The following is a 135,625-nucleotide window of genomic DNA, read 5'->3' on the forward strand; positions in this document are numbered from 1 at the left end:
AACATGCTCAGGTCTCCTCCATCTTAAAACAACATGCAAATGAACAGTAACCTTCTTCAATTCCACACCCCTCTTTCTTCCCCAGCTGTCATACTCCGCCTCTAATTCACAGGGAGACTTCTCAGGGTCATAATCTGCCCTAGCAGCCTCCATTTCCTCACTTTCCACTTTCCCCCGGCCCACTGCACCTTGACTTTTACCCCTAAATTTTAAAAAAATAATCAACAGTAGAATAGACACAGGAGGTAGAGCTTCCAAATCACTGGAGAAGAAAAAAAAGAAACAAAGAAAATCCAATGAATATAGAGAAAAATAAAGACAAGACACTTAAAGTAAAAACAGAACAAAATACAGAAATAAGTCCAAATATGTCAGTAATTGCAATGAACATAACAGGTTATAAACTCTGCATAGTGTTATCTATGCAAGAGTATAATATCAGAAAGCAGATCAATGAGAGGAGGGCATTGACAGCAAAGGGGCACAGGGAGATTTTTGACATGATGAAATGTTTTACATATTAATTGATGTTCTGTTTCATGACTTTATATGTTTGTCACAGCTCATATACTTAAATTTGGTGAATTTCATTATGTGTTATTTACTCCACAAGGAAGCTGCCAAAAAAGAAAGTTTAATAGAAGCATCATAATATACTACTTGGTTTCCAGTGAGTAAGTATTTACAAATCATTATCATGTAAACAATACTTTTTCAACTGAAAATTTAATCATATTACATTAGGAAGATGAGAGGCTAAAAGATCTTAATCCTAATTGACAGTAGTAGGAAATTGAGAGAATGTCTGATTGATGAACTAAGAATTAGCAATGAAAGCATTTTGTTTAGAAACATTTAAGTCAATTTTAGAAGAAAAAAAAACAAAGAAAAAGGCACTGGGGAGCAGGCTTGACGTTTTAAAGGCTGGTACAGGGGACTGATCTTTTTGGTTAGTAACCTACTAGAGGTGACATTTTTTACCATATGCATATATCATTTTAGTAAAAATTAATTTTAAAATTTGGGACAATACATTGCTAGAAATAACTATAAAAAGACCAAAAATGGGTATGGAACCCAGCTTAGTTGAGGGTGGAATCGAAGCTATACAACGCATGGCTTTTCCTGGGAGGTAATGTCTAAGCTGAATATGAAAGGATGAGTTAAGAGTTCACCAAATGATTCTTTCAGAATGTAATTGATTGTTAAGGATGTTTCCTCTCTTGTAGCTTTGTTGAGCGCAAGTAGTACTTCCAAAAGATACTTTATTAATTTACATGCATTTTCTAGGTTTATATTCAGGTCAGCAGTGGAAAGATGATACAAATAAATCTTTCCACTGCATTTTTCTTCTTAAAAAGCATTGCTGGTCCATCTAGCACTACTATAATATTGAGTATTTCAAGGGATGTTCTTGTTTGTGTTTATATGGCTTATCACTCACAGCTACTCTTATGTTTTTCAAATTGAAGTGCTAAGTTGTAATATTTTTCTTGTATAGTTAACTTTGCCTTCTTAGGTCATATACCTAAATGACCGTAATGATAATTCTTTAATGTTACTGAGTGATAGTAGTGAAGATTTTCTTTAGGTTTCTTGGATCTCTGTATAGTAGAGAGGCATACCTCAGAGATGTTCGGTTCCAGACCACTGCAGTAAAATGAGCACATGAAGATTTTGGTTTCCCACTATATATGAAGTTATGTTTACACTACACTGTAGTCTATTAAGTGTGCAATGGCATTATGTCTTTAAAAAAAAAAAAAACAATGAACATAGCTTATTTATTTATTTATTTTGATTTTTTTTTTAACATCGTTGTTGGAGTATAATTGCTTTACAATGGGCTGTTAGTTTCTGCTGTACAACAAAGTGAATCAGCTATACATATATATATATCCCCATATCTCCTCACTCTTGCGTCTCCCTCCCACCCTCCCTATCCCACCCCCCCATCCCACCCCTCTAGGTGGTCACAAAGCACTCAGCTGATCTCCCTGTGCTATGCGGCTGCTTCTCACTAGCTATCTGTTTTCCATTTGGTAGTGTATATATGTCCATGCCACTCTTTCACTTCGTCCCAGCTTACCCTTCCCCCTCCCCGTGTCCTCAAGTCCATTCTCTACGTCTGTGTCTTTATTCCTGTCCTGCCCCTAGGTTCTTCAGAACCTCTTCTTTTTTTTTTTTTAGATTCAATGTATATGTGTTAGCATATGGTATTTGTTTTTCTCTTTCTGACTTACTTCACTCTGTATGACAGTCTCTAGGTCCATCCACCTCACAACAAATAACTCAATCTCATTTTTTTTATGGCTGAGAAATATTCCATTGTATATATGTGTCACATCTTCTTTATCCGTTCATCTGTCGATGGACACTTAGGTTGCTTCCATGTCCTGCCTATTATAAATAGAGCTGCAATGAACACTGTGGTACATGACTCTTTTTGAATTATGGTTTTATCAGGGTATATGCCCAGTAGTGGGATTGCTGGGTCATATGGTAAGGAACATCCATACTGTTCTCCATAGTGGCTGTATCAATTTACATTCTCACCAACAGTGCAAGAGGGTTCCCTTGTTTCCACACCCTCTCCAGCATTTATTGTTTGTAGACTTTCTGATGATTGCCATTCTGACTGGTGTGAGGTGTTACCTCGTAGTTTTGATTTGCATTTCTCTAATGATTAGTGATGTTCAGCATCCTTTCATGTGTTTGTTGGCAATCTGTATATCTTCTTTGGAGAAATGTCTATTTAGGTCTTCTGCCCATTTTTGGATTGGGTTATTTGTTTTTTTGATATTGAGCGGCACGAGCTGCTTGTATATTTTGGAGATTAATCCTTTGCCAATTGCTTCATTTGCAAATATTTTCTCCCATTCTGAAGGTTGCCTTTTCGTCTTGTTTATGGTTTCCTTTGCTGTGCAAAAGCTTTTAAGTTTCATTAGGTCCCATTTGTTTATTTTTGTTTTTATTTCCATTTCTCTAGGAGGTGGGTCAAAAAGGATATTGCTGTGATGTATGTCATAGAGTGTTCTGCCTATGTTTTCCTCTAAGAGTTTGATGGTGTCTGACCTTACATTTAGGTCTTCAATCCATTTTGAGTTTATTTTTGTGTATGGTGTTAGGAAGTGTTCTAATTTCATTCTTTTACATGCAGCTGTCCAGTTTTCCCAGCACCACTTATTGAAGAGGCTGTCTTTCCTCTACTGTATACTCTTGTCTCCTTTTTCAAAGATAAGGTGACCTTATGTGCGTGGGTTTATTTCTGGGCTTTCTGTCCTGTTCCATTGATCTGTATTTCTGTTTTTGTGCCAGTACCATACTGTCTTGATTACTGTAGCTTTGTAGTATAGTCTGAAATCCATGAGCCTGATGACTCCAGCTCCATTTTTCTTTCTCAAGATTGTTTTGGCTATTTGGGGTCTTTTGTATTTGCATACAAATTGTGCAAATTTTTGTTCTAGTTCTGTGAAAAATGCTGTTGGTAGTTTGATAGGGTTGCATTGAATCTGTAGATTGCTTTGGGTAGTACAGTCATTTACACGACGTTGATTCTTCCAATCCAAGAACATGGTATATCTCTCCATCTGTTGGTATCATCTTTAATTTCTTTCATCAGTGTCTTATAGTTTTTTGCATACAGGTCTTTTGTCTCCTTAAGTAGGTTTATTCCTAGGTATTTTATTCTTTTTGTTGCAATGGTAAATGAGAGTGTTACCGTAATTTCTCTTTCAGATTTTTCATCATTAGTGTACAGGAATGCAAGAGATTTCTGTGTGTTAATTTTGTATCCTGCTACCGAAACAAATTCATTGATTAGCTCTAGTAGTTTTCTGGTAGCATCTTTAGGATTCTCTATGTATACTATCAGGTCATCTACAAACAGTGACAGTTTTACTTCTTATTTTCTGATTTGGATTCCTTTTATTTGTTTTTCTTCTCTGACTGCTGTGGCTAAAACTTCCAAAACTATTATGAATAATAGTGTTGAGAGTGGACAGCCTTGTCTTGTTACTGATCTTAGTGGAAATGGTTTCAGTTTTTCACCATTGAGAACAATGTTGGCTGTGGGTTTGTCATATATGGCCTTTATTATGTTGAGGTAAGTTCCCTCTATGCCTACTTTCTGCAGGATTTTTATCATAAATGGGTATTGAATTTTGTAAAAAGCTTTCTCTGCATCTATTGAGAGGATCATATGGTTTTTCTCCTTCAATTTGTTAATATGGTTTATCACATTGATTGATTTGCGTATATTGAAGAATCCATGCGTTCCTGGGATAAACCTCACTTGATCATGGTATAAGATCCTTTTAATGTGCTGTTGGATTCTGTTTGCTAGTATTTTGTTGAGGATTTTTGCTTCTATGTTCAACAGTGATATTGGCCTGTAGTTTCCTTTCTTTGTGACATCTTTGTCTGGTTTGGGATCAGAGTGATGGTGGCCTCGTAGAATGAATTTGGGAGTGTTCTTCCCTCTGCTATATTTTGGAAGAGTTTGAGAATGATAGGTGTTAGCTCTTCTCTAAATGTTTGATAGTATTCACCTGTGAAGCCATCTGGTCCTGGGCTTTTGTTTGTTGGAAGATTTTTAATCAGTCTCAATTTCAGTGCTTGTGATTGGTCTGTTTATATTTTCTATTTCTTCCTGGTTCATTCTTGGAAGGTTGTAGTTTTCTAAGAATTTTTGCATTTCTTCCAGGTTGTCCATTTTATTGGCATATAGTTGCTTGTAGTAATCTCTTATGATCCTTTGTATTTCTGCAGTGTCATTTGTTACTTCTCCTTTTTCTTTTCTAATTCTGTTGATTTGAAATTTCTACCTTTTTTTCTGATGAGTCTCGCTAATGAGGTATGCCCATCAAGTGCTGTAGGAACACAGGGAAGAGAATCCACAGGGCTTCCGTTTTCAGCAAGTATTCTTTTTTCTGCTGTGTAAGTTTTTGACACTCATAAAACTACTATTTTCACTGAAATGCAACTCACCACTGCACTATTTAAAAAGAAATTTCACCTTGAACACTGAAATTGGGGAATGAAGGAGGCTTTATCGTATGATATCATAATAAAGGAAGTATACCATTTGAGAGAATTTTTCTGACAAACTCATTTATTGCCGGGTTCCTTATGAAATAGGCATTAATCATTATTAATGATATTTTCATTTCAGTCATGCGTTTGTACAACATGTAGATATTCTTTAAGTTGTTCTTTGACAAGCCAGAGTTGTCAGTATCTGTGTGCAGTTTTCCAGTAAGGTAATTAATTTGATATGTAGAGCTTTAAAGATCTGGAAAAGGGTTCTTGACATGGAGTCTGTGAACTGTGTGCTTCAAGAAATCTGTAACCCACCTTAAATTAGTAGTGTGTTCAGATCTTCCTTACCCTTACTGTGTTTTGAGTGAAATTCTTTAAACTATTGAGAGTGTTGTTAAAATCTCCAGTCGTAGTTGTGGATTTGTGTATTTTTTCCCTTTTCTGTTTTTGTTTACTGAAACTCGGTTATTAGGCACATACATATTTAGGATTGTTATAGCTTCCTAATGAATTGACCCTTGTATCGTTATGAAATGTGTGTCTTTATTTTGTTAGTACTCCTTGTATTGAAGTCTATTTTGTCTGATATTATTATAGCTTTTCTAGCTCTCTTTTGCTTACTGTTTGCATTAGTATGTCTTTTCCATAATTTTACTTTCAATCTATCTGTATATTCATACTTAAAGTATGTCTTTTAATTTAAAAATTCACTTAATCCTTTCTTTGAATTGAAATTTTTATTTACATTAAATATAATTTTTGATATTTGATGTCTTTAATTTTGCTCTTTTGTTTTTTTTGTTACATCTGTTCTTGTTTTCGTTGGTGGTGTTCCTCTCTTTTTTTCTTTCTTGTCTACTTTTGAGTTAATCAGATATTTTCTAGTATTCTATTTTAATTCCTCTGTTGACTTACCAATGCCTCTGTATCTTTTCCAGTGCATTTTCCCCCAGTGGTTGCTCTAGAGATTACCGAACGCACCCATATATTTTTGCAGTCTACATAGGGTAGTATTGTACCAGTTCAGATAAAATGTTAGAATCTTATAAGAATCTTTTAATTCCCCTGACCTTTGTGCTTTTGTTTTCACATATATTACATCTGCTTATGTTATAAAATTCACAGTATGGTGTTATAGTTTTTTGCTTTAAATAGTCATATGTCTTTTAAAGAAATTAAGAGATGAAAAAATGCATGCTGTTTTATATTTACCCACATATTTATCATTTCCAGAGCTCTTTTTTCCTTTCTGTAGATTCAGCTTACCATCTATGGTCACTTCCCTTTGGCTGGAAAAATTATCCTTAGCATTTTGTATAGCATATGTCTTCTGGCAGCAAATTCTTTCAGTTTTTGTTCATCTAAAAATGTCTTTATTTTATCTTTATTTTATTACATTTTTTATTGAAGTATAGTTGATTTACAATAGTTGCCTTCTTTTTTTTAAAGAATATTTTCACTGGGTAAAGGATATGGAGTTGCATTTGTTTTTTCTGCAGCACATCTAAAAACTTCCATTGTCACCTGAGCACCAGTTTTTCTAATAAGAAGTGAACTATCATTTGTATTGTCATTCCTTTGTATGTATTGTGTTGTTTTTCCCTGACTCCTTTTACGGATTTTTTTCCCCCTCTATACATGGTTTTTAGCAGTTTGACTGTAATGTACCTACTTTTGGTTTTCTTTGAATTTATCTGGCTTGGAGTTCACAGTTTGGGTGAATTATATGACCATTATTACATCAAGTAAGTTTTTCTCCCTCATTTCCTTCGTATTCTTTCTCTAGTACCCCATTTACAAATGTGTTAGTCTGTGTGATATTGACCCAGAGATCATAGGGGCACTCGCTTCATTTTTGTTTAATCTTCTCAGTTCTTTAGATTGGCTAATTATTCTTCTCAGTTCTTCAGACTGGCTAATTTTTATTCATTTGTCTTCAAGTTCACTGACCCTTTCTCCTTTGCAGTCTACTGTAAGTCTTTCCAGTGAATTGTTCTTTTTAGGTATTGTACTTTCAGTTCTAGAATTTCTATTTGCTTCTTTACTATAGTTTCCATTTCTCTGCTGATATTTTCCATCTGTTTGAATTTTCCAATCATATTTTCCTTTACTTTTAGAAACGTATGTATGTATGTAGAAACGTATGTATCATAACTGCTTTAAAGTTCTTGCCTGTTGTCCAACTTCTAGAACATCTTGGTGTGTATTTCTATTGACTGCTGTTTCTCTTGACAGTCTCATTCTTCTGTTCCATCGCGTATCTAGTAAGTTTTGGTTATACACTGGACATTGTTGATAATACTATACAGAGACTCCGAATTTATTATCTTCCTCTAAAAAGTGTTGATTTGGCAGGAAGTTAATTTGGCTTAACTCAGACTTCAAATTTAGCCTTCCCTTCCCTACGGTGGGCAACAGCCAAATCTTTGTTATTTCCTTAACTTTCTAGCTGTCTCCTTCTGACATGTTCCTTGGAGTTTCTCTTGCTCACATTTGGTTTAGGGCTCAATAAAGAAACTGTAGTTTATATAAAGATTTCAGAGTTTTATTCTTTGTGACTTTATTTTTGCCAGTTTCCTTTTACACTCTCCAGTTAATTTTTTTTAGCCCCCAGCTCCATCCTCTGACTCCTTTAGCCAGTAAGACTGTTGCTTTGTGCTTAAATTTCAGTCACTAGGAATAGGTGGACCAGAGTTTGCCCCCAGGTAGAAACTGTAAAACTAAAAATTTCACACTATTTGGTTCCCTTTTTACAAAGATCAGTCTCCCTTCAGTTTTTGCCTGCTTTTTGTGGCTCTTCCAGGCCACGAAACAATTGTTTTTAATATTTTGTCTAGACATTGTATTTTTATCTGCTGATAGGTTAGTCAGATACAAACTATTCATCCATTATTGGAAGCATAATTTCCCTACTTTTTAAAAAATGACTTTGAGAAATAGAAATTTGGTTATTGTTTCTAAATTGTCATGGCCTGTAATGGTGCTATCAGCTGACCAAAGAATAGTTGTGGTGTGCAAAAGCAGCATGTTCTAGAGTCCTGGGAAGTGAGCTGTGGCATCCCTAACTTCAGGTCTAATACATGATATGACTAATCAGGAACATTTGAATATTCAGTCACCCAGTAGATTCAGTGGCTGTTATAAAAGATCATGATTTACTTTGATATTAGAGTAAGCTTTAATAAATTGATATGGTTTTATAAAAATAAAACCATGATGCTAACCATAGCTGAGAATAATGAACCATATTTATTCACTGTTCAATAATTTGGAGAGAGTTTGTTTTCTTTCTCTTTTTAGTATCCCCCTCAGTCAGTATCGCCTTTTCAAGTGTGGCCAGAGGACATTCACAAAGGAGAAAATCTAAATCCATTTTGAAAATTAATAGGTTTTCTTATCCTCTGGTACATGTTTGCTCCTTCTTCATGGTTGGAAAATACCTATCCTCAACTTGAAAAAAATGTTCAAGGGATCAAGATGAGTAGAATTTGGGGGAGTGTGTTTATGTGTACACACACACATGGGAAGAGACAACATATAAATGTAATTTTATTTTTCAACTTAGATGTTTCAAAGGGAAAGGTGAATGTGAAGTGCTTATTTTTGCAAGGAATTACTTGCAAATTAATATCTCCAGCCCAGACCTCTGTTGATTTCTAGACTCGTTCATTTCATTCAGGCCTCTTCTTAAATGTCCTCTCATCAGAGACCACCCATGACCACCCTTACTTTCCAGTTCCTTACCCTCCCTGGTTTCTCTTTTTATACCATGAACCACTGGTTGGCATTTTATCTCTTTATTGGTTTGCATACGTATTACCCTTCTCTCTTCCTTTTACCTCTCCCTCTGCTAAAATGTAAACTTTATGAGGACCGGGACTTTTTATATTTAGATTTCTCTCAATTCTCTGGCACTGTAGGATACGCATATAGTAGGTCAAAGTAAATTTTTGTTGATTGAATGAGTGAGTAAACGAATCACTGAGTAGTGAGATGGGAGATATAGTTCAAAAAATAAGATGAAGCCAGAGGCTTTGGAGTTCCTTTGTTGACTTTCTGTTGACTCAGCATTCCCAAACTCCATTGTGAGTGCCCTGTGGGAGAGTGCTTCCTACTCACTTGTCGCTAATTCTGTGTCTGGGGAGAGGTAGTACTTGCCCTTTTTAATATCTGATTTGACAATCATTGATGGATAGTGAAAATAATAAAAAGAAATAAACCTTATCCAAGCAGGTGAGGGAACATGTGGAAAAATATCTTCCTTGCCTAGGAAAACACCTAAGTGTAATACATCCTTGTGGGAGGATCTGAGTTTAGCAATTAAAATTGGGACCTAATTTCAAGGTATATTTACCTATGGCATGAATACAATGAGCAAAATTGTGGAAGTTTAGATGCTGATTGACTTCTAAGGTGCCTGTTTTGCTTTGATTTTGTAAGCCACATTCAGTTTGCCCTGAACTTTGTAATCTCCAGGCTACTTTCCGGTTTTAACAACAAAGTCAGAAAAGTTTAGTCAATTAAAAAGCTGCACCCAAAATAAAAAGTTTTCCTTTGGGCTTCCCTGGTGGCGCAGTGGTTGAGAGTCCGCCTGCCGATGCAGGGGACACGGGTTCGTGCCCCGGTCCGGGAAGATCCCACATGCCGCGGAGCAGCTGGGCCCATGAGCCATGGCCGCTGAGCCTGCGCATCCGGAGCCTGTGCTCCGCAACGGGCGACACCACAACAGTGAGGGGCCCGCATATACCACAAAAAAAAAAAAAAAAAAAGTTTTCCTTTTACTTGCACTTAGAGCATAAACCATCTCATTTTTCAAAAATAGGACAACCATCTCTATTTCCTCAGAATTCCAGCTATTTGGCTAACTCTACTCACTATGTAGTTTAAATGAAATGAATGCCAGTTTTCTTTTTGATATGTGACTAGTGTGGTCAATATTACTCCTGGGAGTTGGTAACTTTATAGATGACCATTACACTAGCAATGTTAGGAATAGCATAAAATATGTCCAGTACTTTTTTGTTTGCTTTTGCTTTTGAAATTTTTTATCCAGAGAAAAGCACATGAAGGTAGAAGCTCCATAAGGATCACAACCCACCCCAACATACACATATATGCACTTTAATTGATATTTATGTAGAACCTGGCATTAACTAGAAGGGTCAGGGTCTAATGGTACATAACCTCTCTGAGCCACTATTTTCCCTATCTCTAAAACAGGTCATCAGGGACTTCCCTGGTGGCACAGTGGTTAGAAATCCGCCTGCCAATGCAGGGGACAAGGGTTCGATCCCTGGTCCAGGAAGATCCCACATGCCATGGAGCAGCTGAGCCCACGTGCCACAACTACTGAAGCCCTCGCGCCTAGGGCCCGTGCTCCGCAACAAGAGAAGCCACCGCAATGAGAAGCCGACGCACCACAACGAAGAGTAGCCCCCGCTCGCCACAACTAGAGAAAAGCCTGCGTGCAGCAACAAAGACCCAACACAGCCAAAAATAAATAAATTAAATAAATAAATAAAACAGGTCATCATGGTATGCTTCTTGACAGAGCCGTTGTGAAGATTAGAAGAGGTAATGCATGTAAAACATCTAATACAGCTCTTAGCACACAGTAACCCTTCAGTAATTGATAGCTTTTTTTTTTTTATTTTTTTTTTTTACCATTTTCCCTCTGGATAACTAGGGTATTGCCATTCTCATTTAGCAAAAAATTATGAAAATGGAAATCCTAGTCCCAGCTAGATTTTCTTTTGATCTAAACAATTGTTTGATTCAGGCAAAAGAGAAGAACTACCTAGAAAGAAATTAGGTTGTGAGATAGAGATGTGGCTTATCTTTAATGGTTTCTTTTTTTATCATTTATTTGTTATTTGATTCATTCATGCATTCACTTATTCATTCATTACCTATTAGTAAGCAAGCTGCACCTGCTCTTACCTTTTAAATCTGACTCTGTATGGTCAAATGTACAGGGCTTTATATCTGTAACTTAAACAGTTTGAATTCCAATAGTATTCAGTTGGACATCTGAATTTTCAAGATGTAGCCCTTTGAAAAGATGTCCCATATAATGTACCATTTTATTAGGTACGTTGCTTCTTTGAATTTACAAAGTATGATCTCACCTTGGGATTTTTCTGTTTATTCATTTCACTGTCTGGATTGCTCTTCCCCTGTTTATCTAGCTCCTTTTCATCTTTCAGGTCCAGCTCAAACATCATTTATTCCATGTACTCTATCTTAGGTATCACTCACCCCAACTCCTTCCATAGTCATTCCTGTCACATCATCTCATTTTATTTCCTTTTTGCCCCCTATTACCAAGTATAGTTATTTTATTTTGGCTATTTGCATAGTCTTGTTTTCTTTCACTATAATATAAGTTTCATGCTTCAGGATTTTTTCCGTCTACGAGTAGACTTCCAAAACTTTCTTTTCTATTTGACTTAGCCTGAGTTGTTTTCTGTTGCTTGCAGACAAGAAACCTGACTGATATTCGTACCAGGAGTGGTTGCAGGCAGCAAACACTCAGAGAAATAGCAGAAATTTGGGATGAGTGTTCTGGTCTAGGAAATGGGGTATTTTTGTTTATTTGTTTAGTGTAGTTTTAATTAACAAACACTTACATGGTTCTTATTACATACTATTTACACCTTTACAGAAATTATTTTATCTGATCCTCAGAATGACTATGAGGTAAGCTTTATTATTAGCTGCCTCTTACAGATTAGGAAACAGGCACATAAAGGTTAAACAACTTGCCCAAGGATGCAGGGCTAGTGAGTAGCTATTTCATTTCAGTTGGTATTGAAGGCAGGGAAAATTCTAGTATTATTCAGGAACTGAAGTCTGGTAATCCATGGGATGCAGCTTTGAAGAACTAATGAAACCATTACCTGTAATTACTTTGAATATGCTATGTACTCAGGGCCAGCTTTAGGGTCATGTTGCCACTGCTGCAGAAAAATGAAGTTCAGTGTCTACTGGATTGAGTGGACAACTTGAAGAAAGAAAATACAAGATCTGAATTTGTATTTTCAGCTAAAGATGCAGACTAAAACTTACAGATATTATATAATTGAGCTCACATAATGTCTTATATCTGTCAGCCTTAGGGCTGAGATAGTTCTTATTAACACTATAAATTCAGCCCATGAACATTAAACATTTAAAAATTAAACATTTTTTCCAGGTTTCCTATTTGAGAAAGAATCTATTGATCAGGAAGGGGTGAGATCAGTTATCCCAAATTACCCTTCACAAAGTTTCTTCAAGGAAAGATTCTGCTCCTGAGTGGTGCCGTGGCAGTCCAAAGGAAAGATGAGGGTTTGAGGGGAGGAATATTTGTTTGGGTGGGTGTTTTATAATTAGAATTATATAATATAAAACATGTGCTATATATTCTATTTTAATTTCTAATTTAAGACTCATATAAATGCATTCTTTGTAAGTTGATTGGCTCTTAAAATGGTCATGCTTAATGTTGAAAGTTAGGAAATCATATATATATATATATATATATATATATTTTTTTTTTTTTTTTTGCGGTACGCGGGCCTCTCACTGTTGTGGCCTCTCGCGTTGCGGAGCACAGGCTCCGGACACGCAGGCTCAGTGGCCATGGCTCACGGGCCCAGCCGCTCCATGGCACGTGGGATCTTTCCAGATCGGGGCACGAACCTGTGTCCCCTGCATCGGCAGGCAGACCCTCAACCACTGCGCCACCAGGGAAGCCCCACTCTGAACTCATTCTGTTGGCCAAAGCGAATCACATGACTGGATGCCCAAAGAGTGAGAACCATACCCTGTCCTCAGTGGGAGAACATTGGAAAGTTACCTGGCAAAGGTTGCAAAAAATTTGGAGCTAATAATTCAGTCTGTCATAGTTTGGTTTATTTGAGGATATACTCTGCAACCAGCATTGGGAGCTGGGTTACAACTCAAATATTTTAACTCATCCTGCTGTTATACGCATCAAAGACCTGGACAGCAAGGAATCATCATTCCTCAGAAGTCATTCTGAGTATAGGTGTCAGGGCACAAGGACCCTAAATTTCTTCAACTTAACTAGTATGTATTTAGTGTCTTTTTTGTGCCTAACACCATATTAACTTCTGGGGTTTAAGGAGCTTTAGGTCTAACAGTGAAAACAGACCATGGACAGGACTTAAAAGGTGGTGTGATAGTTCAGTAACAGAAGTTTTTACTAGATATAAAGATAGCAACAGAAGAGAGGGGTAATCAACTCTGCTTTATGAAAAGGCATAGAAAGTTTGTTGAGAAGGAGATTAAATTTTGAGTGTTAGACAAATCCACAGTCCTTACAGAACAAGTTCAGGTAGAGAAGTATTTTTTGTAGGAAATATTATAGCAACCTGTTAACTGTTAGAAATTGATTATAGTTAAAATCTCTTGTTTATGCCCGGATAATAGGAAAGTCTCTGAGAGCCAATGAATAACTTTGTATTTACCACCTTCTTGCATTATTTACTGCAGTAGTTTTCAAACTTTGGCCTGCATCAGAATCACCTGGAGGACTTGTTCAAACACTGATTGCTGGATTCCACTGCCAGAGTTTCTTATTCAGTCGGTGTGGAATAGGGTCAGAGAATTTGCATTTGTAACATGTTCCCAGAGGATGCTGATGGTAGTGGTCCAGGGACAATACTTTGAGTACTATTGATTTATTGAATCTTTCCTATGTATCTGGCACTCTGCAATGTGGTGAGTATATAAAGGTAAAAAGAAAACGTCCCTGCCCTCAGATTGCTTGTGGTAGGGTGGCTGGGACAAAGAAGTGAATGTGTAATGACAGTGCAGTGGAATGGACGCTGAGATCCATGGAAGTACAGTTTTCTGTGGAAATACACCAGAAGGACACTAACTCAGACTGAGGCTGCAGGCTGCAAGTGTGTGTAAAACACAGAAAATCCTTTAACCCTGAGCTGAGTTTTTTAAAAAATCAGAAAGTAATAACAAGTAGAGAAACGACCGTGAGTCATGCTTTGTGTGAGGTTCGTAAATGGAGTCGTCTTCGAAGTTGCCTTTAAGAAATTTCTGATCAGAATTTTTTAGACAAGCTTTTGGTGGTGTAGGTGGGACAATGTATGTCTGAATTAGTTACTTTGCAAATAAAAATTATCCCCTTCTTTTGCTAATTTGTTCTACTCATCTTCATCTATTGTTAAGATGCCAGTTAGATAAAGATGTTACATTCTATGTTTTCACAAAAAGAGCGAGAAATTTTATTTATGTCAGAATGCAGACAAAACTAGACAAGAGCAGGAACAATCAGAGCTTGGGAAGCAGGATTCCTTAGGCAGCTTTACCTGGGACTTGAGGTGCTGAGCCTGCAGGGGAACAGAGTCAGCTACTCAATGCGATTGTGGGCTAGCGTGAGACTAGGAGACAAAGTGACATCTCTGCCTTGAGAAGGGCAATGAAGAGGAATGCAGTGGATGTTAGGTAATGGATTCAGGCGGGGCTGTAGATAGCTCCTGCTTGGACATGGTGAGGTGGTGAGGGGACTGGGCAGGAATTGATTAGAGGTGTACCTACAGTGGGAAGCTGCTAGGTCAACTGGCCAAGTTATATGCCCAGCAAATGAAAGAGTGAACCCGACAAGTACTTGGGCTGGTTTAGAGAAACAGAGCCATACTCAGGAGGTTGTTTGCCTTGGCATTGAAGACGTTCTGCCATTTTAATGAAGCAATCTTGGATTGTGTTGTCCTCTCAACCCACAGGGGTAACACCCTTTCAGGAGTAATGGTCTTTGGGGCTCCTGGCTATCTAACCAGTTGTATTTGTTTTAAATCAAAAGCATATACCTAAAGCTATGCAGAACATTTCATTTTAAATGGTTATATTCCCACTGGCAAAGGGAGCTAAAGTCAAGTAGAAATTATGAACAGAATGCTCAAAATGTTTTAAAATCGTGCAGTACAACCTATTTTCATTGGAGATGAATTACTGATGAAAATTGTTTGTAGTTTTTTAAACTATCCTTTTATAATGTAGTTTAATTAACCGTGAAACCTTGTAACCTTTTTCTCAGCATACCTCTGTGGATGGATATACTGAACCCCATATCCAGCCGACCAAATCCAGTAGCAGACAGAACATCCCTCGGTGTAGAAACTCCATTACGTCAGCAGCAGACGAACAGCCTCACATTGGAAATTACCGTTTACAAAAAACAATAGGGAAGGGAAATTTTGCCAAAGTGAAATTGGCAAGACATGTTCTAACTAGTAGAGAGGTAAGTTTTCATGATTCCTTTTAATATTTACTTAGACCTCTGCAGAGTCTAGTTACAAAAGCTTTCCTACAGCTGATTCTGGGAATAAGTACCAGTTGCAATATGGTAAACACTGGGATATGTGTGAATGGAATGTATGTAGATAGAGTTATCTATACATGGCACAGAAGAATTGTCCTTATGTATTAGCATCTCATAAATAAGATGTGCTGCAGATGAGGTCTTCTCAGACTTCTGTCTTTCATTATATGGCTTCTGTAAAATTTTCTGATTTTTACCTGACCCCATGAACAGGGCTAGGATAACTTCTTCTTAATTACTGCTTACGCTGCAGTGAATACAGGAGCAGAAAATGAGGTTGTACATGTGAAACTTATATAGTGTTATAAACCACTGTTACCTCAATAAAATTTTTTTTAAAATTACTGCTTGAGGTAAATTAGGTATAAATGTGTAGAAAGTCACCCACTAATTTTTATCTATTTAGAAACCACATTGAGCAAGTGTTATACAGATGTTTTTCTCAGATCATAAGAGAATCGGGTTTCTAAAATCCCATGTGTTTCAAATCAGATGTATTTATATAGCAAAATTTGTTTTTAAAATAATAATTAATATATTTAATAACATATAATAAAGACTAAAAATAGTTAAACATCTAACACTCTATATTATATAATGTTTACTGGATCCAGTTAGGACATTATGAAAAATCTGTCATAAAATGTTTTTGTTAAGTTTCCATTTTGTTCTATACATAATATTATTGTCACATATGGTTAAATTTAGTCCTCTCTGTCCATTTTGACCGCAGGAGCTGTTGGGACACAGGCTGTATTAGACAGAGACTTAGAGGACATTTAAATCCGTTCTGTTAGTTTGCTGTAAGGAAGTTAGGGTGTCCAATCTCTCTACCCACATAATACTTAACTTACTAAAAGTTTATAAGCCTCTCCCCTCTGATAATTGTAACTTATCAAGATCATGAGTAAAAGATGAAGATACAGATGACTTTTACTTTAAAAGGGGAAACCTGGAATGACTTTAACAAAGGTGTAATTTCACTGACTCAGAATCAAATAGGTTAAAGACTTGGGTCAATAGAATATATTCTAAGGCTGCCTAATTATCAAAACTTTACCATCAAATTATGTGAACACCAAATACAGCTAAATTATATCTAGTTAGGGACGAAACAAAAGATGTTTTCCTTATAAATTTTATTCATTAAGATATGTATTCTCAAAGATATTTTAATGATTCTCTTTTTTTTAGGTTGCTGTGAAAATAATAGACAAAACTCAGCTAAATCCTACCAGTCTACAAAAGGTATTTAATTATTTTAATAGTAAGTAATTAGAATACGAGTTTATTAATATATGATACTCTGTAAATTCAGTTATTCTAAACTTCCTGTTAGGTACAATACTACATTTCCTCAATATATGAAGAAAAGATTTGATATAAAACATAATATTTACATTTAATAATATTTAAAAAATGTTTATCAAGTGTTTGAAAAATATCTGCTACTCAAATGCATGTGCCGTGTCAGAGGAACTTAGGTCTTTAATTCAGTAGAATAAAATTTTTCATATCAAATATTTTGAAGTAGTAAGGACTCTGCTTCGTTAAAAATCAACTCATGAGATACTGTTGTCCATAGGTGGGTTTCCTTTTATTGCTTCACTCGCTTTTCTTCCTTCTTCCACAAGAATTAGTCTTTCAACGAACTTACAATAAAAGATACGACCGTTTCTTCAAAGGGTGAAAATATAAAGCAGGAGAGGGACCAAAAAAAGCAGTTAGGATGGGGATTGACCTGGTAAAGCTGTTTCATGTTGTTTCATTAGTTATTTATGTGGGAAAATTTTCTCAGATGCACATACTAGTACTTTAAAAATGAAGCAAATATTTTAACATTTATGTCATATATGTTTGTATATAGCTCACTATATAATACTTATATATAATATATAAAGTACATTATGATTTTTATTAGAATATAATGGGATCGTGGTCACATATGTAAGTGTGATGTAAATAACTCTGGATTTCTAAAACAGAATTTTATAAGAAAATTTTAGTATAGTATGTTTAACTGCACCTGCTGTGATTTTAATATTAAATTAAAAATTTGGGCCTGTGATATCAAGGCTTTCCACTTGTCTCAGTGCCAGATAACTCAGTTTATTTTATATATTTCTACTTAGAGATCTGTCTTTGTACTTACTGAGATTCCTTTTAAATTTGACAACCAATATAATTTTTCATAGCATTAGTATTTCTCATCTGTGAGAACATGAAAGATTTGCTGGATTTTTTTTCTCTCTGAGTATGAGGTAATAATACTTTATTGGATGTTTTTTTGGAGAAACTTCCAGCGCCCATCTTTCATCTTTCTAAATCATGATTTAGTGGTATGCGTTATAAAAAGGCATCCTCCCTGGGCAGACGAGTTATCCAAAGATGCTGTGTTTTCCTGGTCTAGAGCCACAGTGGGGCAAATTTTTGCCTGCCCTTCTCCTGGGAGTCCTTTTACAGTGCAGACTGCATACCAGCCCAGTGGCCCAGTCCATGGCCCACCTAGCCTTGTCACTTTTCCTAGGTTAATCTGTGGGTTACTCTGGTAAATTAAGTGGTTTTAAGTGACATTTAGAACTAGTACAGGCCTGTTGTGCTCGTTGGAGGCACAGTAATGTGACCCCCACTCTGTCTTTCCCGGGGGGACCAGAGAAGGTTGTAGAACCAAAGTCACGCTTATTGAAACATGTGGACATGCAGACATGAAGGTGGACTGTTATTCAGATAAAAAATATACTTGTTGATGTAATTTCTATTATAAATTCTGCTAATCTTGCTGATAAATTGTTGCTTTTCCAAACAGGCATATAAAAAATGGTGGCAATTTTGTTTTCTTTAATCTGTAAAAATAAAAGCAAAGGAAAGATTGAAATTTGCTAAATGTAGCCAATACACTGTGTGTATTTTGTTGTTTTCAAAATAATTTTTATTTGTGTTCATAGATACGCTTTTTGTTGAAAGGTTTGGAAAAAAACAGATCGAGGCTTGCTTAGTTTTCGTGCATTGTAGAACGTTCAACATTTGGCCTTACGCATTGAATGCTGGGAGCATCTCCCAGTCAGTCATATCTAAAAAATGAAAATGTAGAAAACGGAATTAAAAGTAATCATTTTTTTTTCCTTAGCATTGACAGTCAAGCCCTATAGGTAAAAAATAGCAAAATGGCTCTCCATGTCTTAGGTGTGCTTGTTAAAAGGCAGATAATGGCAGCACATACATTTACAGTAAGGATTCATTTTAATCTCATCTCAACCCAAAAGTGTTCGGTTAAATCTTGTTCTGGACTTGGTCTGAATTTAAGCTGGTTCCCCTCCTTTACTCTCTTTTGTGTATAACGTATTTATAGGAAATATTACTTTCCTTTGTCAACATCAATGGTAGATAAAAGTAATCTAAATTTGATACCCCAACTGTTCCAAACTTCTAAAATACAAAGTTCTTAAAGACAGTTTGGTCTTTGGAATTGTTAATCATCTTTGGCTTCAACATTCTTTACGTAATATGCTCCTATTATTTGTATTACATATTTTAGATTAATGGAATCCAGTTTAATAAGTTTTCATAGTTTAAGAGCTATTTGATATACGTGCTGTATTTCCTTCTTCCTCTTTGGAGCATGACTCCCACCTCATATATTAGTGGTTTTTTAGGCTAGGGTCTATGAACTATACTCGTGATTCCTGGGGATCTTTTAAGCAACCTGTTACTGTTGGAGGAAAAGCAGAATGATGAAGCAATTTTATTCCTAGTTCACATACTTGAAATGTAAGATTAGTTATCGTTTCCTCTGAAATTCCACCAAGTTTGAAACTTGGACACATTAGTTTATACACAGATGACAGAGTTTGTGTTAGCTTGTCTCAGATCGCAGTCACCAGGGTGCAGTTTATCTGTCTACTGTGTATTGCTTGTTAATTTGCATTTTCTATTGTTTTACTGTGTTGCATTGTATTTCAAATTCACAAAAATAAAGGTTCAGAAGTGATCTGCTGAATAGTAAAACCTGTAATGAAAACAGAAACAAGACTACTACAACTCATTAAATAATAAAGAGGAGTGCTGCATGCATCCCAGTTATAAAGAATGAAAATCCTTGTGACAGTGATTTTGCACAAGCAGGGCAAGTGTAAAAAAATTTCAGTAACCGACATCTGGAAATTAGGCTTAAGTGAATGATCCACTTACTGCTAGTGTCTAGTGTGTTACCTGTTGTGTAAAACGTTGTCAAATGGTGACCTAAGCCATTTATACTGTAGTGAGTTTTCAGATAAAGCCCAGAGACCTCTCTGGTAAGCTAGTTAAGTTTTCCAGAACATCTGCAAAATAATCTTTAACATGCTGATGAATTTGGTCACTAAAGGTAGAGCAGAGGACAGAACCATTGAAGCAATTCAAAATTACATTTCTTTTAGCAAATTATCAAGAAACCAAACTTGTAAAAGAAATCGTATAATTATTGAGAAATATTTTTGATCAAGGAGAAAGCAGGAGCTTCTTGGCAATATCCCTTAACAGATCTCTCTGTTGGACATAGGTTGAAGTACCAGTTACTCTCACATATGCGTGCTTGATAGCATATTTCACTTTGTAGCTGCACAAAACCACTTACGTGCTGAGTACTTCTTCCATACAGTTCTTTTTATGTGTCTGGATCATTTGAAGGAAAAGTCTTGACCAATTCTTTTGTGGATCAGTGAAAACCTAAGTGAAAAGAGAAGGGTTAGCATTTAGTGAGCTGGGTTGTAGACTGCAGAAGTTGTCTTTGAATCATTACTGAATTTTTTAATATATATACTGCAAGGAATGATTCTGCTATGTGAATAAATAAGATCATACCTAATGCCCAGTCACTCATTGCTTCATTCTCCATGACATCTGTGGTCAGTAACATAACCTCTGATCTTGATTCGGTTTTAAAGGAATACTGAAAACAGGGACTATCATAAAATCTTGGCTATTGAAAGATGTTTCTTTAGCATACAGTGCGAAGAATTGGTGGGAAGTATATCTTTCACACTGAAATACAATGGATTTGAGGGAGAAGTTGTTCAAACAAGTTTCTTTTAAAAGGTGATATCAATAATGTTAATGTCTAGCTAAAATATCAACCATTTAAATGTTGAAGATAAGATAACCAGATTTTCTGGAAAGACCAAACTGTATTTCATGCAGTTCACTGACCAAAAATCTGACTTTTCTAAACCCTGTTTTAGCCCTCATTAGTTATTGGACAAAGGGTTCAATGACATATTATTGGGCAAGTTTAACATACAAATGTTACATCCAAATATGAAGAATACCTTCCAACGCAAGCATATCCAAAGAGTATATTAAGAACCGATTGTTATTACCCCTCAAATTGAAATTTCCAATCTTCTAACCTTTTAGTGTGATTAGATCAGCAGCCTAGAATTTGTCTGAGAGCTGGGCATAGTCTTCTTGGAGAAATGCTTTTGTAAGGTTGGATCCAGTTATTAATCTGAACGTCTCTGACACATCACCCAATGCTTTGTTCCTTCCCCCAGTCAGTGATTGTGACTTAGGATTTTTTTTAATTTAATAGAAATAAAAAGTAAAAAAAAAAAAAAGTAAAACTAGAAATGGAAACTGTCTTGTGGTTCAAGCTACACGTCGTGGAGCCCAGTACATGCGTTTATTAATTAATTCTTAATCTAACAAGTATTTATTGAAAGAAGATTATATTTCTCCTTATGTTTTCCTCTGTGTTTTTGGCCCCTCCTTTTCTGTTTCCTTTAAGTGGACTCATTGTCCTTTTTGTGGGCCACTCAGTGTTGGAGTTTCACAAGACACGGTCCTAGGACTTCTCTTTCTGTATTCTCTTCCTAGGCTGTCTCAGAGGTAACTCTGGTTTAAATTACCACCGGTAGGCAAACTCACAAATCTATATCTTCAACTCAGACCTCCCCTACGTTTGCTTGTAATCCCTCAAAGATAACCCAAACTTATTATGTCCAAAACTGAACTCATGATCTCCACCCCACCTGCTTGGTACATTGCCCACCTAGTGCCCTTCCAGTGTCCTCTCTCAGTGAATGACACTGTCCCCAAGTTGTGCAAGTCAGAAACCTCAGAGTTATCCTTGACCCCTCCCTCTCCTTCCTTCTCACCATCTAGTCTGACCTTGAGTTGTGCTGATTTTATTTCTTACATATCTTTTGAGAATGTTTGCTTTTGTCTTTTTCCGTCATGATCCTCTAGGCAGCACTACTATTATCTCTCCTTGGACTACCCCAGTAGCCTTCTAACCTGTCTTTCTGCACTTTGCATCCCTGCGTGCGTGCGTGCGCGTGCGCACACACACACACACACGGGTGCACACACACAGAGTTTAAAAAGTCATCAAGGATGCAGAATATGTCTGATTATGTTATCCTTCTATTTAAGCTTTTAGTTGGCTTTCCCTGTTTTTTGTAGTCTAGAAATCAAATTCATTAACATGGTGTACAGGCCCTACTTTGTTCCTCCACCCCATGGTCCACCAGCTCTCCCCAGCTTCTCCCTGCTCTCCTCATCCCTTACTCCTCCAACTTCACTGACTTTCTTTCATCTGCTCCTATTCCTACTCTTTATTCTAGCTACCAGGCCTTTGCAGCTTTTCACCCCACCCTATGCATAATCCTTTATCACTCCCTCTTCACTTAATTCTTACTCATTTCTCACATTTCAGCCTTAGAGTCATTTCTTCAGGGAAAGCTTCCTGTCTCAACAACAGTGTTAAATTCCCCTGCCCTTCTTAAAATTAAGCACTCATAACCAAGAATTATTTATAACCAATCACTTTAGTTTTTATTTGTTTTGGTTTGAGTAGTACTGTTTGGATTTTGCTTTTTTTTTTTTTTGACCGCATCACGTGGCATGCAGGATCTTAGTTCCCCTACCAGGGATCGAACCTGTGTCCCCTGAAGTGGAAGCACGGATTCTTAACCTCGGATTGCCAGGGAAGTCCCTGCGTTTTGCTTTGGATTCTTGTATTCTGGCTCTGACTCTGAAGACCTGTTTTAATTGCTTGGTCTTTTTTGGCTGTAAAGCGTACATCTATTTCTGTATTCTCAAGAAAGTACATAATATTTTCTGAAATAAATATGGAAGAATTTTCTCTTGGAAATGGAGGAAGCTAGAAATCTTTAAATCACCTATGAATTTTAGACTAACTGTCTGGCTGTTTTAAAAATCATATTTGCATTTAGTTATTTTGAGTCATACTCCTGTTTTTTCTAAGTTCAGTTTGTTGATACAGTACACTAGTCTATTTTTAATTTTTGGATGGAGACTTCAAAACATCTTTCCCATTTTAAAAACTTGCTTTCTCATGATATTTATTTATTGGACTAAAAGGTTTCATTTCTAATCTTTTTTTTTTTACAAGAGATGCAGTTGAAGTCCTGTGTGCCATTTCTTGGTTCTATTCCTGTATTTTTCTACCTAGAAATAACTACTATTCTGAATTTGGTCTTATTCCCATTTTTTTTTTTAATTTCACATGTGTATCTGTACATGAAATACTATGTATTATTTATTTTTAAACTTTGTATTCTTCTGCAACTTGCTTTTTTCATTTAGCATTGTCTTACAGTTTTAGTCATGTTAGTCTATATAGTCTAGTTCATTTATTTTCACTATTATTATATGCCATTGTACAAATAAGCCACAGTTTACCCATTTTCTTATTAATAGACATCTACTACACTTAGTTCATTTCTGTTAGTTTATATTTAGATTGTTCCTGTTGTTTTAGTGTTTCTTTATTTTTCCAGTTAGCTTTTTGGTTTTGCTGTTACAGACAATGCTGCAATGATTCTTATTATGTATATCTTTTTGTGAAGATGTATAGAAGAGTATATCTCTCCAAGTAGAATAAGGTTGAAGGACATGCATATCCTCAACTGTATTAAATAATGTCAAATTGCTCTTCAAAGTGGCTGCATCAATTTCTACTTCTGCTAACATTGTATGCGATTTACTTTTGCTTCACATTCTTGTCAGCACTTTATATTATCAGATTTCTTAATTTTTGCCAACCTTATAGAAGCAAAATGGCATCTTGTTTTAATTTCCATGATTTCTTTATAGTGAGATTGGACATCTTTTCAAATTTAATCTATTTTATGTTTAGTATCTTCTCCCTGAAATTATTTGATTTGGTATCTCAAACAATTTTATTTACTTAGCACCGACTTGAGCCCAGAGTTGTACAAGGCCTTGGGAAAGACTCTAGTACTATAAACTTGGTACCAGTTCATAAGAAATAAGAATCTTACAATTCATGTACGAAGACAAATTTTGGCAAAGTGGCACAGCCTATTATTTTGCAATGAATAACTGACTATAAGTTGTCAAGTTTGGAAGTAATACTAAACAATCATTTTTTTAGGTAGAAGTCATCACTATATATGAATTTAATTATGTTCAGATTTCTTTTTCTGAACTACTGTTTCATGGGAAGAACTTAAGAAATTAGCCTAAGTTGTTATACTGGTACTAGCAATAACTTTATAAAATATTTTGGTGTCCCAATACGATGTCTCAAGTAAAGGAGGAGTGAAATGGTGATCCTAGAAATTAAAAAGCTGAGAGTTTAATCTATAAGATTCTGTTAGTATAGCTCTATGACTGGCGTCTCCGAGACAAAGTCTAGACAAGGTCCTCACTGTCTCTTGGAGCTGAACGTCACCTGCAGGGTACAGCACAGCACCCACACTCCACATTAATAGGCCAGTAAACTGCTGTTGAAGATATAGGTCGAATTTTTACAGAGTTTACGGTGAAGGTAAAGAAGGCCTTCTGCCCCTCCTCAAACCCAAATCAGAGCAAAGTACTTGAAAGGCCAAAAAAGGTTGTGTTAAAAGACACAAACGTCACCCTCTTTATGAGCTCAGTCTACTATGACTTTGATGACAGCCTGGAAGAGCTCTCCTGGGGGGAACAAGCTTGACCACAGCCTTTGTCAAGCTCCCCGTGGCCACAGAGTTGTTCCCCATCTGCCTCAAGATCAAGGAAGTAGTGAAGAAGTCCTGTGACACTGATGAGTCCAAGGGCAGCATGGTGAGCAGGGCTGGTAGAGAGAGGATGATAGGTGTTCGGCCCCTGGCTGTGCTGCTTTGAGAGTAAATAGAATGGGGATTGTCTAAGCCATGTCCACTTGACTGCTTCTAAATAGAACAGATTTTTCCACCATCAAAAAAGGGTAATAGTAGGCAGAAGGAATGGAAGAGGTAGGAAGGAACAGAGTAGTTGAGAGAAGAAATAATTAAGGCAAATATGTATTGATTAACACTAATGGAGTTTGCCTAATCCTGACCCTAAGCTCTAACCAGGAAGGACTGAACTGGAAAGTAAATACCTGTCCACAGAATTGAGGATTGTTCACTAACTTCAGTTATCAAGAACAAAGCCAAGAACCAAGGAGAAAACAATAGAGGCCTCTGAACAACTAGAACAGCTGTCACAAAGTCCAAACAGTGAAGTCCCTGCCATTTAGTCATAGAAGACCCATCTCAAGCCTTCTCTCCACACTTAACTTCTTTAATTCAACACACAATCTTAGCAAACTATGGCCTTAATTTTCAGCTGACAGCAAAATTGAAACAGTAGTTTGAAAGGCATTAGTGAATTCAGAGCCCTTCTGCTAAATTTGGATATGCTAGGAACATCATGATGTCACAGTTTAAAAATGAGAAAGGAGGGCTTCCCTGGTGGCGCAGTGGTTGAGAATCTGCCTGCTAATGCAGGGGACACGGGTTTGAGCCCTGGTCTGGGAAGATCCCACATGCTGCGGAGCAACTGGGCCCATGAGCCACAACTACTGAGCCTGCGCTCCGCAACAAGAGAGGCCCCGATAGTAAGAGGCCCGCACACTGTGATGAAGAGTGGCCCCCGCTTGCCACAACTAGAGAAAGCCCTCGCACAGAAACGAAGACGCAACACAGCCCAAAAATAAATAAATAAATGAATGAATGAATAAATAAATAAATAAATATAAAAAGGAGAAAGGAAAAATAGGACTAAAAATTAGAATCAGGAACTAAGATAGTAGTGTGGGCCTATTTAATATATTCACAAACTTCTGTTTTCCTTACTTGTGTCTGGATGTACAATACATACAATAATTGACTTTTTTTTTTTTTTTTTTTTTTACAACAACTCTCCATCTCAGGGTAAACTTCTTATCTTGATCTAAATGTTCAGCTCTCCTTTCCCCCTCACCTCTTTCCCCCTCTCCTAAGGATGAGCAAGCACAGATGAGGTTGGCATCCTTGCTGGTAAAGGTCTCTTCTGGGTGAAAAGACCAAATATGTATAAGGAGCTCACTGTCTCTCCCTCTTCTGCTCCCTTTGACTCAGTGGGCTAGTGCAGAAGACTTTGACATTAGTCCAGTCTCTTTCCTCTGTACAACCAACTAGAACATTAGAGTTTAGGAAGAAGTTATGGGGAGTCAGGAAGAGGAAGAAACATCATAGCGCTTTACTGAATCCACGTGCTAGTACTATTCAGTTGGCCCCGACTTTCTAGATTTAGAACGTTAATGACAAACCTGGCTGACAGTTCAAGTGTTTCCTTGGGAGTAAGGGTGATTGACGGGGCAGAATTCTGGCATTTCATTGTCCCGAATCAATATACCACTTAAAACCCCCTCACCACTTCTTCCATCGGCAACCACTCTTCCTCTTTCCACAACTGCTTGTCACTTTTAGCCAGCACACACTCAGCTTATACACACATTCATGCCGTTGCTTGTTTTTATAGTTTTTTCTCACTCCTTGTCAAAATCTACTGAGGGATAAAATAGATAACCAACCAGGACCTGCTGTAGAGCACAGGGAACCATACTCAATATCTTGTAATAACCTATAATGGAAAAGAATCTAAAAAAGAATATATGTGTATATATATGTATGTGTGTGCGTATAACTGAATTACTTTGCTGTACACCTGAAACTAATACAACATTGTAAATCAACTATATCTCAATAAAAAAATTTTTTTTAAATGCTGAAGGAGAGGAAACTATGGATAGAACAATGTATTCAAGACATTGAGATGTAGGAACCCGATGACTGTATATTATTGTGTTAACTGGAATAAGAAAGTCCTTTCTGATGAGAAAGGGGTGGTATTTCTCTGGCTTCATCTCCAGGTGGAAGTGGAGCAGCCTTCTGTTCAGGTACGGTTTTTGTTAAGTGCCCCACTTTTCACAGGACAATTTTAACACTGTTCCCCAGCTCATCTCGGTTCTCCGTAGAACAAAAGAGCTACGTTCTAGACTCCTCCAGTCAAAGACTAAATTCACGAATTCAGTACCACTCAATCAAGTAAAGAAACAAAAGACAGTGTTTATAGGGGAATGCCTGAAGGATGTGTAGCTGTCCGATTACTTATTCTCAAACATGGAGCTGCCAGTATGTTTTAATTAGTGATCAGATATGTCTCAACCAGTTTGCTTCTAAGAATAAACTACTGAACTGGCCGATAACGTCATAAAAATTAACGAGTAAATTCAAGATTACCTATGTGACAATTTTGTTCTCACTCTGTTGCAATTTGATGTTCTTTCTTGAGACAGAAGAGAAAGAAGATAGAATGAAGGAGCCAGTGTGGCATACTCATGCTACAACTTAATGGGCCACACTTCCTGGAGGTACCTATGCCAGTTACAAAGTAAGGCAGAAGCCCTCTTCCACGGGGCAGTAAGGACTGGTAATCGAAAAAGTAGGTTAAAGTGAGGAATTATTAAAAATTATATAAGCATTTAACATTTAAAATGAGTACATAAATATACGTTCATCAACCAGTCCTTTCATTTAGGTGCAAAGCTTTATTTATTTATTCTTTTTCTCTTTTAAGTTTGGGTCTACTGATTGGCTTTGTTTATCTTGCACAAGTCATACTCTGTAAACCCATGTTTGCTGCTATTTCTAATTGGTTTCTTATTTTAATTAATGGAGAATTTAAAGACTCCCGGGAAGTGATCTGAGAGCACAATCCTAGATTTTCTTTTAATCTTTTACAGTCTTCTTGCCCACACCTAACAGGACAGCAATCTCTTTAACAGCTCTTATCTAGTCTTTAGAAAGTATTCAATTTGGTTTGTTTTGTTAAACAGTGTACTTGCCCTTCGTTGGTTTATGTAAATTTAATCTTGTTGGACAGACCTTAAGGCAACCCCAGTGATCCCTGCTTTCTGGTGTTCACACCTTTGTATGATCACTTCCCTTTGAGTGTGAGCAGGATCTGTGCCTGGTTTCTAACCAGTAGAATTAGGAACAGGTGATGAGAGTTCACTCTCACGATCACATTATGTTATATAAGACTGTCGTGCTAGCCAACTTTCTCTAGAGATTATCCTTGCTGGCTCGATAAACTAAACTGCTGTGTTGGAGAAGCTTACTTGGCAAGACCTGTGAGCAGTCTCTAAGAGGTCAGGGCAGCCTCCAGGAGAGCCAGCAAGAAACCAGGGTCCTCAGCCCTAGGGCTGTAAGGAAATGAATTCTGCCCACAGCCTGGGTCAGCTTGAAAGTAGGTTCTTCCCTGGTCGAGCCTCTAGGTGAGAGTGCAGCCTGGACAGCACCTTGATGGCAGCCTTGTGAGACCCCCCAGCAGTGGACCCAGTTAAGCCGTGACCACAGTGCACAGTGAATACTGACACACAGAAACAGTGAGATAATAAATGTGTGTTGTTAGAAGTTGCTGGGGTGTGGTAATTTGTTACTTAGCAATAGAAAACTAATACATTAGTTGAATGATCTATTTGCAGTAACAACTGCAACTGACAGACATGTCTGAAATCTAAATAACCTTTGGTAAGCATGCTGCTTAACCGCGGAAGTGTAGGGGCACAGGAAGCACCTCGAACAGTGAGCATCGAGGGTGCACAAGTGTGCTCAGCAGGTTTTGCAGAGGCAATGCCGAGTGACAGTTGGTTTCATGGAGGCCAGTTACAGAGGCTTCTGTACTGTAGTGCTTGTGAATTGTGACTGTATAGTCACATCTAACAACTTAATAGATAAAATTTTAATAAGAAAGTAACACTCAATGAAGAAAACAGAGGTAGTTCATTTACATGTAAGTATAGGAGAACAAGATTGTTATTGGGGACTTTTCTATTAGAAATACATAATACTACTACTTAGCCATAAAAAGGAATGAAATAACGCCATTTGCAGCAACGTGGATGGACCTAGAGATTATCATACTTAAGTGAAGTAAGTCAGAAAGAGAAAGACAAATGCCATATGATATCACCTATACGTGGAATCTAAAAATATGGCACAAGGGAACTTATCTACGAAACAGAAACCGACTCACAGACATAGAGAACAGAATATGGATGCCAAGGGGGACGGCAGGTGTGGGGAAGGATGGAGTGGGAGTTTAGGATCAGCAGATGCAAATTATTATTTATAGAATGGATAAACAACAAGGCCCTACTGTATAGCACAGGGAACTATATTCAATATCCTGTGATAAACCATAATGGAAAAGAATATGAAAAAGAATATGTATATATATGTATAACTATCACTTTGCTGTACAGCAGAAATTAACACAGCATTGTAAATCAGCTATACTTTAATAAATTTTTTAAAAAGAAATACATAATAGTGATAATACTAATGAATGCAAATGAAACTTACAATAATGCTACTCATATTAATAATAGGTCCAATAACTTTAAAATCTATATAGGACAGCAAAACCAAAATAGGGACTATCTGTATTTATTTTTTATAATACATTCCTGGGGTGCAGAGTGGAGATTCAGGAAAAAAAGTCAATATTTTTAAACAATAAAGTTTAACATTTAAAAAAATTACTTTAGTTACAAATAGGTATATTTCTTATAAAATATTTTAAATGTTTAAATGGACTGTTTTATTACTCAGTGCTTATAAAATGGGTTTATGAAAGCCATGGAAAAATAAGAGGCAGGCATAATATATGACTTGTTTTTCTGGAGAAAAAAATTCTGCTGATAGTAGAACCTAGGATCATCAGATTTGTGAGTTATATAAGTTTTATGTGCTCATATTATGTGTGAATTTTATCTGCTAATGTGCCATGATAAGAAAAAAAAAGTTGAAACCAGAAGTACAGATTCTCTGAAAATCTAAACTACAGAGTCTACCTCTGCTGTCAGCCCAAGGAATCCGTGGGCAGAGGTCAGCTGATGCGGTGCCCCCTTACTTCCTCTTTGGTTTTCTCAGGGAAGTGAGGGCCTTATTTTTAGGGGGGTTGTCAGGTAAGCAGAGTGAGGAGACCCAGGTGGTGTCAGAAACCAAGATAAAAACCCTGAGTGCATTCTGAGGGGACTACCCACCAGGAATACAGGAGACCCCACAGAGCTCTGCCCCTGCTGCCAATCGTGAGAAACGTCGGGTATTGGTGGCATCCCCTCTGTCTTGGTATAGGAGGTCCCCTCAATCCTCCCTCTGAATATTCACAGGAGTAAGATTCCACACTCCCCTCTGCTGACCTGAGGCCACCCAGCTCACACCAAGGCCCTTACCCCTCTGAGACCCCTGAGGAGGAAGTGAGGGTGTGTGACTTCCGGCTCCCTCTGCCCAGGGCCTCCCGGGCTGCTCATGGGAAGGACATATTCTCTGACGTCGCTAACTAGAATCTACATGGTATTTGATGAGTATTCCATGCTTACTGCTGTCCACTGGCATCTGGTATTGTTGAGGTTTGGAAAGAGTTTGGAAAACGAATAACTGATTTAGAAATAGTCAAATGATCTGAACAGAGGTCTCATCAGAGAAAGTATATAGACGGCAGATAAGCATATAAAAAGGTGATCAACACCGTACATTATTAGGAGTTGCAAATTAAAACAACAGATAGGGGCTTCCCTGGTGGCGCAGTAGTTGAGAGTCTGCCTGCTAATGCAGGGGACACGGGTTCGAGCCCTGGTCTGGGAAGATCCCACATGCCGCGGAGCAACTAGGCCCGTGAGCCACAACTACTGAGCCTGCGCGTCTGGAGCCTGTGCTGCGCAACAAGAGAGGCCGCGATAGTGAGAGGCCTGCGCACCGCAATGAAGAGTGGCCCCCGCTTGCCACAGCTAGAGAAAGCCCTCGCACAGAATCGAAGACCCAACACAGCCAAAAATAAATAAATTAAAAAAAAAAAAAAAAAAACAGATACCACTACACACCTGTTAGAATGGTGAAAATCCAAAACACTGACAACACCAAGTGCTGACAGGGATGTGGAACAACAGGAACTCTCATTGCTGGTGGGAATACAAAATGGTACAGCCACTTTGGAAGGTAGTTTGGTGGTTTCTTATAAAACTAAACATACTCTACTATACCATCCAGCAATCATGCTCCTTGGTATTTACCCAAGTGAATTGAAAACTTATGTCCACACAGAAACTTACACATGGTTTGTACAGCTTTATTCATAATTGCTTATAGTCTGATCAACCAGTAGAGGTGATTAAAGAGTCAGGCCCCCCAAACCCCAAGGAAGGTTTTTTTTGGATAAAAATCATGTGAATGATCATTTAGTTTCATTCCCACAGTGTTTTTCTTTTATTCCTAGTAATGAGTATTCAAATAAATGTTTGTTTTACTGTATATGGTATATTCACATACACACACAAACACACACACACACACACAGAACCATTTGAGTTCATTAGTTAAAATTGTCCTGGGAACCAAGTCTCAGCAAAATTAGAGTTGGGACTGTGAAGTAAATCTCTTATTTGACCAGAATCCTGTAGTGTCTTATAAGCAGATAAATGTCTTCAAATAGATGTTTTGATTGGTTCTCTGCTTGAGTGTTCTTTTTTAACAAAATTGTTTGCTTGTTTTAACAGTTGTTTCGGGAAGTACGAATAATGAAGATATTGAATCACCCTAACATAGGTATGAAATTTATGTATACAATTAACGATAAAGTATTTTCCTTAATTTGAGGCTATTTGAAAGGATACAATTTTAAGGATGTTTTATATAAAATGAGGAAAAGTGATAACCTCAGAAAGTGATACTTTGGGTAAAAATAGATTATAAAGAAGTTAACTGAAGGCTACAAATTGTAGTTTTCTCCTACCTTGCTGTCTTCTGCTTGTCACTAAAATAATATATATGACTTGGAGTTAAAGCGTATAAATGATTTTTGTATCTCCTTACTAAATCTCTCTAAATAGAGATTGCATGCCATTTAGGTATTTATAAAAAATAATTCCAGATATTTTGATAATAGGCACTTGGGCTTGATCATAGTTTATAAGCAAAATAACTAGTTTGAATTTTAGAGAAAATAGAGTTGATTTCAGTTTTAGTGAATTTACTTCCGTAAGTTCTGTTTTTCCCCCATATTTACAAATAAGTTTATTGATTACATATATTATACAAAATCATTGGATTGTAAGAAGTAAAAAGCAATTCTTCTTTTAATCTGTTTATTTTTGAATCATGTGTTTCTTGCACATTAAAAAATCTTATGTTTATTAGAGACACTCATGCAGTTACTTGTGGTGTATAATTTCAACTATTTGTCAATACATAAGTCTCATAATTTAGTATTTTTTTAACCAGAAACTTAAAATATCACATAATTATAAAATTTTTTGTTTCTGTACCAAAGATTATTTAACATTTTTGATAGGCTTATTATAATAATAGTGTCTTTTTAAGCTTTAATTAAAATTTTATTATTTTGATTTTAAGATTTTCTTTTTTTATTACCTTATTCTAATTAGAAAAGGAATTATTTTTTTAATCCCAGAAATTTAACTCTCTTTTGACCCAGCAGTTGGTTCCAAATCACTTCACAGTAAATAGTTTTCTTCCATAGTCGTAATAACCCTTGAGAAAATTTTAAACTTTAAATTGTAATTAATAATTTTTAGTAAATACTCAAATTTTCCTTTAGTTTAGTGTTACCTTAAAGTTCCTTAAAGCATATTCAATACGTGCTCACAACCACAGAGTTATATCTCTAATTTCTTTTTCAGTAAAATTGTTTGAAGTTATTGAAACAGAGAAGACCCTCTATTTAGTCATGGAATACGCGAGTGGAGGTAAGGATGGAAGGGAATGAAAAGTTATCTTTGATGAGACATATAGAATTAATTAATACCAGTCATTAACATTCATGTCTTTTTTGATGTTAATGAATCTGTAGTTTCATAAAATGCCTTTAAATGGTATCTTAAGGAAAATTCAGTGTTTAGTTTCAAGACCTATTGATCCTACATTTAAAAGTAGGATTTTGGCTTATTTAAAAATTACTTAGGGACATTTTTCAAAACTCTAAATTTGCATTGTTATCTATGAATGTTTCGATTCTTATCTAAATAATATAATATATAATAATATTAGTAGTAGTAGAAGCTCTTGGCTATTAACAGGAAATCTCAAATTCAGAATGTATTTAATAAAGTTTAGAGTAAAAGCATGTTCTAGGTCACATGTTTATTTCACTGATTGTTCATATATGACAGATTCTCCATATACATACATTTTCAAGAAATCCATAAAATGTTTCAATTTAAACAAGTATTTATATATTTTATAAATTAGGAGACTGAGTTGATGGGGAAATAGTAAGATACATTTCTAGTAGAATATAATATTGGGCTGGCCAAAATTTTGTTCAGTTTCTTTGGGAAGATGTTATGAAAATCCCGAATGAACTTTTTGGCCAAGCCAATATATATTCTGACTATATAGTGTTCAAAATAGGAATGATTTTTAAACACTGATATATAATAGAAAATCATTTTCATATACTTTCCCTCAAATGAGAGATATATTGGCTCAGATTCACTGTTCTTTTAGGCATAAGACTTAACTTTCTCAGAAACAGGTTTAAAATTTATGGAATTAAATCATTTAATAAGTAAAATGAAGATACTTGAAGGTTTTAAGGGCTCAGAGAATTTAAGCAATTGAAGAAGAGAGAGGACAGCAGAAATTATTTAAACCACTTTGGCTAATCACCTTTTTTCGCTAATCAATTGAAAAACTTAGTGTTGAATTTAGTTTTGAGCTCTTCTAGCTAATAAAGTGTATAGATTTTTGTGATGATTCAGATTTTCTGTAACGAGAATGAAGATGATTTATTTTAGTCTATAGCATCTAGGCTATGTATTTTTATACCCTTTCAGATTTCTAAAAAATTTTACTACAAATATTAAACGGACTTTAATTGCTTTTTCAGTTTTTTATGTAGATTGAAAGTTTTAAAAGGTTTAGTTTTTTGCATAGCTTTTTTTCATCATGAAGATATTTCATTGTAGGTTTTTTACTTAACCTGGAAACCTACATCATTAATGTTTTTTATTATTGTAGGATTTTAAGAAATATTAATACAGCCATGCAAATTTGCATAAAATGTTAATCTATAATAAAATTAATGAACCTACAAATACCACATAATGAAACTTTCTCTACTTTTCTATCCTGTAGTTAGATCTGTGTATCAATTCATCATTGTTGAAACCCTGAGTGTTTATCCAGTTAGACTTTTTTTTTTTTTAGCGATCTAAAGTCTAGAGAGTGGGGCTAAACATGTTTTGATACGAGAAATTATAGACAGCTAAAGATCTGTGGGCATTGTTCTATTTTTATGAAGGTCTGCCACAAGGCTGTGTTAATGTGCATACTGCTTTAACGATTAATGGTAAGTGCAGTCAACTCTTTATTGGTGCTGATGAAGGGGAGCAATGGCTCGAGTAATAGACAGCACGTAGGGTCCTCACTGCTCTCCTTCAGTAGCATTGGGAGGGGCAGAAGGGTCTAGTGTAGTGTAGAGAGGTGTGTACTGGAGCTCAGCCAGTGGCCCCTTATTCAGTTCTGATTCCTAGGGTTAGGTGTTCTTTGAGTCTTGCCAGTCAGTGATCCTGTAACAAACCATCTTGGTTCTGTAGCAGTAAATCTAGAATCATCCTCTTGCCTTTTTAATCTATAAATGGCAAGGTGACTCTAGAGAATAAAACGCTTAATATTTTTCCTCTGAAATTTCTAGATATTTTAGGATTGAATCTGACATGCACACGAGAATCCTAGCATGAACAAGGTTGAGTCAGACAACTGCCTCTTTGCCAGAAGTACATCTATTGATCCTGGTTCACTAATGGGGCAAAAGATCTTCGGTGATTAGAAGGGCAGGGAACTCCTTTATGATTTTGAACCATGTTTCGTTCAAAGGAGCCTATTAAAAGTAGGCGTCAGGACTACTTTGGAATAGTGTGTTTATACCTTCTTTTGCTCATGCAGACATTTATTAAATGTTTACTGTGTACTAAGTGGTATTCTAGGTGCTAGGAACACATGGGTGAGCAAAGACAAGGTCCCTGCCCTCAAAAAGATTACAAAAGATTACGTTCTAGTTGGGGAAGCAAATCATAAACAAATAATATATAATCAGTAAAGGACTGAATCACGTAAACATCCAGGGGGTGTGAGCGTTCCAGGCAGAACTTAAGAGTAGTCCAAATTTTTGAACTCCTGCCGTATATCTTTCCCCGCCTAAACTCACATATCTAGAATTAACTGCTATGATGGGTCAACTAGAGCATCTGTTCATTTCTCTGTTTTCATCATCCCATTTAATCATTTAAGTATGCTTGATATAATATGCTAACATTGTAGATTTATTAGTTTCATCTGACATACATCATTACATATTTGATTTTTAACATTTTACTTATGTCCTAGGATTGATACTGCATATATGTATATGTAATATATCTGTATACCTAGATACAAATATATAATTTATTGAGTGCTTACTATATGCCAGTCTCACTGTGCTAATAAGCACGTGCATTCTTTCATTTAATCCTCACAACACCCATGTGAAATAGGTAATAGGGAGAAACAGGGTCTAAACGAAGTTAAGAAATCTTCCTAATGTCTCCCAGTAGCTACTTAGGGCTAAATAAGGATTCATATTAAAATTGGTCTGATTCTAAAACCTGAGTTTTTAAGCACTTTGCTATACTTTACAAGAGCTCTTTAAGCCACTTTATGAGTTTTTAATATACATGTATATATCTATGTGGTACAAATTATAAGGATATAAAAATTTTATCCCTTACACTGAGATATTTTATTTTTGATAGTGTAACTAAATATTAGTTGGTTTATTATTATTATTGATTGGAGAAAAATGAAAAAAACATACAGACATGTAAAGTAAAAGATCTATTAGAACATTTTTATGGTTTCTAGTATCTTTAAGTTATTTCAACAAATATGTATTGTCTATCCACTTTGTGTTCTGTCATGCGGATGGGGATACAGGTAAAGTATGGGTATGATGACAGCATTCAAGGAGCTTGCAGCTCATCTGGGGTAATAGGAGATGCACACAAGGATGATTTCATTCTGTATAATAAGTAGTTAAATACCAGTGCAGATGATATGAGTACTGTGAGAATGAGTGTAATCGGTGTAGGAAGGAAAAGAAAGAAATCAATGTGGATGGAGGTAGAGAGATGGAATTTGACCAAGTCTCTATGACTAGTGGACTTTAAGAGAGTGAGCCAACATAATATGACTTCTGTTATTTTATTTGAAATGTAGGCCCCAAATACAAAGCCAAATGTAATTTTTGATTGCCCATGCTGTGGCTTCCCTTTATTAGGATGGATAATAAAGAGTTGACTGTATTTTTACATAATACTTGAAAGCAGAAAGTAAGTTCTCTTATGTTTTTTATGACTTTCTATTAAAAGAGTTTTGTTGAATCATAAGCCTCTACCCATATTCAATTTTACATGTATTTTTTTCCTTTTTTCCTATTCATGTAATAGTTGTGATTTATATAGAACTATCAGAAAAGTGTGGGCCAAAAGCTTCTTTAAAAACAAGGCAAAAACTTGACATTGCATATATTGTTAACTGAAAAATCTATGTATATTTTACTGCCTGCTTTGCCTTTCTGATTCAGGTGAAGTATTTGATTACTTAGTTGCCCATGGAAGAATGAAAGAAAAAGAGGCCCGTGCAAAATTTAGGCAGGTATGGAAAGTAGTTTTCAACTTTGTTTTGCTGATATTTTTAGTGATGTACAATGGACAGTATCACAAACTGGAATTCAGAGTACGTGGTACTTTAAAAAGAAAAATTCCTGCTTTCTTACACGTTTTAAGAATGGAAAACTGAAAAAGAAATTTGTTCTTCCTGAATTTAAATTTAAAATAGTTGCCATTGGTTACTTCTAGTTCATCATAAATAGTAAAATGTTTATAGGTGAGATTCTTATTAATAACTCTTTGAGAGTCTTGGAAATACAGACTAGAGTGAGATAGAAAGTAAATACTTAAACCTTTATCCAGTAATTATTATCAAGTATTATTAGCTTTATGTGTACAGTATAAATGTGTACTGTTTAAAGAGGTTTTTGTATTTTTTAAATAATTAAAGATGTCTTAGTTTTGGAACTCATATTTTTGTAGACTTAAAGACTATGATCAATTTTATTTAGTCAAGTAGGGAAGGAACCTTGCCAGTGTGAAGAATGTGGTAAGATATTGATATTTCCAGGTCAACTTGAATATGATTTGTTACAGAAATGATAAAATAAGAAAAAGCAATTTAAGTTCATCTAAGATTTTGTTTTTAATGTTTAGGAATGAAGTATTTAAGGTTATCATACTTTATAAATTACTGTAGAAATGACAATAAATTGTAAATTGTCCACAAAATTTACTGAAGTAAAGTTTCAACAGACAACTTACTATATCCCAAACTTTACCTAAGTCAATTTAAAATATTCGTTCAAAAATGGTTCAGGGCTTCCCTGGTGGTGCAGTGGTTGAGAGTCCGCCTGCCGATGCAGGGGACGCGGGTTCGTGCCCCGGTCCGGGAAGATCCCACATGCCGCAGAGCGGCTGGGCCAGTGAGCCATGGCCACTGAGCGTGAGCATCCGGAGCCTGTGCTCCGCAACGGGAGAGGCCCCAACAGTGAGAGGCCCGCGTACCGCAAAAAAAAAAAAAAAGTTCAGTATCTCTTCTGTAAACATTATTCTACAGTTAAAGGGATCCTGTAATCAATAAGGTTGGGAAACACGGACTACTGATGTGAAATCTTCCTCTGTGAGATTTGACATATATGTTAACATATAAACAATTGGAGAAGTCCTGAAGAAGATGGGAGGAAAAAAACCTGTTCAACTTTTTTTTTTTGACGTAGCATTCTGCATATCGATCGTGGAGTGAGTTTATTTTGTGAAACCTCTATTATTAATATCTCACAGAATCACTATTTGGAACAATATACATGAAATACTTTAGACCAAAGATAAACATAGCCCTTATATTTAGGATAGATTCCTAAGAGCATTTGACTTAAAATAGCTGAATCTAAAGACAACTGGTAATGAGGAAGCAGCATTGAGAAATTGAATGGTATTCAGCTATATATTGTTAAATTCTTTTCTACTGTGGAATGGAAGTCCATGCTTACTTAAGTAAAGAGCTACAATCATCACTTTAAATATCATCGTTCTTTCCATCTCAGTCACACTAGTCTTAGTAGCCTATCAGGAAGAAAATTCCAATTGACGTTAAATATTTCCATTGGGATTTTAATATATATTTCAAGGACTGTCACTACTCACTCTTATTCTTTTTAGTCAGTTGGTTTTATTTATTTATTAAAAACATACTGTGGTCAGAAATTGTACTGGGTACTATATGGAATTAGAGAAGGTGCTGTTTTAAAGAGCTTACTCATCTCTACTGATGGGTGGGGAGCAGGATAGCAGGCTGGGACACAGATATTTTTCATAAAGATCCAAACAATTACTAATTGGCTCTTTTTTAAAATAAAGTCTGGATTACTTTGAAATCAAATCAGAGATTGAGTGTTAAATGAATGCTATTTAAAATGTAAAACAGTGGCAATTTAAAAAATAATTATCTATTTATTATAAATATTAAACATATTAACTATCTGTATGTGTTCCCCCCAAATTAAATAGGTAACCAACTCACATTTTTAAAAACCAGGGACACACACACAATTTTATAGTTATTTGGCAAAATGTTATATTTGTTTTTCAATTTATTTTTGCTAAGTTTATTTTTCTTTATAGGTGTAATTAAAACTCGAATAAATGTGTATTTACTTTTATTTTTATTTGCTCTGTATTTCATAAAATTACTTTAAAAACTTTAACAGTGAAAGGGAATGTACTGTATTAGTAAGGATATGTCCTTGACTCTACCATTAAATATAGCAGAGACACTAGGACAGTTCAAGACCAATTTAGCAGTCATTGCCCATACAATGCCTCTGCCTTCCTTAAGATTTGAGGGCCTGGGAGAGAAATCATAATATTGACTCAACACTTCCAGTATCAAGGCTACTACTTAAAGCTTGGGAATCCCTGACCCACGTATAAATAATTGCAAAGCATCCTCCCCCCACAATTGCACCTCATGGCAAAACATTGACATGTCTGGTCTTAGGGTCAGTGCAGGACTGATGGTCAATCATGTTTTCAAGATCCATAACAAAAGGATTGTAGGGAAGTTTCTGCATGCTATTTGTGGAGGTACAGAATGTTTTGAGATGGGAGGGTCTGGCCATAGACTAATGCAGTAAAACTTGGGCTTGTGAATGGGGGTTCTTGCAGCGAGCGAGTCAGGAGCCAGAGCTTCTTTTATGGCAGAAATTGTACCCTGCTAGATAAGTGTGATGATATTATAAATTATCTTTCCCTTCTTAAGTCTTTAAGACTCAGGAGATTTTTATTCTAGAAGTGCCTATAGAACTGCTTTCATAGAAACTGTCTTGTCTAATGTGAAATGCATGTTTGGTAACCAAATCATTATCTGTAGCATGCCTTCTTCATTGTATCAAGAGAAGGGGACTTGAAGAAGATAATATCATTATCAGCAAAAATCTATGATGCAAAAATAGCGTTATAGTATGAACATCCTATAGCCTATATAGTATGTTCAATAAGATGTATTAATATTTACATATAAATGTATGTCTCTCTTAATTACATGGTAAAAATTGGATATTAGAATTTTGAAGCATATTGCTTAAGAAAACTAATACTACATGTATTCATTGTAGGATTTTGCTGTATTTGGAGGACTCACACCTCAAATTGATTATAATCATTCACAATTGTTTTGCTCAAACACAGTTCATGGTTCTGTAGTACCTGCTTAGTTTGGAATTCAGAGACTTTTACCAACTTGTCTATCAGGATTTAACTCCCAGTATTACCATTTTCCCACCTACTTTTCAAATACATTGTGTTGCCTCAACATCAGTGCAGGGCTTCCCTGGTGGCTCAGTGGTTGAGAATCCGCCTGCCAATGCAGGGAACACAGGTTCGAGCCCTGGCCCGGGAAGATCCCACATGCCGTGGAGCAATTAAACCTGTGTTCCACAACTACTGAGCCCATATGCCACAACTACTGAAGCCTGCATGCCTAGAGCCCGTGCTCCGCAACAAGAGAAGCCACCGCAATGAGAAGCCTGCACACCGCAACGAAGAGTAGCCCCCATGCTCGCCACAACCAGAGAAAGCCCACATGCAGCAATGAAGACCCAATGCAGCCAAAAATTAAAAAAAACAATCAGTGCATTTTACCACCTTACCTCCTACGTCCCCATCTCCAAACATCCACATTTTAAAATTTTACTATCCTTTATGGAGGGCTTAGATCAATTATCACCTAGTAACTGAGGTTATTCTTTATCTTTTATGATTCCCTCACTTCTTTGTAACTCTGCTTCTATGATTCTACTTTGTAGTATGTATAGTTACTCATAAACATGTTTTTTCCTCCTAATCAGACTGTAAGCTCCTGAAAGGCAGCGTGCATGTAGGGTGCATGAACACATTTTTGTATTCCCCTAGCAACTAGCACATTTTCTTGCACATAGCAGGCACTCAATAAACTGACTGTTGAATCAAAATGAATTTAATTGAATTACATCTTACTGTGTGTTGATTTTGTTTTGAATTCATGTCTTCTCTGTCTTTGAACCATTATAATATACATTAAAATAATTTTATAATACTGAAATATCAGTTTCACTTGTACTACTTTGAAGTTTTTTTTTTTCTAACCAGTATCCTATTAGCATGGTCATACTTCACATCACCTTTACACTTTCAAAAATTTCATTTCTGGGGCTTCCCTGTTGGCGCAGCGGTTGAGAGTCCACCTGCCGATGCAGGGGACGCAGGTTCGTGCCCCGGTCCGGGAAGATCCCACATGCCGCGGAGCGGCTAGGCTCGTGAGCCATGGCCGCTGAGCCTGTGCGTCCGGAGCCTGTGCTCCGCAGCCGGAGAGGCCACAGCGGTGAGAGGCCCGTGTACCGAGAAAAAAAAAAAAAAAAATTCATTTCTGTCCCCATTTGTTAATGCCTAACCAATGTTCAACATTCAAACTGTGTTTACGTTTAACTGAATCCACAGAATTGAATGTTCTGCTGTGCATTAAAATGGCCCTCCTATACATCAGATATACTTATATGTACAAAGTAACGCTTAGTTGATTGCTATCAGATTGTTTCCTTTTCTGTATTTTATGTAATAAAGCGTATAACTATCATAGAATTGCTTATAACCTATTTCTCACTGGTATCTTTGGCCCTTAAACCATTGGGTTCTTTCCTGTTTAGCACTTATCCCCAAAGAGCCCTATGTAATGGTTAAAAATTAAGATGGTGTACAAAATCTAGTTACAAGGGTAGAATGCTTTGCCCACCTGAATTAGTGGCAAGTTTAAGATTAGATTTCATTTTTACCTCTTTTCTTTTGATAATTAGGTTTCCTTTAAAGGCTCACAAATTTTTCCTTTGCTTTATACTATATGAAGAGACAAAAATAAGGTATTGCTAAACCCTGTTGATAAGTTCTTAGTCAGTTGACTTCCCTGAAGAAACATGCCTTGAACACATTTAATATAATTCCTAAAATACAGTTTTGCATTTTGCACTTGAGCCAGCTATCTTGGAATGCTGATTCATGTGTGCCAGAATTCTTATTTCAACAGTGGGATAAACCATTTGACCAAAACTACAAAGTGTATACATTGTATCATGTGAACAGAAATATAACAACCCATAAAGAAATCTTCATGGACTCTGACAAATATTTTAGTGTATTTTAGCAAGAGAATACTACTTTTGCACGTAGTCCACATTTAAAAGTGAAAATTTCATAACTTTAATATGTATGGTTTTCTGAAATAAAGGAACAGTGAAATTGCTAAACGTAACTTTAAAATCCAAGTTAGTAATTTCTCTAAATTGGAATGATAATTGGGGAAAAATTGAGATGTTTTTACTATAATAATTTTGAATCTTCTATCCAAATATTTATTTCAGATTGTATCTGCTGTACAGTATTGTCATCAAAAGTGCATTGTTCACCGTGATCTTAAGGTAAGTGATTGGTTTTATTACAAAAATTTCTTAATTATTAACAGATATGTGATACTACTAGAGATGTCTTTTTGATTGCCTAATTGTGCCAGGCACTGTACAAGGAAATTAGTTTTTATTTAATTCTCACAGCAACTTTTTATAAAAGGTAGTATTTTCTTTCTTTTTTTTAAAAATTGAAGTATAGTTGGTTTACAGTATTATGTTAGTTTCAGGTATACAGTGAAGTGATTCAGTTATATATATATTTTTCAGATTATTTTCCATTATAGGTTATTACAAGGTATTGAATATAGTTCCCTGTGCCATACAGTAAATCCTTATTGCTTATCTATTTTATGTAAAGTAGTATGTATCTATTAATCCCATACTCCTAATTTATTCCTCCCCTGCTTCCTTTCCCCTTTGGTAACCATAAGTTTGTTTTCTATGTCTGTGAGTCTGTTTCTGTTTTGTATATAGATTCATTTGTATTATTTTTTAGATTCCACATATAAATGATATTATGTAATATTTGTCTTTTTCTTTCTGACTTCACTTAGTATGATATTCTCTAGTCCATCCATGTTGCTGTAAATGGCATTATTTCATTCTTTTTTATGGCTGAGTAATATTCCATTGTGTGTATATACATACACACACACCACATCTTCTTAAGCCAATCATCTGTTGATAGGCACATGGTTTGTTTCCATGTCATAGCTATAGTAAGTAGTGCTGTTATGAACATTGGGGTGCATGTATCTTTTTGAATTGAGTTTTTGTCTTTTCCAGATATATGCCCAGGAGTGGGATTGTTGGATCATATGGTAGCTCTATTTTTAGTTTTTTAAGGAATCTCCATATTCTTCTCCACAGTGGCTGCACCAACTTACATTCCCACCAACGGTGTGCAAGGGTTCCCTTTTCTCCACACCCTTTCCAGCATTTAATATTTGTATACTTTTTGATGATAGCCATTCTGACCCATGTGAGGTGATACCTCATTGTGGTTTTGACTTGCATTTCTCTAATAATTAGTGATGTTGAGCATCTTTTCATGTGCCTGTTGGCCATCTGTATGTCTTCTTTGGAGAGATGACTATTTAGGTCTTCTGCCCATTTTTTTGTTTGATTTTTTTGATATTGAGTTGTATGAGCTGTTTGTGTATTTTGAATATTAACCCCTTGTTGGTCATATCATTTGCAAGTATTTTCTCCTATTCCTTTGGTTGTCTTTTCATTTTGTTGATGGTTTCCTTTGCTGCGCAAAAACTTTATAAAGTTTGATTAGGTGCTATTTGTTTATTTTTTTCTTTTATTTCTTTTGCCTTGAGGAATGAACTTAACCAGGAGGTGAAAGACCTGTACGCTGAAAACTATAAAACATTGATAAAGGAAACTGAAGATGATTCAAAGAAATGGAAAGATATTCCATGCTTTTGGATTGGAAGAATTAATATTGTTAAAATGGCCACACTACCCAAAGCAATCTACAAATTTCATGTAATCCCTATCAAAATACCCATGACATTTTTCACAGAACTAGAACAAATAATCCTAAAATTTATATGGAACCACAAAAGTCCTAGAATTGCCAAAGCAATCCTGAGGATAAAGAACACAGCTGGAGGCATAACCCTCCCAGACTTCAGACAGTACTACAAAGATACAGTAATCAAAACAGTATTGGTGTAAAAACAGATCAGTGGGACAGAATAGAGAGCCCAGGGAATTCCCTGGTGGTCCAGTGGTTAGGACTCAGAGCCTTCACTGCCAAGGGCCCGGGTTCGATCCCTGGCTGGGGAACTAAGATCCCACAAGCTGCGTGCGCGGCCAGAAAAAAAGAATAGAGAGCCCAGAAATAAACCCACATGTCTTCGATCAGTTAATCTATGACAGAGACAAAGGAGGCAAGAATATACAGTGGAGAAAAGACAGTCTCTTTAGCAAGTGGTGTTGGGAAAGCTTGACAGCTGCATGTAAATCAATGAAATTAGACCACTCCCTCACACCCTCACAAAAATAAACTCAAAATGGTTTAAAGACCTAAATATAAGGCATAAAACTCCTAGAAGAGAACATAGGCAAAACATGCTCTGACATAAATCAGAGGAATGTCTTCTTTTTTTTTTTTAATAAATTTATTTATTTATTTTTGGCTACATTAGGTCTTCTTTGCTGCACGCAGGCTTTCTTTAGTTGCGTCGAGTGGGGCTACTCTTCGTTTTGGTGCGTGGGCTTCTCATTGCAGTGGTTCTCTTGTTGTGGAGCGCAGGCTCTAGGTGCGTGGCCTCCAGTAATTGTGGCATGCGGTCTCAGTAGTTGTGGCACACGGACTTAGTTGCTCCACGGCATGTGGGATCATCCCAGACCAGGGCTCAAACCCATGTCCCGTGCATTGGCAAGTGGATTCTTAACCACTGCGCCGCTAGGGAAGCCCAGGAATGTTTTCTTAAAAGGCAGTATTTTCACTGAGGAAATGAAGAAAATGTGGATGAGAAGTTATCTAGCATTAAAGACTAGAGGATTTGATTGCATTAATTAGCTTCTTTTAATAACATAAATGAGGAACTTTGTCCCTAATTAAAAATGCCCGAGGCCGCATTCCATCAGAAGCAGGGTCAGGGCACAAATCCAGATTTGTCTGATGTAAGAGCCAGTGCTCATCCTCACATTAAAGTTCAAAGAAATCAGGGAAGTTTTAAATGTTTTTACGAATCTTGAATGCATATGATTAGTATAAGCTAGCATACTTTGGAATAAGAAATGTGTGATAGTCAGGAAATGTTTGTGGCAGTGAACATGGGAGCCATGTTTCATTTCATGGGGAAATGAAATCAGATGTCTTCTGTTTAGGTGTTTTGCCTATTTTTTAATCTGGTTGTTCGTTGTTTTGTTACTGAGTTACATGAGTTCCTTACATATTTTGAATATTAACCCCTTATCAGATATGTGGTTTGCTAGTATTTTCTCCCATTCTATAGGTTGTCTTTTCATTTTGTTGATGGTTTCCTTTGCTGTACAGATGCTTTTTAGTTTGATGTAGTCTTACTTGTTTAATTTTGCTTTGGTTGCCTGAGCTTTTGATGTCTAATCCAAAAAGTTAATAATACTGTATTGAATACTGGAAGTTTGCTAAGAGGGATTTCAGGTGTTCCCATCACACTTATCAAAAAAAGAGGTAACTGTGAGGAAGTATGTAGCTTGACTTAAGTAATCATTTCACTGTTTGTATGTATATCAAATTATCATGTGTTATACCTTAAATATACATAATTTTTATTTTAAAAAATAAAATAATTTAAAAAAAGAAAGAATGGTTGGGGCCAAATGGATTCTTTTCTTTTTGAACGAAGGTAGAAGATCCCTTGTCTAAGAAAGTTTTCTTTTTTTTTTCCTTTTTCTCTATTTTTCCAAAGTTAACTTGCATGTTCCATACCTAGGAGGTCTTTTTTTTTTTTCCAACTTCTTTTCCCATTGCCTCTGTCAATTACTAGCACTAGTTTGTGTTATATTTGAATACATTGTCCTAAACAGTTGTTGAAAGTCTCATCCTGTATTTTGACTCCATTGTTCTGAGCTTACAGATTTTCTCCTGCTCCAAATATTTCTGTTTCCTCCCTCAGCTATTTTAAGGGAAATCACTGCTTCAAAGAAAGAGAAAGAAGAGGGCAATTTATTTCCCTGCCTGTGTGTTTGACTCCTAGTTTGTCATCTCATTTCTTATATGGAAAATATCTGCAAAAAATCATGTTCATTACCCAGGAGTTTCCTGTATGCTCTTGGGAGGAAACCTCAAAACCCTCTCCATCTCTCCTCTTCTGAGGCAGCCTTGGGTACTTTGCTATCCATCCAGACATCTTTAGAGAGACTGGGAAACGTCTAGCTTGCTCCAAGACAGCCTCAGAAATTTACAGTGACCAGGCCCTTACATCAGAACATCAGAGTAACCTGGTTCTGTCGCACAGTCCATAATGTTAAGATCTAATATAAATCTCCCAAATCTGTGTGCTGTTATAATATTTATGTAATAAGTGATACCACATTTTTTGCATATTTTTGGGTGTTAGATGTGTATTTTCTGAAACAAGATGAAAACAAATATCCCAAGGTAGTATTCCTTAAAAAAGGAAAAGGAGGAAGTAGGCGAGGGAAGAGCTATATGATGGGCAAAGTGCTTGGGTCTGCTGACTGTTGGACCCTCCAGTGGTATAAACTGTAGAGAACTCTGATTTTCATTTTAGTCAAATTTTACTCCTTTTTGTAACCTGATAAAACACATCTACAAACTAAGCTATAACTTCATTTGTCTGTCAGTTGTAACAGAGTTTGAAACAAAACATGTGCAAAAGCAAATCCTTTATTGAATTGCTTGCATTTATAAAAGGTACATTTAAATTTTTTCATTGAATGATTCTGATTTAGGAAGATTTTAGAAAACCGGCATTTTAAAACATGGGAGAAATCACTTCTTTCTACCATAATAAACCCCTAGAAGAGAATCTAGTTTTAGAAAAGCAAACAGAGGCTTAAAACAGATAAGATCCAATGGAGGCTGTGTTGTGTTGTTTTCTTTTACTGAGAAAAGAACTTTGTTGAGGATGCATTTTGCAAGAAAGAACAAGGAATCAATTCAGTAGCCATAGAACCCCTGACTGGGAGTTAGTTTAAATATATGCTTGAGGCTTGCATTAACCAGTGATACTCTATTAAACAGCATATTTGGGTAAATTTGTTGGTTTAAGCCCAAGATGGATTAGTGTTATGTTGACTTACATTCTTTAGAATAGGTCATATTAAGGTGCAATTCCAGGATGTTTCTTACCATGAGGAAAAAAATTAGGTTTAAAATGACCTATGGAAGAAAATGATTTTTAAGTAACCTTTCTTAAACAGTTACATATATGCATATAAATGGAAGCTTCCTATATAGTGTTAAAATTCAGTTTTATATAAATGTAATTCTGAGAAGTTACACATTGAAGTACTCTACTGGGCTTCTCAATTTGATGTTACACTTAAAAACGAGAGACAAGAAATAGATGTTTGAGATCTGAAACAATTATAATGAACGTTTTATTTTATGTAGGCTCTTTACATTGTCCTTTTTATTATTTTCCTCTTAGGCTGAAAACCTTCTCCTTGATGCTGATATGAATATTAAAATTGCTGACTTTGGTTTTAGTAATGAATTTACAGTCGGGAGCAAGTTGGACACATTTTGTGGAAGCCCGCCTTACGCTGCCCCTGAGCTTTTCCAAGGGAAGAAGTACGACGGGCCTGAAGTGGACGTGTGGAGTCTCGGCGTCATTCTCTACACGTTAGTCAGTGGGTCCTTGCCTTTTGACGGCCAGAATTTAAAGGTATCAGCTAAATTTGATATTAATGTTCTATCCCCAAGCACAGTGATTTCATAAGCCAGTGATATGTGCTTTCTTTTGCTTTGTAAGGAACTGCGGGAGCGAGTCTTACGAGGGAAGTACCGTATTCCCTTCTATATGTCCACTGACTGTGAAAACCTCCTGAAGAAATTATTAGTGCTGAATCCAATCAAGAGAGGCAGCTTGGAAGTAAGTAATTTTTACCACTCCATATTTAAAGTCTAACAGTTAAAATATTCAAGGAACTACAGAGCGTTATTTCAATAATTTTTCCCCACGTTTTTTAAGGAAAATTGCCAAATCATCTCATTTGCCTTTTATTTAGATCTAGAGAAAGTCACATGATGCTTTCACTGCTCAAAGGTTGTGCAGTAGGTTTGGCTAAAGTACTCTTATTTCTTCTTTGTCCTGCAGTGAAGTCTTAAATTAAAACAACATCAAAATAGGGATAAAATTGACTTAGTTGAAGAAGGAGGAAAACCTAGTCTCTGTCACAAATTGCTTGGTCCAATATAGAAACCTTGTATTTAGTAAGTACAGATATTTCAAGGATAAAAGAAGATAGTGAAATTTGAATCCAGTGAATACTTCATGGCTGTATCTGATAGTAAAAAATTTAATAGAACCCTCTCACCATCAGTACAGAAAATTTGCAAATATTTAAGTAGAACATATTGGAAACAGGTATTTCATTTCTTACCACACTGTTGTGTTGCCTACATACATTCCACATATGTGAGGTTATTTATAATAACAGACGCTGTTAAAAAAGTACTAAGTATGTTACAGCCAGTAACATCAGAGGTTCATATAACCAAAATGTCTAATCTTTTTTCCTTGTGACACTGCAGTCAGAACAACTTATTAAGCATTTTTCCCATCTGTTTTTAAAAATATTTTAGCCTGTACTAAGATAATTTCAGAGATTCAGCATGTATTGTTCACCAGTACTTTTTGTCTTCATTTATTTGCCTTAATAGATAGGGTAGAAAATTCAGAGAATTAACCTCATTTAAACTGTACTTTTTTAGTGTAGCAATGGGGGCCTTCTGGCATGGACTCCATGCTGGTTAGGAGGCAGCCTTATAGTGAGCCATCCCTGTGTACAGAGCTCTCAGGCTAGTTTGGGCTTTGTAATTGTATTACCACAGTACTTTTCACTAAAAGATACAATATGATGTTTTGATGGAAGTTAAGGGATGGTGACTTCCATTGGGAAATTATTTTAAATGTTTTATACCAGTAAATCAATTATCAGATATTTTTTACTGAATTGTTTGTTTAAATGTGATTAGTTACTTCCTATGATTTTTGTGGGTTTTTTTCTTTGGGGGTCAAAGGATATGTTGTAATGCTTTAAAAGAGAAATCTGTGCATTAAAAAAAGCCCACGTTCATATTACCGCTCTTCTAAACTTACTTTCAACCATTATAATGGAAAACTGTGTGAAATAGTTAAAATTGTTGACACTCATACAAGTTCTAAAATTTTGTAGGAACATAAGCCTCCCTTGATCCTGCTTTATGACCCATTTTTATCATTGGAGCCAAGTTTACTTGAATGTCACTTAAAATGTCCAGAGTTGAGGCATCAGCTCAGCTAATGAGAGGAACAAAAAGACCATAAAGAACAAAGATTATTTGGGAGGAGTAGATTTTACAAATCTCTATGGACGATTGATAAGATATGCTTCATGTCTTAACTATGATTAATTTACAGTGGCCAAATATTTAAGTCTTTCATCCTTAGCATTAAAATATGAAGGATTAAAGTATTAGAATTCTCTGACTTGAATGTGAAAGCAAGTTATTATTATGAAAACATTTGCTCATCAGAAGCTCAACTTGATGTATTTGAATATAGTCTGGAACTTCCTGTTCCACCTTGTCAAAATTAAGTTTTCCAGCCATGGAACCATGAGTCTACATTGGAAATATTATCATAATATTGCAGATATCACCATACAAAGGCTGGTCTGCTTTACAATTCCCAGAAATCATTTTCCAGAGAAACCTGACACCATTGGGGAAAAAAAAAAAAAAGATTTCTTTATACCAAATCTTAAGAAACTCCCCTTGAAATAACAATGATGTCGAAAATTATATTAGTCTTCACTTTTATTTTCATACCTACTTTATTATCAACTTTACAACCAAAAAACTCATAAAGTATAAAAAGCAGCTGTTTTCAAAACACCAGTCTTCAGTGTGTAAACATAAATTTTTATTCAGTAATAATGTTTTCCTGTCATGTTGCATTCTTTTTTTTTAACTTAAACGTTTTTAGTATGTCCTCTTTGCTTTATCATGAGAGTGACTGCCTTCCCTGTCAATAGCTATGTTGTTCTCCTTGGATTATGTATCAAAGTTTATTTATTCTCTGCTTGTTCCACATGTGAGTTGTTCTCATTGTTTTTGCTAAAAATAATGTGATGTACTTTTTCCCTTTGGGACGTATGCTTAAGATAAATTCTCCAGACAGTAATTACTCGGCCAAAGGGTATAAACAGTCTGCTAGGTCCTGTGTATCATTGCCAAAAGATTGTGTGTTAACTAAGGCATTTGAAGGTACATATTCTGCACAGCTTGTTTCAGTATTGGATAAAAGTAATTTCTAGTATTTGATGCCTTTATGGTAGTAATGCAGTTTGTCATAATTGCTTTAATTTGTATTTCTTTCATTAGAGATAATGTTCAATATTTTTAATGAATAGGTTAAGTGTCCTTCATATGTAAGCTCTCTGTGTCCCTAAACTGCTTTTTTAAAGGAATCTGGTTAATCAGCTTTATAGACTTGTATCAGCTTTGTACATTTTGATATGAAATATTTCCCTGTTAATTCTCATATTTTAAGAAATGGAACTTGATGTATTTTTTCGGTGTTAGTTGAGTATCATGAGTTATTGATGAAACTGTAGTCTTCACTATGTAATTTGCTAATATTGAAGTTTGATTTAAAGAATCTTTATTTTAAATAATTTCACGTTCTACTTGCTTGACCCATAGTTGCTTCTAGATCTAAACAGTTAATATAATTTTTTCAGGTTGTATATATGAGTGCTGTCACCTCTTCCTAATTGTACTCATAATGGGGGGGACAGTATCACACATGATTTTCAAAGGATTTGTGTTGTATGTTGTATGCTGGGTTTTTTCCTATTTATTTGAATATTGGTGTGTCTGGATTTTTTTTAGAAAGATACTGAAATTTTTTCCTGCTACCCCCTCTTTGTATATTCTTTCATTTTTCCAGTCCTTAAGTAAGATGGACTGTGTTACCTTTCAAAATAATAACAAAATTTGAGCCTAAAGCAAAGTTCCTCATTATTGCCCTTTCTCCCTCATCTTTGGTCCTCCTCAAAAAGTATTTACTTTTACTTTTAACACCTTTTTCAGCCTCTGCTAAGATAATCTTTAAAATCTTGCTTGTGTCTGCCCAGTTCAAGTGACAGTAAAGCAAAAGACAATAAGAATAATAACCATTTTTCTAATGAAAATTTCTAAGTACAAATTCAGAAGCATATGGTATACTTTACAAAGGTTGAAACCATTTAAGAAAAATTATTTTCATCTGGCCAGCCTAAAGTCCATAATTTTTTAGTGTGGACCTATGTGTAGGGTGTATATTTCCATTGGTCATTTGTTTAACTCTTTATAATTCATCTGAATCAATTATTTTGTTAGAACTTCTCAGCAAGTAGTCATTTCTGTTCAGTGACAGTGATGGCTAGGGTAAACTTTCTTCAAGTTTGCAATCTTGTTGGACGTCTTGTTTCTCATGTTGAGATATCTCAAATGAAACCTGAAATGGACTAGTTTGTTGAACTGGTCTAGTGCAGTGTGTTGGCCAGTGGTTTACACTGTGCCTGAAACCACCAGGAATAGGGTTGCATGAACTCCACGGTCACCAGCACCACCATTTCCTGGGGACACTTACTTCTCCCTTGGCTTTGAATGTTAACCCTGCGATTCCCATGGAGGAATTTTGAGTGGGCGTGAGGTTCACACACTGCAGACAGGTACTTCCGCATGCTCTTCCCTTTCCTCTATCCCTATTTTGTTGCTCTCTGTGCCTTACTCCTCTAAAAGACCTTCAGATTTAGAACTAGAGGAGTTAATTCTGCTACTTTTTTCCCTTAAGCAGATCTTCTTTCTTCCTACTGTTACCTCCCACTCCTTTTACTGAAGGAAATTTTTCCTCAGATTATTTTTATTTTGCTTTGAAACACAACTGTTTTTAAGGAGACAAACTTTGCTACCTGGACTTGGCGACCCCCAGAGATCAGAACAGTTAAGACAGGAAAGCGAAACTGTGTTCTTTCTCTCATCACCGCCCAGCGGCCTTTTCTTTTCACTTTGATTTTCCACCTTCCCTGGATCAGCCCGGCCTCAAATCTGATTTTGTGTGAAGACTAGCAGAGTCAGTGCTCCTTCTGTGTTCCTCAGATCGTTCCTTTCCCGGTGCTGTTTCTAAAATGTTGCTTATCTTCTTCATTAATAAAATGTAGCATTTCTCCATTGCCGATCAGATCAAGATTAAATTCATCATCTGAGGATACTCACTTTATCTCCTGTTCTTTCATTGCATGTTACCTCTGTTCCAAGTCAAAGGAGAGGATGCCTCACTGTTCCCCCCTCACATCTTCCTTCACTTGTTCACCAGTCCAGATATTACCTATATTTCGAGAGTGAGTTCACCTCCTAACTTCTTGGGATTCCTTCCCTGAAAACTCCAGCCCACACTGCAAGTTACTCTTTTTCATCTTTATTAATACTCACTGCTAATAGCACACTCCTGAACAGTTAATTCCATTGTGTATTCAAATATTTTCAGGTTTGGTGAGTAAATCTTATTTCCCCAGATAAAAGACAAATTACCTCAGGGTTTAGTCCACATATATATATTTTTCCTTGATGTGGACAGATAATAATGGTTGTGAAATGAGCACCAAATACACACCATTTAATTGAGAAGCATCAGAAAATTTGGATTATCTTAATTTTGCTTTTAATATTTTGTCTTCCACTATCAAATCTGTTATTGCTCTTGTATTTTTTACTTAGGGATACTCTGTTCCTCCCGGCACCTGAGTTAAAATCCTCAGACCCCTCTTGGATTTCATCCTTTCCCTCATTCTCAAAACGAAATTTGTTAGGGAGGGTGGGAGGGAGGGAGATGCAAGAGGGAAGAGATATGGGAACATATGTATATCTAGAACTGATTCATTTCGTTGTAAAGCAGAAACTAACACACCATTGTAAAGCAATTTTACCCCAATAAAGATGTTAAAAAAAAAACAACGAAGTTTGTCATCAGGTGCTATAGATTGTGCCTCTACAGGTTTTCTCTCTTCTGTTTCATCCTGTCCAGTTCACTTCTCTGTTCTCTATCTCCTGGGCATTTTAGTGACTTCCTAAGCTGTCTTCTTGTTGTTAATCTCTTCTCTACATTTAATTTTACTCAAGGCTTCTGTCCAGGCTTATTTTAAAACACTGCCCTGTTCAAAAGCAACAAACAAGCATTTGTGCTGAGAAAGATAGTACAAGGCACAGTCTTTATCCTCAAGGACTTTAAATATAGTGAAGGAGCTGTGATAAAAGGTAGAATGTGATAACAGTCACAATAGGAAATATACAGAGCTCCATGGGAACACAGAGGAAGGACAGATGAGTAACACAGACAAGAGGTTTTATTCCTTCAGTCTACAAATATGCATTGAGCATTTAAGTGCTGGGTATGTTTAGGTGCTTGATATGCAATACTGAGCAAATCAGATGCAGGTCATTCTTTGTTTGGGTTTATGGCCTAATTAACAGGTAAACACAAAATATTTACATAATGACAGGTTGCATAATTGTACACAAAGATCAGAGTACCATGAAAGACAGTGATAGAAGGAGCCCAGATTTTGTGTGGACATTATAAGACAGATAAAAAGGAACTTAGGTGGAAAAAATAGGGGGAAACATTCCAGGCAAAGATCCTTATCTTCTACTCCACTAAGAAAACAGAAACCAGTAGTCATGAACTCTTCATTTCCTGCCATGATACTCTTAACGGTACTGTCTGAACCCCACCCACCTCCTTAGTTCCCTGTTGCAGTGGAGAGGTGTCTTCTCTTGTGCAATACTTACCCATTCATTCCGGTGCTGGATTTAGCATGTGTGATGTGCCTTCTCAGTACCTTACTCCTTCAGTAAAGCTTTCTCTTCTGTACCATCCTAACCTCCTCTGCTAACTCCTTTCCCTCAGCCTTTATCCATACCTAAAGAGCTTCTAGTTTTTTTAAAAAGGCATCCTTCAACCTCACAGTCCCCATCCAGTATTCTTTCTTGCTCCTCCCTTTCTGGCCAGACTTTTTAAAAAGTGTCTCCACCGGCAGTCACCAGTTTCTCATCTGTCCATTTGCCTCTGTGCGTTGCCTTCTGATTCCCATCTCCACCACTCGGTGAAGCCACCCTCAGTAAACTCACCTGTCTTTGTCGTAAACACAACAGATTACGTTTTTAGTTATCACCTTATTTGACAGGACACAGCTGCCTCCTCTTTGAAAAACTCTCGCCTTGCCTTGCATGTCACTCTGCAGATTTTTCCTTCCCCCATTTACTTTTGGGATTACTTTTCTTTGCAGCCCTTACATGCTGGTAATGCTGGCATTCTTTAAGCCTCTAGTATTCATTCTCCCTCGATTCACTCTTCTGGAGAATCCCACCACTCTGTCCTCATCTGTTGGCTGCTTTCTAAATCTCCATCCCTAACCCAGATTTCTCCTGGGCTTCAGAATAAACTAAGTGTTGACAGGACATGTCTGTTTGGATATGCCGAAGCACCTCACACTCAGTTTGTCTAAACCTGAGCTCCATCTTTCCCGGTCCATTCGACCTCTCTTCCCGAGTCTGGTGTCTCAGTAAATGGTATCAGCCTCTACTCAGTTGTCTAAACCAGAAGCCTCATCATCGCCTTCATTTTCCCTGAGCTCTTTCATCTCTCCCCTCACTTCCAATCACAGAGTTTTGTTGATTTTTACCAGCCAAATACTGAAACTGTCTTTCTTCCCATTGCCACTGCCTGCCCTTAGAGCGGGCTGGTATCTTCTCCCTCCTGGATTCCAGCGAAAGCCTCTTAGTGGATTTCTGAGTCTCCAGTGTTGAATGACTCTCCACACACTGGCTGGAGAGACTTTGCAAAATCACACTCTCCAAAGATATCCTTTATCCAATTGAAAGGAAGCCTCATGATTTGGTCCCTATTAATTTTCCACCCTGCTCTTGCTCCGGCACCCTCCTCGTGTAGTCATACTGACGTGCCGTCCCCCACATGCCCTCCTCGTTTGCCTGGATCACTCGCAGGCTTTTGCCTCTCTTCCAGTTCCTCCTGGCAGGATAACCTCTTACTTAACTCTTCCAGCATCTAACCTCCACTTACTTGGGATTCTACTATTTATAAATCTCATTCCATTGGTTGTTATTTTCAAACTCTTAATATTGTGCTCTTACAGGGAGATCCGTTGAGTGCTTTGTGACCACCTAGAGGGGTGGGATAGGGAGGGTGGGATGGAGATGCAAGAGGGAGGGGATATGGGGATATTTGTGTACTATGTATAGCTGATTCACTTTGTTATACAGCAGAAACTAACACACCATTGTAAAGCAATTATACTCCAATAAAGATGTTAAAAAATATATATTGTGCTCTTAAATTTGAGAACATCACTAAGGACTTAAGTTCAGCTCATTTGAAAAAGCAGAAGTATTTATGTCTAGCTTATGTTTGTTAGTTTTCTTGTTTGCCCATTCTCATTCATCGTAATAATAACAAACATTCAGAGAGCTGCCCCAAAAATGTAATGTGTTGATAAAAGGACAGTTAGATCCCTTTGTTTGTACTGATGTGTTTGTGTGGAGAGGTGGGGTTTGTTATAGATTTGGTTGTTGTTTTTTTAATTTATTTTATCGAAGTATAGTTAAGTTATAATGTCGTGTTATGTTATAGCTTTGTTTTAAACATTTTTCAAGACTTCCATTTTTAAGCACTATCTGAGCTGCCACCTCCACATATTTGTGCAGTCCAGCTGCAGAAGTGAGTAAAGTTGTCAAGGACTAGATGGGCTGGATTACAGGGATTGGTTCCAGGAACCTCCGTGGATGTTCAAGTCCCGTCTATAAAATGGTGTGTAGTATTTGCCTATAACCTGTGCACATTCTCCCATATACTTTAAATCATCTGTAGATTATTATGACACCTAATACAGTGTAAGTGCTATGTAAATTGTTGCTGGTATGTCAGGAATTCAAGTTTTGCTTTTTGGGACTTTCTGGAATTTTTTTTTTCTGAATAGTTTCTATCTATCGTTGGTTGAATCTGAGGATGCTAAACCCACAGATACGGAGGGCTGACTGTACTGTGTGGCTGTCCTAAGTGGTTCATCATATCCTTTGAGGATTTTTATGCATTCACCATGCAACCTAGGAAATTCTGCCAGCAACAGAATTTTCCTTCTGCAGATGCTGCTGCCTGATTACTGTCTAGGCTTCTGCCAGACATGCTATTTGCGAGGAGGCAGATGAGGAACAGGAAGGACTTTGATATTTTGGAAAATCATGTGGCAGGAATTTACAGCTCTGCTTTGCAAAATTTATTTTCTCCTGATGTGCACCCTCCCTGACACTTTTACTTTATTTATTTATTTTTATTATTATTATTTTTTTGCGGTACACGGGCCTCTCACTGTTGTGGCCTCTCCCGTTGCGGAGCACAGGCTCCGGACGCGCAGGCTCAGCGGCCATGGCTCACGGGCCCAGCCGCTCCGCGGCATGTGGGATCTTCCCGGACCGGGGCACGAACCGGTGTCCCCTGCATCGGCAGGCGGACTCTCAACCACTGCGCCCCCAGGGAAGCCCCACTTCTACTTTATTGATGAATGATCACTAAAGACTTGGTGATAGCATTGTTATTTTTTTAATTTGTAGTGAGTCTACTTTTATTTAAATTAGTTGGATAATGTACCTAAATTACCGTTGCTCAAAGTGGTTATAAGAAGTAAGTATGGGGCTATCCATCAGACATTTAGATTGTTTCTGCATCTTGGCTATTTTGAATAACACTGCAGTGAACATGGGTATGAAATATCTCCTCAGGATCCTGTTTCCCGTTCTTTTGGATAGGCACCCAGAAGTGGGGTTGCTGAATCATACAATAGTTCCATTTTTAGCTTATTGAGGAACCTCCATACTGTTTACCACAGCAGCAGCGCCATTTTACAGTCACATCAACAGCGCACAAGGGTTCCAGTTTCTTCACATTCTCACCAACACTTGTTAGTTTCGTTTTTTTCAACACTGGCCACCCTGACAGATACAAAGTGATATCTCATTGTGGTTTTGATTTTCCTGATGATTAGTGATGTTGAGCATCTTATATGCTTGTTTGCTATTTGTATATATTCTTTGGAGAAATATCTATTCAAGTTCTTTGCCCATTTTTTTAACTGGGCAGTTTTTTGTTACTGAGTTGTAGGAGTTCTTTATAGATTCTGGATATTAACCCCTTATCTGATATATGGTTTGCCAGTAGTTTCCTCATTCCATAGGCTGCCCCCTCTGGGTTGCCTTTTAACAGCCCCGGATTGACTGTTGTTTCACAGTCTCAGCTTAAATTGGACTCTGGTAATGCACACCAACGTCTGTTTTCACCCTGATTCTTACTAATTCCTAATTCCAGGCTTAAATCTTGATTGTTCTCTCTTCCCATATTCTCTGAGCTATATTGTCATTACTGACTCTGATTTCTATTTCCCATGATCTCTTCTTTCCTAATGTTTTAGTAAGTGATGATTTCAAAATTACAGGTATATATTTGGTGGAAGACCGGGAAAAAAAAAATCTCTTCATTAATCTCAAATGTAAAAATGAAGCAGAGGTTAAAATCAGTGGGCTTTTATGTTAAAATTTTCAAATGTGAAAATATTCCTTTTAGAGGAGCATAGACAGCAGGCAGTATATTTTGAATCCGTTCATTTGGTGAGTCTGTGGGGTGATGGTTAGAGTTGTCGTAAGACATAAAAGTATGTCCCAAAATCTTACACCTCCTGTTGACCTGCTAATCAAGCTAGAAACAGTAACTTTAGTTTGAAAACGTCACGATTCTTGTTGACTGAACCAATAAGTTTCACATTTACTAAAAGAGAGCTAACATAAGTGGTTGAATGTTCTGATTGGCCAAACATAATGTAGAGTTTATTTCCTAGCAAATAATGAAAGATCGATGGATGAATGTTGGTCATGAAGAAGAAGAACTAAAGCCATATGCTGAGCCTGAACCAGATTTCAATGATGCAAAAAGAATAGGTAAGTATTTAAGTACTGTGAGAGGGGTGGTCCCTAGGCTAAAAGTGAGAGTCCTTTAGTCTACCAAAACCGTGTTTAAAATGTAAATGGGAAGCAATTTTTATTTGAAAAATACTTGCTTTATCATCTTTTCTTTCTCCAGATATACACTAAACATTGCAAAATTCAAGTTCCTTATTTTGTTCTCATATATTATAACCTAAACCAGTTGTTGGCAACAGTGATATAAAAATTAAGATAACGTAGATAAACCTCATTCTTTTCTTTCAGCAATTCCTAACGGGAGGAATGACTGATTTAAGAATCAGCACTGATCAGACCGATAAATATCAGCAAAACACAGCATGCATTTTAACCAAAAACCTAGAGGCCCTGAGTTAGAGGGAGGAACACTTTGGCTCCCCCTTTGTTTCCCACTATCTCAGCAGGGTCCATCCTCCCACACCCAGTCAAGTGCTCTACTCCCAACCGGTTCCCTCTCTTCATTCCCAGAGCCATCAGCAACTCACAGTTGAGTCATCTCCTGTCTGGCTTGAAGGCAGAATGGCTGAGGAGGGGCATTGTAGGGTGTTAGGAATCCGATCAGAAAGAACTGTGGGATTCAAGCCTTCCAAAGAGTAAAGCAGAAATTGTTAAGAGATGAGAGAAACCACTCTATGAGTGGCTGAGGGTGTGTCGAGAGAGAGAGAGAAGGTGTTCTGTGTGTGTCACAGAGAGACAGATGCTACGTGGAGCTGGATAAAGGAACTCAGCTCAAGGATGTGCTGGGGAATGAGAAATGGAGTAGCCTGTGAATATATTAACCCACAGTGTAGATAATTTCTGCATGAAAAATTGGGGATGTACAGTATCTGTAACTACACAGTGTCTGTATATTAGTAATCCAGAAGTTTTATAATTAAAGTTACACTTTAAATGTTCAGAATTTAGTTTTCATATCCGATGTGGGCAAACTTACCCATTTTTGTTGGTTTCTTTACTAAAATAAACCCATTTTCAGAAAATTTGAATTTTGTTGTTTTTTATTTCTAGACATCATGGTCACCATGGGTTTTGCCCGAGATGAGATAAATGATGCCTTAATAAATCAGAAATATGATGAAGTCATGGCTACTTATATTCTTCTAGGTAGAAAACCACCTGAAGTAAGTTTTTCACCTTTTCAGATTAATGTGAATTATTCCTTGAGCTAAGTCACAGCTAAGTATAGATATAATGTTGGCAAATATATTTTAGGTTGTATCAAAAATAATACAAAGACCCTAACATTCTTATTTATCAGAAGTCAAAATTCAAATTGCTGAGTTGTGAACTCACCTTATTTCCAAATACTAAGAGATTCTGTTTTGAAAGAGCAGGCATAGTGCCTTGCTTACCTCTGAGAGGCCCTGTTCACAGTCACGTCTTTGAGAATGGCTCTGGCAGCCCAAGTGCAACAGCCCTGCCGGAGGTAACACGGTTATTTTGGGTGGGCAGAAAAGACAGCAACTGAAACAAAAGGAGGTGACAGCGTTGAAAACAAAATGTATAGGTGGGAACCCAGGAAAAGGTTTTTTGGTGATATATTTTGCCTTGTAGAGTGTCAAGTGTTTTGATACATTCAGTTGGAAATTCTCAAGGCCAGTCGAGGTCTATAATAGGGAGAGAGAGCAAGGAAGTCACTCTCTGCCAATTGTGATTGAACCTTTGATGATCCTTTGGGACAGCAAAATATAAAGGTATAAATCGAGAGTCAAGAACAGCCCAGAGCTTTGACAGTTGGTTGAAAATTAGACATCTGTGGGAGGCATTTTGTAGAGTAGGATGAAATTATTTATAATTAGATAGTAACTATTAGTGAATCGGTACATTCAGCTGACATTTATTGAACCTACTCTGTACCAGAAACTATGCTAAGTACTGGAATAGAAAGGTTGGAAGGTCTTTGCTCTCAAGGAGCCGTCAGTCTAGAGGGGAGAGAATCGGTCCACAGTGTGGTACAGTGTGGAACGTGCTCTGATTAGGGGGATGTACAGGATACTCAGGGACATAAGGGGTCAGGCACCCACAACAGGCCAAGACATGTAAGAGGTTGAATTAACAGTATTTGATAACCTGTTGGAAATGAAGGATAAGAGACTCTCAGATTTCTAGCATAGGTGACTGGTTTTGTAAGATGTATTTGCCAAGATAGGAAAAGAGTGAACCTTAGTGGGAAGCTGGGAGGTTTGTTCAGTTCCGGGTGGTTGAATTTGAGATTCCTGTTGGTTGGAGCTGTTCAGTAGACATTTGGATATAAAGATCTGGATCTGAAGGGAATGAGTTGAATAGCATGAACAGATTTGGGATTCATCATCAGAGGGCCACACGGTAATGTGCCAGGAACTGTTTTAAGGACTTTACAAGTATTAATTCATCTAATCCTCTCAGTGACCCTACCAGGTAGGTACTACTATAGCGGAGGAGAGGGATCTTCAGTAGAGATGCTAATAGCTAGGGAAGTGGCGTCAAAGAAGCCAAGCCAAGAGAATTTTAAGAAGTGGGAAATAGTACAAATGGTTATCTCTAAAGTCTTTGAACTGTCTCTACCTAGATTTTAGATTTCACTCCTGAGACCTTTAATTTTCCTATTAATTTAAGTATAAAGGAAACACTAATTTTATAAGCATACAACCCAGCCCATGCATGAATTAAAATGAAGTTTGAATTGCATTGACTATAAATGAATGAAGCTACTATAAGTAGTAAGAGCCTGAACTTTGGAACCAGGGTCACTGGGTTTGCATTCCCACCCCTCCCCCACCCCAGCACAGCCACTAACTAGCTGTGTGACTTAGGCAATTTAATTAATTTCTCTGTGCCTCAGTTTCCTGATCTATAAAATGAGGATGACAATAGTACCTATCTCTTAGGGTCACTGAGAGGGTTTAAAGGAATTAATACTTCTCAAGTCCTCGGAACAGCTCCTGCCACACTACTGTGTGCTCTGTGTTGGCTGTTATCTATTAAAATTTTCATCATCAGTATTTCTCTGCTCTTTATCATTAGCAACTTTACATATGAATTTCGATTTCCCATTAGAATGCCAGTGATTCAGTCAGAAGGTTGCTGGCAACAAAATACTTCTTTGTTACAGAGAGAGGGAAAGTGTATCAATCCCCAGTACACCGTGCTTAGCTCTAAGCAGATGCAATTTCTTGATCAGAGTCAATAAACCAAATTTTGTTCTGTAAATGTGGTGGAGAAAGCAAAACAAAACAAAAAATGTGTGTGTGTTTGTGTGTGTGTGTGTATGAAGTTGAAATTTTAGATTTCATCCTAAGTTTGAATCTCAACTCTACCTGAATTCGAATCCCAAAGATGTCTCTTGAATCTCTTAACCTCAGTTTTTCCATCTAAAAAGTACAGGTTAGTAGATCATAGGTTTGTTGTAATGATTAAACAAAGTAACATATATAAAAAGTTCAGCATGGCGGCTAGTATATAATAACCATTCAATAATTGGAGCTATTATTTGGACCCAGAAGGACCCAAAGCCATTTGTACAAGATAACAGAAGATGACATGTACTTGTGAAACGATGTTGTATCCAGTTCTCTCCCTTCCTGTTTGCCAACTTGCAGTTCTGTATCCAAACTTTTAAATTTTCTTAGTTCTGATTACTCCATGTACGACTTGGAATAAATTAGAAAAATCAAGCGTGCATATTGTTTCTATGAACTTTTTTTAATTTTAAAATGCTGGTGGTCTTTCTTCTTATAGTTTGAAGGTGGTGAATCATTATCCAGTGGAAACTTGTGTCAGAGGTCACGGCCCAACAGTGACTTAAACAACAGCACTCTGCAGTCCCCTGCTCACCTGAAGGTCCAGCGGAGCATCTCAGCAAATCAGAAGCAACGACGCTTTAGTGATCATGGTGGGGGAAAGTCAGATATGTGGAAAGACAGACTGAGTCTGCCCAGACTTGCATTTTTTGTTAAGCATTATACAGTTCACATGTTTATGTTCTTGTATCATTCCCGGTTATCACAGCTTTATATTATTGAATGATAAATATAATCCTGTTTTCAGGGGCTGACCTAATTTTTGTAATCAAACAGTTTAATCTTCGTTCAGAGTGTAAAGTATGCAAATAAAGATATTTTTAATAGAGTTTTTGTTCGTTAGAAGAAAATATGTCAGTTGCTTTTTAGCTAATTATGCTTTTTAAAAAATTACAGCTGGTCCATCCATTCCCCCTGCCGTATCATATACCAAAAGGCCTCAGGCTAACAGCGTGGAAAGTGAACAGAAAGAGGAGTGGGACAAAGACGTGGCTCGTAAACTTGGCAGCACGACAGTTGGTTCAAAAAGTGAGATGACTACAAGCCCTCTTGTAGGGCCAGAAAGGAAAAAGTCTTCAACTATTCCAAGTGTGAGTAAATATTCTGGCAAATTGCAATATGCTGTAGTTATTTGTTGTCAGAATTTTTTTGTTTAAAGACTTAAAAAAATTTTATCTTTTCTTTTCAAGTTTAAAAATATTAAAGTGAATTATACACTTAAAGAATGTGCAAAGGGGGCCAAGCTTCTAATAAATGCAATTTAAGAACAAAAACTGTGAATTCTTAAAATAACATTTAACCTTACCACAAAACAGTACATTAAACTTTCCTGCCTCAGTTTTTGTGTTTGTAATATTTACTTGATAGTATATTGGTGCATTTAATTTTATGTTTACAAATAAACTGTTGAATGAAGGCAGACTACAACAATAATTACTTTATAGAGTTAGCTCCCATTATCCACTTAAAACAGCAAACTATAGAAATTATATAATGGGAGCTGGAAGATAGATTGAGACGTCCCCCTATAAGACAGCAGCAGAGAATAAAGAGAAAATATAAAAGAAAACTAAGATATACAAAGGATAGAAGTAGAATTAGTGACGTTTAGGAAATAGGAGTATAGAAAGGAAAAGGGGCAAAATGAAAGGGAGAAAATATTTGAAGAAGAAATAATAATTTAAAAAGATGGAAAACTTCATATTAAAAGGTCTCAAAAGGGAAAACAGAAGCAAGAAGGAAAACCTACTCCTGGGCTCATTAAAGTGGGATATATGGATACCAAAAGCAAAGAGGAAAAACTTCAAAGGTCCCAGAATGAGACAGCAGGTGACCTTAAAAGGAGCAAGATGCAGACTGACATCTGATTTCTCAACAGTGAGATGGATGCAGGAAGATAAATGGATAAAAAATATATATATTTTTAAAGTATCAAAAGAAAAGCACATTGAACACAGAATTTTATACCCAACCAAACTGTCATTTAAACATAAAGGTACAATAAGCATGTTCTTATGAATAAAGTACCTCAACTCTTGTGATACAGTGACCCATTTGAAAACACTGTACTGTTTGAGGAAGTACTCTTACAGTAAGAGAAAGGTATGTCGAGTTTTGCCGTAAAATGTACGGGAATTGAAAGCAATCAACTAACTTATTAAAGTGTGTATGTGGTAACATACGCAAAAAAGAAAAAAAATAATGAAAATTCAGAACCAAAATTCTGAATAATATCCAGGAAGTGAGGATAGGGATAGAAATTAAAGGAAAAAGCATATGCCTTGGAAGGGAAGGTAGGGGTAAGGGTAAGAAATCGGTACAGTTGGCTCTCACTGTCCATCCGTGTTTGGTTGAACCTGAAGACACGGGACCTGTGGATACGGAGGGCCAACTATACTCGGCCACTTTATATAAGGGACTTGAGCCTCCATAGATCTTGGAATCCACAGGGGGTCCTGGAGCCAATCCCCAGCGGATACTGAGGGACAACTGTAGTGATAAGCAAAAATAAATTCAGGAACTTAAGGGCAAGAAATATAAGGACAAAACTAAAATGTATAACTTTTAAACCAACAGAAGAAAAGGAATTGATTTAGCTTATGGAAAGTAGGAAAGGAGAGAGAAAACATAAAGACACTTTAAATAGAAACATGAAATAAGGTACCAGGAAGCCCAGCATAACCTTATGTAAATGGGTTAAACTCCCCAATACCCATTGTCTTACACAGTTAATGGAAACCATATTTTTAAAAAAAATATGTGATTTGATCATCACCTTCTGGTCTATGAAACAGATGTATATAACCACTTTAAGGATGAACAGATACAGCCACTTACATTCCAGCTGGTCTGTTTGGAAATGATTTAACTATAATAGATTTAATACATTTTTTATAAGTAGTTTTTTAGACAAGTCATCGTTTCCTCTTATCTAAACATCAACTAGAGGACAGTTTCCAGAGTGTCATCACCCCATATAACAGAAAGAAAGAATTCCATCCCCTATTTCCTGCTACTCTGCTAGATTACCTGTCATTCAACTCAACTTGGTCATATTTTCCCATGAATATTCTCAGCTGTTTCCACCCGTCTTTATGCAGTGCTCTTGCTTAAAGTTCCCCCTGCACATTATGAAAATCCCATTTCTATAGATCATTTCGAGTCCTGCCTCCTGGATGGAGCCTCCTAGGACTGAACGCTCCAAAGTGATCTTGTTGGCCTTTCTGATTGCTGGACCACGTTATTTAGCTTGTAGCTATATGCTGCCTTGCATTGTTCACTGTTGTTTCCCCATATTTATATTCTCCTGTTACACACTGACACAGCAGCTTCCTCAGAATCATTAGTGATCACGCGCATAGTGGGTATTCAAAGCATATGTAAATTTTAAAAAGGCATAAAAACTAAGGCATTGGTTTAAATTTAAACTAACTATGCCACACTTACTTATCTTTTTTTTTTTAAACATAAGCTAAAAGATTCTGGTAGAGAAATTCTTCTCTTAGCCACTTAGTATTAGCATCACTGCCATCAAAGGGACAAGGCCAGGGAGGCAGCTTGTGAGGATCAGAAACCTGGAAGGCACAGTTTTGAAGGAGAAACTGTTCACCCGTCACACTTTGAGAAGGAAAGTAGTGTTACTGAAGACAGCCAGAAACGTTTTAGAGGTCTCTGAAGGATGTATGGTAGCATGATCTGACAAGGAATTTGTTCAAAATTAGGTTACTCATGTGACAGTTCAGCCAAAACAGTGAAATTATCAAAAGTGAATATTCTTATATTGCTACATTTGGTGCCCATGGGATAATTTTACAGACTTCTAGTAATATCTTGGTGGTTTTATACTTTTCCAGGATTTTTCCCTATTTTCTGTTATTTATTTACAGGATTTTTCCTCTAAATTTTTTAAAAATAAATTCATTCATTCATTCGTTCATTCATTTTTGGCTGCACTGGGTCTTTGTTGCTGCGCGCGGGCTTTCTCTAGTTGCAGCGAGCGGGGGCTACTCTTCGTTGTGGTGTGCGGGCTCCTCATTTCGGTGGCTTCTCTAGTTGTGGAGCACAGGCTCTAGGCGCATGGGCTTCAGTAATTGTGGCACACAGGCTCGGTAGTTGTGGTGCACGGGCTCTAGAGGCAGGCTCAGTAGTTGTGGTGCACGGGCTTAGTTGCTCTGTGACATGTGGGATCTTCCCGAACCAGGGCTCGAACCTGTGTCCCCTGCATTGAAAGGTGGATTCTTAACCACTGCACCACCAGGGATGTCCTCTCCTCTAAATTTTTAATCTCCAGTTAAACCTCCTCAGTAATCTATAGGAGCAAAGTAGGAAATAATTAAATGTTCAAAAATTAGTGATTTATTAGTTAAAAAAACACACTGTATATCTGTGTGTATAACTGTGTAGCTGAAGAGAGGAAGTATTCCCAGGGTGGCACTGCACACAGTGTTGGTGTCCTCAGCTGGGCCTGCCTGTGACCCTGGAGCTTTGGTCTCTTAACATCACCAGTGGCTGTGGGGTTTTCCCAAGCAGGTGCAGAAGGTTCACCCACAGGCTTCCAGGTGGCCTTCCATCTTCAGGGCCCCAGGTTTCCTGTTTGTAATGATAGGGTGGGGTGTCTCTCGTGCATAGTCCCCTCAAGCTGCCTGTGCCACTGTCCTGGCCTTCTCCCTATCACCAGCTTACAAAGGCATGAATAAAACCCAGCTTTTCCCAAACAACTGTTCACCACTGCTGTAGGACAGTAAACTAAGAAAACTGTGCGATGCTTGCTATGCTTTGCCTTTTATTCCTACAAGGGAGAGGGGTGGGAGATAGAATTTGTTAATATAAGATTCTGATAAATTAAAATTCTACCACAGATGTTTTTCAGTTATTTGAAGCTTAAATTCACTTCTCTGATTTTCCACAAATACAGTTAGAATATTTTAATGTGTTTTTTTTCCTTCTTAAAGAACAATGTGTATCCTGGAGGTAGCATGGCAAGAAGGAATACATACGTCTGTGAAAGAACCACAGATCGATACACAGCATTGCAGAATGGAAAAGACAGCAGGTAACTGTCACAGTGACAGGCAGGGCTACCTTTGTCATTGCTTTGCGTTAGTGCTCTGGGTAAAACTCCTGTAGCTGAATGGGTCAAGAGGAAAGGAAACACAAAACAGCTAGTTAGATCGCAACCAACCATTCTTACTAAGGCACCTCCTCATGTGTACCAGAATGGAGCAATGGAAAAATGTTTAGGGAAAACAGGAGATATGTCTTCACCTGTGATTTTTCTGAATAAAATACGATAGTAAATAATTCCCTGTAGCAAAACCTATCATAGCATCCTAATCGGATCTTCATTATTTGAGTCTTACTCTTTTATACCCTTGCTGCTTCCTTCTTCCCTTCTTCCTTCCCACCCACCCCCCATCAAGTCATCATTATATCCAAAGAGTGAAGGCTTTGTTTTCCTTCCTCTAAAGAAATGTAGCCATCTCAACTGATCATTGAGAAGCATACAGTTCTCGAAGGGGTTTATTTTAAATCATGATAAATATTTTATTATGGAAAAAATCTAAGTTCTTTTCATCGTGAGTTAAGGACTGCTCATCAGTATATGACAGAAGGACAGGGGGAGTCTTTTCTAATAAAATTCCATCGAGTTCCATCCATAGTCATTTCAGCAAACTTGACAGACCACTCTTACACTTGTTTCCTCTCAGTTAATAGGCATTTAAAGTAAATGTTATTATAAGGCATAGAAAGGTAAATGAATCCTCCTTGGACCTAAGATCCTTTAGGCTAGAAAGGTTGTTGGGAATTGATTTCTAACTTACTCTTTCTCCTGTACTAAATCCTAATCTCTAGCTCCTTTAGTCTACAACAGTTTAACCTATTGATGAAAGATATGAACTAAAAGTGTTTTGATGATGTTTCCAGAGATAGGGTTTTTGCTACGATTATGAATTCTTACTGAATAGCGGACAGTGAACCCCAGCAACACGCCACACCCAACTGTGATTGCTGGAAAGTGGAAACTGTCTCTAATCATAATCATTTTATCCATAAAAATAATGTCATACTTTTCGGATTCACATATATAGAACAAGAGTGTGTGAGATCTTTTCCATGGAAGGTGGTGGTAAATTCACCCTGTACACTTTTGACAAGAATATTGTTGTTAGTCAGTAATAATAACGCTAATGTTGATTTCTAAGTGTTTCAGTCATGAAAGGTATTAGTCAATTTAGACTTTTAAAAATCTAGTTCTTAAATTTTAGTAAACTGCAGTTTTTCTTCTTTTTTTACATTCCACGGTCTTCTCGACTGTCTTATGTTGAAAGCCTCACAGAGATGTCCGCGAGCAGCATATCCTCTGCAGGCTCTGCCGTGGCTTCCGCTGTCCCCTCAGCACGACCCCGCCACCAGAAGTCCATGTCCGCTTCTGGTCATCCTATTAAAGTTACACTGCCGACCATTAAAGACAGCTCTGAAGCTTACAGACCCGGGTAACATGCTCGTTGCATCTCATTTTGTTTGTCGTTAAAAAGAGTTTTAAAAAATGTTGCACCATACAAAAATACAAGATAGCCATCACATTACGAGCTTTTCGAAGGTTCACTGTTTGTGGCAGAGGTAAAGTTGAATTGTAACATAAACTTACTACATCCCTAGCAGTTATCAGAAATGTTGCTTACAATTTAAATCATTTTCTGGAGGAATTTTCTTCAAGGATTTTGTTTTAAATCTCTCCATAAAGTAAAGGGTTGTTGCCAAATTTATCATTCAGTTAAATTGAGTTTTTATGGTTTAAAAACAAACAAACAAAACCCCACGAGACTAGGGGTTGAGACCTCGTTAATCTTCTCGGCTCTGGCCAGTCACTTGTTCTTAAGAAGAACTTTTAGTTTTCCTGTCAGTGATGAAACAGATGATCATGAAGAGCCCTTTCACTTATAAAGTTAAATGACTATTTTTCTGGTATTTCTGTATGTTGAGATTTCTCAAATTCAGGAAAATGTTTGATAGTTAGATTTGTTAATCACGGTGGTGGTGTCCTGTAGCATTTGCTATCACCGAGGCTGAAATTATAAATAGGAAATGAGCCTTCAATTCAAAGGCTTTTTGATAAACAGTAAAATCTGTGTTCTACATTGCCGAATGGTTTAAGAGAATAGTTAAAAAAAAAAAAATTTGCATGCAGTGCCCCTTGTCTGGCATTCCTGCTACTGAAGAGTGTTTATCTTTGTATCCCCATTTCAGTAATTTCTTAATCGTTAGTAACTAAATTTTTATAAAAGGCATTTAGTTTGAATCTGAAATGTCATCCGTCTCTGGCGATAACAGTAATTACAGTCAACCCATGCATCACATCTGTAACGGGAAAGAATAGAATAGGGCCGAATAAAAGTAGCCATGGCAGTTTTCTTCTGGTTTTTAGCGTGAGTGAAACCTTTCTCTGCCAGTATTCTGAGAGATACGTCTCAATGTGTCCCAGCAGTACAGCCCAGCGCGCACCCGCTGCTTCCCCGTCTGCTCACAGTATCAGCACCACCACCCCTGACCGAACCCGCTTCCCCCGGGGCAGCTCCAGCCGCAGCACCTTCCATGGGGAGCAGCTCCGCGAGCGCCGCGGCGCTGCCTACAACGGGCCGCCCGCTTCCCCCTCGCATGAAACGGGGGCATTTGCACACGCCAGGAGGGGCACGTCAACTGGTATAATAAGCAAAATAACGTCCAAATTCGTCCGCAGGTCAGTACCAACATATTGTGGTGTTTTCTGTCCTCTAGGAATTAACAAAGAAGATTCGTTGTTTTCTTCAGTCTCTACAGTGATTTTCCAAAATGGTTTTATGACATTTCATTAGACGTGCTCTTTTACAGAAGTTGGAAGAAAAAGATCAAGGAAGACATAAAGTCTATTCCCTTAAGGAAAAGAAAAACAAAACAACAAAATGAGAATTTAAGAATACTGTAGAATAGAGTGGAAAGAGCAAAACTTGACATCGAAAATGTGTGTTCGAACAAAGAGTATCCCCTACTTAAAAACCTTGATTTAGAAAAAGGAATTAAATATGGCTTTACCTTTATCCTTCAAATAGTATTTCTTAAGAATACTCTTCAATTGCTCACTAATTATATATATATATATATATATATATATAAAATCTCGTTTACCTTTTATTCTTCCTTATAAAAAGCCTACGTATTGGAATCACAGAGATTACTTATGTAATTTAACATCATAAAATCCTAACATCAGAACACGGTAAACACAAAATGAATGCAAGTGTAGTAACCTAATCCAGTAGAATAATGAAATTGTACCCTTTTCTAAAAATAAAGCGTAAGTGGGTCACACACATTGATGATACACGTTGCTGAACACAGTACAGGTTGACGTAAGTTTGGTGTGCTGTCAGGTCCTACTAAAAGCCCATGAAAGTCCCGTATGAACCAAGCCCTGTGCCAGGTGCTGCACAGGATTCAAAGATAAAGAGGCAGCATCTGTGCCCTCAAGATTCGGACAGCCCCAAAAGGATCAGACTGGACACCACCAGCCACGATATACAATGAACGTGAACAGAAAGGAAAGTGCAGGCAAGGCACTGTGGGGTTCCTGACTCGGGAGGGAAGCTCAGGCTCCATAGCAGGCAGTTGTTTGAGGAAATAAGTTATGGGTAAGAAAGTTTTGTACCTGCAGCAAAAATAGTCCTTCAGTACTTAATTTTCAATGTTTTTAGTGTTCCTAGGATTTCAGATAGTGCGTGTGGCAAAGAGAAGCAGTGTCCTTAGCCTCTCACCTTTTCTTGGAGTTGTTTATAGACTGTTCATGGATCAGTTTGCCCAAGATCACACAGCTGAATTTATTACTTTAAACATAGCCCCATGCAACGTCCGTTTCTAACCATATCAGTCTGAGATTTTGTACCACTTGGGCAGTTACCATGACACATCGACAGAGAAAGACCTGAAAGCTCCCCTGCAGAGTCAGCGTGACAGTGGGACAGGAGGGCTGGCCGGCCGTCAGCAGGGTAGTAGTTAGGTTATCAGTAGTTGGAATTTAGCTGACAATTTAAATCCATTTTTAAAAACCGGTACTTTCTCCTGGTTAATCCACGATTAATCTTAAGGTGAAGAAAAACAGGTTTTGAGTTTAATGCTTGATTACTAACTGTACATTAAGCATTGTGCAAAATATTGCTCTTTACTTTGCGATAAAAATTTAGATTCTAGAGGGAACGTAGTAAGGAACATCAGACAAGAAGATTGCCATGTAGGCATGCAACAAATGTGAAGACCTACTACGTGCCAGGCCCTCTGCCCAGCAGCTTCTCCATTCCTGCGAGTCGCTGATGGTCTCACGACACTCCACAAACTGAAACCTTTTCCTTACTTGGCTTCCGCCCTCTCAGGCTCCATATCCCTTCTCAGGCTCCTTTGCTGGTTCTTTCGGGTCTCTTTGCCCTTCCCCCTGACCTCTAAATGCCAGCCTACCCTAGGGCATGGTCTTTGGACACATTCTCTTCTCTGGTTATCCTCACTCTCTTGGTGATCTCACTCAGGCCCATGACATGAAACTCCATCATGTGTTAACAATCCCAATTTAGATCTTTAGCCCAGGCCACTCCTCGGAAGGGCAGACTCCCGTATCCAGTATTCTGCTCTGCCTCTCCACCTCATTGTGTAATAGACTCTCAAACAGAACCTGTCCAGATTTCAGCTCCTGCTTCTCTTCCTCAAACTGTCCCCTCTCCTCCTTCATCATTTTAGGTAACGGTGACACCATCCTTCTGGTTGCTCAGACCCTGAGCCTGGATTATCCTTCACTTCTCCTTTCTTCCTACCACATGTCAGTTCCACGAGCGGTTGTGTTGGCTCTGCCTTCACGACAGTTCCAGGATTTAGCTGCTTCTAGCACTCCTACCACTGCCTTCACGGTCTAAACCACTGTTGATATTCCACATCCTCACAGGTCCCCTAGCTTCTGCCCTTGTCCTCCTGTTCTGTTCACAACAATGTAAGTCCTCAATTTAAACTCCTCAGCTTGGGGCTTCCCTGGTGGCGCAGTGGTTGAGAGTCCGCCTGCCGATGCAGGGGACACGGGTTCGTGCCCCGGTCCGGGAGGATCCCACATGCCGCGGAGCGGCTGGGCCCATGAGCCATGGCCGCTGAGCCTGCGCGTCCGGAGCCTGTGCTCCGCAACGGGAGAGGCCACAACAGTGAGAGGCCTGCATACCGCAAAAAATCCTTAGCTTGCTTTTCATCTCACTCAGAATGCAGTTCAGAGCCTGCCGGTGGTCTCCATAGTCTGGCCACCCGTTCCTGCTCTGACCTCATCTTCTCCCACTCTTTCCCTTGCTGGTTCCCCACCAGCCCCAGAGGGCACCTGACTGTCCTTGGGCACACCAGGCACGCTTGTTCAGGATTTCATACTCCGCTGATACCCGCGTGGCTGGCTTCTACACCTCCTTCAGGTCTTTGCGGGACTGTCACTTCCTCAGCGAGGCCTTCCTCAACCCCATGTTGAAAATTATCCCCTCCCCCTCCCAACACTCCCTTTTCCGGCTTTATTTTTTTCTCTAGCACTTAACACGACCTGAGATAGTATGTTTGCTTTACGTAGTTGTTCCTTGTCCATCTCTGCCGAGGAGACGTGCTCCGTGAGAACAGGAGTTTGCGGTTGACTCATTGGCTGGCTTTGTTTTGTGCTGAATCTCCTGCCGAGCAGTAGGTGCTCCCTCTGACGTGTACTCTGGCACTCAGTAAACATTCATCTACTGAGCGGACGAGTAGTGTGGAAGACAGTTTAAAAAGTAAACAAATAAGCTTGTAATACATTCTGATAAGTGCTCTGAAGGGGGCAGGTCCTGAAAGAGAGAACAAGGTTGAGGGAATAGGAGTGTTCAGACCCAGCCTGTGAGGGGAGTTAGCGTGGAAGTTTCTAAGGTTCCACCATGCCCTTATCACACTTTGAACAGTGTCATCTAGTAGAGGGTTTTGGCTGGGGTGGGGCAGGGGGTGGGGCTTGGTAGGGAAAGGAGGGAGGGCAGAGGTTGTTTGCTGTTCTTTGTCAGAAATTAGATACAGTTTTTTAATGTCTTGAGTTTTAACATATTTTAATTCTGGATTTGGTGAGAGAAGAGAAAAAATGCTCAATTCTTCTCCAAGGCCACTTGTCACCCTGCGAACACGTTTGGCTTTACAAGTATGTTTGCGTTCACAGCAGTGCATAAGGGTAGCATTTTGTGGCTCAAGATGACGCCATCTAATACCCCCCTGACGACTTAATGCAGGAAGACAAGCAAGCATGGGTTTCTGTCCCGGGGATGAACCTGCTGAGCTCTTTAGCAGCTGGCAGACGGGACGGGCAACTGATCTTTCTGCATTTGCGGCGTGTTGAGCTTTCGGGGGCTGAAGGCTTGGGGATAAGCTAGAGAACCTCTCAGTGCCTTATTATTTAACACTCTAAACTCAGCTGTCAGGTTATCGTCCTTCCCACTGGTCTCGTCTTCTTAATTCCATCCTGGGTTCAAGGCCGGCCTTTCTCTCTGTTCCCTTTGCCTTTCTCACTTCACTCTGCCTAAAGCCTGAAGAAATGGGGCCGCACGATGACGCCCCCGTGGGACCCGCACTGACACCCGGGGTGCTGGGGGGCAGGGCTGGCTCTGAGCACAGTGCGGGGGCCAAGATGCCTCCAGACTCGGGGACCAGCTAAGTCCCCAACGTGCCACTGAAGGCTTTAAAAGATGAAGAAAATAGGATTTTATAGGGGAAAAAAGTAAAGGAATTTGGGTTATTAAGCTTTAAGAAAAGAAGGATAAAGAATAGTCCAGAGTTAATCGTTCATGTATTTGAAAACCATTATCACAAAGAAGAAACCAGCTAGTAGTTCTCCTTGGCCAGTAAGAAGCTGGACACCAGAATGGCCACATGAGAGAGTTGTTTTCTGGTTTTAAGAAAGAACTTTCTAATTAGGAAAGTGATTTACACGAGACTAATCTGTCAAGGGAGGATGTAGACGTACTATTTCCAAAGTCTTTTAAATAGCATTTAGAATGATATGCTTTGGATCAGTGCTATATACCTACCGTACAAACAGGAGATTGGATCAAACCTTATGATTTTTTAACCATAGTTCTTACATAGGGAGTAACCTGATTGGTTCAGCTGATTATATATAAGATATTTGGCTTTCCTTTAAGTTTTAAATATTGGAGAACCATGCTTCACTGCATTTGCTGTTACAGCCAGCGGCACATTCTGTATCCCTAGATGCTTCCCACCATGGCTGCTTGGAGCTGACTTAACTGGACTATTTGAAACCATTGCCAAATAGCAGAAATTCTTCCAGTCAGTGTTCCTAGTGGCATCCAGGAAGGCAGGAACAGGGTATGGGAAACGATGTGACGAGTCAGTTGCTATTTCCACAATTAACAGCAAGGGAAGTAGGGTCTAAGGGGTGTTTCATTCCTAATGCTTACACTTGGGCAGCAGTCTGCTACCAGTGATTCATAAGGCAAAGTATAAATAGGACAGAAAAGTCCAGTGAGACTTATGTCCCTTCCTGCTAAAGGAATTTTATCTTAGCAGCAGGAATCAACAGCATTATTATCTTTCTTGCCCAGCTGGTGGACTGCCCTTCAGTACATCTACATGTAACTCAAAATATACATTTCACTTTGAGCCTGCTCAAAAAATGTTTCGTTTATTTCAGTGTGCTATAATAAAAATAGATTTATGTAGATGGCTTTGAACTTTTATTATACTTCCCAATGAAAATGCTAGTTATTAAAAATAGAAATTTAAGAAACCCCATTTGAATGTGAGAATACATCTTATTATCCTTTTTAATTCAGATAGGAAAATGGTTTTTACATAATATTTTTGTCAAGAAAGCCCTATAGTTAAAGACCCTGAGAAGCATATAAGGCATTCATATTTTTAACCATGAGTTGAAGTTTTAGAGCTTATTGTACTGCTGGATTTTCTTAATTTGGGGAATGAGGAAGGTGGCACTGATTTTATTCCTGTTGCATTTATTTTACGTAAACAATATAAATGTTACTGGAATGGTTAAAACATTAAGAAAATGTGGACTTAAGGGTTTAAGTTGGTGACTTTTCCAGCTATTTAATAGTATTTTGCTATCACCAGCCTTCTCTTAATCTATTTAAACTGGTTTATAACTTGATACTCCTATGTTAGATACTTAATTACCTTTGAAAATGACAGTTAAAATTTTGGCAGACTTCAAAAATACTAATTACATTCAACAAAAGAACAATTAGTGGAGTTTTCCTGGTTTTACTTCACAGGTGGATGTCCAGGTAAGATCAATGTTTCTGTTTAAGTTTGAATTCATGTCTTTAGACTCACCTGCTTGGATAGGCTGTTAGGTTTGCTATAATACTTTATCATGTGCATGAATCATTAGCATAATTTCTGAAATAAGTTACTTGCATATTTAAAAACTAGTATTTATTTTTAGAAATACTTATGTGTTGAGCTTTATTTCTAACTGCAAGATTAATTTATATTTTTCTAAATTGAGCGACTACTCAAACTATGTTTAATAACCATTATGAAGTTAAATCTTGCTGTTGATAATTATTAAACAGTTTTGACTTTAGATTGACCTAAGCTAAACCAGGAGGTAAATTATGACTTTAAAATCGTGGCTGGGAATTGGAAGATCACGTAAAAATCCTAAACCATCACCTAGCATCTCCTCTATGACAATATACCCAGTAGACGCTCAATAAATGGTAGTCAAGTGTGGTTGTGATGAAAAACATAAGAAATGGTATTAGACTGACTAGTCATAGAAATCTGTCATGCTAGAAGTTTGCTTAACAAGTTTATTTTAAAATCATTTTAGATGTAGGTTTTCTTGGTATTTTTTTCACTTTTATCATTAAATCTCAACCTTCACTTTGTTTTGAGGGATCCAAGTGAAGGCGAAGCCAGTGGCAGAGCCGACACTTCAAGGTGAGGAGCCACTATTAATACTTCGCTGCTATAGGTCCCTGTGTGTGAAGACGTACTTTTGAAATACTTACAGCGCTTAACAAACATGGATAGAACTAATAACTAGATAGTATGTGTATTTAAAATTTTATATTGGTATGGGTTTTCCTAATGTTGCCTAGCACTTATTAAGTTTATTAACTTTAAGTTTGTGTTTTCTAAACATTATTTTGAATTGTATGCTTTATAGCCTTTCTGTCCTTTAAAAGACATGTCTTAGCAGAAGAATTAATAGATTAAAATGTACTGATCCTTTTCTCACTAAAATGATGTAAATAAAATCAGTCTTGGGGCTTCCCTGGCAGTCCAGTGGTTAAGACTCTGCACTTCCACCGTAGGGGACACGGGTTTGATCCCTGGTTGGGGAGCTAAGACCCCGCATGCCTCGCGGTGCAGCAAAAAAAAAAAAAAAAAAATTAGTCTCAGTCAAATAATGCAGAACACGGAGGTTACCAAATACATAGGAAGATGTGATATTAGTAATATATTTTAGGGGACTCTTCATTGGTGGACCACATTTCAAAACTCTCGCCCTGCCGTACTTTATGGGTTACTTGACATTTAATACTGGTTGTGTATTCGTTCTGGCAGTGGGTCTCAAACTTGAGCACATTCAGAATCAGGCGGAGGGCTTGAGGAAGCAGGTGGCTGAGCCCCACCCCCGGGGTTTGTGATTGTCAGGGAGGGGCACTGATGCCGCTGGTCTGGGGCCCACATTAGTGACATGTTAGTCCTTGTGTTCATATTTATAAATGGGAAATTTAAGAAACGAAGGCATTCAATTATTTCGAGTGTACACCAGCATTAAGGGGTCCAGTATAAGTCTCAGAACCTTAACAAGCAGTTCCTCAGTAGGACAGAGGCCCAGCTTCACTCAGGAATTATATTTGACCAGCTAACCACAAGCCTCAGTTTAATTTATCCTTTTTAAAATTATTTGAAACATAAAACACAATGAGCTATGGAAAGACCTTAACGAGCATTCCTATGTAGTCTTTTTATTTTACGAACTGTGCTGTATATATGTTTAGTCATAGCAGTTGAAATATTTCTTTTTGAGTTAGGTACCTGAATCACCATAGTAGGGAGGCAAGGAGAGGCAGGACAGATATTTTTAATGTCCTTCTGCCTATTGAGTAAACATGCAGGACTCTCGTTTTCAACTCCTCCCTCACTTAGTCACTTAGTCTTGAGCCCCCTTCTTGCATCTCATCCTGTCTTTCTACTCGATTTTCCTCTGAGACATTTAATCGTGTGTAGGGTCACAAGTCGCTGCTGATGTTGCAGTTAATCTGCATGCATTTATCTTTTTAATGTGACTACGTGTCTCTCTTGTTTGGTCATGGTTGAATTTTGCTTTTTGGTTTTTTGTCTGTTTGTCTGTTTTGCTTTTGAGCAAACTTATTTGATACCTACTACCTATAAGGTACTGGCTGGTCATTTAATCCTCATAACAACCAAGTGAAAAGTATCCATTTTACAGATGAAGAAGCAGTAAGGAGCATCGGGAGGACCAAACCAGTTACAGTGAGGTTCTGTCCTTTCAGAGGGATTGTTGGGCACGGTGGTGAAGAGCAGACCGCGTGGGCATTGGCTGTGTTGTACCACTTACCTCGCTGTATACCTTTAAGAACGTTACTTTAACTCTTTGTGCCCATGCGTCCTCATTCTGACTGCCTCCTAGGGTTGTTGAGAGGGGTAAATGAGTAAATAATACATGTTAGGCACTTAGAACAGTTCCTGGTACCTAGTAAGTACTCAGTAAATGTTAGTTGTTACTATTGGTGTCAGTGTTTCCAGGCACTTTCTACAGTTAACGTTACCAGTGCTGATGCCTTTGAGATACAGGTAGAAAAATATCTTGTATGTGCCTGTTGTCTTAAGGTCACCAGGTTTCCTTGATGGAATGGAAGGAAAACTATACTTGGAATAAAACATCTGATTTCTAGTCTTCGCTTTCCAACTCATTAGCTCTATGACCTCAGGAAAGTAATTTACATTTCCTAGCCATCGGTTCTGTTTTGAAAATGAGCGTTCAATCAAGTGATGTCGTGGGTGCGTCCCCACCCTAGCAGGCTGATTCCATGGCCCGCATTGTACATGTGGTCCCAGTGAATGATACTGGTCGGATCTGCACACCCAGAGGCCTGTGATGCCATGGCTTAGATTCAGTGAGCAAAAAAAGAGAATAATAGAGAAGCCACTGAGATACATACTCTCCATACTTTGGAAATTTATTTTCTGTACTTACTCCTTTCCTGCTTTTCTCAGGCTTGCATAGTTGGCAGAGCTCTGTCAGCCCAGATATCTAGGAATGAGGAGGAAAGCATATGTAAATGTATACATAAAAATTGATACATATAAATGTATACGTGAATATACTTTATATGGTAGTGATATAAAATCTATAAACAGATACAAAATATTTATATAGTAGAATATAAACTTTCAGAGTACATCATATTTTTCTTTAAATCACATGTAAGTGAGACAGAGTAACAAGTTAAAATTGTAACATCTGTGGATAATTGCTCAACAAATTTAATTACAGCATCTTCTGAATCATAAGTACTCTATGCATTGTACCTTTCTTGGATTATTTGAAGTAGATTTTCCGATACTGTATTATTTATGGGAGACCTACAATAAGGAAAACCCAATAAGGTTCATTCATTTAACAAATATGTGTTAATCATCTACTGTTTGCCCAGCACAGTTCTAAATGCCTGAGATGCATCAGTGAACAAAACAGACAAAACTCCTTACCCTCCTGGCCTTTGCAATCTAGCGGTGGAGACAGACAATAAATAATAAACATAATAAATAAATGAATTAAATACTATGTAAGAATGTGATAAGTACTATAGAGGAAAAAATAGCAGGGTGAGGAGGTTGGCCATGCCAGTGTAGGAGCTGGGGGTGTGCAGTAGGGTAGTTAGGGTAGACCACATGGAGAAAGTGAGCAGAAACTTGAAAGAAGTAAGGGAGTTAGTCATGCATCTATGTGAGGGAAAAGCATTCGTGGCAGAGGGAACAGCCTGTGTTACAGCCATAAGGCAAGAGCATACCCTGTATGTTCGGAGAATAGTATGGAGGCCAGTGTGTCTTGATGGGCATGAGCAAGGAGGAAAATAATAGATGAAGAGTTGGGGTTGGGAGTTGGAGTATAGGTCACGTGGAGCCTTGTAGACTGTTTTAAGGATATCTTTAGCAAAACGTTGAAATCATTAGAACTGATGTCTACACTCCTGCGTGTGGTGTGGCCTGACATCTTCACCCCATTGCAGTACCACGTTCTTTCACAGCATCATCAGGTACACGTAATCCCTCTGTAGCCATTACTGCTCTCCTTGTCCCCAGTCCTTCTCCTACCCAGAAAAGGTAAAAAAGAAAGGAAATTTTTCATTGTATTTCAAAAATGTGTATTTATAAGCAGCATGCTAGTGGTATCCATTTTGTATAAATGTACAGAAAATGGAGGATCTGCCTTTTCCAACTTAAACGGAGAAATATGGAGGAAAAGTACTAAATTTTTTACTGTGGGATGCAAACTTATTTCCCACAAACAAATATATTTAAGAAAATGTGCTATTTTAAATGGAAGATATTAATAAAAGTCAAAACAGATGGCGTCCTGGAGTCTGGTTTTTGTAACAGCAAGATGATACAAATCTTTGTATCTGCTTGAAGGTAGTCTGCAAACTGGGTAGTTTTATTAAGCACTGGTTTATGACCACTTAGATTTTATGTGTGTTTTGATTTCTTCGCTGAATGGAATTTTTGTTTTCATTTTTTTCCCCCTCTGTCCTCTTATTCCAGAAGTACAACAGGGGAACCAAAAGAAAGAGACAAGGACGAGGGTAAAGATTCCAAGCCACGTTCTTTGCGGTTCACGTGGAGTATGAAGACCACTAGTTCAATGGACCCCAGTGACATGATGAGAGAAATCCGGAAAGTGTTAGACGCAAATAACTGTGATTATGAGCAAAAAGAGAGGTTTTTGCTTTTCTGTGTCCATGGAGATGCCAGGCAGGATAGCCTTGTGCAGTGGGAGATGGAGGTCTGCAAGTTGCCACGGCTGTCCCTCAATGGGGTGCGCTTCAAGCGAATATCCGGGACTTCTATTGCCTTTAAGAACATTGCATCTAAAATAGCAAATGAGCTTAAGCTGTAAAGAAACTCAAATTTATACAGGATCAGGGAAGATACATCCATATATGAGGTACAGTTTTTGAATGTACTGGCAATGCTTAATGTGATCGGCCTGTGAATCTCCCCATGTAGATTTTGCCCTTACTGCAATAAGGTTATACATAGTTATGAACTGTAAAATTAAAGTCAGTATGAACCATAATAAATATGTGTAGCTAAAAAAGTAGGTTCACATGTACAGGTAAGTATATTGTGTATTTCTGTTCATTTTCTGTTTATAGAGTTGTATAATAAAACAGATGATTGCTGAGAAACCTGTATAGTTGTCTAGATTTCTGCACGTAAATGTACGTTTGATGCTTTGAGTTGAAAATGTTCTCTCTGTTATTTACATTCTGGTGGGTTTTTTAAATTCTTACCTCCATCATGCAATTTTAAAAGTTGAGAGTTGTGTCCAGAATTAAAAGTGCACAGAAATAGTCTTTACAATTATAGCATGGACTTTTTAAAATTATTTTTAAATCATATTTAAATTTAAACCAGAAGCTGATAAATAGATCAGCTTTATTATACACAGAACTACTCCTGCTTATCTTTGCTCTTATCCTTGTTATCAGACAAGGTTTAGTTGAGAAGATACAAAATGTTTACAGTGTTGGCACTTAGCGTTTTTAAAATAAAGTACGTGAAAATAATAATAGCTTTGCCTTGAGCTAACTAAGAAGTACTGGGGAGGAGGTTAAACCTACATCAAATTTCTTTTGAACTTTAAAGTATTTTCTGGCCCACTGCTAATTGTAGCAGCAAAATTTAAAAGAATCAATACTTCATCTGGCTATTATAATGTAAAATGTCACTTAGGTTTCCTCCGTTCCAAATCCCACAGCATTAATTGCGGAAGTACAATAATATTGGGACTGTTTCATCGCACAAACTCATCTTTACAGTGTTGATCAATGCATCAGTTAAGAAATAACGCCACCTCAGGAATTAACTGGCATTGGGAGCATTTGCCTCATGCGCCTCCCAGCCTCTTCACCCACCCCCGGCACATATCTGTCATTACTTAAGAGACTTCCGAGCAAAACATGCTATTTATAGCAGTGTATTATTGATTTACGCTTATGTGGTTGTTCAGTTGGTTCCCATGTGACCTGTTTGTTTTTAATATTTTGCCAGATTTCTTGTATTTATTCCACATCATTGTGCCTATAATGTGCAGCTTTGTAATTGGCATTTGCCTACTTTTCTTTCATAATTAGTGATACATGCGATGTAAAACCACTAGTAAAGGTACATTTTAATACTTGTTATTTTCTACTGAATTAGCCTTGGAGGTTGACTGTGCAATGTTATTTAATGTTGTAATTACTGTAATATCAGCATATGGGCCCCATCTTCACACTCCTGAGAAATAGAAAGTGTATTCCAATTTTATCAGTTTAAAGGAAAATGAAGCTGTGATTAAATACTGTAATTCTAGCCTACATTAGAAAGCTCTAAGCGTAGGTGATGTGCCATTCCATGATGGCTTCCAGACTAGGGTGACCTGTACTGTAGTGTGATGTAGCTTTCTTCTGTAAAGTTCTGTTCTAAAACGAAGTGTATTTTTGCCTTAGCAAAGGATGGTGTTTGGAAAAAAAAAAGCCCAACAACTGTGTAGCCCCTTTTTAACCTAGTGTTCATTCAAAACAATTGACGCAAATCTTCATTCACCTTCACTGGTGCACACTGAAATTTTACTTGAACAGTTCTCATAATAAAGCACTTGTCTTTTGCTCTTTATCAGAATGTGAATTACCTGTTTTCTAGGGCAAAAGTATTCTGTATGGGGAGTTTATTTTGTGTGTGCTAAATTTAGTTGATGGGAAAGCTGTGTAGGTTTCCAAGATGTCATTATGACAAGAAAAATTTAGTCTTTTTTATTGGAGTTCCTATCAATTAAAACACTTTTTAAAAAATAGACATGCCTTTTCCAAGGCAAAAAACTGATGTTCTTTTGCATTTTCTCACTCTGGTTAACTCTTCTGTGTTTGTGGGCAAGGAATTTTACTTCAATATTTTTTATGAACTAAAAATGAAATCTTAATATTCACTTTAGATTTTCCCATTTTATATGGCGACATAACTTTTTTTTTGAAGATTTAGAGGAATTTTATAGTATGTTTGCATAAATAAATACCAGTTTATGTTCACTGGCTATGTGATATCAGGATTTCCTTCATTGCTGTTTAAGTATGATTTGCTATAACATCCCTAATATTAAATTATTTTGTAGAGACTTGGGCACAGTATTTAATTTGATAAATAAAAATTTGGTAAATAATAAGCTGAAATACACTCTAGAATCTTGACCCAATAAGATAGGCCTTGATTTAAAACCCAAAAGACCTTATTGTGAGGTGATTTTCACCAATGGTACCATTTCACAAGGTGGACAACAAAATGGCATGTGATGAGTGAGACATCAATTTACTATAAATAAGTGATTTACAGCATGTGTCAGTTAATCAAGATCTCTGCCTTCATTTTTAAAATACCTATTGAGGTACCTACTGTGCCTTAAGGTATATAAAGAAATTGTAAAAGAGAGTTCCTACTTCTCCAAAATTTGGTCCATTTGGGAAGACAAAATATAAACATGCACAAGGCAAAAAAACACGCACTCAAATAGGAGACAGTGAAAGTGCTCAATCACAAAGAATAGATGCTATAAGAATTCAGAGGGGGCGAGTGCTGTATGAACATGAGAAAGGAAGGAATTTGAGGATGGTTAAAATTCAAGGGGCAAAATGGAAGGAACATGTGAGAAAAGGTTTGAAGTTAATAATGGCTGTAAGACACATGTGAGAAATGAATCACTTGTTCTAGGGAGTTGACAGGGTTCACCTAAGTTGATGGATAGACGATTATGTAAAGCATTGATTGGCAGCCTCAGCTTGGACTTGACCTGTGGTCAGAGGGGAGTAGTTAGGGCTTTCAAAGCCCAGGAAATACCTAATAAATTGGTTGTAAAAGAAGAGCAATTCATTAATTCAGCAATTTTGTCAAGTACCAATATACGTCAGATTCTAGGTTCTGGGAAAACAGCAGTTAAAAAAAAAAATCTGTAATAGAAATTTGTGGGATGATTGAAGACTAGATAGAGCCAGGAAGATCTTTTCAGAGACTATTAGCAATAAAGCACGTATGAAATAGTCTAGATAGAGGTGGTTAACCCAGGATCAAAAGGAGCATATATTTGAGAGACCTTTCAAAAGATGCATCAACAAGATAGCATGAGTAGGATATGGACTATAAAAGGGAGGAGTGGGTGGCACAAAGAGCTTCCTGGCATATGATTCAGGTTTGCAGCTTGCATATGAAGACTTCCACTTTCATCTAACATGGATAACAAGTACTAGAGTTACCCTTCCACCTAAAACAAGAAAAAGACAAAAATATATGAAACAACAGATTCATACAGTGTTTTCATTGTGATGAAATGTTTTCAGGACATTGTGTGTCAGTCAATGGAGGAAGTGATCCCTAAGAGGAAACACATGAACCCGGGGACTGACCCAGCTGTCTGCCTCAGGAGAATTTCTGGGCAGTGGCATATGGAGGGGAAATGCAGTGGAAGCTCCTCATTAAGGAGTCAGGGCTGAGAGACCAGGGAAACCAAGACAGCTAAAGTCTGGAGGGGAGAGAGCTGTACCAAAACCCCAGAGATATGCAGAGATTGGTGCATGCATGTGAGAAAACTGCATGAAGCCAATGAAAGAACCACCTGAAAAATTGGAACAATCATCAAACTGCATACAGAAGTAGTGCCTGCTCCAATCAGCCACAGTGAAAAACCTCATAATTCATGGGTCAGTGGGTACTCAGTTTTGCCTAAGTAGTTGGAACCAGTTAGCCCTGGATTAAATACTGCATTGGTCCTGCTTAATGAAGTTTAACAAGCAATATCCAGGAGAACTATTTCTAAGTAACTTATGTTCCAGAACAGACCTCAAGAATATTAATAGGAATACAAAGTGTGCATCACCTGACATGGTAATAATATTCACAATATCTAGCCTCCATTCAAAAGTTTTCCAGCATGCAAATATTAATATTCTAACTGAATTATTGTAAAAAATTAGATCATATATTTATATAGAAACTGGTCTACATAGCATTTTTAATACAATTTTTTTAAAAGCCAGCATGGTTAAAAATTAAATATTTTTTTCACTCATCTCATTGGTCTGTAACATCATTGCATTTTCTCTGTATGTAACAGAACACTACATTTTCATGAGTATAAAGCAAGAGGTGTGGAAAGGAGAAGGGTATATGATAAGGAGGAATTATCTGAAAAGAAAATTGGGGGGCTTCCCTGGTGGCGCAGTGGTCGAGAGTCTGCCTGCCGATGCAGGGGACACGGGTTCGTGCCCTGGTCTGGGAAGATCCCACGTGCCGCGGAGCGGCTGGGCCCGTGAGCCATGGCCGCTGAGCCTGCGCATCCGGAGCCTGTGCTCCGCCACGGGAGAGGCCACAACAGTGAGAGGCCCGCGTACTGCAAAAAAAAAAAAAAAAAGAAAAAAAATTGGTAATATTACAGCCAGTACATATTTCAACTTTTTTCAACATGCTTAGCACATACTGTATGTTATGGAAATAAGTCCCAAAAAACTGTTTGTTGATATGGAATATCATATGTAAAAGACATCATCTTTAAAAAAAAAAAACAAAACTTAGATAACTAATGCTCAACTATATTATTATTGCAAACAGACATGTTTCCTAAATAATTGCTTCTCACTCAGCTTACGCTCAGTGGTTTGAATGGTACATTTGATGGTACACTCACTAAAATTTCTGTTAAAAGAAATTTTAGTGATATTCACTTTGAATTGAAATATGAAGTTGAAAAAAGCTGAGGAAAACTAGTCTCAGATCATCTCTAGGTAAGTCATATTTTAACTTAGATGGTGTCATGGATATAATAAAGCAAGTAAAACAATAGAAAACCCCACCTGTTTATTGTGAGAAATCAAAATTTTTTAAACATATGTCCAAGTCATGTCTATTTATATATAAACAAAGCCAACTAAAGTTTACTGTAGATTCTCAAAATGCTAATTTTATTAAGGTGGAACCTGAGTTATATTGGGTTGATTATTTTTCTCTATGCCATCAGTAGTTAATTTATTCTACATGAGGCATTCTGAAGTTTGATATCACCATAAACACTTCAGACAAATTTTTCAACCCTCATAGAAATTTGTATAGATTATTGTTATCCACGTCTAGATTAATTGATAATAAACTTAGTCCAAGAATCAAAATATCATGATTGAAAGGCTCTTATAATGCCGAATCTAAGCTATCCCCCAAAACTGGTCATGCTGATGCTGCTTCAGCAGAGACAAGGCTAACCTGCCCTAAATATTTGCGGGTCCAGACACAGAGTAGAAGACCACATCCCAAAGCACACCCCTCTTCTTCCCCTTCCTTATCCCTCCCAGCTTCATCCTGCACTGGGAAGTGCAAGCACATGGAGAAATGAATCTGCACGTATTTCGTTTAACCAATTATGAGTAATAAATCTATTATTCAGCCCACTCTTCCATGTTTTGATTTTGCAAAATGTTCAGCTTAAATCTAGACATACTTCCCATGGTACACGTTAATGATAGCAATAACAACAACAAAACAAAAGGAAGAAGGGAAAGTTTATCTGATATAATGTTTCATTAGTGAACTCATGCTAATTGTTAATAATTATCTTTCATTTTCATTCCCAAGTTGTTACTTCCTAAGTTGCTGAAAGATTTTTCCTAGATCAATGTTTACCTGTTAGAGTAGTGTCTTAGTGCCTCAGTTTTTTCTTGGCTCAGTTTTGCAACGGACATTTATAGCAATTCAGAAATTTCATCTGTTGAGATGTCCCTTGAATGTTACCTGTCTATCCAAGAGTCATAAAATATAATAGCAATAAAAATCTTATACTCTATCCTGTTTAAAGAAATAATAAAGCCTTTTATTCCTTTTCATAAAAGTGACGTATGTTCAAAATTTTTAGAAAATATTGATAAGCTGGTTCTTGTTCAAGATGGTGATGTGGGAGGAACCTGAACTCACCTATTTCCATGGATACACTGAATCTACAACTAAATATGGAACAATATCCTTTGAAAGATATCTGAAAACTAGCAACTTGTATACATTGGGCAAATGAGGAAAAAACCCACATCAAAATGGGTAAGAGAGGCTGATACAGTCCCACAATAAACCCCACACCATTGCTCAGCAACTCATAATCAAGAGGGAGCTCAACTCCTAGCTACTCCTGAGTAGCAAAGAGATTGAATCTCACATCTGGCAACCCAAATTTTAAGACCTGAAACCATAAAACTAGAAGAAGACGTAGGTGGTAAACTGCTTGACTTTTGTCTTGGCAATGATTTTTTTGTTTTGACAACAAAAGCAAACATAAACGAATGGGGTTTACTATATTAAACTAAAAAGCTTCTGCACAGCAAAGGAAACCATCAACAAAATGAAAAGGCAACCTACAGAACTGGAGGAAATATTTACGAATCATATATCTGATAAGGGGCTAATATGCAAAATATATAAAGAACTCATACTACTCAATAGCAAAAAATTAAAAATTAATAAAAAACAATTTAAAAATCGGCAGATTCTCTGAATAGACATTTTTCCAAAGAAGATGTATAAGTGGCCAAAAGGTTTATGAAAAAGTGATCAACATAACTAAAAATCAGAGAAATGCAAATCCAAATCACAGATATCACCTAACGCCAATTAGAGTGGCTATTTTCGAAAAGACAAGATAACGAATGTTGGTGAAAAGGTGGAGAAAAGGGAACATGTGCACTGTTGGTGGGAATGTAAATTGATGCAGCCACTATGGAAAACAGTTTCCTCAAAAAAATTAAAAATAGGGCTACCATATGATCCAGCAATTCCACTTTTGGGTATTTATCTAAAGGAGGGAATGGGAAAAGGTATTTCATGAAAATGGAAATGTAGAGAAAGCTGGGGTAGCAATACTTATATCAGACAAAATAGACTCCTAGGATATAGGGACTTCTGTGGCAGTCCAGTGGTTAAGACTTTACCTTCCAATGCAGTGGGTGCAGGTTTGATCCCCAGTCAGGGAGCTAAGATCCCACATGCCTCATGGCCCAAAACATAAAACAGAAGTAATAGTGTAACAAATTCAATAAAGACTTAAAAAAAAAAAAACCAAAAAAAACTAGGCTATAAAAGAAACAAAGAAGGGCATTCCATAATGATAACAGAATCAATCCAACAAGTAGATAAAACAGTTGTAAATATATATGCACCCAACAAAGGAGCACTTAAGTATATAAAGGAAATATAAACAAACATAAAGGAAGAAATTGACAGTAGCACAATAATAATAGGGAATTTTAACACCACACTTACATCAATGAACAAATTATTCAGACAAAAAATCAATAAAGAAACACTGGCCTTAAATGACACATTAGATCACGTGGCCTTAATAGATACATAGAGAACATTCCATCCAAAAGCAGCAGAATATGCATTCTTTTCAGAGCCCATGGAACATTCTCTAGGATACATCACATGTTAGGCCACAAAACTAGTCTCAATAAATTTTTAAAAATTGAAATCATGTCAAGCATCTTTTCCAACCACAACACTATCAGACTAGAAATTAACTAAAAGAAAAAAAACTGCAGAAAGACAAATATGTGGAAGCTAAACAATATGCTACTAAACAATCAATGGGTCACTGAAGAAATCAAAGAGGAAATCAAAAAATACCTTAGGACAAATAAAAATGGAAACACAACAACCCCAAATCTATGGGGCACAGGAAAAGCGGTTCTAAGTGGGAGGTTAATGGCAATACAAGCCTACCTCAGGGAACAAGAAAAATCTCAAACAACCTAAAATTACACCTAAAGGAAATAGAAAAAGATGAACAAAAGTATCCCAAAGATAGTAGAAGGAAAGAAATCATAAAGATCAGAACCAAAAATAAATAGAGACTAAATAAACAACAGAAAAGATCAATGAAACTAAGTGCTGGTTCTCTGAAAAGACAAACAAAAGTGATAAGCCTTTAGCCAGACTCATCAAGAAAAATAGTGAGGGCCCAAATAAATAAAATCAGAAATGAAAAAGAAGTTACAGCCAACACCACAGAAATACAAAAGACCCTAAGATTACTACAGAAAATTAATACCAATAAAATGGACAACCTAGAATAAATGGATAAATTCCTAGAAACATACCATCTCCCAAGACTGAATCAGGAAGAAATAGAAAATAAGAACAGAACAATTACCAGTATTGAAATTGAATCAGTAATATTAAAAAAAAAAACAAAAAACTCCCAACAAAGAAAAGCCCAGAACCAGAGGGCTTCACAGGTGAATTCTACCAAACATTTCAAGAAGAGTTAGCACCTTTTCTTCTCAAACTATTCCAACATATCAAAGAAGAAGGAATGCTTTCAGAACTCATTATATGAGACCAGCATCACCCTGATACCAAAAAAGGTATCAGACAAAGACACCACAGAAAAAGAAAATTACAGGTATATATCACTGATGAACATAGATGGAAAAATCCTCAATAAAATATTAGCAAACTATTCATGAATACATTAAAGGGATCATACACCATGGTCAAGTGAGTTGTATCCCAAGGATACAAGGATGGCTTGATATCCACAAATCAATCAATGTGATACACCATATTAACAAATTGAAGAATAAAACTCATATGATCATCTCAATAGATGTAGAAAGAGCTTTTGACAAAACTAAACATCCATTTATGGTAAAAACTCTCCAGAAAGTGTGCATAGAGGGAACATACTTCAACACAATAAAGGCCATATATGATAAGCCCACAGTTAGCATCATACTCAACAGTGAAAACCTGAATTTTTTTCCTCTAAGATCGGGAACAAGAAAAGGAAGCCCCTTCTCACCACTTTTGTTCAACATAGAAATGGAATTCCTAGCCACAGCAATCAGACAAGAAAAATAAATAAGAGGAATCCAAATTAGAAAGAAATAAGTAAAAGTATCACTGTTTGCCGATGGCATTATACTATATAGAGAATATCCTAAAGATGCCACCAAAAATGCTATTGTAACTATTAAATGAATAGTTTAATAAAGTTTAAATAGTTTAATAAATAGTTCAATAAAGTTGCAGGATACAAAATTAACATACAGAAATCTGTTGCATTTCTATACACTAACAACGAATTGTCAGAAAGAGGAATTAAGAAAACATTCCTATTCACAATAAAAGAATAAAATACCTAGGAATAAATCTAAGCAAGAAGGTAAAATCTGCACACCAAAAACTATAAGACCCTGTAGAGAGAAACTGAAGACAACACAAACAAATGGAAAACTGTACCATGCTTATGGATAGGGAGAATTAATGTTGCTAAAATGATCATACTCTCAAGGCAATCTACAGATTCAGTGCAATCCTTAACAAAATACCAATGGCATCTTTCACAGAACTAGAACAAATAATTCAAAAATTTGCATGGGAACACAAAAGACCCCAAATAGCCAAAACGATCTTGAGAAAGAACAAAACTGGCTGTATCAAACTATACACCCTGTTTAGTTTACATCCTCCCTGATTTCAAACTACAGTAATCAAATTACAAATCTACAGTAATCAAAACAGTAAGGTATTGGCACAAAAACAAACACATAGATCAATGGAACAGAATAAAAAGCCCAGAAATAAACCCACATGTATATGGTCAATCTATGACTAAGGAGGCATAAAATGGGGAAAAGACAGCCTCTTCCATAAATGGTGTTGAGAGAACTGTACAGCTACATGCAAAATAATCAAACTGGACTACTTTTCTTACACCATATGCAAAAATAAACTCAAAATTGATTAAAGACTTAAATGTAAGACCTGAAACCATAAAACTTCCAGAAGAAAACATAAGCAGTATGCTCTAAAGTGAAATAAACCAGTCACAAAAAGACAAATATTGTATGATTCCACTTATGTGATGTAGCTCATAGTTAATTTCATAGGTACAGAAAGTAAAATTGTTATTTTCAGGGACTGGGGGAAGAGGAAATGGAGAGTTGTTGTTTAATGGGTTTAGAGTTTCAGTTTTATAAGATGGAAATAATTCTGGAGAATGGTTGCACAGCAGTGTGAATGTACTCAACAACACTGAACTCTACACTTATAAATGATTAAGATGATCAATTGTATATGCATACCTTACCACAATTAAAAAAAAGAACAGCAACAACAACAAAGGGCAGAAATAACCCTAGCTCGTAAGAGTCATGCCCTCACTGTAGGTATGCACATACTCTTAATTATTATTGTTTTCTAAAATCAGCTTGGCTTCATTTAGCAGGCCTCTTTCAATGTTTTCCTTTCAAGATAGGTGATTCCAAATTTGTATACTTTCAGGTAACTTTGTGTCTTAGAATTGCCTTTTGTCCTCCCTTTAGAGTGGACTGATTTGGGGGAAAGAATACCTGGCAAGTACTAGAAAACATGATGCTGGAGATTCTTCCCCAGTGGCATTTCAATTTCACTAAATGACCTCCAAATAGATATGCAAGAGACATATTTTTTTTTTCTTAGCTACTTGTGAAGGGGCTGGACAGGGTGAAATAATCCAAGCACTTTTGCTTCAGATGTCAAGTACAAAATGGGATCTAAAACTTGAGCAGTAAATTAATGCTTTCTTTAAACCACTTCTTTTAAAAGTTATGATCCTGTTTGTTAAAGGGATTTTATTAACTATGGAAAGAAATGAACCCATGAAATGAAACCATGTAGAGCTCTTAGAATATGCCTGGCACTTTGTAAGACCCTAATAAATGTTAGACACAAAAGAAGTTTGCTGTTATTATTTTTCTTATTTGTTGCCAGTATTTCTCAGCTTGTTGTTTGTCTTTGATTTCTCTTAATGCTGTCTTCTGAATTACTGGTCTTTCCTTTATAATTTCTTTCATCACTCTTAACCATAAAAAGTCTTCTCCAATCCAGACATTTAACAAATGTTTATTTTCTTACAGTTATAAAAAAAGAAATGAATCCAGACTGAGAAATTGGTTCAGATTTTTAAACTCTTGTGCATGTTGTATTCCCAGAATATCATGGACAGATGTGACCTGAGAAATCATTTCATTCACACCCTCATTTCTCTGATGAGGAAACAGGATTCAAAGATGTCATAATGATTTGATCCAAAGTCTGGCCCAGGAAGGTTTTACACTCTGGTCTCTGTGCTGCCAGTGCTTTCCAGCATCCTCACCAACATCCCCTTTTATATTTCTCTTTGTGGAACCATCTTCAGAAAAGTTTGGTCTTTTGAGCTGCATTCGAGTAATGGTGCATTTGTCAGTCAAAGATTTGGGTCAGGGTGAGATAACCCCTGCCACCATATTGAATGGATATAATCCCAGCCCAACGCACAGAAATGCCATACCAGTTTTTAAAAAATCTTTGACACGTTGAAATTGTTGTTAGTTCCAGTTATTACCAGAGGGAACCACTAGAGGTCACAGAAAACCACTGTCCGGGATGCAGTGCTTGTGTCCTACTACCCACGGTGGTTGGAACACTACAGACCTGTCTATACAACAGACACCCCGTTGCCCTAGAGAAGTGCTTGGTCTTGTGGCCCACATTCTTTAGATTTAACTAAGAGAACGTTTATTTCTTCTGCCTACTCACGGATTTGAGGCTAACATTCTTTGCTGCTTCAGTTGAATTTTTCACGTTTTTGATTCACTCAGGTTGTTTAAAATGTCCTACCATCTGGCTACAAAGATACTCTCAACTTCATTCCATTGGATCCCTCATATCAAAATGTAATGGTTTTATAAATTTTCTGGAACTTGATGGAATTCTGCATTCTTTTCATATTGTGTGAGTCTAATAGGGTCAAAAACCTAGAGATATTAAAATAACATATTAAAAAATCCCATAGTCTTTTATAACCACATTCTTTTCATACCGTACACATTTTTTCTCTTAGAATACTGTGATGAGCCAATGGCTTTTCATTGACTCAATTTGTTTCAATTATTTGTGGTCATTAGTTGTATGTGTGTATGTGTGTGTGTGTGTGTGTGTGTGTGTGTGTCTTTGACCAAAATGTTATGTTAGCTAAAGCAGTCCTTTAACTGGCCCAGGTAGCCTAAAATGCACAATATTTACTTGTCTTTGCTTTCTAGTAACAAGATATCCCAAGCCCATCTTACACCTTCTGTATCCCAGACATGCATTTGGCCAATTTTTCCTAAGCCGCGTTTCCTTTCCATGGAAATTGATATTAGAAACCAAACTCTGAGCACTAGAGGTGCTTATCTGACTTTGTGCTATTAGGATGATGTGAGCTGTAGGCCACTTCAGTAGACAGAGATGGAAAAAAAATACCTCTCTATCTATCTATCCATCTATCTATATGTACACACTCATATGTAATAAGTTCATAGCCATTTTCAGTTTAGTCCTAACATTACTTCACAGCTGTAATATTTAAATTCTTAATTTTATATCCAAACTATAATTATGCCTTCTTTTATCATAAATGACACATATAATTGTCACTCTGAAGCTCTTGATTTATAACAAATCAAACAGAATTACTGATTTATTTTACTTGCCAATAAAAGAAAAATGATCCAAAATAGTGATACCAGTATTAACAGTAACTATTAAACTGCTAAATGAAATTCAAACTTGTCTCTGTACTTACTTGTGTCCTTAGAGTGCACCAAAGGATATAGAATAAAATTACTTTGGTCTAGAGAACTCTGAAATAATCCCTCATTCTGTGGGTTAGCAAAGTTCTGTTCAAATGGTTCCATTCATTTTCAGTTGAAGGGGTCAACATTTGACAGTTCTGAGTTCCTAATATTTTAGTTTCTGCTTTTTACTTTGGGCTATATTCAGCCACTGGCAAAAGGGTAAGTCAGTTTTATTACTTCGCATCATGAAAATAAATAGAAATACCTCCACAGTTCAATCTTCTGAGTACTGAACAGGAATTTCATTTAGTCGCTGTCTGCCTCACTTACAATGACTCTGTGCAGAGCTATATGTGTGAGATTTATATATGTGCATTCTGGACAGACCCAGACAAACCCATTCTGGCAAACCCATCCTATTCAATTTGTCTTAATACATTTGGAATCTACAGTTTCATGTCTCCAGTTAAAGTTTCATTGTACTAAATTCTATCCTAAAATCAGAACTTTTTATTGACCTCCTTCCCCCACCTCACCCTCTGCCAGCTTCAAGTTTTTCTTTTCTCTTCCATATACGATAGCATTCCCTTCTAATCAATACATTATTTGTGCTAAGTATTGTTGTATCAAACTAAATATTTACTTGGTTTTACTATATATAAGCCAAGATAGTTTTCCATGTTGCCGTTTTCTAAATACAGAACCAGTTATTAAAATATCTTAACCCACCTCCAGGAAATACATGATATTTTTATTATGTATTATATTCAAATATATATATATAATTGAGTGATGCTCTGTTGGCAAAGGAGAATACATATCAAAGCAGGTTTTTCAGGTTTTGTCAGAAATGTTTGTTTTCTTTTAACTCATAAGGTCATAATTCTGACCTTTTTTCTCTACACATACATTTTTCTATTATCAATATTCAGCGCAAATAGCTCAGTGGTTTTCTAAATCTTCAGTGGTTTTTTAATAAATCCAACCAAATAAGATACAATTCCATTATAGTGTTGAAGGATGATTTTGAATGTTATATATTACACTTTAAAGCTTCATCCACAGAAGACTTCTGATTCTGCTTCTGATGGAGAATGATGCACCAGTGGGGGATGCAGGGATGCCTTGGTGAATGGAATTCCAGAGAGGGACAAGCCTCTCACGGATGGGCAGCGGGCGTGCAGCCTTCACTCCCGGGCAAGTCGCTGAGCTGGGTGCGGGGACCCGAGGAAGGGGGCTTGCCTGGTACTGAGAGGTGACACCTACAGGTGAGGGGGGAAGAGCCAAGCTTTTTGTTACATGTGGGCTGGCAAGCTAGACTGGAAACTGGATGAGCCCCAGATAAAAAGTAAACAAATCACTTGGCCACACGATGGTCCTCTTATCCCTGGAATTGTGCTGAGAAAGCCGCAGAGGGGCAGCTCTGGGAAGCACGCGGGCTTTCTCGAACTTTCCCACCGTGGTTGATGCCAGGGCCCTGCTGGAGTTGAAGCCAGGGTGAACAAATGCTGACACTATGCTCCAATCTCCTTCCAGCCCCAGTGCTGATAAGATCAACCGCTTTGGCCTCTTGATGGTGGTGGCCCAGAAGTTTGAGGCTTGGGTTTATCAGAGGTGAGCTGGGTCTAATTTGAGCCGTGGCCCAGCCCAGCCTGGGCTCAGATGACTCTGGATGAGCTCCAAATGGTCAGCCCCTCACAGTAATCACAAGACAGGAAAAAGCTTGCTCTCTCTGGGAAAGAGAAAACAAAATTTTAAAAAAATTCTTCAGATTTCAAAGAGAAGAAATTTATGGAAGACCCTAGTTTTTACAATTGTAGTAAATTTTAGTTGTAACATCCTTTAACTGCAGTCCCAGGTTTACATTGTATTTACCTCAAATCTCTGATCTTTATCTTTGGTGCAGAAATCCAACCCCTTAAGTGAAATAAAAATGTGCTGTGCCTGACATTCCCAACTTTGCATTCACTGGGATCTGCATGAATGGGATTACCACAGATCAACTACAGATATATTTTTTAAGAAAGTACTGGACTTCCCTGGTGGCGCAGTGGTTAAGAATCTACCTGCCAAGGCAGGGGACATGGGTTTGATCCCTAGTCCAGAAATATCCCACGTGCTATGGAGCAAGTAAGCCCGTGCGCCGCTACCACTGAGCCCATGCACCACAACTACTGAAACCCGCGCGTCTAGAGCCCGTGTTCCACAACAGAAGCCACCACAACGAGAAGCCTGTGCAGCGCAACGAAGAGTAGCCCCTGCTCGCCGCGACTAGAGAAAGCCCCCGTGCAGCAACGAAGACCCAATGCAGCCACAAAAAAAAAAAAAAAAAAGAAAATACTTAAAAACTTAAATGCAAATGTTAAATTTCCTCTTCCTATTAAGCCATCTGTTTTTACCACCTTTTGAACTAAATGATAGTTAATGTAGAAGGCTCCAAACTTAATCTTTAAAAGAATTTTTTTTAACATGAGAAAAGGCAGGAGTAGACCATCCTCCCTTTTGGGGGCTGTCCCAAGACTGAGACTTAGCTAGGATTCAAAACTGCTCTCCCTCTCACTTTACATTGCAGTCTTTGGAAAATTAAACCTGTTATATCTGTTCCATTGTTTATAACCAGCTCTTTTCACCTCCAGAGATATGTTTCTTCTGGAGTCTAAGCCTACACAAATAAACTAACAGCTTTAAACAATTTTAATTCATAAAACTTGAGGTCCATAAAGATCCCTCCCTTTCCTTTTTTTTCTTTCTTTCCAAATTCACACATTTATTACAAAACAAAAGATGAAAACATAAAACCTTTATATGTCTACAGATGGAAACTTTGTTTTCAATTAAATATCTGTAACTGTCTTATGCAAGCAATTACTTTTAAGACTCTGAGGTGTCTAAGTATTTTTTTTTTTACTCACTAACTGATGATCTATTTTCATGAATCTTAGCCCTCCAATGCTTTTGCTCCTTTGAAGGTCAGGCTCCTAATTCTTACCAGGAAGGAAAGATTCCTATGGATTGGCACTCAGCCCTTTCCATTCTCTTTCCTGTGAGCAGAGGCTAGGAGATGAGCATGTTGCAGAGTCCTTTGGGTCCTGGAGGGAATGTAACAAGCCTGCTTATAATCAGGTGCGCTCCCTGCTTTGAAAAGCAGACCGGGGGGAAAGCCACGCTTCTGCTGTTTTCCGTCCTTCTGCAAGTAATCACAGCCCTGCAGGTGCTGAATTTTTCTGAGGGAGGAGAGAGGCTTAACTTAAAATCAAGTTCAAGCCTCTGAGTATTACATGGAATTGGACATTGTAAGATTTAAAATTATATAAACTGAGAACATATTTGCAACTTGGGGATTTTTGATTACCACAGTGAGGTCAGAAGAGTTATAGGACTGCTTAAGTAGTCACGCAGGAGCAAGGGAAGCGCTCTTCACACTGAATAACTTCTAAAGACACAACGGTGAGAGCAACATAAAGGTGGGTTCTTATTACATCTCCTTGAGCCCTGCTTGCTCACTGATTATAGAGACAGTCTACGGATCAGTTTTCAGGTGCTCTAGTGTTTTGCTTTTTATCAGGCAAGCTAAATGTTTTGATATTTGAAATGTATTTTGTATGGACAAAACACACTTTCCATCCCATGGACGATCCACCTATGTCTCCATTTATTATGTCGTCTGGGGGGTTCTCAGAAGTCAGTTTTGCACGTAGAAAAAGGACGGTTAGGGTCTGTTTTTGTTTATAAGTTAATAGTTATTTTAGTAAAGTTGCAAATCCACAGGTCAAGCTTCCCATAGCTTTTAAATTCAGTATTGTTTTATTTCATTTACAAACCTAATAGAATTTAACAGTCACTGTAAGGGGTTTTTATCATTCACTTAATTTAATTATCTTAAACATTTTAAGTGACTTTTATAAATTTAATATATGTGATTTTCTTTTCAAGTACTTCAACTATGTACAGGACTATGTAATTCTTATAAATGCAGTAAATTAACTTATTTTTGTATTCCTTTCAAGTTAAACTTATAGGTCTAAGTAAACTACTTGATTTTACATTTTATGTTGAAATCACCAGTAATTTTTGATATTCTAATATGTTAAATTATGACTATTTTATGTACTTAGAGCAGTATAACCAAATCATTCTTAAACATATCACACATTTTAATAGTATTAAAATATTAATGAAATAATAACACATCATTTTATACTTAACTCTAAGTTTCCAAGAATTAAAAGATACGTACCTACATAAGAAAGTAAGGCATCCCAAACAGACTGAGATTCACAGTGACCTGAGAATGCATATCTACCAGAGTGATATTCTCTGTTTTTCCCCCAGAGTGATATTCTTGAAAATCGTGATTTTAATGATTACTTCGTATGATATCATATGCTTGCACCAGAATTTCACCTGCCCATCCCCATTGGTTTCCTTCAACTTTTCGCTGAAGTCAGACTGTGATTAACACCGTGGACACACTGCTCTGTGTTTCTGAATGTTTCCTTAACATAGGCACCTAGAAAGGTATGGCCGTTTTTCAGAACTCTTGATAAATATTTGCTGATTGCCTTTGCAAAAGCCTGTCTCCAGTTTGCGACCCATGAATATTGTATTATAACCATCCTCTCACCATACCCTCACCAGCATTGAGTATAATCTTTTTTAAAAGATTCGTTTATTTATGTATTTATTTTTGGCTGCGTTGGGTCTTTGTTGCTGGGCGTGGGCTTTCTCTAGTTGAGAGGAGTCGGGGCTGCTCTTTCTTGCTGTGCGCGGGCTTCTCATTGCAGTGGCTTCGCTTGCTGTGGAGCACGGGCTCTAGGCACGCGGGCTTTGTAGTTGTGGCTCCCGGGCTCAGTAGTTGTGGCTCGTGGGCTCTAGAGGGCAGGGTCAGAAGCTGTGGCCCAGGGACTTAGTTGCTCTGCAGCATGTGGGATCTTCCTGGACCAGGGCTCAAACCCGTGTCCCTTGCACTGGCAGGCGGATTCTTAACCACTGCGCCACCAGGGAAGTCTGAGTATAACCTTTATTACTGTCGTCTTTTTCATCACCATCATCACCATCATCATCACCTCTCATCATCTCTGCCAGCTTGCACGTGTGCAAAGGAAGTCTCACTATTTGGGGTTCACTTATTTCGTTGCAAGTGTGGTTGAACGTGCTTTGCGTGTTCATTGTGCATTGAGCTTTGGAGCATCCCTCACCCCTTTGGCCAGAGGATGGGATGCTGGCGGCTGGGCCCGACCCCCAGAAAGCCAGGCCTGGGTGGAGCCGCCGCCATCCTAGAGCCAGGGGGCGCTGCGATCCCAAGTTTCCCATCCACCTCTCCCCCAGCCCCCCCGCCCCGTCCGGACTGGGCCGGGCTGGGCCGGGCTGGGCAAGGGCGGGCGGCGGGGGTGGAGGCGCAGGCTAGGCGCAAAGGTTGGTGTCTTCGTGCACCGACCTCAGCCGCAGGGCCCGCGGCACCATGACGGTGGGAGCCAGGCTCCGAAGCAAGGCGGCGAGCAGTCTCCCGCGCTGCAGGCCCCTCGCCCGGGGGCGAGGGCGGACGGAGGGGGACGAGGAGGCGGCTGCTATCCTGGAGCATCTGGAGAGCGGGGCCGAGGCGGCGGAGAGCGGGGCGAGCGAGCAGCGCCCGGGGACCCGGGGCGCGCGGAGGGTGCACCTCGCGGTCCTTCCCGAGCGCTACGAGCCGCTGGAGGAGACGGCGCCGGACGAGAAGCCCAAGAAGAGGTACCGGCAGAAGCTGAAGAAGTACGGCAAGGTAGGCATCCCACCGCCGCCACTGTCCCTTGGAGGTCGGGGAGCGCGGGGCGCCCGCCCTAGAGCTGGAGTCGGCTCCCCACCGTCTGACGGTCTCAGCCTCTCTGCGCTGCCCTGCACCCCCTCGGCCTCCCACGAGCACCCCTTCCCGGCATTCGCTCCTGGAGCCCCGAGACTGCTCACTCTGTGAACTGGGCAGTAAGGGGAAAGTGAGCTGCGGGGAGTGATAGAAATTAAATCAGAGGTTTCCCTGCGCACCGCTCCACGGCTATCCCGATGCTGGCGGGTGGGTAACTTTCCCAAGGGGTCGCTTACCCAGCTGGTTCTTGTCCTAGGTGTGTCCTCCCACTCCCTTGTGTAGTTGGTAGGACAGGAATCAGTATCCCTATTTTAAAAGTGGGAATACTGAGGGATTAGCGTGGTTAGGTGACTTGTAGAAGGTGACCCAGTTGGAAAGCAGGGAGGTACAGCCCAGTTTGTCTGTTTTCCCGCAACGCCTTCTCGAGGATATCCTACTAGCTGAGAATTGTTTGGGTTATGTCTCCCAATATTCTCAAGGTGATTTCCAGGGCCTGGGAGCTCAACACTCCGTAAGTATTCACTTGTGGGGTGGGTGGGAGAGAGAGACAGAGGGAGAGAGAGAGGTAATATGAATATGGGACAAAATGGTAGTTTCCTCCCTAGAGATCAAAGCCCCAAAGCAGTTCCCAGGTGCTTTGGCCTGGAAACGCTTGAAGCTACTGCTGCCTCTGGTCCCTGGGACTGGACAAGGCCACCCAGAAGATAATCACAAAACTCATTCTATCCTGGCCAAAGGGCAGGGGCCCCATCTGATATATTATCCAGTCCTCCGGTGACCTCTTATCATACCTGAAACCGACGTCGCCACACCTAGAAACTTAGCTTTATCATCTTCTTTAAAGGTATGTCAGCAGCTTTGGGAGCAGTAAACAAGCAGGCAGTGGTATAGTATAATAATAAAAACTATAAAGTTGGGCCTTTCAGGCTTAGAGTCATGCTAGGACGAATTATTCTTCTTCTTGGTCCCAGCTGATCACACAAAAAAAGCCATCGGGCTCCCCTGGTGGCGCCGTGGTTGAGAGTCCGCCTGCCGATGCAGGGGACGCGGGTTCGTGCCCCGGTCCGGGAGGATCCCACATGCCGCGGAGCAGCTGGGCCCGTGAGCCATGGCTGCTGAGCCTGCGCGTCCGGAGCCTGTGCTCCGCAGCAGGAGAGGCCGCAGCAGTGAGAGGCCCGCGTACCGCAAAAAAAAAAAAAGCGTCATTTGCCTCTCAGTTGGTGAGCTGATAATGTGGAAATCTCAGCTCAGAGGCTGGCTGAGCTGAAGACGCTTTGAAGGTTCTCACTATGTGCCAGGCACTGTGCTGAGCACTAGAGACACAAAAATGGATAGGATGCAGTCCTGCCCTAGAGGAGGCCACAGCCTCCCAGGGAGACGCTGCCATATGGGGCACCACCATGGAGCTGCATGGGAAGAGCCTCAGCAGTTAATCTTCAGGGATGAGGTTGTAAAGTCAGAGAGGTTTTCAGATCAATGATGACATGGAAACTGGGCACAGAAGGATGAGTCAAGGTTTCACAGGTTAATGTTGAGGTACTAGTTCACATCCACTAGCATAGCTATTATTAGGGAAAAAGAAAACAGAAAACAGCAAGTGTTGGTGAGGATGTGGAAAATCGGAATTCTTGTGCATTGCTGGTGGAAGTGTAAAATGGGGCAGCTGCCGTGGAAAACAATTTGGCCGTTCCTCAAAAAATTAAACACAGAACGACCATATGATCCAGCAATTCCACTCCTAGGTACATACCCCAAAGAATTGAAAATAGATACTCAAACAAATATATATGTACATGTTCGCAGCAGCGTTATTCACAATAGCCAAAGAGTGGCAACCACCCAAATGTCCATCAATTGGTAAATGGATAAACAACATGTGGTTCATACACACAATGGAATACTATTCAGCCGTTAAAAGGAAGGAAGTACACGGCGGACACACAAGGTCACATATCGAATCTATGATTCCATTTATATAAAATATCCAGAATAGGTAAATCCAGAGAGATGGAAGGCAGATGGGTGGTTGCCAGGGACTGAAGGGAGGGAGAAATGCAGGGCGACTGCTTAATGCGTGTGGGTTTGCCTTTGGGGATGATGAAAATATTTTGGAAGTAGGTAGAAGTGGTGCTTGCGTAACACTGTGAACGTGCTCAATGCCGTTGAGTTACTCACTTGACAATGGTTAATTTTTACATTATGTGAATTTCACCTCACCTAAAAAAAAAAGAATTTCACCAGGTAAAGAAGGGGTGGCATCCAAAGCGGAGGGCAGAGTGCTAGCAGAGATGAGGCAGGTGAGAGCTCTGGAGTGAGTGTTACATGCTAGTTCAATAGACCAGGAGGCCAGGCGGGGACGCTGTCACGTTGGAGTTGGATGTGCCCTTTCTGCCCTTCAACTTCCATTTTCTTGATGGCGACCAAGAAGGTCGACATCTAAGCTCCAACATGGAGGAGGCAGATGGTCCACCCTTCTGTGTTGAAAATCCATGAGAATAGCCACGTCTCCGCTAGAAATGTGGGGAGGTGACTTTCCCTGCTTTGGTCACCAGGTGAAATTTTATTGCACTTGGGCCATTGGAATAAGGAATGACCTGCAAATAGCTCAACCCTTCAAGGAAGGGTGAATAAAGTTCCTTTTTATCTGTTAACCGCTCAAATCCTTCACCCAAGTCCCTTCCTGCTTCTATTTAAAGAAAGGTGTTTGGCTTTTGTGAACTGTCCTAGGATAGGTTCCCCTTCCCCTGCTGCCCCTTGGCCCCAAGCAGGGTCGACCCAATGCTGTGCTGGGTCCAGTCTCTGGCAGGAACCTTTGGGCTCGAAAGGCTGGGTGCCTGGGACTCTTGGCAGTCAGTGGCCCCAGTTGATTTTTTTTTTTTTTTTTTTGGTGGTACGTAGGCCTCTCACTGTTGTGGCCTCTCCCATGGCGGAGCACAGGCTCCGGATGCGCAGGCTCAGTGGCCATGGCTCACGGGCCCAGTGGCTCCGTGGCATGTGGGATCTTCCTGGACCGGGGCACGAACCCGTGTCCCCTGCCTCAGCAGGCGGACTCTCAACCACTGCGCCCCAGGGAAGCCCTAGCTTTTTTTTTTTTTTTTTTTTTTCCCCAGTTGATTTTTAAGTAATGATGTGAGTGTTCAGATGGGCAGGAGTTGCTGGGAAAGTGCTGTTTTCTGGGTGCAGGGAAGGGGAAAGTGTGTGGGTCTGCTGTGCTCTTACAGGCTGCGGGGTGCTCTGGTGCACATACAATGCACAATTACCTTGAATCTTCTCAACGACCTTAGAAAGCCATGGACTCCCATTATGCAGTGAAGGAAACTGGAGTTTCAGGAAGTTAAGCTCTTTGCTGAAGGCCACACAGCTGGAGAGCAGAGCTGGGAGTCAGGAGTCTCCCCTGGCCCCTGCCGGCTCAAAAGCAGTTAGGGTGGAGGGAGAAGGGGGGTGAGGGAACCAAACCCCAAACTTAGCTTCAAATAGGAAGTCGCCTTTCCCAGGCACCTCTGAGAGCCACAAGGAGAAGCACAGATAAGGAAAGTTATTAAATTTTATTAATCGGGCAGCTAGGAGGGGGTTGGAGAAGGGAAACACAGGGTGTGGAATAACCTTGAGCTCAAGAGGAAGAAAAATGTCCCACGTCTAAGTAAGGGGTTAGGACAGGGGCCCTGGAGCCAGACTGCCAGGCGCCAGCTGTGCTCAGCCTCCTACTGTCTATGTGACCTTGAGCTCTGCTCTCCTCTCTGCCTCGGTTTCCTCATCTGTCACATGGGTTAATACTAGGGCTGTGGTAAGGAGTAAATGAGTGTAGTCCATGTACACGTCTTGGAACGCACCTGGCATATGGCGAGGGTCCTGTCGTTGTTGGCTGTTATCTAAGGGGAAGGAGGAGAGGTCGCATATGACTGTTTCTTCTCTGATCAGTTTTTAATGAGCTCTAACTCAGAAAAAAATCAACTTCTGTAGCTGACAGCCCACCTCAGCTTTGTGCCTGGGTCCTGACCAAATTTCACAAGGGAAGACTTGATTTTTATACTTGGGGGAAAGGGATCTTTGTTGAGAGCTGATTCCCTTTTGGAAACTGGGGGTGGGGACAGGGAATCCCCGACATCTTTGGGGTTACCCGGGAACCCCCAGAAAAGCCTCACTCCCTGTATTAGTTTGCCTGTAACAGATTACCACAAATATAGTGATTTAAGGCAACACAAATTTATTCTACAGTTCTGGAGGCTAAAAGTCGTCTTCCCTGAGCTACAGTCAACAGGCTGGTTCCTTCTGGAGGCTCCAGAGGAAAACCCTTTCTTTGCTCTTTTCAGCTTCCAGAGGTCCCCACCTCCATGTTCAGGGCCAGCATCTGCAAGTCTCCTTCTCTCTGTCTCTCTGCTTCTGGCACCGCATTGCCTTCTCGCCAACTCTTCCTGCTTCCCTTCTGTAAGGGTGGTCGTCTTTATTTGGATCTTTATAAAGATATAAGAATCCTTATATGGGCTTCCCTGGTGGCGCAGTGGTTGAGAGTCCGCCTGCCGATGCAGGGGACGCGGGTTCGTGCCCCGGTCCGGGAAGATCCCACATGCCGTGGAGCGGCTGGGCCCGTGAGCCATGGCCGCTGAGCCTGCGCGTCCAGAGCCTGTGCTCCGCAACGGGCGAGGCCACAACAGTGAGAGGCCCACGTACCGCAAAAAAAAAGAATCCTTATAATGATTGGGACCCCCTGGATAATCCATGGTAGTCTCCCCAATTCAAGATCCTTCATTAAATCACATCCACAAAGTCCCTTTTGCCATATGAGGTTACATATTCACAGATTCTGGGGATTAGGACATGGGCATCTTGAGGGGAGGGCATTATTCAACCTACCACACTGTCCCATGATCACCCAGGCCCCTCCGCCCCTCTGAGAGATTATATGGGTTGAAACTCTACTCAGATCAAAAGATTTCAAAATCTGCTCCCTCCAATGACACTGAAATGGTCGATGCTATTTTACATTTCTTTGCATCACATTTCTCAAATCTGTGTTTTGACTGTGTTCTAGCTAATGAGCTATTTTAGTAAGTTTTTTTTCTCATTTGCAAAGATGAAGTGACAAGCAGTTTTTTAAAATAGCAGGCTGAGGGAAATGGATGTACAAATACCCAAAATGTCAAGTTTAATGCAGGCCATCCATGATTCTAGGGGCTTGGCTTATAAAGGATGCTCTGGACTGTTAATACTTACTCCAGGAGGACAGTTTTTGTCGTTGTCGTTATTTCTAACAGGTACGTAAAATTCTCCCACAGAATCTTATTACACATTTACAGAGATGTTTCTCTTAGCAGCATCACTGCCTCCCTGCTCCCAACACACACCCTAGTGTCTCCTTGGGAAGTTGACGAGGCAGTGTCCTGGGAATCAGTGTCTAAAGAGGCCATCAGAGTGACCTTCCTCTCCCAGAACTCCTCCTTTGGCCTGAGAACAACCAAAGGAAACACCAGTCCCTTTCTGGATGCTGGGCATACAATACTGAGCACGACCTCCTTCTGTTATTCTGAGGTCTCTGAAAGCTGACGTAAGCCAGAAATCATAGGAAAGTGCCGTCTTAAGAAACTTTCCTGAACAGATAACAAAATATCTTAGATTTCAAAATTACCACCACAAACGTAAATTACTGTAGAATAAAAAGAGGCAAAGGTTGTTTTCCAATAAAGATAGCTGACCTTGGGGGGCCAGTCCTACTGCCTGCATTTGGTGCCAGGCACTGTTCTAAGGGCTTTCCTTGCGTAAACCTTTTTAAGCCTCTTCACCCAATGAGGTGGTTACTAAATATGCCCATTTTATAGGTGAGGAAACTGAGGCCAGTGAAAATTAAATAAGTGATTGGGCTGGAATTTAAGCCCAGGCCGCAAGCAATCAATTGCAAGGTTACACACTGCCTTCCTTAAAGAAGGGAAGTGTGTGTGGGGAGTAAGGACACAGGCCCTGAGGTGAGATTTCTTTGGGATTGAACTTCAGCCCTGCCTCTTACCAGCTGTATAATCATGGATAAATTTAACTCCTTGGTGCATCCTTCTTGTTGAAGCCTGATAGCCAAAGGCCTCTAGGAATGCACTAGTAGCCAGTCCAAGTTAGATCTGTCTGTTTGTTGCAGCAAGGAAGAGTGTAGGTCAGAGGGATCTTGAGGCCTCAAAAAGTAGAGCCCTCAAGTAGAGAACTGAATATTTGAGTCTGAGCTGAAGATATAAATATGGGATTTATCAGCATACAGGGAATTCTTAAAGTCATTGGAAATGGATGGGACCACCTGTGGAGAGATTCTAGCCCAAAATATTTTTTTAAATAAAAAGTAAAGAACAGTACTGAACAACTCCAACATTTTATAGTTTGGTAGAAGGGAAAGAAAGCTGAGGAGGGGCATAAAAAAGAGTGAAATAATGCCATTTGCAGCAACATGAATGGACCTAGAGATTATCATACTAAGTGAAGTAAGTCAGACAAAGACAAATATCACATAATGCCACTTAAATGTGGAATCTAAAAAAAGATGCAAATGAACTTAATTACAAAACAGAAATAAACTCACAGGCATAGAAAACAAACTTACCAAAGGGGAAAGGGAGGGGGGAGGGATAAATTAGGAATTTGAGATTAACAGATATACACCACTGTTTATAAAATAAGCAACAAGGGGCTTCCCTGGTGGCACAGTGGTTGAGAATCTGCCTGCTAGTGCAGGGGACACAGGTTCGAGCCCTGGTCTGGGAAGATCCCACATGCCGCGGAGCAACTAGGCCCGAGAGCCACAACTACTGAGCCTGCGCGTCTGGAGCCTGTGCTCCGCAACAAGAGAGGCCGCAACAGTGAGACGCCCACGTACCGTGATGAAGAGTGGCCCCCACTCGCCACAACTAGAGAAAGCCCTCACACAGAAACGAAGACCCAACACAGCAAAAATAAATAAATTAATTAATTAATAAACTCCTACCCCCAACATCTTCTTTAAAAAAAATAAATAAATAAATAAATAAACAACAAGGACCTACCGTATAGCACAGGGAACTATATTCAATATCTTGTAATAACCTATAATGGAAAAGAATCTGAAAAAGAATATATACATGTATGTATATATATATGAATAAGTGAATCGTTTTACTGTACACCTGAACCATTGTAAATCAACTATATTTCAATTAAAAATTATTTTAAAAAATGAAAGCTGAGGAGGGGCTTTATGTGAGATAAGGGAAAACCAAGAGAATATGGAGTCAAAGAGGCCAAATGAGCGTTTCATGAAGTTTGTCCAAAGCTGTTGAGAGTCAGGGGGAAGACAGAAAAATGCTCATTGGCTCAGGCAGCATGGCGGTGGCAGACGGCCATGACCAAGCAGTCCTGGATGGTCAGGGTTGAGGAAGAGGGAATAAGAAGGGAGGAAGTGGAAGCTGTGTGTGTAGATGGCGCTTTCCACTGGTTTGCCGAGAAGGAGAGCAGAGACCCAGGCAAGACCTAGAGAAGGGTATGGAGTCAGGGGGACAGCGGAGCATATCTGTAAGCTGATAGGAATGATGCAATGGGGAGGAAGAGGATGGTGATATTGGAGAAGGGAAAGCTGGGGGCAAGGTGAGAAAGGGTACCAACAGCAAGTGTCAAGGGAGTGCCTTGGGGGAAGAGGGCCATTTTCTCTACTGGGACACCGGCAAGGTGGGAGGAGAAGCTGGGGCAGGTGTAGACAGTGGTAAAGGATGAACGGGTTCCCTAATGACTTCTGAGTCAGTGGGAGATGAAGTGGGATCATCTAATGAGGGTATGGACACTGTGTGTGTTTCTCTGTGTGCATTGGGGGCAGAGAGGCTTGTGGAGAAAGGAAAAGGTAAGAAATAATATCTGGGAGAGAGGGACAGTCAGCCTACTGGACTGACAGACTAGGCTGGCCATGCAGTGTTGGAAGTCAAAGGCAGGTTTGTGATTGTGATCAGGGAGCAGGCCTCTCACTGTTGTGGCCTCTCCCGTTGCGGAGCACAGGCTCCGGATGCGCAGGCCCAGCGGCCATGGCTCACGGGCCCAGCCGCTCCTAGGCATGTGGGATCTTCCCGGACTGGGGCACAAACCCGTGTCCCCTGCATCGGCAGGCGGACTCCCAACCACTGCGCCACCAGGGAAGCCCCGTGATCAGGAATTTTAAGTGGTGATTGGAGTTGGAAAAATCGAGGGTGTAGAGACAAGATGTGTGATGATGTCCAGGTCACGTACATGGATGTTGTCGTCATGAAGAAGGATGACGGAAGTTGGGGGTGGAGAGAGAAAGGGGGAGGGGCAGCAGCACAGTCAGTGTTAGTCGGTGGTGGTGGTCTTCATTTTTCTGTTGCGATTCCACTTGAATCCCTTGGATGCCCTCAGTCTAGCACCAGGCCTTGAAGAGAAGGAGGAGGGAGAGTGGATACCAAGAAAGAAAGGCCCAGTCGTTACCCTCAAGGAGTGTAGAATTGTATTGGGAACCAAGACTTCCGTGGATGCAGCAATGACAGAACAGTAGGAGATTTTAAAGACACAAATGTGGGTCAGAAAGGGGTGTGCCCTGGAGGCAGAGGGAGGACTGGGTGGGCTTTCAGATCAGGTGAATGACGGAAAACTCTCGACCCAGCCTTCAGCAGAGCCAGTAACTTAGCTGGAACAGAAGAGAATGGGCTTTGGTTTAAAAAAATACAACAAAACTGGTTTGGTTTTAGAAGTAGCAGCTTCGGGCTTCCCTGGTGGCGCAGTGGTTGAGAGTCCGCCTGCCGATGCAGGGGACGTGTGTTCGTGCCCCGGTCCGGGAAGATCCCACATGCCGCGGAGCGGCTGTGCCCGTAAGCCATGGCCGCTGAGCCTGCGCGTCTGTAGCCTGTGCTCTGCAACGGGAGAGGCCACAACAGTGAGAGGCCCGCGTACGGCAAAAAAAAAAAAAAAAAAAAGTAGCAGCTTCACTGCTGTTTCCAAGAAGATCTCTGAATGATCTGGAAACATGCGGGGCTGGAAAGCCCTTTTCAAGGTGCCGATGTCTGTGCTGAGTCCCCGAGTGTTCGTATGATGGGGTTGGGTGTGGGACACCAGAGAGCTGAGAAATGCTAGCTGGCTCATTTGCCCTGGGAAAATGAGGCGAAATGATTCTTTATGTATGGCACCATTGTGCATGGAAGATTACAAAGTTGCCTCGCCTAACCCTTTGCTTTTCTCTTCTGTTCCTAAAAACAGAACGTTGGGAAAGTTATCACCAAAGGATGCCGCTACATCGTGGTCGGCCTGCAGGGATTCGCTGCTGCCTACTCCGCCCCGTTCGGAGTGGCCACCAGTGTGGTGTCGTTTGTCCGCTAGTGGGAGCTGCCTGGGCAGACTGGAAGCCTCTGTTCCGGGAATAGTGCGAATCCGGGAGCATCTCAGACTTGAACTCACAAAATACTCGGAAGAAAGAAAACGTCTTGGTTGAATTGGATGAGTGTTTCCGATGAGTCATCCCCCTCCAACTGCTCAGCTCTCCACATGTCTGGGACACGGGTGGCCCTGGTGAACAATCCCGCAGAGAATTAGGCTGAGGTCAGGCTTGGGATTAGGGTCAGTTCGCTAAAACCGGAGCTGCTCGTGAAGGGGGCAGGGGCTGGTGTGGAGACAAACACTTGGCAGAAGTCCACGCTCTGGGTGGGTAGCAGAGTGGTGATTAGGGACACGGATGGGGGATTTGCATCTGGAGTGAGCTGATTTGCTCAATTCTAGAAAGCGCACAGGCTGACAGGACTCCCAGCCCTTAGCTGCTTCGGTTCTGAGGACACCCAAGGAACTGTTTGTTCCTGAAGTCATCACCCCATCTCCTTCCTGTACCCCTTTGCCACAAGGAGTTTTAATTACAGGCTTGAGAAGAAGGAAGGAAGAAAAACCTCTTTGAAGGCTACGATGCTTTGAAAACTGTGTTGACGATGTGTCATGACTGTTTCAAGTAGATGAAGGCTTGTCACTTTCACCTTCTCTGACATGAATGTGGAGGTGGTGATGAGGGTGTTAGGATCTGCAAGTTCAGGTACAGGTTGTTTGAGGGAGAGAGCACTCCTGAGGGCTGCCGGGCCCAGTCCAGCCCAGTCCAGCCCAGTCCAGCCCAGCCACATGGAGCTGGCCAGACTCTCTGGCAGGCAGATGGCTGGCCTCCTGACTCAGCTGCCTGGGGTACCATCAGCCCCCTCGTCCTCGACATCAAGCCAAGGAAGGGTGCTCTCTCTGGGGAGAGAGGGAGGTGCTATACCTGGAAATGAAAGTGTATTATTTAGAGAAGGAACCAGAAGGTAGGAGACAGGTATGAAGGAAGCAGAAGAAGGATGCTGGACGAGAGAAGCGGAAGCACAGGTGCCAGGTCTGCGTTATCAGCGCTGGAAAATCTTAAGCTCTGGGCGGGGTCCGGGGGAGGTTGGGTGACCAGAGACGCCGTGCTGGTGCTTCCAGACCCTCTGAGGCCTGTGAGCTCACATTGGCTGCCTTTGGAGCAGCCTTTCCTCTTCCGTGCTGCCCAGTTTGACGTCATCTCAGCTGGATTCAAAGTTAGGGGGGGTGAGGGTCCCGGGCCTGGAGGGTGACCTGTGGACTGCCACTGGACCATCGCACAGGGGGGTGCCCGCTGCCAACCTCCACGATAGGCCCCTGTTCTGACCTGGTTTCCAGAATGTCCCGAAGTCCAAAATAGTTATTACAGACCAGTCTGCAGGATTGGTGGCAACACCTGCTTGTTGCCCTGTGAAGTTTCCCGGGGCAGGGAAATGAGGGCTCAGTGCTCGTGCTTCACCCGTCAAACCCAGCCAGGTGGCACCGGGAAGTGGAGAAGGTTGGAAGACAGACAGATGGACAGAAAGAGGAACGAGTGGAGGAGAGCGTTGTAGCCGGGAAGCTAGATTGTGCTTCACGTTCTGGAGGCTTGTGTTGAAGATGAACTTGGACCCAATTCCTGCACCATTAATATCGGTGAGGAAAAGAGAAAACAAATGGTCTTGTTTTAGCTCAAATGATGAGAGTTGATGGTGGCACATTTTCACACATGTACGATAATTAGAGCGTGCCTGGCCACACTGGGAGTCAGGGAAGAGAGGCGACATCAGTGGAAGAAAAAGCAAAGCATCGTCTGGGGGGAAAGAGAGTCAGGCCTGCGCGACCTGCTGCTCACAGGAAAGGCAGAGGGGAAGAAGGAGCCTGTGTGGGTTTGAGGACGCCTGCCCGGTGGCCCAGTGCTGCTGGCCTGCCCCCAGAGAAGCCCGTTGAGTCTCCCAGGGGATGTAGAAGTGTGACCTGGGAGGGACGAGAGCGGCTGAAGCCTGTCCAAGGGAGAATCGCCCCCGCTTACCCCCAAATTAGAGACATTATAAGGCCAAGCACATTTGGCCCTCAATGTTTTAGAATTCTGGTTAAGAATTAATCCAGAAATTTCAAAAGTCAAAACCTTGCAGGGATGGTCCTGGGAGCCAGATTCGTGTGCACAGAAGATGAACTGCTGTAAACTGTCACTCAGCTGAGTTGTCATTTCCCCCAAGACAAGGCGCCCATGCTGCAGATTACCTTTTCGCCTTTTCTTTCTCTTTAGTTTTTAAAAAAATATATCAGCATCCACACCCTACTAAAAATTGAGTTTTAGAACCTTCCCTTTACACGATTGACCAAGAGGCTTCTTTTGTATGCTTTTCTTCCATATTCTGTGAATAAAAGCCCCAATTTATCTAATGTTTCTGTGCGTGAAGACTTTTTCACCCCTTCATGCAGTGGGGGACACCTCCCTGGGGCCCGCAGCACGAGCCCAGTGCTGCTCCCCAAGACCAAGGGGAGTGACAGGGCCCCTGACTCACTGGGGACTCTGCTTGGGTGTCAAAGGGGGACTGTTCTCCAGAGAACGGGTGTCAGTGTGCAGGAGCCTCAGTTCATGCATTTGTTAATAACGAAGATTTCCAGAACCTCTGATTTGGATCTAGAGAGTCTAGTGTGTGGCCAGGAAGCTGCATTTTCCACAAGCAGCCTAGCAGATTCTGAAGCAGCTGTTGCTCTGCCTGAGCTGGGAAATGCTGGACCCAGGGGCTGCTGCAGGTTGCATTGGCCAGTGGACTCCAAGGTGGGACCTCAGGTCAGCCAGGTGTCAGCCCCAGCCGGGCACGCACAGGATGCCCACTCACTGAGCCTTACAGAAGCTTCTGGAATTGCTGTCAGATTATCCACCCAGGCAGGGTTGGGGCCACGTGTGTCAACCAACCTTTAGGCTTAGGACAAAGCAGAAGCTATGTCCCTGATGTCTTCAGCTCCCCTGGAATCACCCCTACTGTCCCCCTGCTCAGCACCTGTGCTTTGTCAGAGAAGCTCCAACCGCTGTCTGTCACCGAGAAGTACCCCGAAGCAGGACTTGAACTCAGACCTCCCCCTCGCATCCACCAATAGTCCTCCTGAGCATGGCAGTGCCCTCAGCAGAAAGTGCTTGTGGGGCTGAGAAGCCATCAATGCAATTTTAGATTCAGACGGCTGCTGTGACAGGTTTTGCACCTGTGATGTACCCCCGTCCCTCTGCAGGAGCAGAGACGAACTGAATTTAACTTTGTGATGCCATCATCCCCAAAATGTTGTGAAAACTTTATAGCTTTTCCTGTACACTTACTTTATAATACAAACTATACTCAAAGTTAAAGAAAAACAAAACAAAAAAAGCGAATGCCCTCAGCATCCTTGTACAGGCTGCATTTGAGAAGTTCTGTGATTTTGCCAAATTCCCAGCTGGTTCCTGAGTAAAAATAATCTCAAATTCCCTTGACCATTCATGGAGAAATGGGGAAAAGTTAATATAACATGGGATCTTGGTTATTTTAGAGGCAAAGTTGTTTTTGAGCCAAACCACTCTATCGTAGCCAAAGGGAAAGAAGGTCTCTTCAGATTTTTTAGAGGGCTCACTGCCAGATCCCGGTGGGTACACAAACCACACAGGAGCGGAGGTAGAGAAGAGAGAGGAACAGAGGAAAAAAACAGGCTTGCTTGCCTGACGCCCCAGGGGTACCTGGTGCCTTGCACCCTGCAGCTCCATCTAGAGACAGAAATTAGGATCAGAACTCAGCACCTTCAAGCACTGGCTTTGCTTTTTTTGAAGGTGTTTCTCAGGTGATTCCTCTTGCACAATCTGTTGACAAGGCTTTAAACAAATGTATCTGGTTCAAAGCAGACAAAAGAATCAGAGCAAAAGTAATGACAGACACAGAGCTGAGAGGTCACACTTCCCCTTGCTTGCCCTGTAATTCCAGAGTAAACCACTTCCACACAGACTAGCTTTCTTCATTGAAAATGAAGGGAGATTACTTGTTTTTGTTTTGCTTCCTATGGAAGATGTTTATAACTGCTGCAGAAGTAGAAAGTGGTGATATAACCTTTCTTTTCCTTTTTTTTTTTTTGCGGGGGGGGGACTTACCTACTGGAAAAACCCTTGTTTATCTTCTTTAATCATTGAAAGAATCCTGAGTTAGGTATTATAATGCCTGCAGGCACGGAGCTAGGAAGCAGAGACACTTTATGTCGTAGACGATGATTTGTGTATCTGGAGATCTTTGGAGTTGCGGAGAAAATGGCATCTAAGTGATTTATGCACTTTTCTTCATCACCTCATTTTTCCGTACAAAATCAGACTTGAATTTGTCTTTCAATGTTTTCACTTCAATAAATCAGTGAGCCACTCCTGTGATCGGCCCCCATTCTACCTGCTACCCCTGGTCATGGCTCTGCTGCACGTAGGATCAGAGGGAAGCCAAGATGCAGCAAACATCTACTAGATTCAAGGCTGTCAAGAAAAAAATGTTGCCTGTCGTTCCAGTTCTACAAGGATCAAGCCATCAGCCCCTACAGTCACCCAACCACAGTGCCCCTGAGGGGAATTCAGGATGCAGAGAGACAAGAAGCCTTCTGCGCTTTGGATATACTGGTCCTCGACTAGTTCAGACGCATACCTAAGGAAAAATTTCAGTGACCCAAGATTCTTGCATCTTCTCAGGGATAGGAAAACACTAAAATCATTAACTTGAGATGTCTGTTCTTTGTGATTAGCAGTCATCCTTTTATGCTTGACTACATGTTTTCCCCAGCCAAAAAAGAAGTGCACGTATTTTTTGTTTGCTCTTTAACTTGGAATTTTAATTATGTACATAAATAGCAACATGTGAATGAGGCGTTCTAGAGGCTTATTCGGTATCTCTAGATGAAAGGATTTCAGATGGGTCCACTTGGAGTAGTGATACTTCTAGCGTCACTCACGAGAACAGAGGCCTCGCATAGTTCTCTCTGGCTCCTATCTTACCTCTTGTTCGGCTGCAGGCCGATGAGCCTTGTACTTGCCGAGCCTTGAGACCGAAGACAGAGCCTCAAGTCAGTGACAGAGACATCAAGGGTTTAATGGCTGGGGGAACGTCTGAAGCAACGTCCTGGGGTGACACCCCACTGTGTGCAACAGAGAGTGGGCAGGACAAGGCGGCAGCCTTCACTCCCAGGGGCAGGGGGAGTTTACCAGTTATAGGCGGAATTATTCCCCGGGGAATTGGCCCCCGTGGTTACCAGGGAAACCAGCAGAGCCGCTTGCCCTTTACTTCCCCTTTGATAAGCTGTTAGGAACAGTCATCAGCTGGGACCTGGGGCAAGTATGTAGGAAGGTCAGTCCTGTGAGTAGGCTGTAGGTGAAGAAGGCACTGGTCCAGCGGGAGGTTGGGGGGATGTACAGAGAGCAAGAGAACAGCCATCTTGGGTGGCCTGACTGTACACCTCTTCAGAGCAGTTCCTCAGAGCTAGCTGAGAGGCTGTTTCCCAGGCTATAGTCCTCAGTAAGATCCCCGAATAAATCATGACTCACAACTTTTGCGTTTTGTAGGCATTGTGCTGGGTGGCTTGATGACATCAATTTAATTCTCAATTTCATCTACTTCTCATTAACAAAGTCAACAAGATAGATATTATTATCTGGGTTTTATAGATGAGGAAACGGAAGCTGAGGGAAGGTAGGGAATTCCGCTCCGATGCGATGGCCGGGAGGCCTGAAACCAGGGCCCACAGCTTCCCTTTTTCTGCCCGTTTCAGCTCTCATTCGCTTTCCTCTCAGGCTCCTGTTACCACCAGCGACCAAGAGGAAGAGCAATGCTTTAAATGGAATTACATCCAGTGAGCATTCCTGGTTCCCATATTATCATCCAAGTAGTTAGAAACCCTCCAAAAAAAGACGCGAGGTGCTTGCCTGCCCATCATACCCTGGATTTTGGACACGCTGAGATTGCTTAGCTGCCGCTTTGCCATGGTCAAGGCGCAGAGCAAGGGGACGTGGGGCTGGGCTGGGGAAGGGATCTGTGACCCCAAGTCAGTCTGGTTGAATTTACTTTATTTTGCCAAACTTGCTTAGCACGATTCCTGCAGCCTCAGCTACTATTCCCATTGACTGGTAACTGTGTTTCTATGCAGCCAGCACTCTCTTGTTCATCCTGGGGTCCGGGCCCACGTGCTAAAGCACCAAGGCCAGCAGGAAGCCATCCTGCAGGATAGGAACAACACTGTCATCCCCAACCTGGCTTCAAATCCTCCAGCCCTGTGACCCTGGGCGAGGTCCCCAACTCCTTTGAGTTTCAGGATTTGGTTTAGTTTCCTTTGAAAAGTACAGTAAGTAGTATCTACTTCAGAGGCTTCTTTGGAAGATGAAGTATGGGGTGTATTCAGAACCGAGCGTGCAGGACATTAAAGGTTTGCCTTCTGCAGTGGCCCCAGCTCAGCTCTGCATGAGCCCTGACCTGTGGGAGGGAAGGAAAAGAAGGCCTGGGAGATGGGGGTAGGGTGCGAGGGAGGGAACCCAGCAGAACTGAGGTTGGGGGCAGGGAGGCAGCCTGCTTCCCCATCCACTCTTAGTGTTTTTCTCTCTTGCCCCTAAACCTATCCTTTATCTGCTGTGAGTGGCTTCCAGGGTCCTCCAGATCACCTAAGAGCCCCACCTTTCCCTTTGCTGGAAAACAAACCCAGTTGGTGCTGCAGGGGAGCTGGGCTGGAGTTGGGTGGTGTGCAAGAACAGCAGGAGGGACAGGATAGAGGGCCTCAGAGGACAGACAAGAGCAGGAAAGGGTTTGTTTATAGCTTCTAGTCTTTTCCAGCCACTGGAAGGACTCTGAACTTTCACCCTGAACTTGGTCTGGTTTGCCAGTGGCCTTGTTTCCGGATACCCAGACTGGCCTCGTCTGTAACATGGAGATGCAGAAGTCCTTTCAGTCCCCGGGGCACAGAGTGTTCAGAGGACAAGCAGGCAGCCTGAGCGTCAGTGGGAAAGCACGCAAATGCTCAGGACGGGTGGCGGGCAGGGGTCTCCGCCCCCCTCATCGTAAACATGCAGGGGGCCTGCTGGCTAGGTGTTATAAACAGTGAAGACCGGGAAGGGAAATACGCACTTTTGTTAAATCATCCAAGGAGTCTCTTCATTTATGTTCATTTATTTATTCAAAAAATATTTTTAATTGAAATATATTTGATATATAACACTGTGTAAATTTATGGTGTACATGTTGATGTGTTACATTTATATATTGGAATATGATTGCCATTGTAGCCATGGTTAGCATCTCTATCATGTCACGTAATTATGTGTGTGTGTGTGTGTGTGTGTGTGTGTGTGTGTGTGTGCACGCATGTGGTGGGAGTACTTAAGGTCTAGTCTTTTAGCAAGTTTGATGACTACGGTACAATATTGTTGTCTATATTCACTAGACTGTGCGTTAGATCTCCAGGACTTATTTATCTACTAGTTGCAAGTCTGTGCCCTTAAACATCTCTCCCATTCTCTTGCCCACCAGGCCCTGGAAACCACCATTTTGCTCTCTGTTTTTACAAGGTTGGCTTTTCTCAGATTCCACATATAAGTGAGGTCATACAGTATCTGTCTTTCTCTTTCTGACTTATTTCACTCAGCATAACGTCCTCCAGGTCCATCCATGTTGTCACAAACGGCAGGATTTCCTCCTTTCTCAGGGCTGAATAATATTCCATTGTATGCGTATACCACGTCTTCTTTATTACAGATACATTTCGAGCACTTGTGCTGTGTTCCGTGTCAACTGAAAAGAAAAATGCACAACATGAGAGTTGTGAGTTAAGCTTTATTTGGGGCAAAATGAGAAATATGGCCTGGGAGGCAGCCTCTTAGATAGCTCTGAGGAACTACTCTGAAGGGTTGGGGTGGGGCGTCAGCGTATATGTGATCTGGGGGAAGGAAGATGCGTGTAGTCAAGCACACATTTTGGCAGAGGCTGGCTGCTACTCTCCTGCAGTTTACCGCTAGTCACAAGGAACAGATGTCTCCTAAAGCACTAATGATTTTAGTGCTTGTGCTTTTCTAGATATGAGAAGATGCAAGAATTTGGGCTCCTGAAATCTTCTCCTGAAAATATCTAACTGTCTGAAGACCTGTTCTGCCAGCTTTCCCCAGAGCACAGGGAAAAACTCATTCCTGATCTCCACCCTGGACTCCTTTCAGAGGGTGCTGAAGGTCAGTGACTGCAGTGGCTGGTGATTTCATCCTGGTAGAGGTAGATGGCAAGTGTCAGTTTCTAGTTGGCAGCCGGCACCACGCTGGGTGGTGGAGCTGCTTCCCTGGAGGGCGACTGGATGGACGGTTACCGCTCTGTATCATGGTGTCAAACAGACCATTGCAGGTTGGAGATACATGTGCAGGGTGATTATAGGGTTGCCTTGGGATCAACCCCCAAGGAGAAGGGGGCAGGACTCAGCAGAGGGAGAAGCTGAGTTGTAGTGCAGGCCCAGTAAAGCCCTCTCCCACTCACTGGAGCTCTGATGCTAGAACGGCCCTTCAGGGTTGACCTGGCTTGTCTGGGAAAGGCCAGGCCTAATACCCCACATTGATCAGTCCATGGACGTGGGCTGCCCTGGGAAGGTGCGTGACTTTAGTTGAGGCTGCTCTCAGGGACTGAGGCAGTCTTGCAAGGACTCTTCAAGAGCCTGGAAAGCTCTCTGCACACAAGGATCCCAGCAGACAAATGTGGGTGGCACATTGCTGTGTCCACCACGCTGGCTCTGAAATCTGACTCCACGACTCACTGCCTCTGTGACCTTGGGCAAGAGGCTCAGCCTCTGGATCACAGTTTGCCCACCTGACAAATGAGGGTAATAACTCTACCCATTTTGTAGAGTTATCAGGAGGAGAGAGTGAGTTAATTCTCACCACAGTGAAACCCATAGAAAGAGTTCAAAATGTGTCATTGTGGTGTTGTTATTTCTAGAATAAACGAAGTAGGGTTTGGCCCTGGGGGAACTTGTAGTCGATCGTATGGCTTCAGACAACCCCGTGTGATGAGTGTGTGCATCGGGGGACCCAGGGGCCCATAGGAGGGGCCCCTCACCCCGTCTTGGGAAGACTTCCCAAAAGGCAGGGGTGGCTGGAGTGGGACGGGGGGAGGGTGGGTAAAGTGCAGCGGCCCCAGCCTGAGTCACCGACCTTGACCTTGGCAAACAAAGCCCTCTGCTGAGGACCTCCTTCTGCTGTGAGCGCGGCCCGTCCTGCTTTGCTCTCCTGATTGGTAGGGCTGGAGCCAGAGCTGGCAGACCTCCCGGGCCTCAGAGACAAGGAGGCTGGTGGGCAGGGAGGGGGTGGGCCACGTGGGACCCGTGTGAGGCTCTCCCTGCGACACGAGGTCTTCGTGGGCACTTGGGCAGGCGTTGGCCTGCGTGGCTGGGAATTGGGGACCATCCTCTCCTAACACAGGAGGGAGGGAGAAGGGACCTCTGCCTTTCCTTCCACCTGCTCTCGGCCCCAGGAAGTAATCTGATTGCTGTACAGAGTCAGGAAAGCAATCGGCTGTGTGGCCTTGTACCAGTCACTTCACCTCCTTGGATCTGGACATCCTCTTCTGTAAAATAATGAGGCTGGAGTGGATGGCGCCCGAGTGCCTCTTTGCTCCGGCATTTTGAATCTGAGTAATTTTCTCGTAGCCTGCTTCTTACAAGATCACGGGTGCTGTCGTTTGATCCTCGCTTAGCTTTTATTTCTTCAAGGGGGCTCTTCCTATTCTGCCTTCCTCTTGAGAAGCTCTCAAGGCCACTGACAATCAGAGACCTGCTGCGTCCTCTCAAGCAGCCCCCCACGGAGGAAACAGAAACAATAGGAATCACTTCCCCAGCAGCCTTGGTCCCCTGCCAACGAGAGGTATCCAAGTTGTTTTCCTGGCACCACGGCTGTTTCCCCCAGCTCCACCACACCCTCTGCCCGGCTCTCCTTCCAGACCAAGGTTCCCCGTGGGGAGGGCTGCCAGGATTGGCCAGGAGAGGCCACCCCTGGCCTTTGCCCCCTTCTGTCAGCCACCTCCCAGCCCTGCACTGGGAGTTCTGCTTCTCTCTCAAGGCTCAGCTCAAGGGCTTCTCCTCCATGCAGCCTTCCCTGAGCTCTGCGGCTGGAAAGAATTGGTTCTTCTGGACACAGCAGTGAGCCTTAGCCCCATTTTATTCTACTCTCTGAGTTGTTAGAATGAGTTGCTGTTAGAATGAGTTGTTAACACATGTGATCCCCCCGCTACTGCGTCCAGCCTTGTGTTTGCATATAGTAGGTGCTGGATGAGTGGTTGTGGCGGGGAAAGGAAGGGACAGAAACAGAACAAATTTCTATAGGAAGCTTGGTGGTGTATCTGGGGCAAAAATTGGTCCCTGTTTATTGTTTTATGGCCAACGTAAAACACAAAACAAAAATCCGTGGAGAATGCATGGGTTCCATGGACACCTCCATTGGATAACCTGGCTCGGGAATAAGGAAGTAGGCTATCATGAAGGTCTCCCTGTGTAGTTGCTGACAGCGCTAGAAAAGTTACTCAAAACGAACCTGCTGCTGCCCTTGGCTGCCCCTCACCCTGAGTGTATGGAGTGTGAATGGTGGGGATGGTGAGACCCTGGGCTTCAGTTCAGGTGTCTGGTCTTGGGGCTGCCCTATGTATAGTCTGGAAGGGAGTGGAGTTTGTTCCATGTGCTGCCTGGCCTGACTGAGGAGGAACAGGGTGCTCAGAGGGAATTGGGGGTGCAGTAGGAGGGGATGAGTTCAGGGAGGTGAAGGCTGGGGGCCGTGGAGCTAGTGGTGGGGACATCCTGCAGGGCTCTTAGTGTCAGGAGGCACTACTGCTGGCTTTGAACAGGCTAGGGGGGGACTTGATTTACGGGCTCACAGTGCCCTATGAGGAGGGACTGTCGTGAGCCCATTTCACGGATGAAGAGACTGAAGCAGAGAAGGTCAGGAACTTGCCTGACCTTCCCCCTCCCCAGCCGCCATCCACGGGTGTCCCTCTCCATCCCAGTGCCCTGCTCCCTGCCGTCCCACTCTACATTCGCTTCTCTCTCAGTTGCTCGCTCTTTGGGGGTCTCCCTCCCCGCTCTTGAATGCAAGCTCCATGACAGCAGGGGCTGTCTGCTTCCCTGCTGCATCCTCGGTGCCTTGAACAATGCCTGGCGCATAATAGGAGTTCAACGAGCCTTTGCTGACGAGGGGACAAGGACAGAGGACACGCCGACAGCCGGAGCTGGAGTGCTGGCACACCAGATGTTGAGTTCTCTTCAAGGCTCAGCGCTCAAAGTTCCCATGGGAAGTCCTGGGGCTCCAAGCCAGCCTGAGGTCAGATGTGTGGGTGTCTGCCTGGGACCTCTCCCCACCCCGCCATGGCACTGCATCTTGGAGGGTCAGACAAAGGTGCTTGGCTGTCCGCTGTCATTCATTTATCAATTTCTTCCTTCTTCCACACATTCAGTCCCTCAGCTGTCCAACAAGGGTTACCTGAACACCTCTTCTGTGCCCAGCACTGGGCTGGGACGGCACACAAGTAACCAAGGCTGCGTGCCTGCCCCTTGCATCTGTGGGGGGACAGACCAAAGGGCAAGAAAGACAGATGAGTAAACAACTGCTATGGAGGAAGTAAGGGGCCTTGAGCCTCCAGTGGGTGAGCGGGGAGGGCTGTTGGAGGAGAGGACAGCCATGGGGCAGGGGCTCCTGGCAAGGAGAAAGCTTCACCAAGCTGTCAGAAGCAGGAAGAGCCAGTGTGATGGGAGCACCCAGCAGGGGACAGGGCGGGAGGGAGGTTCAGGGGAGGGTTAGAGGCAGGCAGCCAAAGAGCACGTGAGCCTCAGCCATGAAGGGAAGGGAAGGGGGTGGTCCTCAGCAGGGGTGGGGAGAAGGCAGTGGGATCCACTCCACGGTGTGTAAAGACCCCCCAGAGCAGCAGTGGGGACAGGTTGGGCCCGGGGGGACATTGTAGGGAGCTCTGAGGGGGCTGCTGGGTTATTCCGCAGAGAGAGCCTGGGGTCGGGGCCGCGGGAAGGAGGGTGCTCACCGGAGCCTGGTTTAGAAAACGGACGTGGCAGAACTTGCTGGGGTGGGTGCCGGGCTGAGGGAGAGACAGGGGAATCAAAGAATTCTCTTGGCTTCTTGCCCCAGCCACCAGGGAGGCGCCGGCTAGGAGGAGAAACAGAAGAATGCCAAAAGGCTTTTGAGCTTAAGGCCAAAACTGCTGTTTATGTGTTGAATTTGTACAATGCCTCTTTGCTGGGCCAGAAATACAATATACAAAAGGAAGCCCTAGGGTTTTCTGCTGCAGCCACAGCATCTCCTGCGCTGGTTTTTACCTTGGAGCCTGGACAGTCATATGACTGGCCCAGTCCCTGGCCTTGGCCTCCGCAGGAGAGGCAGGGACTTACTGAACACGCTCTGCCTGCTGGTCTGCTGGCCTGTGCTGGCACGGGGTCTGCCTAAAGGCACATTCCAGGCCCTGGGTGGGGGGCAGGGAGGGATGCCTTGTGCACATGTGGAGGAAAGGAACACTCGGTAGAGTCCAGGCCCTGCTGGGCGCTTAATATCACATGTCACTTAATGACATAGATATCATTATCCCCATTATTTAAATAAGGAAACTGACAGAAAGGCCTCACCGGTGCGCAAAGCCCTGCAGGAGACGGCTCATTTCCCATAAATCCAAACACTACCTTCTCCGTCACGCTTTCCTTCCAGGTGGAGACTGAACCATTCTTTCTGCCCTGGTCCCCTTCGTTCCCCACCCTCCCACATACCTTATGCTGGACATCCAAGTGGTTTTTAACCTTAGCCTGGGAACCCCAAAGCACTCTACCCTCAGACCCTAAGAGAGGCATGTGCCCTTGGTCTTGTCTCTCTTTCTGTCTGTACCCTGACCTTACCTCCCTACGTGGACCCTTGGGGCATGGCATGTACTTCCTCTAGGACTGGTGAGTGATAATCTTCTCTGTTTCCCTTTCTTTTGTGGTCTATTTGAACGACAGCTCACCGTCTAGCGCTCTGTGCTCCACTTAACACATGCTAATTTAACAAAGTCATAACATCTATGCTTTGGTTACAAATGATGCTGCTATGAATGTTCGTGTACATGTTCTGGGTGGATATATGTTTTCAATTTTCTTCGGTATATACCTGTGGGTGGAATTGCTGGGTCACACGGCAACTCCATGTATAACATTTTGAGGAGTCGCCAAAATGTTTTCCATAGTGACTGTACCATTTTACATTCCCACCAAAAATGTATGAGTGTTTCAATTTCTCCACATTTTCAACAACACTTGTTATTATCTTTTTGGTTATAGCCACCTTGGTGGGTGTGACGTGATATCTCACTGTGGTTCTGATTTGCACTTCTGTGGTGACTAATGACATCTTCTCTTGTGCTTACTGGACATTTGTATATTTTCTTTGGTGTAATATCTATTCAAATCCTTTGCCTATTTTTAATTGAATTTTTGGTTTCATTGTTTTTCTTTATTTTTCCTATCCTCTATTTTATTTATTTCTGCTATAATAGTTATTATTCCCTTCTTTTTGCTAACTTTAGGTTTATTTTTTCTTCTTTTTCTGAAATCTTAAGGTAGAGGTTTAGATTATCAGTTTGAGATCTTTCGTTTTTAAAAATATCAGCATTTACATGTATGAATTCCCTCTAAGTACTACTACAGTTTTATCCCATAAGTTTTGGTATGTTGTGATTTCATTTTCACTTATCTCAAAGTGTTTTCTAATTTCCCTTGTAATTTTTTCTTTGAACCATTTGTTATTTAGGAGTATTTTGTTCAGTTTACACATATTCATGAATTTCCCAAATTTCTTTCTGGTATTGACTTTCCAATTTCACTGCACTGTGGTTGGAGAACATATTTTCTATTATTTCAATACTCACGTTTTTTCAGGCTTGATTCTTTTATCATAAAATACCCCTCTTTATCACTAGTAACATATTTTTAAGTCTATATTGCCTGATTACTAATAGAGCTACACAGGCTATACTAATACTAATTCAGGTTCTCTTCCTTTGTTCTTTAGGAGTAGAGTTACCATCAGCAGTGTTCCCTTATTCCAATACACTTTTGTTCCCAACAAACTCCTTTGTGCAGTGCTTTCATGGGTTGTTATTTGCAAGATGTATTTTTCAGGTTTATTTAAAAATACCTTTTGGACTTTTGAATCTAAAGTGTCTGTTTTATTGTTTTGTATTACACAAATATTTTCCAGTGTAACATTTTAGTTCCTTTAAATATGTATATTTCTAGTTATTTTCTTAGTGTTTGCCCAAGGGTTACAATGTGTATTTTAACTTAACAGAATCTACATCAGATTCATTCTAACTAAACTCCAGTGTGTTTAGAAATGCGAGTTCTATATACCTCTACTCTACACTCCCCTTTTTTGTGCTATTCTTCTTACTGTGCTTATGTCTACATATGTTACAAACCCAACAATACATTGTTATAATTATTACTTTAAATAATTTTATGCCTTTTTAAAAAGCTGAGAGAAGAAAGGAAAACAATATATATTTAGAGGATTTGTTACATTCAGTTTCTTATTTACCATCTCTGGTTCTCTTCATATGTTCCTTTGGGCTGGAGTTACCATCTGGTGTTATTTCCTTATTCCAAGGTGGTTTTGTTCCCACAAAACTTCTTTGTGCTGTTATTGTGAAACATATTATGTTTTATATGTTACAGTACCAGAAATACATTTATGTACATACTGTTTTATATAATTGCTTTTTAAATCAGTTAAGAGAAGAACAGAGAAAAAATATTCAATTATGCTGTCTTTAATAATTACTTACATAATTACCTCTACCAGCACTCTTTGTTTTTCTGAGTGGATTTAAATTACTGTCTGGAGTCACTGCTTTCAGTCTGAACTTCCTTTAGCATTTATCTTAAGGTTAGTCTGCTAGCAATGAATATTCTGTTTCTAATTATCTTAGGATGTCTTTATTTCAATTTTATTTTTGAAGGATAGTTTTGCTGGATATATAATTCTTGGTTGACAGTGTTATTTTTTTCATTCAGTACTTTGAATATGTCATCCCATTGACTTCTTGCCTTCATTGTTTTTGATGAGAAGTCAGAACTTAATCATATTGTGGTTCCATTATATACGGTGCATCATTTTCTCTTGGTTCTTTCAAGATTTTCTCTTTGTTTTGTCTTTCAACATTTTGAGTATAATTTGTTTGGCTGTGGATCTTTTTGTATTTATCATAATTGGAGTTTGTTGGGCTTTTATATTTGTATATTGATGTTTTTCATCAAATTTACAAAGTTTTCAGCTATTATTTCCTCAAATATTTTTTTCTGCTCCTTTCTTTCCTCTCTTTGGTATTTCCATTACTTATATGCTGATACACTTAATGGTATCCCACATTCCTCTGAGGGTCTGTTCATTTTTCTTCATTCATTTTTATTCTGTTTTTCAGACTGCATGATCTCTATTGATCTCTTCTCAAACTTACTGATTCTTTCTTCAGCTCAAATCTACTGCTGAACCCTAGTAAATTTTTTGTTTTTTGTTATTGTATTTTTCAACACTGGAATTTCCATTTTTTCCTTTTAAAAAAAATAATATCTATGATCCAGCAATTCCACTCTTGGGTATTTATCCAAAGAAAACAAAAACACTAACTAGAAAAGATATATGCATCCCTATGTTCATTGAAGCATTATTCACAATAGCCAAAATATTGAAGCAACTGAAGTGCCCATAAGTAGACGAATTGATAAAGATGTGGTATACATATATATACACACACACAAAAAAATATTACTCATCCATAAAAAGGAATGAAACTTGCCATTTGTGACAACATGGATGGACCTAGAGAGTATTATGCTAAGTGAGATAAGTCAGACAGAGAATGACAAATACTGTATTATTTCACTTATATGTGGTATCTAACAAAACAAAACAAATAAACAAATATAACAAAACAGAAACAGAGTTAAAGGTACAGAGAACAAACAGATGGTTACCAGAGAAGAAGGGGAGAGGGAGGAGGAAAGAAATAGGTGAGGGAGATTAAGAGGTGTAAACTTCCAGTTATAAAATAAATGAGTTATGGGTATGACATGCGCAGTGTGGGGAATATGGTCAATAACTATGTAATATCTATGTATGGTGACATATTGTAACTAGACTTATTGAAATATGAAATCACTATGTTGTGTAACAGGAATTTAACATAATGCTGTAGGTCAGTTATACTTAAAGAAAACAAAAAAGTCTGTCTCATTATTGATACTTTATATTTAATGAGACAATGTCATCATATCTTCCTTTATTTTTTTAAGCATCTTTTCTTTTAGTTCTTTGAGCACATTTATAATATCTGCTATGAAGTATTTGCCTGGTAAGTCTGACATCAGAAGGTTATCAAAGGTAATTTCTGTTGCCCACTTTTTTTCTTGTGTATAGGTCACACCTTCCCAGTTTTTGGCAAGTCTCATAATTTTTGTGTTGAAAACTAGACATTTAAAAATAATTTATTGGGGACTTCCCTGGTGGTGCAGTGGTTGAGAATCTGCCTGCCAATGCAGGGGACGTGGGTTCGATCCCTGGTCTGGAAAGATCCCACATGCCACGGAGCAACTAAACCCATGTGCCACAACTACTGAACCTGCGCTCTAGAGCCCATGAGCCACAACTGAGCCTGCATGCCACAACTACTGAGGCCTGTGTGCCTAGAGTTCGTGCTCCGCAACAAGAGAAGCCATGGCAGTGAGAAGCCCTCGCACCGCAACAAAGAGTAGCCCCTGATCGCCGCAGCTGGAGAAAGGCCGCACGCAGCAACGAAGACCCAACACAGCCAAAATAAATAATTTAAAAAATAATAATAAATAAATAAATAAAAATAATGTATTGTAGCAACTCTGGATATTGATCTACACTCACACAATTTATTTATCCATTCCACTGTTGATGGACATTGGGGTTGTTTTTGGCTATCACCAATAATGTTGCCAAAAATATTCTTGTATGTGTCTGAGTTTTCTAGTCTATTATTACTATAAACCAAACCTCTGTTTTTATAATGACTGTTGTTATGACTGCCAGAGACTCTGAGTCATTGCTTTCTCAGATCTTCAAGATATTGCAAAAAAGGAAGCGGTCAGTTTGGTCTAAATGAACTTGGGAAACATTATGGATCTCATCATGGCCACCTTGAAGGCAGGATTGTTTCTACCTGTTTATCTTTAGATCCTTAGCACCTACCAGATATAACTGGTTCCATGAATAGATTACGGAAGTGGGTTCTGTACCATGTCAAGCCAAGATAAAGTAGTGAAACTTTCCTGAAGTTTTTTAAGATGAGGCCTATGTTCCTTTATTGTAGTATCTTCTCCTAATTAACCCACTCTGTCACCGTTAACCCCACACACCACCCAACCAGGCTATGATAAAGAGAGCCAGCATGGGGAGATTCTGATGCTTCTCTTCTGAGTCCTTGTGAGTTTTTGGAATTTTTTTCCCATTAATATCCTAATAATTGGCTAGAAAAGTTCTAGTCTGTAGACTTGTGGGCTTCCTCTATGACCCTTGAAATCTATAAGGCCTTCCCCAAAGAATATAAAAATCCTAAGACACATATATTCTTATATATATGATTGGGGAAAGCTGGTCCTTTCCTCATTGTTCTTAAGTGTTAAAACAAGTTGTAAAAACTTTGAACTGGAAGGAAATATCTAGAAGCAGTGTAATTAGATTAGGAAAAATGCAGGATATGAGAGCAAGCATTTGTCATCATGATGCTTTTAATTAGGGGAACTAATTGGACAAAAGATGGGCTTTTAGGCCTTAAAAAAAGAACTACTCAAGCCGCAAAGGGAAGGAAATAAGCCCTAGATGTGACACATATAAAAATTCCCTCTTCCTCTAACTGGGTATCTAGCAACAATCACACCAAATCTGATTCATCTGACTGTGCATTTCCTTTTAAACTTCTCTTAATAGCTGTCCTGGCACTATGGTGAGCTCCCCATTCAAAATGGTACTTTTAAGGGGAATTCCCTGGTGGGCCAGTGGTTAGGACTCTGCACTTTCACTGCTGAGGGCCTGGGTTCAGTCCCTGGTCGGGGAACTAAGATCCCATAAGTCACATGCTGTGGCCAAAAAACCCCAAAACAAACAAAACACAAAAGGGTGATTTTTTTTTGGCTTTTTTCAACAACAAGGAAGGACTCTCTCTCTTGATTGCAGCCAGAAGTTATTTCTCCTTCTTTTGAATCACAAGATTTCAAACTCCCACATGACGTTTACGGCTTTCACCTTGTATTTTATTTATTTATTTATTTATTTATACATTTATTTTACACAATTGATTGTAAGTTTCTAGGGAGAAGAATGCCTCCAAATTTGTTTTGTAATCCTGTAGAATCTTGCATATAATAAATGCTCAGTCATAATTCATGTGTATCAATATAACAGTTTACGGTGAGCAAATAAAGAGTAAAAGTGATTTGTGCACGGAAGACAGAGATGGGGTAGGGTGGGCAGGATGTTACTAAATCTACTGGTCCCCTATTTTCATTACTGAAAGAGAGAGAGCGGCGGGGGTGTTGAGGGGCTACACATTTTCAAGCTGTCAGAGGCTCTTGTCCAAAGCGAGAGAGTTTATCTGACTTCCTATTTATCATGAAAGTCTCTTTCAGTGGTAGTGATCGTGGAGTTAGGTATAAAGCAGCATTCTCTGCCCAAGAACATTCACTCTCCAAAGCTTCTTTGTTAGAAGTTTTAATCTAAAATCAGCCAAGATTCCTTCTGTTAGTGTCAACGAGTGTTTTAGCACATCATTCAGGCAAATTTATTTCCTGTTGTGTTTTGCACATTTAGGATGGTGTCAGATTGACACCCCACCCGCAGTGTTCCTGCTTGGGCCTTATACAGATTTCAGTTCTGTATTCCCATTCCATACCCATGAAAACATACAACTCTGGCTACTTCTCAATGGTTGAGCCATGCTATATATGAGTTGTCTATTAAGTTGATGGAATTTCTATAGCAGGATGCATCGAACCCATTTTAAAATAAATTGGTTGATGATATCAGTGTTAAGTTTCATTGTATACTTTTAGGGGAACATGAAAAGAGGACAGTTCTAGAGAAAAATTCCCCTCTCATTTCTTCATTCTCTCTTTGACCAAACTCTAGCCAGGCTCCTCTGACTTGGCTAGTCCTCAACCTTGGCCTGTATAGGCTGAAGCAAACACTAAAACATAGTTTCTAACAGCTCAGGGCTGAACACCTAGAATGATCCTGGCTCCCCATTCACGTGTCTGCCTGAGAAACTCAAGGCTGCTGGAAGAAAGAATTTACTGTTTGTTCCAGCCAACATCTAAAGATAGGGCCCCTGTCTCTCAGCCTCTGTGGGAAGATAAGCCCCAGTTAGCAACCCAGATGATTTTCACAAGACTAAGCCCCCTTCTCACTTTTTGTAGTTTTTCAATTCTATGACCCTTCGGAGCCCCTGCTCACTTGCTTGCCTACTCTTTCATTCTCTTCTTAAACTGCCCAGTCTCCTCTGTACAGATAGAAGCTGGATTCAGTTCATGTTGGACTCGTTTCCTTATTGCAACAGCTGTTACTGATTAAAATCTGTCTTTACGATTTTAACTAGCGTTCGACTCTGTTTAACCTCTTTGACAATGTAAGTTCACCTAAGACCACCTAGACAATCCCTTAATTGCTTGGCTTAAGAATGAAAGGGATATCGGATGATAAGAGGTAAGAATAAAAGGTGGTTAAAAAGTACAGACTTCCAGGGACTTCCCTGGAAGAGAATTTGACTATAGTTAACAGTACTGTATTGTATTTTGAAAGCTGCTAAGAGAGTAGATCTTAAAAGTTCTCATCACAAGAAAGAAAAAAAAAATGTAACTATGCGAGGTGATGGATTTTGACTAAATGTTTTCTAGGAATCATTTAACAATATACACAAATATCAAATCATTGTGTTGTACACCTTAAACTAATAAAATGTTATAGTCAATTATATCTCAAGGAAACTGGGAAAAAGTGGGAGGGAGATTCATATATTGTTGGTGGGAAATGTAAAATGGTATAACCACTGTGGAAAACGGTTTAGTAGTCCCTCAAAAAGTCAAACACGGAGTTACCATATGACCCGCCTAATTCCGTCCTAGCATATCCTCAAGTGAATTGAAAACAAACAGTCTCACAAAACTTGTACAAGGATATTCATAGCAGCATTATGAATAATAGCTCAAAGTGGAAACTGATGCATGGATAAACAAAATGTAGTACATACATTTATACAAGAAGGAATGAGGTGCTGACACAGGCTGTAACGTGGATGAACCCTGAGAACATTACACTAAGTGAAAGACACCAAACACAAAAAGCCACACGCTGTATGATCCCTATTACATAAAGTGTGCAGAATAGGCAAATCCATGAAGACAGGAAGCAGATGAGTGGTTCTCAGGGGATGCGAGGGCGGGGGAGGAGTTGGAACTGACTCCTGACAGGTATGGAGTTTCTGCGGTGATGGAAATGTTCTGGAATGAGATAGAGGTGATGATTGCACAATACAGTGAAGTTTCTAAAGCCTACTGAACTGTACACTTTAAAACAGTGAACTTCATGGTATGTGAATTGCATCTCAATTTCAAAAAAGAACATGACAATGCTTGCTACTCAAGTGTTGTACCGTAAATCATACCTAAGCCGTTATTTTCCGGTCATACTAACGATGTTCAAGACTTAGGCAGGTTAAATAAATAAATGCATAAATACATAAGTACATACATACATACGTACATACATAAAATGAAAGAGGGCCCGGGAAATAGAGGTTATTTTGTGACTAATTGTGGGTGAGGAGACACCTTGCTTATTTTCTTCTTGGGGGACTAAGGGGAGAAAGGGACATTGGAGAGACACGGCAACAGGTATCTACGATAGAGGGGCTGTGTTTTGGAAAGGACAGCCCCAATCAAGGAGATTCTCTTCCCTTCCCAGACAACGGTATCCTGCTACAGCCTCATCCTTCACTCCAAGAAGAGCACGTGCTGCTCAGATGAAAAGCAAATCTCCCTGCAACAGCCAAAGAAAACAAACACAGAGGAAAAGCGACTGAAAACTGGGAGAGGAAGCAGGATTCTGCATCCTGGCTGATAACATCCTCACAATCAAAGGTGCAAAGACACACAGCCACGGCCATTGGAAGAGGTTGGCCAGAGGAGAGAAGGTCCTGTCCCTCAGGATCACTGGCCCAAGCCCCTACAGTTTTGCCTTTGACATCAATGGAATATTAGTGCCCTTCCCGTATAGGAAGATGCCCAGTGAATTCCTTGGATCATCTATTTATTCACCAAATATAAACTGAGATTCTACTGTGCCCAAGGTTCACAGGTAGGCACACAGTCCTAGCGCCGACGGAAGGCCACCTCACAACGAGGAAGTCGGCTGTGACGGACACGTCTCAAATTTCTCTGGCTCCGTATCTCCAGCCACATATTCTTGGTACCCTGGCTTTGTCCAGGGCCTTTGTCTCTCCACCAAAGGGAAAGTGTGAGGAAGCCACCGCGGTGAGGCACCTGCTGGCTGGGTGCTCTTAGGGTTGACAAGGGATTCTCTGTCTCACTGGTACAGAGACAGACACTGTATCCTATTTCTGACACAGGATTGCTGTGAGGACCAAATAACATTCTGTCTCTGACAGAACTGTATCGATTGCAAAGTATTATTCAAGTGTCAAGGGTAACATAAAGTGTGCTTTGTTTCTCCACCTTCTATTTCAAAATACTTGTCTTGCAAGTAGCTCTTGGTCCTGACTCAGTGGAGTTGCCTCAAGGGAGGTTGTGCATTAAGACTCGCTCTCCAGGAAGGAAAGGAGGGCTTCCTTTGGCTGCCGGGTAGAATCAGCTCCCAGCACTTCCTCCCTGGCCTTCACTCCTAAACGTTGATCACAGCGCCCTCTGGTGGAAATCACGAGCAATTGCGCCATAGACCCAGGGCAAACCCAAAGGCTCAGTGGAGTGAGTGGGGTTGAACTCAGGGAGGGCTGGAACTGGGGCCCTACACAGGGGGGTGATGCCTACAGGGAAGAGGCTCCAGTCACGTCCAGCTGACTATTGTCATGCAGAATATAGACCATGCAGTACCAGCTATTTTGATTTTTCAAGATAAGCTAGAAACTTCCTTCTTGAAAAAAACGAAAACCAAAACCAATTGTATAAGCCAAAGAAAACAAGCCGTGGGCAAGAGTTTGGGCCTGCAAACCATCAGGAAGCCTTGATTTCCGTGGAAAAGATGAAAAGTATTTATACTAGTTAATCCCAACATATAAACAAAGAACGGTCTTGGTAATAGAAACATTTTATATAAAATATAAAAATGGCAACTATGAGCATATTTGACAAGGAGAGAAAAAAAGAACAAGCTAATTCACTTGCTTCTCAGGTTTCCCATTTATATTTCCTTGTCATACTGATTTTTTTTAAAACTTCTTATATTAACCCGCTTAAGCTAGGAGATTTCAGTCAAAATTTTGGGAGGAAAAACACAAAATAGAAAATTTTCTTTTCATTGTTATTTTTTTCGGCTATTTGGGAAAAAAATACATTATCATAAAGGTACATATTCACCAGCTTCCAGAATATCAATGTCCATGAGGGTGTATTTGAAGATTTTGGGAAAGAAATCCATACTCCCCAGTGCAACATGCAAAGCCTGCACAATCTGGCCTCATCCTGACTGATGGCCTCACCTCCTACTATTTCCCATGCTGCCCTGATCATCATACCAAACTATCTTCCTCCAAGAATATTTCAGGCCTTTTCTGAAAATTCTATTTCTCTTTGAGGTGCTCTTCCTCTCTTTTCTATTTCTTAAAGCTCCTAAGCATTCTTCAAAACCCAGTTTACATGTTACTTCCCACCAAAACCCAATTTACAGGATACCTCCCCGAGCCTTCACGCCTAGTATGTTGCCTACCCCCAACCTGTGCTTTCAAAGTTCTAAGCCCATATCTCTAGGGTAACAATCACTTCGCTTATGACATGCTTATTTGTTTACACATCTCGGACATTGGGAATCTACCCGTGGGCTGTGTCTCGGAGGGGACATAGTGTTGAAAACACCTTATAGGTTAGAAACTGATAGGGTAGGTTTTGCTCACCCAGGGCCTAATATACAGCTACATTCGTTGTAAGTAGGATCGTTTGAAAATATATTTTAAAATGCTTTTATTTTTGAACAGTTTGAAGAAGTAATCATTTTCACTGTTCAAAATGCAAAAGGTTTAAATTGTGTACAAGTGAAGAGTTTCCATCCCTCCAGCTTTCCAGCCACCAGTTCCTCTTTTATCAGTAAATGATGTTACTCATCGTATGTATATCTGGATAAAGTCCACATTCCTTCGTACACAGTGTAATTCTTTCTACTACCTGGGCTGGTTTATCTACCCAGTCCTCTCCCTACACCCAGCCTTTGCCCCCTGTTTTCCAGCCTATGCTGAATTTAACTCCTCAGAATGCCCTGCTCTCTGTCACCCTCTTCCCTCACCCTCTCTTCATCTAGCAAAAGGTTTCTGATCAGTCGGACCTCAGCGTCTCTGTTAGCAGTGGGTGCCAGTGTCCAGTGGGTTCCAAGAACCCCCTCCCCTCCCCTCCTCTAATTCTTCTCCCCTTGTAACCTAATTGCCTATTTACTTATGTGCATCCTCAGCAGGCTCCTGGCCCCTTGAGATCTGAGACTAGTCATTATTAAAGGCTAAGGACCAACGTCTAGCACACAGCAGGGCTGGAGTGAAAGTTGCTCTCTCCCCCAATGGACTTCTGAGCCCTCAGCCTCTGGATGTTCTGGGATTCAGGTTTGGCAGCTGAGGCATTACTTCCCGGGGTGTCCCGACCACAGACCCCCCTAAGTCTAATGTAATCTGGATGGGTCTCCTCGTTGTAGCCTGAAGGGGAGGTGCCCGGCTAACACAAGTAACCCTGTGAGCTGGCGCTTCTCCCTGTTCAGTCCCCATTGGGAGGAAGAGGAGGTATTCGTCACACTGATGCACGAGCTTGTGGGCCTGCAGAGCTATTTCTCATTGCCAATAGATAAAAGAGCAGATTGGACTCTCTTCCCTGAGTCCAATCAACGTTTGGACACAGAACAGTTAGATGTTCTGCTTTAAAGGCTAAAAGGAAGATTCTGAGCCATGGTGAGTTTGCCTTGACCCCTCCACTCAGTGGGGACTTTATAGACCGACACACAGCTGTGTCGAGGTCATCCACCCACTCCTCCTGCCATCACAGTGCAACTTACAGCTTTCCCTCAAACTTCAACCCCTATCTCAAGGAATGTCAAATTACTCCATAAATGGTGAAGTCCTGTAAAATGCAAGGTGTTATGATCATTACCATTATCATTATTTTACCTAGCATTTTATTTACTTAATTTTCAAATTCAGAAATCTCCTTAATTTTTATGCTCACTTTACGTAGCTGCTTCTTCTTCTTCTTTTATTTTACTTTTGTTTTTTTCACGATCACTTTTTTTAAGGGGACCTTTGATGAAAGGTTGGCCTTACAGACTTTTGAACTGCATTCTTCAATGTATTGTTTTTCTTTTTAAGTACTTCAGCTGTTTGACTTACCAACAGACCTTCTCAAGTATTTCAATAGCTCTTGTAATCTAATAAATTAAACTTATAAACATGGAAGTGCTTAGGTTCCCTTAAATTTCCCAACACTGTTTACAATCCTAGGATATTTTTAAAGTTATGACATTTAGTCATTAAAAAAATCTAAATCGAGTAAGCAATTACATAATTTAAGTTGGAACCTCTAGTATTCCCAACTGTTCTGTAATATATTAAGCTCTCTTAAGTACTACAAATACTTACAATACCTAATACGCAAGGATCATTCCTGTATTTAACATTAATATGGTAACTTTTACTTTTATATTATCTCTGTAGTTAATTCTAAATCTTACCGTTATTTCATTGAGTAATTTTGGATTTTGGAGTTATTATCAATGAGATAATGAGATTTTAAGTTGAATAAAGACTTTGGTGGGGGACTTCCCTGGTGGTCCAGTGGTTAAGGCTCTGTGCTCCCAATTCAGGGGCCCTGGGTTCAATTCCTGGTTGGGGAACTAGATCCCGCATGTATGCCGCACTAAGAGTTCGCCTGCCACAACTAAAGATCCCGTGCGCCGCAACTAAGACCCAGTGCCGCCAAAAATAAATAAATATTTTTAAAAAAAGACTCTGGTGGGATGGGGGTTCTGAAGCTACAGATATCCCAAAAGATTTTTCTTATCCCTGGATACTACTCTTTTATCAGCTACTATGCCAAGCTGGAACTTCAAGTTCATGTCCTATTAATGGCGTGGCCTTTCCCCAATTCCACAGAGTTCTACTGATGAATATCCAATCACAGCCAGGTTGATACAGAACTTACTGAGTTCAAACAGTCAAGGTACTGCTTGATTCCATTTTGCATTCTTTTCAAATTCCTCCTCATTAGCTGGGCCGCACATCTTGCACCCCTCTTTATTTAATTTATATGTATGTGGCTCACTCTGTGGTCACAGTTTTAACGTCATTCCAAGACCAGCAAGATCCAAACTCAGCACCAACACCCTGCTCCAAACTTAAAGAGAAGATGAAACTGGTCTCTGGGAGAGGGTGTTACCCGAAGTCTGGAAACTCACTTGAGATAAACATTAAAACAGAGCCATTGGTGAGGGGGCAAACATGCACTTCTCTGCCCACAATCAGTTGTCTAGAAAGAAACCATTATGAGCATCAGATAAATGAAATGGTATCAGAATTAGATGAAATAAATTCTATTAATATATTAATATATCTATGTTTGGATATACATTAAGAGAAGTTGCAATTCTCTTCTGCAATCGTGATAATAATGCTTTCCTATCCATCAAGATTGGAACCAACTATGACCCCATACATTGTATCCCTGGTTTAATTTTTCTTCAGACTTTGGGTCTGAGGAGTAGTCAGTGCTCAGGTTATTGCTCCAGATGCTGGACTGGCTAGAATGGTGGTTAGTAATGCAATACAGCACACGCTTCTCTAAAGAGCTTCTAGGCTCAGCCTGGAAGGATTTATTCTATAGTCTCAGCTGAGGAAGGGTAAGTCTGAAACAGAAAAACGGGAAAGGTCTCAACACTCAAAAAAGAAGCAAACAAAAGATTTGGAGGTTGGGGATTGAAGCCTGACTGTATTACGATGGTGCGGTGCGATGATGGCAGTGTGCAACAAGAAGTTAAGTTGTAACAATGTCAACATCATATTATCATGCAATGATGCCTAGAAGCTGGGTGGGGAGGAGCCTCCTAATGTTCCATCTCCTAAGGGAACAGTGTGGGAGAGGGGAGAGGTCAAAGTGCATGTGGAACAGGTCATCTGTTCTGCAGTGTAGGCCAAATATACCTGTAGCCTGTAATCCACCATTCATTTCTCAGGAGTAGTTAAGACTCGGAAAACAAGGGTTATATTTCTGCTACTATTGATAAAATAAATAGAAATTAAACAATGACACTCAGAGAATGTTCAGCTTCTTACTCCCCAGCATTAAACTCTAAGAGTGAGGGTTAATACAGGCTGGGTGCTCTGAGGACACAGGAAGTGGTCATCACCAGGTACCCAGCTCCAGCACTTGCTGGGGCCATTAATGGTCTTCTCAGGATCCCAGCACAATCCCACCTGTGGGAACAGGGGAGCCAGAATATAGCCCTACTAAGTATTTACTGTGCTTGATCCTGAATGTCTGTGATTTAATTCAGATGACTGGAACAAACTGTGACTGCTTTCCTGAAGGGGAAAATCAGATTCATTAATTTCTGACCTCCAAAGTTTACTAGCTAACATATCTGGACCATTGGTTTAAAAGTTTTCAGATAAGCAAGGGGAAGGGTCTAGCATGATCTATAGGTAGTGGATTCGAGTTGGAGACGTCAGTATGAACTCATGTTTAGCTTAATAAAGATACAGATAGCTATCTATAGAAATATTTATAGATATGTGCATACATGGGTTTAGTACACACACATGTGTTTCCTTGTTCTGTCCGCTGGAAATCTGAAAATTCACTTAGTAGATTCGTTGCTGGTAGTGGTATTGTATAACTGAACTCTATTTTGTGTGCCTTGTAGAATATAATGATGTTGTTGGGGACCAGGTTCTATTGTGGAAGAAATGGGACAGAATATGGAGTGGAGAAAGATAAGAAATTACCCTGTGGTATAAACTTTATAATTCCTATTTCTGCCCACTGAATGGGTCTAGAAGCAACCCAATAGCAATAAGAACACCTGTAGTCCAGATCTTCGTCTCTAAATACCATTCTCTCTAAAAGGAACCAGATGTCCTTGAAGAAAAGGTTAATTCAAGGTTTGGGGCAAGGGATGTTAAAAGTGAGCCTACAGTATCTTATACTAGAAAACAGAAAGTGCTCAAAGATTAATGAGGTCAAGGATTCATATTGAAATTTCTTTCATTGGTCAAACTTGGTCAATTTGAGCATCAAAAATATTAATGGAGCTTCGAAAATAATCCATGAATCCATAATGCTACCAGAAATAAACGTGGGGGAGGAGAGCTCTTCTTCACAGAAAAATAAAAAAGCCAGGTAATAAGTGTAGAAGTGATAGTATTTTTAAAACCACCATTTTATAACTATAAACACAGTAATTGTTACAGGCAAGGATCATCAGTGGATGCTAAAACAACTGAGTGAAGTTTTGTTGTAAAACAAAAAATTCAGATAATCTCAAAATGTCAAGGCACAGATTACTTCTTAATTACAATGGACATCACCTTAATAACGTGACCAAACTTAGCATCATCATAATTGGATTAACTGACATTAGATGTCTCCTCATATGATGCAGTGGAAAGTGCAAAATGTCACCTGTACATTATTCTTACTAAATGTTTTACCTGAATCTAATCATGAAGGAACAATCACACCAATGTAGATTATGGAACTTTTTACAAGAGAATGATTTGGACTCTTCAAAAACATCAATGTCATAATAGACTTCCACCTGCCTCCCCCCCAAAAAAAAACGGACAGAGAGAGAAGGAGAGAGACACACACATGCAGAGAGACAGAGAGAGAGAGAGAGAAGAAGGTGGTGGTGACTATTCTAGATTAAAGGAGACTAAAGACACATGACAACCAAATGCAGTGTATAATCCATCATTGATCGTGAGTTTTAAAAAAAGCTATAAAAGAGTTCAGTAATAATTGGAGAAAGTTGAATATGGGCTGCATATAAGATAATATATTAATGTCAAATTTCTTGGGTGTGATGATGGTTTTGTGTTTATGTAGCAGCATGTTCTTATTCTTAGGAGATACTTAGATACTTCAAAGTGAGTGTCTTGATGTCTGCAACCTACTTTCAACCATTTCAGGAAATATACGTACATAGATGGAGGGGGAGAGAAATAAAGAGAAACAAATGTGGCAAAAGTTAACCATTTACAAATTTAGATGAAGGAGGTATAGATGTTTGTTGCATTATACTTCTAACTTTTCTGTAGGTTTGAAATATTTATGCATTATAAATTGGAATAAAAAAGATAGAGTGATCACCAGGGTTAGTGCAACTAAGGGAAGAGAGAGAAGTGTTCTCAGGGTGCATGGTGCTTGGTAAGAAACAGTCTGGGGCATGGGGATGGAAACCAGGTTGTGAGGGGTAATAAGTGAGGGTTGAGAAGGTGTTTATAGATGGTGTCC

General features: G+C 39.8%; 2 protein-coding genes across 2 annotated transcripts; both read left to right on the forward strand.

Moving 5' to 3' along the window:
- Positions 1-14,511: 14,511 nt before the first annotated feature.
- Positions 14,512-81,252, forward strand: MARK1 (microtubule affinity regulating kinase 1). Its single transcript, XM_089906998.1, has 18 exons — positions 14,512-14,553; positions 15,098-15,301; positions 16,577-16,630; positions 31,230-31,278; positions 32,373-32,438; positions 36,317-36,387; positions 41,732-41,788; positions 46,897-47,133; positions 47,221-47,340; positions 57,398-57,497; positions 58,530-58,642; positions 61,239-61,392; positions 61,697-61,890; positions 65,752-65,852; positions 67,129-67,293; positions 68,286-68,537; positions 74,732-74,776; positions 78,635-81,252. Exons 1-18 carry the CDS (start codon positions 14,512-14,514, stop codon positions 78,987-78,989), a joined length of 2,379 nt encoding a protein of 792 aa, XP_089763124.1. The 3' UTR covers positions 78,990-81,252.
- Positions 81,253-97,195: 15,943 nt separating this feature from the next.
- Positions 97,196-110,057, forward strand: C1H1orf115 (chromosome 1 C1orf115 homolog). Its single transcript, XM_022579259.2, has 2 exons — positions 97,196-97,492; positions 106,772-110,057. The coding sequence occupies exons 1-2, from the start codon at positions 97,196-97,198 to the stop codon at positions 106,889-106,891; spliced, it is 417 nt and encodes a 138-aa protein (XP_022434967.1). The 3' UTR covers positions 106,892-110,057.
- Positions 110,058-135,625: the final 25,568 nt, after the last annotated feature.

The sequence above is a fragment of the Delphinapterus leucas genome, chromosome 1 (genome assembly GCF_059928025.1).
Source record: "Delphinapterus leucas isolate spDelLeu-1000000601 "Yukka" chromosome 1, BTC_Dleu_Yukka2, whole genome shotgun sequence".
Lineage (NCBI taxonomy): Eukaryota > Metazoa > Chordata > Mammalia > Artiodactyla > Monodontidae > Delphinapterus > Delphinapterus leucas.

Excerpts from the sequence above, each read along its gene's own strand:
- C1H1orf115 (XM_022579259.2), top strand. The coding sequence starts at position 97,196 with ATGACGGTGGGAGCCAGGCTCCGAAGCAAGGCGGCGAGCAGTCTCCCG. Across the intron at positions 97,493-106,771 it reads AGCTGAAGAAGTACGGCAAG|AACGTTGGGAAAGTTATCAC; the intron begins GTAGGCATCCCA and ends TCCTAAAAACAG.
- MARK1 (XM_089906998.1), top strand. The coding sequence starts at position 14,512 with ATGGATTCAGGCGGGGCTGTAGATAGCTCCTGCTTGGACATG. Across the intron at positions 65,853-67,128 it reads CAGAATGGAAAAGACAGCAG|CCTCACAGAGATGTCCGCGA; the intron begins GTAACTGTCACA and ends TTATGTTGAAAG. Across the intron at positions 74,777-78,634 it reads GGCAGAGCCGACACTTCAAG|AAGTACAACAGGGGAACCAA; the intron begins GTGAGGAGCCAC and ends CTCTTATTCCAG.